This window comes from Rhinichthys klamathensis, unplaced genomic scaffold (assembly GCF_029890125.1).
Source record: "Rhinichthys klamathensis goyatoka isolate OS25496 unplaced genomic scaffold, OSU_Roscu_1.1 h1tg000232l_1, whole genome shotgun sequence".
In the NCBI taxonomy this organism is placed as follows: Eukaryota; Metazoa; Chordata; class Actinopteri; order Cypriniformes; family Leuciscidae; genus Rhinichthys; species Rhinichthys klamathensis.
In genome coordinates this window covers 3,850,912-3,995,090 of record NW_026606756.1, presented here as the reverse complement: position 1 = coordinate 3,995,090, position 144,179 = coordinate 3,850,912, and the positions used below count along the sequence as shown (strand labels likewise).

General features: G+C 38.9%; 1 protein-coding gene across 1 annotated transcript; it reads right to left on the bottom strand.

Annotated features, from left to right (window-relative positions):
- Positions 1–54,880: 54,880 nt before the first annotated feature.
- On the bottom strand, positions 54,881–128,653 carry tox3 (TOX high mobility group box family member 3). Its single transcript, XM_056265365.1, has 7 exons — positions 127,897–128,653; positions 87,833–87,895; positions 64,406–64,654; positions 57,829–58,092; positions 57,505–57,732; positions 57,130–57,210; positions 54,881–56,113 (listed from the first exon to the last, which is right to left on the bottom strand). The coding sequence occupies exons 1-7, from the start codon at positions 127,993–127,995 to the stop codon at positions 55,361–55,363; spliced, it is 1,737 nt and encodes a 578-aa protein (XP_056121340.1). The 5' UTR covers positions 127,996–128,653; the 3' UTR covers positions 54,881–55,360.
- Between the last annotated feature and the right edge of the window lie 15,526 nt (positions 128,654–144,179).

The following is a 144,179-nucleotide window of genomic DNA, read 5'->3' as shown; positions in this document are numbered from 1 at the left end:
TGCCTGGTGTTCCTGTTTCCTCGTCGTCGTGTGGATTTCGTGTCGTCTCACCATCACCTCCACTCTTCACATCATCACTGGATCTAGCCATCGAAGTCCCTGCGTCACCCATCTACATCGGCTGTACTGTCTTCCACCATATCATTTATTAAACAGAGTTACTCGTATTTGCTTCCTGTCTTGTATCCAGTCATTATGACATAAATAAACTATAAAAATCAGAAAACGGTTAAGATCAAATAAAATTTGTTAGTGCTAGTTATTAGTTTATTTTCCATGTTTGATTAGACGGATCTGTGTAATTAATGGCTAAAAAATCATGTGCCATTCCAATTATTTGTCACAAAGCTGCAGATAGCATATTATGATATTACAGTTTAAATTATGGAAGTATTAATTTATGTTTAATTCAAATTTAGATTACTTCTTATTTATTCTTACGGAGACTGATTGATTTAGTTTACCCCTAAACGTTAATTAATGCATTAACTATCAAACATGTACTAACATGTTTAAGGCTGCTGTTATTCATGCATTAATCAGTATGACTCCTGTTGTAGTTAAGGGTTGTTCCCTTTCAAAAGCTACAATCGATGCTGCGCTGCTTAGCGCATTGGGAACGTCTTTAATTGTGACCAGCTGTGAATATTGTGTGAAATACATCAATAGAATTGACCCGGAGGTAATATAGCCTCGGTCGATTACGTCATCAGCGCGCACCCGCGACGCGAGGCTATAAATAGATGAGCCACAGGTGCATCGTCAACATCTTTTTTCTTCAGATCACTCTGTGCATGTGTGCGTCAAAATCTCTCTCTCTCTCACTCTATATCTGACTACAGATCTTTGTTAGGAGCTAGTTTTCAACTGGCAGTATGCAGAAAATTCTCATTTCTCAATCTTTTTCTCTGAAAGTTTTTTTAAAGAGTTTAAAAAGTCAAAAAAGAAAAGAAATGAGTCAACAGCAGAGTAACCATTGTGTTCCTCCATGCTCCCGAGCTGGACACACACGATTACTGGTTTGTTTGTTTGGGGGAGGAGCACGCGGTTCTGGTGTTAGAGAAAGGCGAGTGCGAGCATTGTGAACTGTTCACGGTGAAAATGCTGCGTGCACGGCTGAACTATTTCCAGACCGCACCCACATTACCATCGTGGGGCTCCAGCATGGATCTGTGTGATGAGCAAGAGACGAGTCCTTCCCTTTTGCTTGCTGTATCACCAGATCCACACGTTCCCTCACGTGATCCCAAAGCGCACTCCGGTGCTTCTTCGGCTCGTGTGGGGGGCGATGATTTGTCTCTTGGGTATGAGGACTATGAGCGGCCGTCTTCTGAGCATTCCTCTCGTGAAAATAAATCTGTCGAGAAATTGCTCGCGCGGTGGCCAGGTTGCAGCTTGACTGGCCTCGCGATCAAGCGACCCCCAAACAATCTAAGCTAGGGGATAGGTTTCTGTCCGGTGGCAGGGGGGAGGGACCAAAACATCAGTCTCTCCCCTTATTCAAGGACCTCCATGACGAGCTGTCTAAGTCATGGAGTAAACCATATACTTCCCGTGTCTTTTTGCCCTCGACGTCGACTTGTTCCACTATGGTGGGTGCAAATTCACGGGGTATGCGGAGATGCCACAGGTAGAAGAGACGCTCGCGAGCTATCTCTCGCCTGCTTCAGCATCTTCCATTAAGAAACCTCCCCTCCCCACGAAGCCATGTAAAATAACATCAGCATTAGTGGGAAAAGCTTATCAAGTCTCTGTCTCTTCGTGCGACCAAGCAAACGGCCCGTGTCATCGGCCATTCAATTTCTGCTTTGGTCAGCACGCAGAGGCACCTGTGGCTTAATCTAACAGGAATAAAAGATAAAGACCGGGTGTTCCTGTTAGATTCCCCAGTCTCACCCTCTGGCCTGTTTGGCGACTCTGTCAACACAGTCGTCAGCAGGTTCAGAGAGGTTAAAAAACACAAGGAAGGTTTTGTACAGTTTCTTCCTCGCCGCACTCATGGGGAGGGGCCATCGGCCACCCAACCTCTCCCCGGTCCTTCAAGAGCCCGGGAGGTGAAGAAGCAGAGCCCATTACCTTACCATCCCATTACCCTCACAAAACCTCTCCATCCCCGCCACCTTCGGTGCTTCGGGGGGCAGCGGTTTCCAGCGAAATTTAACATCCCCTCAAGAGGAAATATTAAAATTAATACCACTCTCAGAGAGTCTGACAGAGTGGAAACTTCTGCCAGGCATTTCTGCGTGGGTATTAAGCACAGTACAAATAGGATACAGAATCAAATTGATTCGTCATCCTCCGCGTTTCAACGGCGTGGTCTCCACTTCCGTGAGACCGGAGCTGATGCATGTACCGTCGCAAGAGCTCTTCTGAGCAAAGAGGCCATAGAACGTGTTTCTCTTCCAGAGAGAAAGTCGGGCTATTACAGCAGATACTTCCTGATTCCGTCCAGTCTTAGATCTTCGAGGCTTAAAGCGTACAGTCAAAGCGCTCAAGTTCAAGATGTTAACCGTAAAGACGGTCGTGTCGCAAATCCAACATCAAGATTGGTTTGTCATGATCGATCTGAAGGACGCATATTTTCACATACAAATATTGCCACAACACAGGAAGTTCCTGAGGTTCGCTTTCGGGGGCGAAGCATACCAATTTCGGGTTCTTCCATTCGGCCTAGCCTTGTCACCCCGCACGTACACAAAATGCATGGATGCAGCACTGGCTCCATTACGACTCCAGGGCATTTTCTCATTTTGAATTACATCGACGATTGGTTAATACTAGCACAATCGCAAGAGAGGGCGCTTCAACACAGGGATATCGTGTTAGCTCATCTAGTTTCTCTAGGGTTGAGACTCAACGCCAAGAAAAGCGTTCTTTCTCCTGCCCAGAGAATGACTTATCTCAGGATCGTTTGGGATTCGATTACGATGCGAGACCATTCGACATACTATGAGCAAAGTCAGGCTAGGCCAACATCGCACTGTTCATCAGTACCAAAGAATGTTAGGTTTCATGGCTTCAGCGTCCATTGTGATTCCTCTGGGGCTGTTGCACATGAGACCATTTCAGTTGTGGCTAAAAGCCAGGGGATTTCATCCAAGGGCCAATCCTCAAAGGCAAATAAAAGTGACACGCCGCGGGCTTCGTACACTATCTCTGTGGCTCAGACCCCGGTTCCTCGCCCTGGGTCCCACTCTAGGGGCGCCGTGTCGTCGCAGATTGTTAACGACAGAAGCCTCCCTGACGGGCTGGGGAGCGGTCTTAAGTGGTCGTCCAGCTCAAGGGGAATTTGGGGGTCATCAGCTCGATTGGCACATCAACTGCCTCGAGCTGATGGCTGTATTTCTGGCCCTGAAATACATTCTCCCTCAGCTGAGAGGCTGTCATGTCCTAGTGCGGGTGGACAACACAGCAGCAGTCTCCTACATAAATCACCAGGGAGGTCTGCGCTCACGCAATTTGAACAGTATAGTGAGGCAGATTTTTCTCTGGGCCCAGGAAAAGTTCCTGTCACTCAGGGCAGTTTACATCCCTGGGCACCTGAATGTGGGAGCAGATTTACTGTCCAGACAGAAACTGCCGACGGGGGTATGGAAACTCCACCCAGAAGTAGTGAAACAGATCTGGACCAGATTTTACAAAGCGGAGGTGGACCTCTTCGCCTCCCATCAGACAGCGCAATGCCCCCTCTACTTCTTACTCTACTTCTTCTTACTTACAAAATGTTTGTGATGCGGCAGGCTGGTCCTCTCCGCACACATTCATAAGATTTTATAGTTTGGATGTTCATGCCACTCCGGGCTCTCATGTCCTTGAGTCGACTTCACAAGCTAGTGTCTAGGGCCCTCTTGCATTCTTGTGAGCACACCTGCACAACCGTAGGGGTCCAGACACCTTCAAGCACGGCGGCGTGGGTATTCTCGTTCCCAATGTGCTAAGCAGCGCAGCATCGATTGTAGCTTTTGAAAGGGAACGGTTCGGGTTACTTGACTGTAACTCTGTTCCCTGAAAAAGCTGAACAAGATGATGCGCTGCTGTGCCGTGCTCATGATGTCACAGGACTCAGGCCTCATGTCGCGGGTGCACGCTGATGACGTCATCGACCGAGGCTATATTACCTCCGGTCAATTCTATTGACGTGTTTCACACAATATTCACAGTTGGTCACGATTAAAGACGTTCCCAATCCGCTAAGCAGCGCAGCATCTCATTCCGCTTTTTCAGGGAACAGGGTTACAGTCAAGTAACCCGAACCGCTCTTAATCTTAATGTTGAAGTAACTATTAATTCAGGTATTAGTACATGATAATTCATGCCCTGTTATTGTAAAGTGTTACTAAAATATGTATGCAGGTTTTTTTAAAAGGTCACTTTACACAACATTTTGTGGCCAAACACATTTTTCTAGAAACACATCAGTCTATTCTTCTTTTGAGAGATAAAGACTTTTCCGTGCTGTCTTGATAAAAGAAAGCTAAATGGATCTAAACAGGGCAGAGAAAGATAGCCGATCCAGATGCACACCACCAAGATAACACGAAGGCCATCACCACAGCCTATAGTTTGAGAAACAGACTCTCACTGGAACTCAGCTGGAAGTTTCATTGAACAGTACATGCTAAAAACTAACACAACGGAATTCTTTCCAGGGGACCCCAATAAGTGACGAACCCGGCTGGGACATGCTTATTGCTCAGAAGTGAGCATCCCTATGCCCTACTCCTTTCGTAGGGCAGAGCCCTTGAAGTGGGGACTTTGGAGTGAGCAGGGCTTACAGGATTTTATTTTTGATTTTTCTTTCCTCTGGGGAGTGATAATTAAAAGTTTGAGGTGTTAAACCATTCTGGGAACTGTTTGATGATAAGGTTTGATCACTGAAAAGATAATCACAACTATGGGAAGTGCTGCAGAAAGCATTGGATAAAACTTAATATCTCATAATAACTGCCAGAATGCATAAGGTCAGAACAGATGTCATTACTTCAAGTGGAGAATTTGAGTTAACAAATAAAAAGTTTACAAACAATGATTATTTCACACTGAAATAGGCATTTGAAAGACATAAATGTTTTCATTGTAATGACGACCACAGTAATATATCCAATATATACACTATGTGAATTTTTTTTTGTTCAAAATTAACTACATTTAAATCATGAGTCAATACATCTGGAATTCTTCTTCCAAAATCTGTTTCTGTCTTACTCTTGGTGCTTCTCATTTCTTATTTGTGCATCCTTGTTTCCTTCCCTTGCTTCCTCTCCTTGCATCTCAGCTCCACCCCCTTATGATGCTATAGGGAAGGATACCCCTGTGTATCCTCACTCATGACTTCCTCGCCTCCTCGCGGTCCAATTAGAGAATGAAGATGTCCTTGAAGATGGCTGAGTATGATCAGTTTACGGGTCACGGGCTTGGGAGGAGCAAGGGAACGAGAAAGTATCAATTTGAGTATTGAGAAGCACCCCTTCATTCAGTATGGTAAGCCTATATAAGTGTTTATATTTTAGACCTGTTGGGAGGGTTTTCGTGGGTAATTGCATACGTCACTCGCCTGTGCGTGTCTCATTATATCTATAAATAGAGAAAAGTTGCTTTGGCTGCTTTGATGTGGTAGGGCATCAACACATGATGTGGAAGTGGCAAAGGTTAGTTGTCACGACGAGCGAGACAAGCTGACATGCAGCACGCTAAATCTTTCGAACCTCCGGGGAATCACCCGTTTAAAAAAAACATTGAATAGAAGAGAGTTGGCTGGCAAAATAAGAACGAGACAGAGTTCGTACTATAGGAGAATCAACATCTCTTTTTGGAGATGGTGATATATACACTCACCTAAAGGATTATTAGGAACACCATACTAATACTGTGTTTGATCCCCTTTCGCCTTCAGAACTGCCTTAACTCTACGTGGCATTAATTCAACAAGGTGCTGAAAGCATTCTTTAGAAATGTTGGCCCATATTGATAGGATAGCATCTTGCAGTTGATGGAGATTTGTGGGATGCACATCCAGGGCACGAAGCTCCCGTTCCACCACATCCCAAAGATGCTCTATTGGGTTGAGATCTGGTGACTGTGGGGGCCATTTTAGTACAGTGAACTCATTGTCATGTTCAAGAAACCAATTTGAAATGATTCGAGCTTTGTGACATGATGCATTATCCTGCTGGAAGTAGCCATCAGAGGATGGGTACATGGTGGCCATAAAGGGATGGACGTGGTCAGAAACAATGCTCAGGTAGGCCGTGGCATTTAAACGATGCCCAATTGGCACTAAGGGGCCTAAAGTGTGCCAAGAAAACATCCCCCACACCATTACACCACCACCACCAGCCTGCACAGTGGTAACAAGGCATGATGGATCCATGTTCTCATTCTGTTTACGCCAAATTCTGACTCTACCATCTGAATGTCTCAACAGAAATCGAGACTCATCAGACCAGGCAACATTTTTCCAGTCTTCAACTGTCCAATTTTGGTGAGCTCTTGCAAATTGTAGCCTCTTTTTCCTATTTGTAGTGGAGATGAGTGGTACCCGGTGGGGTCTTCTGCTGTTGTAGCCCATCCGCCTCAAGGTTGTGCGTGTTGTGGCTTCACAAATGCTTTGCCTCGGTTGTAACGAGTGGTTATTTCAGTCAAAGTTGCTCTTCTATCAGCTTGAATCAGTCGGCCCATTCTCCTCTGACCTCTAGCATCAACAAGGCATTTTCGCCCTCAGGACTGCCGCATACTGGATGTTTTTCCCTTTTCACACCATTCTTTGTAAACCCTAGAAATGGTTGTGCGTGAAAATCCCAGTAACTGAGCACATTGTGAAATACTCAGACCGGCCCGTCTGGCACCAACAACCATGCCACACTCAAAATTGCTTAAATCACCTTTCTTTCCCATTCTGACATTCAGTTTGGAGTTCAGGAGATTGTCTTGAACAGGACCACACCCCTAAATGCATTGAAGCAACTGCCATGTGATTGGTTGATTAGATATTTGCATTAATGATAAATTCAACAGGTGTTCCTAATAATCCTTTAGGTGAGTATATATATATATATATATATATATATATATATATATATATATATATACACTCACCGGCCACTTTATTAGGTACCCCATGCTAGTAACGGGTTGGACCCCCTTTTGCCTTCAGAACTGCCTCAATTCTTCGTGGCATAGATTCAACAAGGTGCTGGAAGCATTCCTCAGGGAGTTTGGTCCATATTGACATGATGGCATCACACAGTTGCCGCAGATTTGTCGGCTGCACATCCATGATGCGAATCTCCCGTTCCACCACATCCCAAAGATGCTCTATTGGGTTGAGATCTGGTGACTGTGGAGGCCATTTTAGTACAGTGAACTCATTGTCATGTTCAAGAAACCAATTTGAAATGATTAGAGCTTTGTGACATGGTGGAAGTAGCCATCAGAGGATGGGTACATGGTGGCCATAAAGGGATGGACATGGTCAGAAACAATGCTCAGGTAGGCCGTGGCATTTAAACGATGCCCAATTGGCACTAAGGGGCCTAAAGTGTGCCAGGAAAACATCCCCCACACCATTACACCACCACCACCAGCCTGCACAGTGGTAACAAGGCATGATGGTTCCATGTTCTCATTCTGTTTACGCCAAATTCTGACTCTAACATCTGAATGTCTCAACAGAAATCGAGACTCATCAGACCAGGCAACATTTTTCCAGTCTTCAACTGTTCAATTTTGGTGAGCTCTTGCAAATTGTAGCCTCTTTTTCCTATTTGTAGTGGAGATGAGTGGTACCCGGTGGAGTCTTCTGCTGTTGTAGCCCATCCGCCTCAAGGTTGTGCGTGTTGTGGCTTCACAAATGCTTTGCTGCATACCTCGGTTGTAACGAGTGGTTATTTCAGTCACTGTTGCCCTTCTATCAGCTCGAACCAGTCTGGCCATTCTCCTCTGACCTCTGGCATCAACAAGGTATTTCCGCCCACAGAACTGCCGCTCACTGGATGTTTTTTCTTTTTCGGACCATTCTCTGTAAACCCTAGAGATGGTTGTGCGTGAAAATCCCAGTAGATTAGCAGTTTCTGAAATACTCAGACCAGCCCTTCTGGCACCAACAATCATGCCACGTTCAAAGTCACTCAAATCAACTTTCTTCCCCATACTGATGCTCGGTTTGAACTGCAGGAGATTGTCTTGACCATGTCTACATGCCTAAATGCACTGAGTTGCCGCCATGTGATTGGCTGCTTAGAAATTAAGTGTTAACGAGCAGTTGGACAGGTGTACCTAATAAAGTGGCCGGTGAGTGTATATATATATATATTATAAATAAATATATATTCAGACAGATAGATAGATAGATAGATAGATAGATAGATAGATAGATAGATAGATAGATAGATAGATAGATAGATAGATTATTTAATGCTAAATTTTGCTTCGATAACTAGTGAAACAGCACTGTGTTTTTGAGAAACGGGACCTTATACTGAGTGTATCCTATTCTACTGACCACCATCACATGCTGAAAACCCTACTCATGTTCCTTATATCCTACTGTAACAGTCTACTTCAAGTCTTCAGAGTGAAAGTAGGTTTTCTTAGCCCAAGCTACATTACGATGCACATTTGGATCTGGTGCTGCTACATTAGCTCTATTAATCTCTCTCCCAGCTGCCTGGGAAAGCTCACTGAGCACAGTGCTCAAATTTAGGATCACATCTGCTGTTAGTACAGCCCAGAATATCAGCTCTGCTTATTTAAAACCCTTGTATGACTGCATAGGGCCAGGCGGCAGGCAGGGAAGGGGGAAAAGGCCTGGTCTTGTCATTCTCTCTGCTGATGCAGCATGCCTAGCTGAAATGAGATATGCTGAAGGAAAGCTAAACACTATTGGACATCAAGGATTCCAGGAGGAAGTGATAGTTCATGAGAGGGGCAGGGGTACAATAGAGTGTAAGTTATCTACTCAAGTCCAGAGTAATTTATTGAGCCTTTCCACATACATTGTCACACAATATCACTACAAGAACTTGATCAAGACATTCAAAGCTTTTCTCTCCAACTAATAATATATTAGTTGACAACAAACCTTTAAAATTTCATCACATTCTGTTTTTCCTCATTTTAAATATGATATATTTTGTTATTTTCAATTGTTTGCACACTTGAATAATCAGTAATTATCAGTAGTAGTTATCAGTGTATGACAAGTTTTGGAAATAAAATAAAACATTTTCTTACTTGGAGATCATTACACCCCAAATCCTAATACCAGCTTTTTGCGAATGAAGAGGGAAAGGCTGCAGCTGAGTTAAACTTAGGTTAACACAGACCTTTAACTTGCAACCAGCAACTACCGAGTCTGTTTGAAAGAAATATAGCAATTACACACATGCTCAGAGTTGAGCTCTCTTACTTACCACACTGTGTGTGTGTGTGTGTCTGTGTGTGTGTAGTTGAGTGTGTGTGTTTGAAGGAGACGTGTCAGAAGAAAGGGAAGGTCTGTTCTGCTCCAGGTCAATACATCCCTTCTTAACTAGACTGAAATTTGAAATACAATGTTAATCTAAGCAAACTTGTCTACTGCTGCCTGGTTCTGATGAAGTGACAACACAAAATAAACATTTCTTGTAGTAGATACTTAACTGTACAATCAACTTTGTGTGGATGTTACAGTGACCACAGACAGTCACTAGGGTTTCAATCCACATATTTTCATGGAAATTTTTGAATATTGCACAAAAATTCTAAATGGAAACAGCAGTACGCGGATATAATTTACATCAATTCATGTGACTTCGCCTCAACAAGTCACGTGACTAAATAATTAACACAGTCTCATCCCAAGACGTCATATGACTAATGCTTTTGACCATACGTCAACATCTGACGTTTTAGGGTACCCTTTAACGTCAGTTAGATGACGATCCTAGGGCGTCATGTAACTGACGCTTTACCTTTAGCGTCAGCTAAATGACGCGGGTAGGTTTAGGTCTCGGGTAGGGTTAGGATTAGATAGCGTCATTTAACTGACGTTAAAGGGTACCCTAAAACATCGGATGTTGACGTATGGTCAAAAGCGTCAGTCATATGACGTCTTGGGATGAGACTGGGCTGAAATAATTGATGATTGTCTGATGAATCGATTATGATGCCACTCCCAGAAATAAGACAGATATATTCATGTTCAAGTTCCCAAGACAGTTGTCATTGTACAGAGCCAAAATGTACATTTCCGACTGTAGCAGAAAGAATAATAATGCTGAAAATTTCAGGTGATTGCATAATGAATATAATAAACATTAAATAAATAAAATAATCATAAAATAAACCGCACAATTGTAGAATGCCAATTGTCTGATATTCATTTTAATACAGATCTCTGTGAATACATTTGTGGAACAAATGTTATTTCTATCTCTCTCCCCCCCATGTCTCTCTTTCCCCCTAGTCTCTTTTAGATGGTTTCTTGTTGTTCTCTCCCAAGGCCAATGGACTCTCTGTCATTGGCAGAGACATGAGAAAGCAGCTGGGTCTTTGTGTTTGGAGGCGCTTCAGGTAATCAACAATGCAACCACTTACCCACAGCTCTCTGTGAAGAGACTGCCGTCAGCATGGCCAGGTAATTGAATGCATTAGCTCTGAATGAAGGACTGTTGTTTAATCCTCCTACACAAACATCTCTATCTACACCATTATCTTCCTGTGTAGCTGCCTTCCAAAGGCAGCCATTTATGAAATACACATTTGCAAAAAATATGCATGTTCAGAGCAAAGCAATGTTAAACAGTGAAATTAGGTCTTTCTTTGTCTGTCTGTTCTCATGTTGTTTACTGCTTCACTGTGAGATAACTGTCCTGCTGTTAAAGGGAGTCATTTTAAAAGGGACTTTTATTGGACTACTGAGTGTAGCAGAGTGAACCATTTGAAGAGTAAACGGAAAAACACCACCTTTAACCTATCTGATAAGGAAAGGGTAATTCAAACCCCTTCACGAGCACAGCCAGATGCATCTGTTGAAAATGGTATTTATAATTACCTATTTATTATCCCATGGCAATTGGTTAAAACGTGTGCAATTTTCAAACAATTCACACAAACAAAACACACACCAAATTGCAAACGCTTTGTCTGTTTTGTATTTTATTTGCTATGATATATAATAATATAGCTTTCCTGAGAAACTAGTCACCTCACACAATTTCATTATGCTTGACCTAACAGGAACTGAACTGTGCTTATATAACTATAATAATAGTAATGTTCAGCATTATTTATACATAATTTAGTTTACAGTAATGGCCTTTGCTTGCCTTTTCACTCTGCACTCTATTTCCACACATAAAAATAACTGTAGGCTTTGTTCAGGTACACTATGTCTGTTCTCAGACGTGACAGAAAGCCTTTTTTCCTTTACATCAGCTATGTATATTAACCAGTTGATGAATAATTTGTCAGAAGGGCAAAGGCAGAATTGTTAGTTCAGACTTTAGCTAGTTAAGACAGAACATCACAGCAGTGTCTTATTCACTCTGGTCCGTGGGTGGTAATTTATTTCATAACACTCTGAAGCTAACAGCCAATGTTTATCCAGATGAGAGAAAACTGGGCTGGTGTGGTTGTTGTGCGCAAATGCAAATGCAAGTACAGTATATAAATAAAGTCTGACCATATCATATAAAATTACTTGTTATTCTTTATATTATTATATCTATTTAAACAAGGTCAACCGAGCAAGAGAGCTTATGATCTATAATTTAAGCCATTATTAATGCTGCTTTGAGAAACAAAATGTCTGTTTTATCAAAAACGCTATATAAATAAGATTAACTAGACAGAATTCACTTTATATACACTTGATATTCAGACCAACAGCAGTGAGTGTTATGTTGCTTTTAATTTATACAACAGAAGAAGTAAATATTGAGTGATTTAAATTTTAGACAACATATTCCAAACCAAGTCAAAGAAGAAAACAAATTGTGCATCTCCAAACAAACCGCATTGGGAGGATTCAGTGTTTTTGAACTAATCAGTTGCGTAAATGTTTCAGTAACTCAATGGCTGCAACCCACTTGAAGCGGCGCTGTTCAGACCGATCAGTAGATGACATTAAAGTACCGCGGGTGTGATTCGAAAGCATAGCTATAGCCAGGGCCATCGCCAGCAGGGTGAAAGGAAGTGAAGATTTCATCCAAGCGGAGTGCATCTCGCGGTGATCTGTTCTGCGCAGATTTTGAAAAAGTTAGTCAAAAACTTACATTTATACAGGATGGCACGATCATTGGATCGGGGCGCCTTGTTGCCTTCCTACCTCCATATGCTGCATTTTTCAGCTTTCGGACGCAACGAGTCATAAATTTGGTTGAATGAGTGATTCAATGAACAGTCATTTGTTTTGTTTGTGAACGAATCAGTGTTTTTAAACATATTGGTTGAATGAATGATTCCGTAACTCATTTGATTGTCACTCTTTGCCATCTACTGGCAAATCAATGTAACTTGCAGAAAGAGTTACCGAAAAACACGAGACAGGAAACTAGAAATACATTAACTAGTTAAGAAAATTGTTTTGTTTACTAATTGACAAACTACAGATAGATAATCCACCTATATCTACAGCTGCCCACAGGCATCTGTTTTCCCTTTTTATCTGGAAGGATAAACTAAAACTGCAGTAGCAACATAGTCAGAGCAACAGTCTGCCTTGAGTCGCCCATGTTGTGTTTTTTCTGGAGGCTAAAGTGCACCTTTATCAGCATCTCTTTCTCTCGCTCTGCCCTGTCAGGAACCCTCAGCATCACAACTCATAAACAAACTCAGACTGTTTACTCAGACTGCTTACATACACACAAACAAACCCAGTGGCTCTAGTCCAAAGATCTTAAAATATTAGTACTGTCTCAGGCTTTTGATTAAATTAATGATTAAAATGTGTGTATCAGCTTGATATAGTTCAGGGTCAAGGTTTTATAGAATTTATCCAGCTACTAAAAGACACTAAATCTCAGAAACAGCAAAAAGACTGTTATACAACCAAAATGTTGCTTTGATCATCGTAAGTCATTGTACATGTAGTCCAATGTAAGTGCAAACGTATCCAATGAGGTATAGATGGAACACAAATACATGGTAAATACACTTTAGAATACTGTTTCTTACTTACTGCATAACTAATAGGGAATTATTGAAGAACTAATAGGTAATTCTTCATTAACTACTTCTTCACTGTTAACTACCAAGTAAGATGTGTTAACTAATCAGTATGTAATAGAATTTTATGATTGTGTTAAGCAACAGTTAGTAAATCAGTAACTAATGAATTCTGTCATACCTCCTGAAGAACTACTACTAATTATCTACTAATTAAGGTTCAAGAAAAATAACTAAGAAGTAACTAATCAACAGTCACACAAAACTACATTGAGTTGTGACCTTTCTTATTCACTAATGTTATTAATAGAAGTAGCAATTTGAACAAAGCCAGTGTGGTTTCGTGAGTGTGTTCTGTAAGAAATCAATTTCAGAAAGGAACCCCACACAAGTGCTTTGCCATAAATTGAGCGTCAGCGTCAGTTCTGGCAGGCCAGGTAGTCAAGATGGCCGACTACACGGTCTCATCAGTGATCTGCTCAGCTGAGCTGCATCAGTGCATCTGCTGTTGCGCAGCGCATCTCCCCTCGCTGCTAATGACTACGCTCAAATCAGGGCGCCCTGTTTAAGCAGATTCAGTTCGCTCCTAAAGCCTGGAACACACCAAGCCGACGCCGACGAACTAGCGCCGATGAAAGCCGACTGTGTTGTCGCCTCTCGTTGCCTCTCGTCGGGGTAAAAAGCTGCACTTGAACACACCGAGAGAACTACAGTCGACTGTCAGCTAGAACGCGCGTTCTGCGCCTGCGTGTAAATGAGACAACTGTCTATTTCTGCAGATATATTCTCTATATTCGTCATTCAAAAAGGGGAAACCGACGCTGTCGGCTGCAGATACACAAACCATAAACAAAGCAGTGCGTGCTTACCGTTTTAAATATCAATCCTGCTAAACACTTAATTTATTCCACTCCGCTCGTGTTAATATTGAAATATTCGCCAAGGAGCACCCAGGTAAGATGACGTAACATAAGAACAGCCTTCTATCTGTAGAGTTTTGACTTCTTTGCTCGCTGTTTTGCTATTATTCTCATGCATGACTCTTTCACTAAGCTGAACAGCCAATCAGAGTTCCCTCTTTCACCGACGGCCCGACGCCGATTCAACATGTCGAATCGGCCGAAACAAAGCCGACGAGGACCAATTTCAGCCGACGGCACGGAACCGTGCGGAACACACCGAGGAAACTCAGTCGGCCGACGCACAAAAACTGCCCGACGGCCGACCGTCGGCTTGGTGTGTTCCAGGCTTAACTGCTCGCTGCTCGCTCTCTGCAATCGCTGCTTGCTCTCTGCAACCCACCTCCTCCCCAGCTCCTCCTTATCGTGTATAACGTGGCATTTGCGTGCCATTAACGTGGCATTTGTCATTGTTGCTGCTCTGTTCATATGGGGGAATAGTTCTGCTCTCCCAGTCCTAAACTGTGAGCGTTCCCTAATGCTGCTGCTGTCCTCTGACTCTCTGCTATTTCATGGTGCTCATGAAAGGTCAGAGGACTCCCTGAACAGAGCCACACCGGCAAATTTTAATTATCAACTTGAATTGCAATTTATTCAATACAATTTCCTAATCATTTATTGTCATGTGTGTTCTTGACTTAATGGACCTGACAGAACTAACCTCAGATTAGTTTTATATTTTATATACAGTACTGTGTGTGTCTGTTTTCCTCAGCATAGAATGCCATTGAGTAAATTCATGTATTTGAGGCAAGGACTGAGGGAAACTGAAAATATTGGGAATTAATTAATAAAAGTAATTAATAAATAATTATTAGATAATTGTTCAGGAATGACTTACAACCTGGAACACTAAAGTGAAAATATAGGGAACCCCTTAATAATTAATAAAGAATTATCAAATAATTATCCAGGAATTAGGCAACTGATAACCTGAAACAGTGTTCTAAAGTGAAAATATAAGGAAATTAATTGTTAATTAATAAATAAGTATAATTCTTCAGCAATTACTTAGAACCTGAAACAGTATTCTAAAGTGAAAATATAGGGAACCCATTAATAATTAATAAAGAATTACCACATACTTCTGACGCAAATCAAACTTATTTGCAGATCAATATATCCTATAGGTAAATGTCTGCACTTATCTTTCTTATTAGGGCTGAAGAATGACTAAAACTGGCTAGAAAAAAAATCTGTGCTTTTTACTTTTCAAGTACTTTAAAAATTAATTACCTTTGTACTTTTACTAAGGTAATTTTGAAAATGAATAGGCCTAATTATAATTTTACTGGAGTAATATTTTATTGTGGTATCTGTACTTTTACTCAAGTACTTGATTTGTGTACTTCAACTACTTACTGTGTATGACTGTTCATTAGTCGTTACTTCATAGTTATTTTTCTTGAACCATAGTTCTTCAGGAGGTATGACAGAATTAATTAGTTATTGATTAACACAATAATAAAATTCCATTACATACTGATTAGTTAACACATTTTCCTTAGTAGTTAACAGTAGTGACTTAAGTGTTAATTAAGAATTACCTATAGTTCTTCAGTAATTCCTTATTAGTTATGCAGTAAGAAACAGTATTCTAAAGTGTTACCCATCACATTAGCAACTAAGAACACATATCAGTCATTATTGCATTTTTAACTGAACCGTCTCAGTTTCGGTTGGCATAAAGACAATGAATTGAATGACTTTTGGTTGTGATTGACCTACTTGTGGGCATTTTATCATATAGCCATCCAGTTGTGTTAATATTTACCTCCTAAGTCACTTAGGATGCTGACCGGTTCTGAGAGAGGTCCACCAAGCTATGTCTTTTATGGCCAAATATATATTAAAAACCTATGAGGCTATAATTCACATAGAGACTATATTTTCATTCAACCTTCTGTTAGGGGTTCTGGTCAAATCCACAGCTTCATCGACATAAAGGCTTGGCCCTTGGCTTCTGAATAAATGATGTCTTTGTCTATCGTTTGATGATCAGTGTGTTGCATTTGAACAACATGTTATTATTGCAGCTTTGTTGTATTCCCCACGATATGAATTAATCTGATTTCCAAGATTTTGACCTGTGCATCAATTATGACAGGGAGAGCCATTTGGTTTCTGGGGGAGGGGAGAGAAGGCACCATTAGAATCCCATTTTTCTGTCGTGACATGGTGTTATTGAAAGTCTTTTGTGTTCCATAGTGAGATGTATGTGAATCACTCAGATTTAAGCCAATTGCAGCTTGGTGAAGTCCCAGCCTCCATCGTCCTTGTTTGAAAACAAGCCATCTTTGTGTAGAGCTGACCTTTAGTGCTTCTCTAAAGAACCAGCTATTTACATGACTGGCTTAGCTGCGTGTAATGGTGAGGGCTGTTCTGAGTAAATGCAAATAGCTCTGTGAAAGACTACCAAATCCATGCCATAAAATGAAAATGAGCTCTTAAAATCCTTAGGTGGAGAATAAGTTTTCACATTCTGACATTTTAGAGAGTTACACAATCGAAGGATTCAGGCCATTTGCCGTGGCATTTTCCAAGTTAAAGAATGCTTTTTATAGAATTCGGAAATACATTCTGTTATGATTAACAATTAAAAAAAAATTTCAGGCTACAACATCTTATCATCTAAGGGCAACATGATAGGTTAATTCACTTTAATTCCGTACTGTACGTCGGTTGTGATCTCTCATGAAAACACACAAAGATTAGTTTTGTCCTGAAGTTTTTTTGTTTTGTTTTTTTAGAACCAAAACCAACAACCCATTCCAGGCAAAGCAGTACAGACAAAGCTACTGTACTAACTTTCTCAGATAGCACTAAGAAATCTCTTCAGCTTGCCCTGGCCATAAAACAACAATAACCTCTTTATGATAAAATCCACCATGCTGCCAGCTCAGTCTCTGCTTTCCCTTTCAGGCTGAATAAAAGTAGGAAGAAGTGAGGGTCCTAAAGCAGAGAAAATGGAGTGTTGTATGTGTGTGTGAATCAGATAAGAGAATGAGCAGGATAATTAAACTCACGCTGAGGGGGAGTGTAGGAGAGGAGTGTGAGCAAGAGATGGGAGAGAGCGAGAGAACAACTGTGGCTTTCTCCTTGTGTAAACTCACACAAACTGTCAGACTGTCCACCTCTCAGGGTGATTGTCACTTTCTTGTTTTCCTCATGAATACTACACAAGAAAGAAAGAAAAGGGGAAGAAACATACACAACCGCAGGTTAAAAACTGTTCAGAAAATAAGAACTGCTATATCTGATCAGTTAAGAACTGTTCACAATTTTTTTAATGGACTGTCTGGAGGGTAGTTATTTTCACAAAGCTATGCTTGAAGTATCAAAACTCATAAATATTGTTAATTATGTATTTTTAGTGTACTAACCAAAATAGTTCGGGAAGCCAGATCATAATCAAAAACTCTGGGCAACACACAGTGGTTTTTAGTGTCTGAATAAATCAGTGTTTTGGAATGAATCTATTGAGTTAATGATTTTCTCTTATAATGACCGTAACTTGTTTAGTTTCTGCAATCAGACTGAATCAGATTCGCATAATATCTATTTATGGTGGAAGCCATGCATGCAAATTGGGACGTTTTATTTTTTCCTCATATAAAGGCAGTCACATATCTTGCCACCTACTGGTCTATTATGTAATGTTTGTTCAATTCCTCTTTTAAGAGTAAACACACTAATTTCCATTGTTTAATTATTTTTAAGAGTTCAACAAAGAGTTAATTTTCTTGATAATAAAAGGTGTCAAGACAATGGGAGAAAGTCTCCCATATGTTTCCGTCTTAGAGTTCCCTCAAACTTAAACACCCTTTCACAGGAAGTTATCTAAAACACCTGGTGCAGCCATCAGAGATAAAGACGGGATGGTTTAACTAATTGGTATGTGGCAGTGGGGGAAATAATTGGATGATCTGAGGCACTGTCTGATGGCAAGAGAGAGAGAGAGAGAGAGAGAGAGCAGTCTGAAAGGACAGCTTTCTGCAGCTCTGTGGGGAATTATCTATAAAGCGTTTATATTTATTCTCCCTTTCTTTCTCTGAGCACAGATAAACAGAGTTTTTCTGTGACTCATGTGTCAAGGCCGTGAAAGAGAGCCATGATTAATGTTCTCTGCTCCTTTTTCAGGCACTATTATAACTCCCCCTCCCATCACACACACACATCCTCAAGACTCTTTCTTTAGCCCATATAGAGTACATTGATTGTGTTTAATATGCTGTAATTCTCATTGCTTAATATAGACACAATGTCAGATAATTGTAGCTCGCCACAGTAAAGGTTAAATTGAGATAGTAGAATTACCAGCTAGCAATGATGTCTGGAATATTCATATTACTGTAAGCTTTATTATTGAAAACTGCGTGGTAATGTCATAACTTAAATGGCAGGCTGCTTTCAAAGCCATTTAAGATGATGGCTCATGTCTTTTTAATAAACTGAGATGATCAATCCCTTCAGCTGATGTGTGAGTATGAATTTTTTTCTCATTTATAAATTTGCTGATTTGAAACAGGAGACTGCTTCTAATGCCAAAATAGCAATAATACATTATCTCATACTAAACAGTTTTGTCATCCTTCTTTAAAGGCACACTGTGGAATTTTTGGCCACTAGGGGGCGCTCGACCTGTAATTTTCACGTCTAGTGCCCCTAGAGGCCACAAGCGCCGCAGCATTGTCGCAAAAGTCAACAAACAGTCAACCTCCCCTGTCTTTATATGTGTCCAGACGGCATTTGATTTGTATGTTGGAGAAAGTTAATCGATTCACTACTGACCAAAATAATAATATAAATATAAGATTAATAATATAAATCCTATAAAGAAAACAAATTGAATAAAAGTAGCATACGCAGAAAACAATGTCTGATCAGGTAAGTCGCATTGACAAGGGTTGCCCAATCCTGCTCCTGCCGATCGTCTGTCCTGCACAGTTCATCTCCAACCCTAATCAAACACACCTGAAGCAAACAATTAACGTCTTCAGGATCTCTTTGCAATGGGTTGGAGATGAAAATCGAGTAGTCGGGAAATCGTGTAACAAAACTGATATAACTCACTACATATTTCCGTTATTTGTAGTCTTCAGTTTGTTTTTCCTTTTACACAAATACAAACATATATGAGCTGAAAGGAAAAAAAACATTTACATTTGTATACGGCAGTATGTTGTGACTTATATCAGTTTTGTTACACTAATTCGCAGTAAATATTACATTATATATACACTTTTATGCCGATGTTTATTTTAAACTCTCCCTTTTTCTTTTTTTGGTCTCCTCTGACAAAATCTTTGCTTTCTTCCGAGTAGCTGTTGGTTCAGCCATGACGACAACATCCAGACGCCGGCAATCAAACGCGAGTTGAGCTCTCACGTTAGAATTTGAGGAAGTTGGGGTGGTGGGGTGGTGGGGGAAGTGACGTATGCCGTAAAGCGGTCGAATTTTGTAGTTCTTTTTGTGCTCGGGTTCCTACCCGAAACCCGAAGTTACATAGTGCTAGTAAAAGCGATACAGACACCTTCAGGCTTCGGCAGACGTGTCATTCAACCTATTGTAAGTCGATGTACCATCTCAATGGGTTTTGGTAATATATTATAAAGGTTGAAAAGTTCCACAGTGTGCCTTTAAATTGGATATAAGTTCTTATCTGTGAATAAAAGCTTCAGTAATTGAGTTTTATCTTTATCAAACATACAGCCTAAAAACATTAACCTCACATTCAAACTATGCCTATTTCATGCCACACTGCACCTTATCAGTTTAGTTTTAACATAAGAAAGATCTTATCAGCTGAATAACACCTGTTCTGAGCTGCTATCTAGGACATATCGACAGCAGGGCTGATTAAAGCATTGTTTGAATGCCCTCTTTCTGCAGCAGTTGCATGTGTAAAATACACGTGTACACAGTTACCAGGAAGTTGAAACATAGCCATCATTCTCTTTTTTTTTTTTGTCTCATGCAAAATATATCAGTGATGCCACATCAAATCTATACAGACATCAAGCATTAATATGAGATTAGAAAAAAAAAAAAACCTTTTTGAATGAAAAACAGACCGTGGTGTACTTCAGACAGAAAATCTATAATAAAAGTGTTTTATATTGTGTTCGCCTACAGCTGGCAACATTAAAGGTGTGGAGGTAGAGCAGTTTCATTCGCCGCTATGCACAGGATTTTATTGTTGTTCGAGATCTAAATCATGTTGTGCCAACATTTCACATTGTTGCATAGCAACAGCAGGATGAAATAACCCTAACGCTGTGGAAACGGGGCAATGTTTCACAGTGCATTTCTCTCCTCTGGATAAAGCGGCCCTGACGTCCCCTGAGAGGAAAAAGAAGGTAAAATCATGAGTAATGATCTAACGGCAAACAAAGACGGCTTTATAGCTTGAGCCAGATGGAAAATTCAATTTGGTGCAGATAAATAAATAACAAAATGCAATAATGTAAAACTGCACATAAAGCATGTGCACCTGGCACTGAGGGGAGCAGTCATTTAGGTAAAACCAATTGCAGTTGATGTGAAAATTTTCATTTTGTGCTTTGCACTACATCATGTTCAGCATGCTCAGTGTTGGTGTGCGTTAGATTAAAAGTCAGAGGAGAGACAATCATAATCCCTCACTGAACCTTCCTATTCAATTTCACAAAACCATAACATTCTTATTTTACATTTATTTGAAACTCATCACATGTATACTGTATGGCACATAACAGAGTTACGCAGTTTAGAAAAGACTACATAGTAGCATTTTATTTTAGCACAGATTCGTTAGCATTAGTTAGGATACTCCATATATATATATATATATATATATATATATATATATATATATATATATATATATATATATATATATATATATATATATATATATATATTCAGGATATTTGAAGTAGGAATGCATGTGGGCTATGCTTTCTGGGGACAAATATATGTAGCCTATTAGATATATTATAACATTACGGTGCCTTTATACAAAAATTTTGTCTCATTGACTTTGGAAATTTACAATAAATATATAGATTTGTAAATATATTTATGTATGTTTGAAGTGCTGAAATTCATGTTAGGAAATAGTTCCAGCAATTAAAGAGATATTTTTTTTTTCACCCATACCCATGTATGATACTGTACATATTTCACATTTGAGTATTGAGTTGTTAGCTTAGGCAGCTGTAGGCCTACTAATTTCATAATTATCGAAGACCATTCAGTATGTGAAGACATGTGAAGTTAACACCTAAGAAGAGCATTGCAAATAAAATCAGTTAATCAGTTTATTTCGTGAAGTTAGGTTAGTTGATTTTCTTTAATAGGAATTAAAAGTCTATTTTTATGAACACCAGTTGAAAATTGCAAGTATGAAAAAAAGCAACAGCATAAAAAAGCAATTGTGCATCTCCTTATAGTCCAGGTGATATGTGAAAATTATGTTAACTTTTTCATAAAAGCATGAAACTTGGTACACATGTACAGTTTGCAGCCCTGAACATTTTCAGAAATGGGCAAAAATGCCCCATGGCGGCCATGGCAGCCATTTTGCTTTCCGCCATAACTGAATTATATATCTCCTGAACCAAACATGATAACATGGGAAATTTGATGTCTACCACTATGTTTTGATGGTCAATGATTACAATGATACCATATACAACTTCATAAACTGTTCAGGTGAGTAGTTTATGGTGAATTCGGTGACGTTGTGAGAAGGATTATAATGAAATCGCAGTATCTGAGAATGTTATCTGAAACTGGGGCCACACTAAAAGATTTTTTAAATATTATAATATTTTCAAAATATGAGAGACCACAAACAAACATGACGATAAAAAATCACAGATTTATCCGTTTTGTTCTCCGAGTGTGTGGAGTACCGCAATGTGACCAGGAAAGCACACCACTTACAGATTCCATTCACAGACAACAGAGTCCTGCCTGTGAACACAGGAACACAGGAAAACTCGCAAATTCTCTCACATCAAATGTGACTTTAATATAAACAAACATGGCGGACAACCGGCAAGAACAAATGGTGCTTATAGTGTATGGATTGCTTTTTAAGCCAGGGACACACCAAGCCAGCGGTCGGCCGTCGGGCCGTCAGTTTTTGAGCGTTGGCCGACTTAGTTTTTTCGGTGTGTTCTGCACCGTTGGCTCTAGTCAACACAGTCGGCTTTCATCAGCGCTCGTTCTTTGGCGTCGGATGGGTGTTTCTCTACACTGTTAGAAAAAAAAAGTGAAAAAAAGGAAATATTCTGGCAGCTGGGGCGCCAGAAAAATACCGTGAAATACCAGTAAAAAAACAACTCGTAAAAAAACGGAAATATTCTGGCAGCTGGGGCTCCAGAAAATGTCTGTTAAAAAAACAGAAAAGTACTGTCAGGAAAAAAACTGTAAAAAAAAAAATGGTAATTTATTATCCTATAATTATGGTTTATTACATGTTATTCTACACAAAAATATCTTTCATTATTTGATATAATGTTAATTTACTGACCTATTGAAGTATTAATATCTGTTTTGTACCATTGTAATACACTGTCAACCAACAACCACAGTGGTGATGAGAGTCACATGATCATTCAAAGCTCATTCAGCGCTATCTCACGACCAATTCGTACAAGAGATTAAAAGGTGGCTAATTCGTAGAACCTCACTCGTACGAGCTCGTACGATTTGACTAAACCAACGTGATGGGTAAGTTTAGGGGCGGGGTCAGGGATAGATACGATTTCATACAAACTTGGTAACTTGTAAAATATGCACGAATTAGCAAAAACCAATTGCCTTGAGAGCAGGCTGACTCATCACAAGCAGCCCTTCCATATAAGAGTAGTGATATCAGTTCACAGAAACTGCACAATATCATTCGCACAAACATTAAACACCATCATGGTAACACATGAAATTTTAAAAATGCAATAAACATTAGTTTAACAACATTACATGTAACATAAAACCCTAATATACATAACTCATTCGGAAAAAACTAAGAAAACTATAAAGAAACATAGTTATTTCAACAAAAACACATCAAATGTGAAGTGTCACGCAGGGAATTGTGGGAATGTCAATTTACGTTTTTTCACTGTAAATTATACAATGAGTTGTTCTTTTTCACTTTCAAAAACTGTAAATTAAATGGTATTTTACAGTAAAATTCCATTAAATGCACCATTAGCTCTATCACAGTTATTATATAGTACGGAAATACTATTATTTAACCTTAAAACTCACTTTAACACCCACATCTTCAAGGAAAACATGTTAAATGACTGATTTCTGCAGTTATGCCTTCTTTTCTTTGTTTTCTAATTTAACAGAAAAAATCTGTAAAATATTACGGAATATTTTATGTAAAATTACACATAACCCTGTAAAAATACAGACAATTTCCTTTAAAAAAACGTAAAATTGATGTAAAACCAAAATACAAGCAATTACCTGTAAATTCAATAGTGGACCTTTAAATTACAGCAAATATCTGTAAAATAACAGGCATTCACTGTATAATGACAAAACGGCAAAATTCTGTAAAAAAAAAATACAGACCATTACCTGTAAATTTACTTTTTTTTTTTACAGTGTACCCTTACAGAAATTTTGCAAAGAAAAGTGTTCAGATGAAATCGTAGAGAGGGTGTGAATTTCCATTGTGGAGCTCTGCACAATTCTCCTCTACGATCGCACCAGAAGCAAACTCAACACCGATCAAGCTTGTCTTGAGTTCACAAAGAAAGGAAGGAGGAATGGAGCAAATCCCGCCAACTAAGGATGCACTGCAGTCAAGTCACCTTAATTTATATAACGCTTTTTACAATATACATTGATTCAAAGCAGCTTTACAGTGATAATAGGAAATTCATTCAACAAAGACTGTTTTGGCCATACAGCAGCTTAAAATCATAGTCCAGCTTAAAGGGGTCATATAATGATATACATGCACTTTTACAAGTTGATTGTACTGAAATGTGTGTTGGCAGTGCCTGTACACAACCATCATATAATGATAAAAATCCATCCAGTGTTTTTTTTTTAATCTCCTTTTATGTTTTCTCCTGTCTCAAATCAAGCCGTTCGACCGTGTGACGTCACACGGTCGGAAGCCCCTCCCACGATTGTTGATTGACAGCAGCGTTTCAACACAGACCCGCCCTGAGCGAGCTGTCATCATAGTCCGCGCGGACTGGCGTGGTCATTGTTGATATGCTGGAGCACTGTCTATGAGTAGAATGGCGTCTAAGCGATTGTGGTGTTCTGTTCTTGGGTGCAATAAGGAACACAGCAGTGATTTTACTGTTCCTAAATCCGAACCGCTAAAGACGCAGTGGCTGAGTTTTGTTTTCGAAGGGAATATTCCCCACGAGCAACGTCAATGCTTTCATGTTTGCGCGAATCATTTCTCACCTGCTTTATAAGGAGGGTCAGTATAAAGCTGGTTTTGCTAAGAAGCTGCTCCTGAATAAAGGATCGGTCCCAGCTAATCGTGTTCCTGCTGAACCTCCAGAAGAACTGAAGTGAGTGTAATGTTTTATTAAAGGTATTGTAGGTAGGAATTTTATAAAAAACTTTTTTCCAAATTTGTTTAAACTTTCTGTATATATCAATGCATAATTAAAATGTAAGTACTCTGATAAAAAAGAGTATAAAAATCGAGTATCCGTTTGATTTGAGGAATTCAAGAGGCACGGAACCTAGGAATAGCAAAACAATGGCAGAGAAAGACCAATCAAAATTCACATATGCAGTTCGCGAAGGCAAACCAGGCAAAAAAAGGAAGACAGTAACGTTACTAGAAAAGGTAATGAACAAAAAGTCTTTGGATAAACAACAAAATAAAACGCGTGTCAATATCGGCGTGGCTTTCCAGCGATGGCGAGAACTGAGAGACCTCAAGTGACTGAAAAGTGACGCCTTGTGACGACCTCCTCTGCTTCGCCCTCGACCCCGGATCTGTCCTCGAGCTGACGATGCGGTACTTGTCTCTGGAGTGTAGTCCTCATCAGAGTCAACAATGCTTTCATCATGGGAACTCTTACATGCAGAACACCATATATGTTATGAATGTTACACAAAATTCATCTTCATCACAGTGTAAATGATGGCAATGGAAAAACGTGTATCATGCAACCTGTTTTTAGCTTTGCCTAGATAACAAGCTCGTTAGCGGAATAATACATATATATTTTAAACTTTACCAATATCAATATGCTAGCTTGATAGTGAGTACTAAAATACATCTTATTTGTTTATCTTCATAATGATAAAGTTAGATTTTTTTATTACATGTGATTCTGACATGATGTCATTACATGCACTGCACTCCTTCCTCTCCGCTCGTGTCAGGTAAATAATGCGTCTTCAGCTCAGCGGTCGGAGTCGCGCGTTCAAGTGTTTTTGGGGCGTGGCTTTGGAAGGAGCCCAGAAGGGAGGGGGTGGAGCGAATGGCAATAATGAGCTGTCTTTAAAACAGTCGTGAGAGGTCTACAGACACTCGATTTTTATACTTTCTTTTTCAGAGTACTTACATTTTAATTATGCATTGATATACAGAAAGTTTAAACAAATTTGGAAAAAAGTTTTTTATAAAATTAACCCTAACCCTACCTACAATACCTTTAACCTTTATATTAATATTTATATTAATCTTTGCAAATCGCTTGCACGCTTCACGATGAATGCGTCTAAGGTTTACACTATTACGGCATGTTTTCTATGTACGACATTCTCAATATAATTCATAATCCCACGTTTATAATGAACAACTTGTTATGGTTATTGTGTTATTGTGTTACAAACGGTGTACGCACAGAACAGAGGGACGGGGTGAGCAAAGCTCATTATCATTTAAAGTCATATGCACTGAAACGGTGTGCTGAAAACAGAGCTGTTTTTGACCAGGTAAAATAAGTGTTTTCTTAAAATACTATGAGAATTTTTAATTAAAGTATATTACAAACTTTTAATTTAGACCCTAAAGAATCATATTAGCTTGAACAAAAATGGCATTATATGACCCCTTTAAGTAAGTTTTTTTTTATTGATTCATTACCGTTGTAAAGATCATTAGGTAACTTAGGGGCCGCTTACACAACACCGTTCTCAACTAAAAACTGAAAACGCTCAATGCACTCCAGCCATTCATCCACACGACAACAGCGCCCTGGTGGCCTGAGAACGCAATGAGAACGTTCTCATCTCTGCGTAAATCTCAAAAATGTGAATCTGTTAAAACGACGATGACATGCACATGGTATGTGCATTATGTGTTCAGTCCACAGGCATGCAGGTGTGAATGTGTATGTGCGCGGGTTCAGCACCTCAAAAGAGCAGTGTACCAAGGAGGACACTGTTGGGGACAAGCACTTGAGGAGGCAGCAAATATGCCATCTCCAACAGACTGGGGTTGGATAGACCCAAGTGATTGGAGACCATTGTGGTCAACTCTTCCACAGGCAAGCCAGTCCATCCTTGAACTCTTAAGTTGTGGCTGCAAGAAAGGCTGCCGAGGCATTGCAAATGCAAATGCAAAAAAAGCCTCCTTAAAGTGCACAGCTCTGTGTCAATGTGGAGGAGACTGTGAAGAAAACATTGAAGAATAGGTTCAACAACAACAACAACAACAACAAAACAATCAAACAAACGTGTTTCTGAAATAGATTTTTTGAAGTAAATCTTTGAGTTTGACACATTCTTTTTAAGCTATGTTGCTAAGATCATATTGAATATTCGGTAACGCTTTAGATTACAGCCCGGAAAGTACTGTGTAATTAAGAGGAATTTACAGAGTAACTTTCGGTAATTATAGTGTACCTATAAAGTACTTACATCTAAGTATAAGGGAACAATATGTAAAGTTTGGGGAATAAAGGGGTAACAGCCAGGAGAATTAAAAAAATATTTATACTGTAAGTATTATAGAACTAAGGGGTACTTATTCTACTATTATGATACAACAATCTTACATTTGGGAGCAATTTAGCGAGAACATACACTATGTACCTTTTTGTAATAATTGTGTACCAAGGCAATACATACTGTAGGCTTTTTAAAAATGACAGGGTACATAGCTATGCATTTATACTTTTATTTAAGTTTTTTGATAGCAAAAGTGCAGATGTTTAAGATGGGCTCAAGGCAAGAAAAGCTAAGACTATTGCAATTTTTTTAAATACTGGGAAATATATCTTGTTTCATGTGGTTACAGGGTAAGTGGTGCTTGTATAATAAATAAAGGTTTCCGAGTCAGTGATATAAGATTGTGTGTATTTTTATTGTACTTACCCTGTAACTACATGGAACAAGAGGGTAACAAGCACCACTTTAATTTACAGCCCGCAACGTCACACTTACCCTGTAACTACAGGGAACAAGGGGGTAACAAGCTACATGAAACAAGAGTATCTTTCCCCAATATTTAAGCAAAAGTTGCAATAGTTTTCGTTTTCAGTGCACTTTTGTTAAAAAGATTACATTTAAAAAATTACAGGGTACATATCTATTATATCTATTTATAAAGCTTATGTACTGGTTCACCATTATTTCAAAAAGGTACGCAGTGTATGTTCTTGCTTAATTGATCACAAATGTAAGATTGCTATATCATAATAGTAGAATAAGTACCCCATAGTTCTATAATACTCACAATATTAATATTTTTTTAATTCTCCTGGTTGTTACCCCTTTATTCCCCAAACTTAAAATATTGTTCCCTCATACTTATATTGTAAGTACGTTATAGGTACACTATAATTACCGAAGGTTACACTGTAAAATTGTTTTAATTACCCAGTACTTTCCGGGCTGTAATCTAAAGCGTTACCGAATATTCTACTCTTTACATTCACTGCATTGTCAAGGTTAATGAACAAAAAGATTAAGCTTTTTAAACTCTACATAACACACATGCAACAGACATGATATTATAAAGTCTAGCCTTGGTCATCAGATACTGTGATTTCCTTCTCACGTCCCTGAATTCACCATTAAATATTAACCTGAACAGTTTATGTCATTGTATATGGTATCATTGTAATCCTTGACCATCAAAACATAGGGGTAGACATATTTTCTGTGTTATCATGTTTGGTTCAGGAGATATGATACAAAATACATAATTTGGTTATGGCGGAAAGCAAAATGGCCGCCACGAGGCGTTTTTGCGATGGCTCCATTTCTGAAAATGTTCAGGGCCCCAAACTGTACAGGAGTACCACGTTTCATGCTTTTATGAAAAAGTGAACATACCACCTCTAATTTTGCACATATCACCTTGACTAATTAATAATCTATGCAATTTGGGCTAACTGTCATGGCCGTAGCATAAATGGTGTAGGACAAATTACACTGAGATTTAATACTTAATCTGAGCATGCTTAATGCCCTTATAGCATATGGATTCTGGCCATTTGGTCTTCAAGCAGTGTTGTTCTGTGAGCCAGTTGTGCTACATGAAGCAATTTACTTCAGTTCAAATGAATCGTTTTTGCTGTTACCCATTGAAACCCATTCTCCCTTGCTGGTCATCGCACTACACCTGTCACACTCTCGTATAGCAGCATCTCTCTTGGAATTTTTTAGGATGTATTTCCCAGAAGCAGATGGTGGGAGATTATGTAGACCAAAGCACTGTGAGGTGCAGGGTCAGCGCTGAGAGTTGATATAGGACATCACAGGTCTGTAATTGGGCTTTAGGTCAGTGGTACCTGACTGTATTACAGCCTGAGGTGATTTTTGCACATGGTGTTGAATTTGTCACATCTGTCTAACCAGAGCTTAATGAGGTTTCTGGGAAATGGTGATGTGAGTTATTATTTCAGCTACAGAAAGCTGTCACATAATGTTGATAAAACCTCATTAAATCAGAAAAAGTGGACAGCAGTCATACAAATGTGGTGTAAAAAGAAGTAATTTACAGCAAAAAAAAAAAAAAAAAAAAAAAAAAATTTAGTTAGGAGCTTCATGTTTAAAACAAGCAAAACAAGTCCTATGATCTTGCAAAATTTTCTTTGCTTCTCAAGTATCTTCTTTAAGGATGTCTAAATATTTTTACTGGAAAGCCATACAATAAATACTTATTAGGAAAATGGTTTCTTTGCAGGGAGCACTCAAAAACCCACATATGAAATGTGCTTTCATGCGCACTCCTACTGTCTGAGAAAGTCTTAGAATCATTTCATGCCTCGTTTGTTTAGTTGGTTTTCTCAAACTCTTGCACATTTCCTGACTATTTTTGCTTTAGTGAGTGTAAAAGCCCGAAACTCAGGTGCAGGCTAAATATTTGAATTCTGCCTTTAAAATAAAGAGCAGCCTGCAAGTAAATCTATATGGATGTAGTTTGTTTTATCTTCTTTATATCCAAACCCTAGAAGTAAATTGTATAATAATGACAATAATGGATGTCCTGTCTAACTTCAACCTCAGAGGGTGAGAGTAAACGGCAAACAGGCATCTTGATTTTACATAAATCATAATGCCTCCAAGCTGTTTATAAATAGATAATCTGTAGATCAGTGTAGATAATCTGTAGATCAGTTCAGGGTGTTGCACTTCACTGGGCACTCATGTTTTCATTAGGATAGGGTTTAATTAGGAAATATCACATCAGCACGACTGTTTTGCACTACAAAGATACAGCAGGTCAACAAACAAGAATTGCATAACTTACATTTTTAGACACATTATTTGTGTTCTTTGTGTATTTTGCTCTGCCAACAGTTCCAAACAAAGCCACTACAAAATCAAATCAAGTGTATCTCTGAGCAAAGGCTGTTTCGATCCTGAATGAATCAGAACTATTGACCAAATCGAGCGAATTATTTGTTTGTCGCAGTCACTTTTCCGCAGATTACACACTTATAGGGGGGTGTAACAGTGTAAACTCTGTTTTGAAGTCACGGTTTGGTATACATTTTTGGTACAGCTGGGAAAAAACCCAAAACATGGGTTTTTTTTATTAACAGTGGTTTACTGAAAAAACTGTCTGTCTTCAAATGAAGAAAAAAATCTGTCAATGTTGCTGCAATTGGCAGCAACATACTGCATTTTATGGTGCTTTTGTAATTGGGGAAGGAATGTGAAACGCTTACACTTCATTCAAAATATGTTAGCAAAATAATTTTTAATTGTTGTGCCGGTAACACTTTAGAATACGGTTCCTTCGTTAATGAATAACTACACAAGAACCAATGAGTAACACAATATTAACAATCTAGTTATTAACTAACAAGAAACTCTGATTAACGAACTAAGTAATATAGCGCACAGATGAAAGTGGTAGTTCACTATTAACTAATCAATAACTACTATTTTTTAATGCTTCCCAGAGAACTACTGAAAAAGTTTATTAACAATCTAGTAACTACTATTAACTAAAAAGAAACACTGATTAATGAATTAGTACGTAATAGCGCACAGATGAAAGTGGTAGTTCATACTTCTATGGGAATTACTAATTATTTGGATCCGTATTCTAAAGTGAAGATCATGGGAACTAACTAGTAATGACTCAAGTGTTACTACATGATCTAGTCATGATTTGTGCAACCAAACACAAAAGTCATTTCAAGCGTTTGAGATTTTTGGTGAACTTTAACTTTAGTATACTTTTAGAAAATTTCTTTAGATGTATGTCGTAACACTTTAGTCATTACTAGTTAGTTCCCATGATCTTCACTTCAGAATACGGATCCAAATAATTAGTAATTCCCATAGAAGTATGTAGTAACACTTGAGTCATTACTAGTTTGTTACCATGATTCTTACAGTAGTTACTAATGAAAAGCCAATAAAGTGTAGAATCTTCTCACTCACAAGATATGCACCGACACACACACACACACACGCACGCACACACACACACACACACACACACACACACACACACACACACACACACACACACACACACACACACACACACACACACACACACACACACACACACACACACATATATATATATATATATATATATATATATGTATATATATATATATGAGCTAGGAGACATTCATAAAAACATACTTTTTGGGGAGGTAGGTTAAATAATAAAATAACTGTATGGTATTTGGGTGGCTGATGACTATATGTTCCAGTACTCACCGTGACTCTAGTGATTCAATGCCAGTCCAGAGGAATGCCGGAAAATTGGCCACAGGACAAGTAAGGTCCCGACAACTGCATTTAAAAATCCATTTCTTTAAAATTATTCAGTTGATAAATAGACAGCATAGGCCAATTATTAACAGCTTTCCTAAATCATAAGTCTGCTATGCTGTTACAAATTGATAATGTAAACAACCTTGTGTATTGTTTACAGTAGCAGTAAAAATGTTAATGTAGTGCTAGTCATTTGTCCTGCATTGGTTATTGATTAGTTTTGCATGAATTATGAAAATTTTCAGTAGTTCTCAGCATTAAAAATAAAATAAAAAATTGATTAGTTAATAGTGAAGTACCACTTACATCTGTGCGCTATTACTTACTAATTCGTTAATCAGTGTTTCTTTTTAGTTAATAGTAGTTACTAGATTGTTAATAAACTTTTTCAGTAGTTCTCTGGGAAGCATTAAAAAATAGTATTGATTAGTTAATAGTGAACTACCACTTTCATCTGTGCGCTATTACTTACTAGTTCGTTAATCAGAGTTTTTTGTTAGTTAATAATAGTTACTAGATTGTTAATATTGTGTTACTCATTGGTTCTTGTGTAGTTATTCATTAACGAAGGAACCGTATTCTAAAGTGTTACCGTTGTGCCCCCATTTTAATCCGCACCATCTACAACACCGGCACTTGTTCATTAAAGTCTAATGCAACATAGACCTGCTTGCTGTCAGAATAATCGTTTATGTGAAATGAAAATACTTGCATGAATTTGTAACAATTATAGGGATGTATACAATCATTGAAGAAAATGATTCTCAAACGCATTAAACAGCAAGCATCTGACTATGTGGAAAGCCATTGAACAGGATTTCACAACATGTACAACATGTTCCTGGATCAACATCTTTGTTGATTCTGGAACAACATTTCAATAAACCAATCTGATTTGAGGGACAAGTTTACAGTTTATGTCAAGTTTTGGCTTACAACCAGGGTTGGGTGCTTCTACATCAGTGTTATTCACCTTGTTATTCACCATTTCCCTCTGATTTTAGAGAAAAGTTATGGGTAGGGTTAGGTTTAGTGGTAGGGATAGAGTTAGCTCAACATTTTCTGACAGGAATGTTGTTCCAGGATCAACAAAATATGTTGATTCAGGAACATGTCTTACTTGGCAAAATCTCGGTGACCGGGGAGGGACATGGATTTATTATTTTGTTTAAAGCACTTATAAAGCATGTCTCCTGTTTAAGACAACTTGGATTGTGCACTTATCAGGCAGCCGCTCACTCTGTGTCCTTTGTTATTTTTCAGATAAGTTTGCAACATCAAATGATATTGTTCCATCTAGTTGGAAATTCTGAGTTTAAAATTACGTTCCATACACAGAGAAGTTCTGCGCGTGAAGTGGTTAAAATTTTTATTAATTCGGTACACACACGTAGCGAACCAAAAGGCCCATATCTAAAATTTTCAGTAAGAATACATGTACCATTACACCTAGTTACGCCAGAAGGTATTTTTGAGCGAGTCACTTAAGAAGGGGACGATACTCTCAAAAATGAAAATGAGCAACCGAATCCCTTTAATGAAGTGCATGCAATGGTTACTTTAATTTTGTCTTATTTTTTATCACACAACTGCGATTCATTTTTAATAAACTGAGATACTTAATTGTTTGACAAGTTCCCTTTCAGTCGAGAACGTCAGACGTAGTCGACGTCGACTGAATGGAATGTGATCCCATTCAGTCGACGTCGACTACGTCCTCCATTCCCTCCTTCATGCATAGTTTCCTTTCGAGGAAACTCGCGATGCGTCATCGATGCTTTGGTCACGCCCCCAGCGTCAATGCGTCTGAGCATCAATGTCAACTAGTCCAATGGAAAGAATGAGCGTCACGGGCGGGTGACGTCATGACCAGGAAGGGATAAAAGCACATCCGGTGAAAGCCGGCATTAGCTTCTGTGTCTCAGCAAGCGATCTGTGTTACTCTGTCTCTTTCTATTTATTGTTGTCTGTTGCATTTATATTGGAAGAGTTATGGCGAAACAAATGTACAAGCAGTGTGCTTCTCCCTGCCCGCGTTATTTAACGGGTGGGGACACACACGAGCTTTGTGTTATTTATTTGGGAATGGAGCATGCGGTCTCAGCCTTCGAGGGGGCTGAGTGCCAGCATTGCGAGATGCTTCCGCTTCGCATGCTCCGTTCGGAGGGGTTGGAGACGGGTCCGAGGGCCTTTTCTCCTTCCTTACCCGGAGGATCCAGTGCTCTCCCCCCGGTGTCGGAAGCCCGCTCTGCGGCTTCTTCCGCCCGGGGAGAGAGCCCTCCATTACTTCATTGCTCTTCCTCTGAGGAGGTTGATGTGATGAGTATGGACAGTATAAGCACACACACTGGGGAAAGAGATTCGCCACCTGTTTCCCCAGCATATGAGGAGCTGGTGGATGTGATGTCTAGGGCTGTAGAAAAATTAAATATTGAATGGCCAGCTGAGAAAAGGGGTGCTCGTCCCAAAAGCAAATTAGACGAGCGTTTCCTTTCTTCAGCTACATCACCTCCACCACGGGGCCTTCCCTTTTTTCCTGATCTTCATAACGAGTTATCTAGATCATGGGATAAACCGTACTCGTTCATAATGATAAAGTTCATTGATAAAGTTCATTTATATTCAGGTATAAGAGGGCTGAAAGAGTACGGTTATGAGGCGATGCCCCAGGCTGAACAGACGCTCGCGAGCTATCTGTCACCTGGTCCAGCATCGTCTCTGAAGGCCTCAGCTTTGCCCACTAGACCGCTTAAAGCAACTTCGGTGTTAGTGGGCAAAGCTTATACGGCAGCAGGTCAAGCTGGAGCATGTCTGCACACTATGGCAGTGCTCCAGGCTTACCAAGCTGACCTGCTGGGGGATCTGGATAGGAGTGAGGGAGTGGGTCCTGACGAGGTTCGAAAACTTCGTCGGGCCACCGATCTGTCTCTCAGGGCTACTAAGGAGACCGCCAGAGCAATTGGGCGGTCTATTGTAGCCCTTGTAGCTACTGAGACGCATCTTTAGTTAAATTTGGCCGAAATAAAAGAAAAAGATCGGGCTTTTTTATTGGATGCTCCGCTTGAGCCTTCTGGTCTCTTCGGCGACGCAGTCAATGCGGTCGTCGAGAGATTTCAAGAGTCAAAGAAGCAAGCGGAGGCGTTTAAAAAGTTTCTCCCTCGCCGTGTCCAGCCCCCTGGGGCTGCTGGGCGTGAGCAGCCCCAGCCGTCGAGCTCCTCATATCGTGCGCAACAAAAACAGAGTGTTTCGTCTCGTGCACCTCCACATAAGCACTGGAAACAGGCGCAACACTCTCAGTCGAAGTCTTCTAAGTCGAAGCCGGATCTGAGGCCCGTTCTTCAGGCGAAGAAGACTTCGGCTCATAAAAAGAGGTCCTGACGTCAATGGCGTCAGACCTGTGAGGACGGCCCCGACCGAAGTGGAGCGGTGTACACCTCAGAATACGGTGCCCGTTCCACTTCGGGGTCCTCACGGGACCGTTCTGCTAACCCCGTCACCCTTGGTGCTTCGGGGCGCAGCGGTCTCCAGCGAGTTGCTGATGCTATGCTGCGGCACTGCATCAGTTTCGCGCCCTCTGAGGGGGGTTTTAGAGCAGCCAGTTCAGGTAGTTCCTGCCATTATGTTTCAGGCTCCAGAACTGGCTGTCTCGTTAACACCAGAGACCAGCCTCGAGAGGCTGGTTCCCTTAGTAGATTTTCTGGCAGCGTGGAAGCTACTGCCAAATATTTCTCGGTGGGTCCTGCAGATTGTAGAGAAAGGATACAGAATCCAGTTCGGTTCTCGTCCTCCTCGCTACAACGGGGTGTTGCTCACAGTAGTGCATCCCGAGCAGGCTCTGGTAATGGAGCAAGAGGTAAAGGCCCTGTTAGCAAAGGAAGCTATAGAACAGGTGTACTCACCCGACAGAGAGTCGGGTTTTTACAGCCGTTATTTCATTGTTCCGAAAAAGGATGGAGGGTTGCGTCCCATTTTAGATCTTCGTCTGTTGAGTACAGAAACTCAAGTTCAAGATGCTGACACTCAAACAGATCGTGACTCAAATCAGATCCGAGGACTAGTTTGTCACGATAGATCTGAAGGACGCTTACTTCCATGTCTCCATCCTCCCTCAGCACAGGAAGTTCCTAAGGTTTTCTTTCGGGGGCAAAGAATACCAGTATCGGGTACTTCCTTTCGGTCTAGCTCTATCACCCCGCACGTTCACGAAATGCGTAGATGCAGCTTTAGCCCCACTCAGGCTTCAGGGCATACGTATTCTGAACTACATCGACGACTGGCTGATTCTAGCGGAATCAGAGCAGTTGGCGGTTCGGCACCGAGGTGTCGTTCTCGCTCATATGCAGATGTTGGGGTTGAGGCTCAATGCCAAGAAGAGTGTTCTTTCTCCAGTACAGAGAACCACTTTCCTTGGTGTGGTATGGGATTCAGTGACGATGCGGGCCACTCTATCGCCCGTTCGTGTAGGTGTTATCCTGGCAGCCACAGAAGAGCTGAGGCTAGGCCAGTAACGCACTGTAAAACAGTTCGAGAGACTGTTGGGTCTCTTGGCAGCAGCGTCCAACGTGATACCTTTTGGCCTGCTGTACATGAGACCTTTGCAGTGGTGGCTCAGGACCAGAGGGTTCTCCCCGAGGGGAAACCCACTTCGTATGATCAAGATCACGCGGCGGTGCCTTCGTGCCTTGGTTATATGGAGGAAACACTGGTTCTTAACCCAGGGTCCGGTGTTGGGAGCTCTTTGCCATCGAGTTGCGATCTCGACAGATGCTTCCCTCACCGGCTGGGGAGCGGTAATGGAAGGCCGCTCGGTTCAGGGTCGGTGGAGGGGTCATCATCTTTCTTGGCACATAAATTGCCTGGAGATGATGGCTGTCTTCAATGCGTTAAAGCAATTCCTCCCAGACCTGAGGGGCCATCATGTGCTCGTCCGTACAGACAACACATCGGTGGTCTCTTATCTGAACCGTCAGGGGGGTCTGCGGTCGCGTCCGCTTTGCAAGCTGGCGCACCAGATCCTCCTGTGGTCTCTGGGGAAGGTACTCTCCCTGAGGGCAGTGTATATTCCTGGGGACCAGAATATTGGGGCAGACATCCTGTCGAGGCAGGAGCTGAGGCCAGGGGACTGGAGACTCCACCCCGAGGCGGTGGAGAAAAATTGGGAGTTTTACGGCCAAGCAGAGGTGGATCTGTTTGCGTCTCAGCATACGACGCACTGTCCACTTTGGTTCTCCCTTACTCACCCAGCCCCCCTGGGGCTGGATGCTATGGTGCAGACGTGGCCGAGGCTACGTCTGTACGCATTTCCCCCTGTTGCTCTGCTCCCAGGAGTTCTGGAGCGAGTCCGCCAGTACGGAATAAGCCTACTGCTAGTAGCACCACGCTGGCCGAGTCGGATCTGGTTTGCGGACCTGATCCATCTCTTAGACGGTCCTCCCTTGGAGATCCCGATCAGGAGAGACCTTCTGTCTCAGGCCGGGGGCACAATATTTCATCCCCGGCCAGAGATTTGGAACCTGTGGGTCTGGCCTCTGAGGGGGCCCAACTCATAGAGAGTGGTCTCTCAACTGAGGTTGTTAAGACCATTCTAAGCTCCAGAGCTCCAGCTACTAGGAAACTATATGCGCTGAAATGGAAAGTTTTTTCTGTATGGTGTCACCAACATCAGTGGGATCCGGTTAACTGTTCTGTGAACACAGTACTCGAGTTCTTGCAGGAGCGCTTTACATCAGGTTTATGTCCTTCCACACTTAAGGTTTACGTGGCGGCCATTGCGGATTACCACGCCCTGGTGGGGGGTACATTTTTGGGTCGAGACCCCCTGATTACACATTTCCTTCGTGGCACATTGAGGCTGAGGCCTGCAACTCGCACTAGGGTGCCAGCTTGGGATTTGGCAATAGTACTAGAAGGCCTGTCTAGGGCTCCATTCGAGCCCTTAGATTCGGTTTCAGAGAAATTTCTTACCCTTAAGACTATCTTTCTGCTAGCTATTTCGTCCCTTAAGAGAGTTGGAGACCTTCAGGCCCTTTCGGTTTCCCCCACTTGCCTTGAGTTTGCACCGGGGATGGTCAAGGCATTCTTATATCCGAAACAGGGATACGTCCCTAAGGTGCCGACCTTGATTCCGAGGCCTATCGTGCTGCAGGCTTTCTGTCCTCCTCCTTTTACATCTGCGGACCAGGAAAGGCTGAACCTCTTGTGTCCAGTGCGAGCACTGGATACTTATGTTCATCGGACATCGTCTATGAGGAAGTCCGACCAGTTATTTATTTGCTTTGGATCACCTAAGAAGGGTCTTCCTGCTTCTAAACAGACTAACAAGTGGATAGTTGAGGCTATTTCACTTGCATACGAGTACTCTGACCAGCCGTGTCCTTTGGTGGTCAGAGCTCACTCTACGAGGGGTATGGCTAGGGTTGGGAATCGTAAGAAATTTTTCGGTTCCGGTTCCGATTCCGGTTCCGCCAAACGATTCCGGTTCCGGTTCCGGTTCCCATTCAATAAAAATGATTAAAACAACTAATACAAATAGTAGTACGGGGAAAATACACAATCCTTTTTGTGTTTTATTTCTGATACTTGTCAAATGAGTTTAACAGACTGGCAATGTCAACAAATGCAACATATTATTTAGCAATAATTTTTTCTGAAGGAAAATAAAAAATGTTGCATTCTCAAGGATAATTTGGGACCTCTCATATATCTTATTGTATCTCCAGCAGTGGAATACCCTCTCAGAAGGGGTAGAATATGCTTGAACACACATGTAAGATCCAGACAGGTGAAACATAATATTTTTTAAATCGGTTTGAATGATTGATTCATAAAAACTTCACTTGTTTCCTCACTGGATTAAAGTGCTCTAGCAGTTAATAAACAGAAATGCATGCGTCTTGCGGAAGAACATTGTAGCCGGAGCTACTTCTCTATGTTTATGTCTATGACGCAGGTGAGTCACGCAGGCACTGGGCTACTCCGCAGCAGTGCCGAACCGACCAGTGTAAAGTAGTCCGAGTCTAAACGCTTATGACAGCCTTACCGTAGTGATTCAGGATAAGACAAAACACGTTTTGAAAAAAGGCATTCATAATGTAATCGCTCATTATATACATTTTGTAAATTCTGAAGCGAATTTTCGTTATTTGAAGCGACTTTCAAAAAGTGATTAACTGTTTTGGTTGCTACAGTAGACATCAGTATTTATTCTCGAACTATAAACTTTTATCTCAGTACTTCTGTGATCATTTGAATATTTTTAACACAGAAATATCGATACTGTGTTGTTGAAAAGACTGAAAAGTAAAGCTAGCTGTTTCATGTAGAACTGCTCTCTCTGGGTCAGCGACAGCGCAAACAGATTTGAATGTCCCGGTATGAAGTTTTTGTCATAGGAATAAGATCGCGTGGGTGTTTGAATCGAGATCGTTTAAAGATTAATGGTGCAGCTCTACTGTCTTTATTCTCTCTCTCTCTGCGTTGATATCTGACGCAAAAAAAATGTAACTTGTTATACGAATAGCGCAAGGGACAGTGCATTCATTACAATTTTAATATTCATGTGGTGAGACGTCGCTATTAAAGGATAAGCTCCCAGCACTTCGTCCACACATCGCATCAGAACCGTTTTCAGAACCGAAACTCAGGAATTTCGCACGGTTCCGGTATTTTTGAAAAAACACCACCGGTTCTGCATAAGAACCGGTTCTCGGTTCCCAACCCTAGGTATGGCGGCCTCTAAAGCCTTATTATTTGGAGTTTCTCTTCAAGACGTATGTGATGCGGCAGGCTGGTCCTCACCGCTCACATTCGTCAGGTTTTACAGTTTGGACCTGGATGCTGCCCCAGGTTCTCAGGTGCTTAGTGCTTAGTTCCAACAGACTGACACTCAGGTACTTGGAATTCTGGCGTTTTGGGTATTCTCGTTCCCAAAGCGTCGATGACGCATCGCGAGTTCCCTCGAAAGGGAACGTCTCAGGTTACGACTGTAACCATAGTTCCCTGAGAAGGGGAATGAGACGATGCGTCACCCTGCCATACTTCCTGCATCCCTATGATCGGCTTGCTTCGACATTTTTTAAGCTAATGCCGGCTTTCACCGGATGTGCTTTTATCCCTTCCTGGTCATGACGTCACCCGCCCGTGACGCTCATTCTTTCCATTGGACTAGTTGACATTGATGCTCAGACGCATTCACGCTGGGGGCGTTCCCAAAGTGTCGATGACGCATCGTCTCGTTCCCCTTCTCAGGGAACTATGGTTACAGTCGTAACCTGAGACGTTTCTTGCATGACATGTGGACTTAATAAATCCTTATCTTGAGCAAAATAAGCAAGCTGACATTCAGTACAACCTGTGTCTTTTATTTAGAATATATACAAATGTAATTTACGTCTTTGTGTTTGTCAAGAGATTTAATGCACCGCTTTTGAAGACTGCACATGTGCGAACGTGCTCTAGGCTAGGCTACTATGCAATAACGAGCCTAGATTGAATCTGGAAATAAAGCGAAATAACTGAGAAAAATGAGAAATATTCCTCAGATGCCATGTCTGTAATTTATATCAAAACATCTAGCATTAATTCAATCTCAAACAGTTTCATTAAATTAAGTTATTACTCCACCACATGCGTGACGTCATAAACGACCACTGAACGACCACTTTGCGACAATATATGGTTTCGGGAAACAGTCGTGACTAGCTAGTTGATTTCTTCAACGATGCATCGGGTTACGTCGTTGTACGGGAAACGCACCCCTAGGACGTTATCTGGAGACTGAGCTGGTAAAATACAAGTATGACATCCCTCACATATTTAGCCATTTTTTAATGTTTGTTTGTATCAAGTGCTAAATGACTAAACACTACACATTTTAAATTGAATTAACGGTGTAACATTTTATTTATTTTATTTTTCAATATAACTATGTATTTTCGGTTCATTTAGCTAACTGACCGCAAGGGCATGATGCAGCTCTGCCTGTTTATTCTCCACTGCTAATTAAAACCCTCAAGGGCAAGAAAACTTGTTACAAGTTTATATCAAACAAAAATGATCACAGCAGGTGCTTCTCTGAGGAACGCTACAGAGAAAACCGAACAAAACAATGCCAATAAACAAGTTGCTGTTTTTGTGTTTTGCATCAGCTGAGTGACAGATGTAAAGTGGTAGCAGGGGAGAGGTGCTGTGGGTTTCTCAGTGTAACCACGCCAGCTCTCTCTCATCAGATAAATGCTTTGAACTCAGCGGGCAATGGAACTGACACTAATGAATGTGATTCCCCAACACTGGCTGCCAACAGCAGGGATAAAACTAATAAAGCATGTTCAGTTCAAAGGTAGACAGCTCAATATGGACGGAATGATAGAGAGACTTGGCTCACTCAAGTCTGGAGTACACGAATGAGTAAAGTTTAAACTTCTGCGGACAGTACTTTCGGTCGAGTACATTTACCCTCAATGCACCATATAAGTCTATCCTAACTTCCCCTTTCCAATTAATGTTTCCTGTTAGGGAAAAAGCAGCCCTTTTGAAAATCTTCCAATTCTCTAGTGTATGAGATTCCTGAACAATTTCTCAAATAAAATCATCTGAGAGAACACAACAGTCCTGTATAATACACCAGGGCAGAAAGGGGCAAAGAGGGCCTCTCTTATTGACCACTTCTTGCATCAGCCATTGTGCATCTGTAAGCAATTGAGACATTGGTGTATGACTCAAGACCTATGCCACCGCAGCAAATACACACCTGGAGTGCATTATTCATTGAGATGTGAGGTCAGACAGATTGTAAATGGAATAAATGTTGTGTCAGAGAGATAATTGGGCCACCTCTTTTACCCCAAAACTACAACAAAGATAAATTATAGAAACGACATTAGTTTGCAACCTTCAACATAAGGAAGTAAAATCAAAAACACTGATTTATGCGCTCATGGAGTTAGTGCACTATGAATAACTATGAATGTTACACAAATGCAATTGCCGGGCACAAACATGTCAGGGGGGTTTGTTCTTCCTCTTCTTCCTCCTAGAAATGTTTGTAGACACACAAAACACATACTAGCATTCATAAGCAGAGAGATCCCACACTCAAATAAATGCTTGATTATTACGTGTAAAATGTTGCTGTTCAGTCAGCTGAAAAACTAATTTCATTTTCTCATTAGAAGCCTGAGCCTGAGGCACATTCTCATGTCAATGTTTATTACTCTGAAAACAGAAAATTAAAATCATCAGCTTGTTTAGCTGCGGAGCAGTGAATCACCACATTTATAAGAGCATGGGGGGGGGGGGGGGGGGGGGGGGAGAGAGAGAGAGAGAGAGAGAGAGAGAGAGAGAGAGAGAGAGAGAGAGAGAGAGAGAGAGAGAGAGAGAGAGAGAGAGAGAATAAAGCTACTGCAGAATGGAAATGATAATAGGAAACCACCTCGTTCTAACCGAAGCAATGAATTTATAGCCTCTATGACCTTTTCCTTCCCTGGAGATTTGTTGCCATGCCAACTTAGATCACATTTTTTGACATGGTATGAAGTATAGACTGTGTACTTTGTCAAGGCAATTTCATTTTTTTATAGTATGGAGAAGAATGAGCTGTATGTCTGGGAACACAGTCGACCCTTACAGGTTTCGTTTTTAAATCTGATGACTCGGTCAACGAAACACAAAATTCCTCTTAATATTTACTGTTCGCTGCCATTCGAGGTCTTGAAGTCCAAGGCTAGATATATTATTTATTACGCTGAACAACTCTTCAAAGCTGCTTGAAATGCCAGGGCACTTTATTAAATGTGACAGCAACACAAATGTTTACCTTACTTTGGAGCTGATTTATACTGTCAGGATAACATTATTTCTGCAACAATCTCCAAGCTTCTCTCTTGCTGTAAGGCAAAGCGTTTTACACATCTCACAGAGAAAAATGTATACAGCATTCCTCAAAACACTGTATTGTAAACTATGTCATACATGACTAAATTAAAACAACTCCAATGTGGCACAGGGTGACACATAAACAAAATAAATGGATGCGAATGACATTCCTGAAACTTTCTCTAAATGTCACAGCCTTGACTATAAATATTCATTGAAGGGTCCCATTTTAAGGATTGTTTTATTTATGCAGGCTGCAAAAGATGTGATTCAACCTCAGAATCATTTAATCTGATGAAAATAAACCATGACGTTCTGGCACACAGAAGATCCCTCTCCAGTGATGTGCAGAGAAACCTTATTTAGAAGAAATGAAAGGTTATTCTGCAGGTTTTTAGCTAAAAAGCTGCTGTTTATCAACACTAATCAGTACACCATCATCATCATCATCATCATCATCATCATGCATTCCCAACATTACATAATCAACATGCATGTAAGGTTGAATCAGTGCAGTCCCAGTTGTGTTTGTGCACTCTGCTGTGTCTAATGAATTACAAGATGTGACAACAGCACTGCCCAAACAAAAGCCGACCGTACATCACTTTCAATGAAGCCTAATGATTTGAGTTTGCCAATCCAGTGAGGGGGAAAAAGATGGCAGAGCAAGAGAACAATAGGGAAAAGTTCATCAGGCCTTGGTCACTTCATTTGGCAGGCTGAGAACAGGGCAGCTGTTGAAGAGTCTCTATTGTATTAGGACTCTGGTCCTCTACAAAAGACCCTCATCCCCCCAACACCAGGCCACTGACCCAGAAACACACAACACAACCCCAACAGGAAATGTGAAATGTGTGAGAGACCAGTCAGTCACAGAGAGATGAGAGCCGGGTCAGATTGTGTAACTGTGGATCGTGCTCTGGTCCAAGTGAATCACGATATCTTTTTAAAAAAGTCACGAGAAAGACTTTTTTTTCATCTTCAATGACAAATAGGACGTATGTGAGAGAGAGAGAGAGAGAGAGAGAGAGAGAGAGAGAGAGAGAGAGAGAGAGAGAGTGTGTGTGTGTGTGACCCGTGCTGGCAAAATGAGTGCCGACATTAGCACATTAGCACGGCACATTTTTAGCACAGGCTAATTTTGAATTACAGGTAAAACAAGTGAATTTTATTTTAGGTTTTCACAAAAAATTGTTCATTAAGCCCTCGTCTAGCGATCCCAATGCTCCAAATAGCAATTAAACATCTAAGAGTATCAACTCTGTGGAACAATAAATAAATGTTGATCAAACAATTGTGGTATCATGTAAAAAAAAGTTTAATAGCCTATATATATGTTTTCTATATATATTTGGTTTTGACCTGTTGTGGTATTACCGGGGATTTTAAGGTATGGTTGCTAAGTGTTTTTTTTTATAAATTAAAACTATTATTCACGCACAGACACATTTAATGGATCAAAAGCGTCAGTAAGGACTTATTGTGTTACAAAAGATTTCTATTTCAAATAAATGCAGTTTTTAGAACTTTCTCAAATAATACATAATACTAATAAATGTTTCTTGAGCAGCAAATCAGCATATTATATTAAGACTGGAGTAATGATGCTGAAAATTCCAATTTTAAATATATATTTTTTAAATTTGTAAATAGAAAACAGTTATTTTAAGTTGTAAAAATATTTCACAATATTACTGTTTTTACTGTATTTTTGCAGCCTGGGTGAGCATAACATACTTCTTTAGAATATAGAACTATATAATTTTATGCAATTTTCTTTGTGTAAATGTATCTCACTAAAATGCTTTATTAGTATAAAACTTGAAGGTATAATAATAATTTTTTTTTAAAACGGCTCTAGGTTAGTGCGTAGTTTTGTTACATGAATCTGTTCCTTTTACACTTTTCATTCAAAGCATAAGTCTAATCAAAATCTTCTCATGCTTCCTGGTCCACCTCATCATTAAGTACAAGCCTGTGGTAGAGCGTTCTCAAAAGACATCTCCACTACATGTGTTCTGACCTTTATCCACAGCCAGCCTCTCTGTTTTCATTTTCTACTTCTGGAGAGAACATCACAGAGAGCAGTGCCATTTCATTCCTGCCACCTGATTATTTTTCTCGCCTCTCATATCCTGAAGAACACACTCGCAAGCAACAGAATTGAATGACTAATGTTTAATACCATCATTATCAGCATCCATTATTAATTACAAACTGTTCTAATTGTGTTTTGATTGCTCAGATCTCATTATTGTGCATAGCACAGCTGGGAGGTAGGAAAGGAGATATAACCAGTACATTCACATATACAAGATCAGAATTATCTAAAACATTATCCGTACTTATTAAACAACTAGGCACTATTTACTAAGACCTGTTTGGATGTTTAATGCACATTAAAGCAGTTAAACAAATAAGTGAGGACACTAGATTTAGAAGTGAATAATTTAGCTGTGTATTTTCTATTTATATATGCAACAAATATACCGTTTATATACACATATATATATACCCACTCAGGTCCTACACTCACCCCCTTAAACCTCACTCCCACCTGGGTCACGGCACCAATGTAACCCCCTCAGGTCCTACTCGCCCCGCTCTGTGCACGCTTCGAACCCAGGTCTCCGGTGTGGGAGGTGGGTGCACTAACTAGGAGGCTAAAGACTGCAGTCTCTAGCGTCAGTTGCTAGAGCGCCTCTTGAGATCAGGGGAGTGAGGTTTACTCGCACAGCTCTTACTAGCTGGCCTCCGTTACATATATGTGTGTGTGTGTGTGTGTGTGTGTGTGTGCACGCGTGCGTGTGTCAGGTGAACTGTACGCTACGGGCACAACGAAGATGGCAATATCCGAAAACCTTTTTTGGTCTCCAAAACAGCTTATAAATCATAGTAAGTGATTTTTGAAAATCTAAAAATGCTGAAAGTTTTCAATGATGGGTAGGTTTAGGATTAGAAAATACAGTTTGCACAGTATAAAAATCATTATGTCTGTCCCCATAAAACATGGAAACTTAACGTGTGTGTGTGTGTATTTGGCTTTTCTTTGTATATTAATTAATAATGTAAAGAAATAATTTATTTAATAACTAAAGGCATTTAGTCTGTGTAGTCTGGTACATGTTTTTATGCCATTTATCAAACGTCCTATCCAGCTTGTTTTGATTCATAAGATGGAGGGATTGTGTGAAATTTAGGACACCGATGAAAAAACGAGGCCCATATGTTTACAGACGGCTCTTGGGGGAGGCGGGGTTTGGGACAAGGGGTGGGGGAGGGGTTCTGTCAACCTGATGTTGATGGATGAACCCTCTGAAGATCATGAACACAGAATTAGTGCATTAGGAGCTGTGTGATAAATAGCCCCAGCACCTCCGTAGCCTCATCAACACAGTCAAACACATGACAAATTGAATGGAACCATGAACATAATAAACCAGACTCAGAGCCAGGGCAACATACATAAACACGCATTCACACACTCACACACTCACACATCTCTGGGGTGGTCGAAGCATAGAAAAACAATGGAGAACTGATTTTGATTAAAACTCATTTAATATTCATAAATCTTATTTATGCTGGTTCAGCTTTGCAGAGCTGGCTCGACCTTTCAGAATAAATGCAGAGATTGTCTGTTTGAAGAGCAGAGATGTTATAAGTGTTCAGTTAACATCATTTTAACATAATTTCCACTCATATTTGAAACTAACTTTTACAATTCAACACTAAGTAATGTTGTAATAATGTAAAGTATGTAATAATGGTGTCATTCGGAAGTCATGTTTTATCCACATCATTACGTATACATTCTTGAAACCCATAAAATATCACATACTTTCTTTTTTGTTAAAAATATTTTACATCAGGTTCAATAGAATCTATTTTTTTACAAAAATACATATTCTTTTCATGAAATTCCATACTGTTTTGAAACAGGATTAGGATTAAGTTGATGTGTCTTTATGCAGTCTTGCTGTCCTTAATTTGGAATTCAGCTTACACTCTGACAAAAACCAAACAACTTCACTTAATCCATCCTTGCCTGGATTTGTTAAGTAGGATTCTGAATTTGCCTCATTTGTATAGAAGTAGAAGAGTACAGCCAACATTTGGCTGATAGACCATCATTACTTTACTTTCTCTTTCTCTCTTTCTCTCTCTCTCATTCATTCATTCATTCATTCACTTCTTCTCATCAACATTTATTTATTCACTCACTTCTTCCCAACAACATTTATTTATTTTATTCTTGAATGTAGTGTATAGATTTCAAAATGCATTATTGTTATTATTATTTTATTATCATTAGTATATGTGTGTGTGTCCCTTTGTTTCTGATAAACTGCAAAACAGTGATGAATAAGAAGACACACTTGTATAGTAGATGCTTTTGTGGAAAGTAGAGATTAAATAGTTATTTCAGCACTATGGTGACAGTGAGAAAAGAGCCACATTGGCTTCCCCGATTGCAGCAACTTCCATTTTTATTACAGATATTTTGTGCCAGTTTCCCAGGAAGTGACTTTTCTGTTCTCTTGAACACATGGGATGGAAACGCTGCTTTAATCCAAATGTTTTATGCGATATTCCAATTTTGCAACTTTGGATGGAAACAAAGCTACGGAATCATTTGGAGCATACTACAACGACACAACGTGTTGACTTTGAGTAACTTCAACTACTGCCATGCCATGTGAATAGGTGACGGTTCAAACTTTAAGGGATTTTGTGTCCACCCGCACTGTGTTTCTATGTAAACAAGCCCAAGATGGATGTCTTTGATCACTACACCATGTTTTGCACAAAAATGCGTTTGGTCTGAACTGTAGGCTATATGTCATCTACCTTTGTTCAGGGAATCCAGTCATTTCAATAGGAATCCACGCGATTGTGAATTTCTCATGAGGGCAAAACGTTTTTTTTTCCACATAGATTTTACAACAGGATCAAGTTGGTCATGCAAATTCTGACCAAATGCTAACCAACACTTCTGAGTGAGTTGTGTAAGTCACTTTCGTTGATCAACGCAACAAATTAGCATGACCAACTGAACCCGATGCAAAATCTGTGTGGGGAAATCTTTTGTCCTCATGCGAAATTCCAGATCAAGTGGATTCCTATTGTAATGACTGGAGAATATCACCAGAGAATATCCATGAACAGCAGTAAATGTGATACGTTAGCCAATATTTACAACATACTTATAAACAATCATAGATGATGAAATTTAAAAATGCTTCTGTCAAAATGTATTTGAACAATTGTTGTTTTTGCAAAAGTTTTCTCCTGGAGAACATATTTTTGGACCCTCCGAGTACATAAGGGTACAGTTGTTTACTTGGTCAGGTTTCTGTGCATTTTCAGATAAAATCTTGGAGGCACACTTGATTCTAGAGGCCTAGAACAGAATGGCAATAATAATAATAATAATAATAATAATAAAAAACACATTTCAAATATCAAGGGCAATTTTGATGGTACTTTTATTTCATTTAACCCTTATGCATACCTCGGGTCTTTAGTGACACGGGACATCATTCACTATACCCTCCTCCATAAGTTAGACATCAACCTTAGTATTCCTCAATCAATTCATTATACACAATATAACAAGAAAAAGATAAGGAATGCCTGTTTTCCCATACATTTAAAAAAAAAATTGTATAGGTTCACTGACGACCCGATGTGTGTAACAATATAACTTTATTTTTTCTGCACAACAATTATTGAATCTTTGATAACTGAATGAAGAACACATTTAACATTAGTCTCTCTAACCTTGTTGCAACAGGATGTGGTACTGAATGTCACCAGTCCTTCTGATGTTGGACTGAGTGTACAACTCATTGTCTATGTGCACTATAGGCCAGAATGCAGTTCTGGTTTTCTTATTAAGGTGACAAATTTAGAACCGGTTCTTATTGAGTTTACATTAAAAAAATAACAAAGTTGAATGATTTTCATGATGTTTGGTATTCGGTATTTTTGTTTAGTATATAATTAGGACCAAGTATTATTTTTTTCCTTAAATGTACAAAAATAATAGTCAATGGAATAGTTATGTGGAATTGAAATCACCATCCATCCATGCATTCTCCATAGCCTACCGCGTATCCTCTGTAGGTGGATGTATTATGTATTATTACTCTGTATTATTATGTTCAAATATACTAAAGGTAAAACGGTGATTTTACAAGCATGTATATGTCTTTAGGCATCCTATACTGGTTAATATTGAAACATGAATTCTCATTCTCACCGCTCTTGTTGTCATTAGTCTGACTCACCAGGGACAAAGACTAACCATGAATGCTGTTTCCTCTTTCTCCATTTGACAGCCGTAATGGAGTCCACTAAGTTCATAGAGACAAGAGGGAGATTTACCATCTCATATTTAACAGTTTCTACTGCACCAATTGAAAAGAGCATTCCTCCTCATAATCTGTTAAAGATTTGTTTCGGACTCCCCTTTCATTGGAGCAATGCATTTCCACCCTTCCCTCCCTCTCACCCTCTTTCTCTCTCTTTCAAACTTGTGTGTAACCTTTCTCTGCCCCCATTGTTTGGCTTTTGTTTGGCAACAGCTGTTGGGGTGGGTTTTTTTGGTCAGCTGTGAGAGCTCCAGGCACAACAGGAGCAGATGGCGTTTTGCCCTGCATGAATGGAGAAACGGAGGAGAGGAGCTGAATAGAGTCTCTCTGAATGGTGTCTGTACAGCACCTGCCCCTTGTAGCTCCGCACAGACATCATAGAAACATGGCCTGATCTGCTACGGCTTCCTTACTGTCGTACAGAATTAGACACGAGAGAGAGAGAGAGAGAGAGAGAGAGAGAGAGAGAGAGAGAGAGAGAGAGAGAGAGAGAGAGAGAGAGAGAGAGAGAGAGAGAGAGAGAGAGAGAGAGAGAGAGAGAGAGAGAGAGAGAGAGAGAGAGAGAGAGAGAGAGAGAGATGGAGCATGGCTTGTTGGGTTGTGTCCACATTTATTGATTTCTCTCAGACCATTGGAATAATGTGCCGTATAGTAAGTTTGAGTTATTGGATATGACATTTCATGCACATGTAATCTATCACTTTGGTCTCCCAGTACACTTTATCAGCTTTGTTGCTATAGTAACATGTGAGCTCAGTAATAGCTTACATTAACAGCCTAAGTAAGTCACAATAAAAAGCAATTTCAGAGAGTCAGGTTTCTCCAAAGAACACAAAGTCCATAGAATACTGAAGAGGAATTGGAAAGAGGCAACTCAGGGGAAACAAGATATGGTTTTATATTCTGCAAGCGAAGGAGACAGAGTGAAATCTCAACTCTCTCTCCCAGAGACATCTGTCAGCTACAAAGTTTAGTTCTCTGTCATAACAAAGCAAATGTTCCTCAGTCAATGACAGCTCACAATGCAATTTAAAAATGGTTCTCTACCTGAACATTAAATAAATGTAACGGTAACATTAGCGCAGAAAAAAATTCCAGCAATGTGCAAACTGTTTCTGAATACCAAAATCACACTGGTTGTGTTGGCCTCGGAAATACTGACTATGTTTGGAAATGTCCTGTGTTTAAAACTGCTGGCCTTTTACTGCCTGCAAGGTGAAACCGAGTCATATTTGTGGGGTTGTTCATCAGTGATTTTGAACCAGGATTGTTTGTTTGATGACCTTTAACTCTCAGAGTTGGACACCGAGAGTGGTCAAGGAATTAAGTAGTTTGGGAAGATCTCACATCATTTCTTGACTTTGGCCATGCTGTTTTGTTTGTAGGAATTGAAATGAAATAGGAAATACAGTCTTTTTATTATTTTTATTAATCTAACCAATAAAAAGTGACTCTTGAAAAAAGTAGAATATTTATGAGTTAAGAAAACGAAAACGAGAGGAAAAAAAACAACGTCTTTTGGAGTGCTGAACTGCTCTAACCAAACCTCAGTATATTCAAAGACAGCACTTTACAATTATTGGAGCCTTGGTGAACAATGAATAGAATTTGAAATGATCCTCACTCCCTTACATCCAGCAAGTTCATAAAATGTAAGACATTTTTGTGAAATGAACATGCTGAAGTTAAAATATTGAGGGTTTCATTGTATTCATCATTGCAGTGGAGGCGTGAAATATAGCTCAACAGAATAATCTCACTTGACATTAATAAGTGCATATAAGTATCCTGCGTTAGCGAAAACTATTTTCTGGGAATTTAAACTTCAATTTAGTGCAGTTCTGCTCTTTCTGCCAGAGCTGAGAGGGCTGCTGGGAACAGCTAGAAACCCATTTGATGTACTTGGGAGAAATAGGCTCTGCGTTGCTATTGCTTTGATAAAGTGCTGTGGAAAAGCAAAGGCTGCTGTTACTGTTACTGTACTAAGTAAACAATTGATGCTCATCTCACTATCAAGTCTAACAACCATTCAACCAATTGTGGGAACAATGGAAAATATTTTGTGGAAAGAAGCATCATATACAGAAAGACTCTGTAAAGCATGGTAACAAAAAAAAATGCTTTAAAAAAACTAAAATGACAAAAGCAAATAAGATTACTAAAACTTAAAATATAAAATTCTAAATATTAATAAATACTATAATAGTATATAGATAATACAAAAAACATCACTGGATCAAAGTACACACTTCCTTAAATATCTGGTATTAGTCACATTTTGAACACTATAGTAGATTTTAAAGAAAAAAAATGAGTGCTTGATAGTATATTAATTTTTATAGAATACTGTAGTTTTAAAGTTTATTTTAATTCATTCATTGAATACATGCACCACTGAAATTTTCTGAAAATTTGCCTTAAAGAAAAGCAAATGAAAAACAGTCTTGAAAGTCAAGTTCTTTACTTTGCCTCAGACATTCATTCAGTCTGGGGAATCTTTCATACACGAGTTCACTGCAGCACCAGCAGGTCAACAGCACCTAAAGAAACTTCTCCCTCTCTCTCTGACTGAGAGGTCAACATTGTGCAAACAAAAGCTGGGTCTTGCCCAAAGCTAGTCAGCGAAACACTTCACTCACTGCAAGGCCATGCAGGTGTCTGAAGTCAGGTCAAAGGTTGCATGTGTGCTTTGGGAGCTGGGTGGGAAGGGGTTTGTTCTGTTAATGGAGGAGCAAACTGCATGGCCTACTGGACAGTGTTACTGATGTTTTGTGACCCTATTCAAGTTCTACCCTATTTGGTTATTGTTGCTAAGCTACACAATTGATGCCCACAACCAGAAACTCACCATCTGTCATTTAGCTGCTCTATCAGTGACTACTTTATCAGAAACCAAGAAGCTGTATTAATGATTACCTTAAATTACAGATCACAAACGTTTCATTCAAATTTGGATAATGTAGTGAGGTAGCCAATACTTGATTGCTAACTAAAATAAGTCTCTTCACAACAGCAGCCGTTCAGCTTTGAATTTGGTAGAAAGTATAATCCATCTTAAATGCAATATAATGATATAAATGAAGGCCATTTCTCTTCCTGCTCTGATGGAAACTGGCACTGAGGTCACGGTCTCAGCCTCAGGCCACAGACCTTTTGTCACACAGCTCACATTGTATCTGCATAGACAGCAGGGTAATGAAAGATAGCTAATCAATCATTGATTGATATTACAAAAATGGGACATTCACAATGCATATGACCTTTTCTACCATGTCTTCTTTAACATAGGCTAAATTAAAATGCATATGCGCACACACACACACGTTGGGTTTTCATGTGTTATGGGGACTTTCCAAAGACATAATTATTTTTATACTGTACAAACTGTATTTTCTATCCTCTAACCATACCCATCACAAAAAACTTTCTGCATTTTTACATTCTCAAAAAGCATCACCTATGATTTATAAGCTGTTTTCCTCATGGGGACAAAAAATGTCTCCACAAGGATTTGAGAAAAACACACACGTGATGAATTACAGTGGAATATTAGGTTATATGCAATAACACTACTGTGCAATCATGTGACTATGGTTTGAACTAGATTCTATAGTTAGAAATCATAAGCTCTACTTTAGGGTAATTCCAGTCGAGGTGGAATTTATGTTTGCTTTGATGAATGTTTTAACATTTTACTTAAAGGGATAGTTCACCCAAAAATCGAATTTCTGTCATTTACTCACCCTTATGTTGTTTTAAAGCTGTACGTCTGTGTTCGTTTGTGGACACAACTGTTGAAAAATTCTTCATACATCTTTTTTGTGTTCCATAAAATAAAGAAAGTCATAGGTTTGGGATAACATGAGGGTGAGTAAATGATGACAGAATTATAATTTTTAGGTGAACTATTCCTTCAAGCATTTAAATGGAACTATATGGGGAAAATACATATTTTATGCTACATTTTAAAACATTGACAACATTTTCACAAGATTATGAAGCATTGATTGAATTTAAATGAGGTCTAGTAGATATGATCAGTTTTCATTCTGTCCCTGAAACGGCACACAATTGGATTCATAATCACTGGTGTGCCAACATCATCCGCTGTTATTAGGACATATAATACAAGTTTTGAAAATATCTGCAAACCTTTATTTATTCATTCATCACTGGGGTGTGTCAGAGTTCCAACCCTTGTTGCAAGATATTTATCCTCACTGAGACCATGCGGATAACAAGGTTTACCAAATAACAAGGTACTGCATGCATTATTGATGCTGCCCTCCATGAGACTGTTCGGAATAATAAGCGCTATTTCCCGGCCCCTCATTACCGGCTGTTTTTAAAGGATGTGTTTGGTCGCCATGGACACCACTCTTACATTCTATGCTTAGCAATCTTCACTCTCTCCCTCCTTCTCTCTCCCCACTTCTATTGAAATTCAGGGCATGTGGGGTACTCGCTGTTTTTAATTTTCATTTCATCATAGGCGCTTTAAGACTGTTGCCAGCACTTATTTGCAGTTTTCCTGCAGACCTCTCCACTACACCCTCTGACAGAACAGATGCTGCAATTAATCAAAGAGTGAGAGTGTGGGCTTCTCTGTGACACAAAACCCGACTCGAGAGCCAATCACGGCAGCCTCTCTCATGCAAATAGCACAAGCATTCTCAAAATTAACTAATTGGGTACAAAATACAGATTGAGAATTCTATTAATGTGGAACAAGATATGCGCAGGCACAGATTCCTTCCCTTCTGTCTGGCATAGCGTGTAAAATACCAGCACCGGTCAGCACTGTCCTCACGTGCTTATTGTGCATTTATGATAATTAGCCTTTTTTTTAAATCCTACCTTCCCCCTACAAATATTTCTGTCTGGGGGCTCAGGGGTCATTAAACTGTGAAACGCCGTGGAAAAGGAGGTTGCTGTGAATGCCCATCTTAATGACTCTGCTTTCACAGGCATATTAAGAAACATAAATGGACACACCAACACTGTTCAAACATTTGTAGAAAGAAATAGAATCAAATATCTGTTTGAGTTGAGTTGGTACAAGAAAAATATACACCTGTGTATCCGAAATAAACAGAATATTTGAAGTACTGATGTCTTTATTTTAAATCTTTCAGAACTAACAAGGACACATTGAGGAAATATTTTATACAAAAGTATGGCTAATATAATCTTTGAAATGAATCAGTTCCTTGAAATAAATATTTTTGATTATTTTAATTGCAAACAGAGAGACACAGAGAGACAATATAATACAAAATTATGGCTAGTATAATATTGATGATGATGATGATGATGATGATGATGATGGAATGCCTCTTTTAAATGTGTTTTTGGGTGGCTAAAATATAACTTAATAAATGACATTGATGACGTTTAAAAGCAGGTGGAGTTTCCAAATGACATCAACTGTATTTATTTTACTGTCAGGTTTTTAAAAACAATTAATTTTGAAATGTAAGCAAAAAATTCAAACAAATGATTTGCTGCTACTGTAACTCATAAAAAAGTAGAAAAGAGTACTATGAGATAAAGCAGGTGACAGGTCAGCTTGCCAACATCTGCATTTAAAGCCTCACATATTAAAACTTTACAACAAGAGGTATGAAAAATGTACAACTTCATTTTCTTTTATCTTACCACTGATTCTTTTACAGCTGGCACAAAATACTTCCATGACCTTTCTATGATAGTAAAAAAACATCTGATAAAATTCCTGTTTAACTGTCCTTGTCGTGAAATGTAGGGTATTATGAAATACAAATACCCCACTCAGTAAACCAACAGCCTAAATTCAGTCATTTAGCCATGTGTTTCCATTACACAAAAGAAAGAAAGAAAACATAACTTATTCAATAAATTTTCTGAGGTAAAGATAATTACAGAGAAGAATGATTTTTGGAGTGCTGTTACTACTGTTGAAGTAAATTAGAGTTTTGAGGGATTTGGCTAGAGGAGAAGAGCAACTCCAAGAACTCTCCACTTTCCTCAGAACAGCAGGTCAAAAAAAGTGTTTAGAGACGTGATGACAGAAATGATCTATGGAAGCGTGTCAAATAGTCCAGCAAAACTGTGTTTTACATATTTTCCCGTTTGATAACAGTATGAGATGTGTCAAACACCACGTGGTTGAGCTGATTGAGAGCTTCCCGACAGTGACTGTTAAACAGTTTCATCTGTAGGAATGCCAAGGAGGATGATGGAAAAGGGAAGAAGAGAAGGTAGACTTGACGATACACTGGCCGGACAGTGCAAGAGCCATTCGGCATGTCTCTGATGACCAGTTTAGTACCTGTGCATTGTTCAGATCATCTCTATCCCTTCTGTGATGCAGTGCCTTCTTTCTGAATTCCCCATTCATTCTTTCATTTTGTCTGGTGGTGAGAGCAAATCCAACCTCATAAATAAAGCTGTTAAATAAACCCATCAGGTGTTTTTGTGATCGTCTCTAAATGTTCTTCCCATGTCATCATGCTCCGACAGAGTTTAAACTCCACAACAGAGAGAGAAAAACCAAATGAACTAAATATACATACAAATTACTACTGGGCACGCAAGTCTATGAACAGACCTCCCGGTAGCTCAGCCTATCTTATAGACAAAAAATCCAGCTAAGAAGCTTTGTCCTTTTAAAACGTATCTTATATCCATCTAGAACAAAGGACAGTTCTTTGTATAACATTCATATTTTTTTACACACTTCTTAAGTGCAACTTAAAAAAAGCAACCTTGTAATGATGCTTTTCAATAACAACTTCCTTCTGCCTTTCTCGTGGAGTTGCAACTGCAGGTCCGAGGGCTTTTGGTTCAGTAGATGCTCACTTGCGACAGGACCTGCGCGTGAGCCTGTACCTGCGAGGGGTGAGGCTGGGGCGCGGGAGGGGGTGGCGGGCTTCCGAGAGAGGCCGAGTGCGGCGTGCCGGGCGAGTGCTGCACGGGCGAACACTGCGACTGCGGGAGATGCTGCTGCATTTGATGCTGATGCATATGCTGCATCTGCTGCATGTGCTGCATTTGCATTTGCTGCTGTTGCTGCTGCTGCATCTGTTGATGCTGATGTTGCATGTGGTGCTGCTGAAGTTGCTGCTGCAGGTGATGCTGGAAATGCTGCTGCTGCATTTGCTGCTGAATCTGCTGGTGGTGCATTTGCTGCTGCTGCAATTGATGGTGCTGCAAGTGCTGCTGCATCTGCTGCTGCTGCATCTGCTGCTGCATGGAAGTGTGCCGGGATTGCATCGGTGGACTCAATTGTGACGACACGCCCGACTGCGGACCACCCACTCCCATCTGCCCCAGCAGCTGTGACTGAACGCCGCCGGGCGTCATGTTCTGGTGAGCTACCGTGACCGAGGTGACAATCTGGCTGCCGCCGACGCGCATTTGCAGAGGTTTTGGGGCGATGGCTCGAGGCAGGGCCTGCTGGAGCGCCTGTGCTGCAGCAGACATTGAGGGGTGCTGGGATAGAGGTGAAGGCATCACGAGCCCTGGCGACAGGCTGGTGGAGGCGAGAGTCTGCTGCACTGAGCGAATCGTCTGGGCCTCCGCTGACTCTGCGGCAGCCTGAGACAGAAATAGAGATCGGTCAGATGAATTCTGGTACTCAACAGATTCTTTCTTTTGTAGTGCCCTCTCCTTTATTAGTGCTGATCTGGTGACTGACTCGACAGATTTAGCTGTTCAGAGAAAATTGCTGCTGTCTTACATTCAGTGATCTAAAGAACTTGCCATGAAAGGGATTTATATTATTTAGTAGCCTAGGAAAAGATCTGAAATAAGACTTGAAGTCTTGCACACTGAAAATAAGAAACATTACAGTTCGGAGTTTCTGAAAAAAAAAAGAGGCTTAATGGATTTAATCAGCTGCTGAATCGAGAGCAATGTGATGGTGGTGTCACAAATATCCAGTTCTTGAGTTGCTTAGACTTTAACATAAATGTACAACAGTAGTGCTAAACTGTGTGTAAAATTATTTTAATTTTTTACCAGAAGCAACAAATATGCAAATGTTCCCGGCCGCCAGCGAGTTAATGAGGCATGATGGATCATAAGAATATCTCATTCTAATTCATTTGCTGTATTTAATGCTATTTTTACACCTCTAGTGTGATGGAAAAAACACATTCACAGACACATTTAAGTATGCAAGAGAATTCTGTTTGTAGAAAAATCATATATTTAAATCCTTTCCAGTTGTTTTTTAGAAATTCAATTCGTGCAAATCAATAAATGTTAACTAATGCACAAAGGAATAAACACTGCTCCTAGACATAGAACAACTGCTCTTTTCAACCACCTTTCAGCTTTCAGCAGTTCTACATTTGGTGCTTTCTTTGAAAAGTTTACTGTGCAGAAGGTCTTATCTTTTAAAAGTGGTTTAAAAGATAAAAGATTGTTTCACTCAAGATGAAAGTCATTGAGCCTGAAAGTGAGCTGAACTATTATTAACATACTGGTAAACAGAAAAAATAATAGAAAACAGGATGAATGGAGAAATGAAGCAAATAGCGAGAGGTAGACTGAAAGAAGGAAAGAAAAACAGACAGACGGAGAGCTGTTTAAACAGAAAACATCTTCACCTTTGACACAAGGCTAGCGCGGTACGCTGCAAGAGCTTTCAGATACTCCTTCTTTGCTGCTTCTGTTTTGCTTTTGTAAACCTGTGAAGAACAGAATACATGAGGTGTTGTAAACAGATAATTAGCGGAACATTGACTGGCAAGCATGCGTTTCACAACAGGGAGAGCCTGCAGGCTTCATCTTAGCCGGTAATAAAAAACTAAAGAAGGGTGAAATATCAAGCAATCTGTTGAAACACCTGACATGAATCATTCTGTGCAAAAATGTGAGTAGAAATTAAGAACATTTGTTATTCTAGCTCAAGAAAAAAGACAGACAGACAGCTCGATTTACAGCACATCACGAGGTTATTACGCAGGACAACAGTTTGATACCTGTTTCTGCTCCTCTCCCAGTCCATCCCACATAGAAGCTACTATCTTGGACACCTCTCCAAATGTGGCATTAGGGTTCTGGCCTTTAATGGCTGCCTGGGTGTCTCTGAAGAACAGGGCGTATGCAGACACTGGCTTCTGGGGCTCATTAGGATCCTTCTTCTTCTTTTTCTTGGGCGTCTTCGGCTTCTTACCTGTGTCAGGGGCGGGACGCTTTTCACCAATCACCTGACAGAGAGAGGGCAACTTATTATAAAATCTCGCTATTTGGATGTTGATTTAAACGTTATGCATTAAACATTGCATGGATTTAATGGCACTCACCCTGTTTCCTTCCTCTGGATCGTCTTCGTTAATAGAGCTGGATGGAGAGGGTGTGGCCGATTTGCTGGCGGGTGGGGACGGGGACGTGTGAGCAATGTTTGATCCAGTCATATTAAGCCCCAGTTGAGTGTTGATCTGGGACTGGTTGATGGTGGTAAGCTGGTTTTGTGACATCATGCCATTGGGGTTGTGCATGCTAATGATGGAGCGCATCACCATGGTGGGGTTTGGAGGGTACTGACGGAGGTGGTTTTGACCAATAGCCTGCAGAGCAAACAGACAACAAAAACATTTTTAGATATTTGCTGTCAAGATTTTCTTTGACAGAACTTTAGATTTTATTCAGCAAGGATGCATTGATTTGATCAAAAGTTATTGTTACAAAAGATTTCTATTTTAAATAAATGCTGCTCTATTGAACTTTCTATTAATCAGAGAATGCTGAAAGAAAACGTTTCACAGTTTGCACAAAAATATTAAGCAGCACTATTTTCAACACTGATAAAAATAAGAAATGTTTCTTGAACACCAAAGCAGCATATTAGAATGATTTCTGAATGATCATGTGACACTGAATGTTACATTATACTTACAGACAAGTTATTTTAAATTGTAATAATATATCACAATATTGTGAAATATTGCAGATTGTGTGAATAATAAAAGCTTGTGTTTTAGTTAGTGTTTAAGTTATTTAGACAAATTGGCCATTTGTCAGTTACTGACCAAAACAGGGTAGGGTATGCAGGAGCCTGATGCGTTTGATCGAAAATAGGGTAAAATTATAGCATTTGACAGTCTCCAAAAGCAACCAGATTACAGAGCAAAATCAACTCAAACAGCTTGAGAAAACCATGAGTTCATTTGATCTCCTTTGTTCATTTTTTTCATTCTACATCAACTCCTTTCCTTTCTCTCCATCTGGTATTCAGAGACTCAAACTCAATATCTGTATGTGTCAACACATCATAAAGCAGTGCACCTGGCCTTATTGGCCAGACCTGCTGAACCCTCTCCCTTAGTACAATTTTCTAACACCTTCCCTCACACACAGATTACATTCTCTTTGTATTAATTCCCTGGGCACACACAGCTTTATATCAAATCTGTGCCTTATCAAAAACACAATCTACAAAACAATAGCTGTTTTCAACATCATATCCTGGAAAATATGCACTGTTGTATTGTTGTTTTTTAAAGAAACATACTGCAAAAGAAGTATCAAGTAAAAGAAATACTAAATAATCATTGAATAAATAACACAATTACACCCTCGCCAAAACAATATTTGTATTAGTTTCATCACTAATGCAATGACAGAGCCAGCAGCAGTCTTTGTGTCAGACCTGTCTACTGTGTTCATTAGTCATGACCATCTGTGTCTAACACTTTCATACTAACAGCCACCGATGCCCTGAAATCACTACAGCCTTCTCTATGCGTCAGTAATGTAAGGCAGCATTTGAGGGCTCATATTTATCAAAGTCTCTGTGTTCTGGCTTTCTCCCCCATGTGAATGAATACATCGACATGATCAATGATTTGAACATGCAACATTCGTCAGACAACCATATGCCCACTTACTCATTTGATTTTACTCTATGTTGGTGAATGAGGTCTCAGAAACTATCAGAACTGGTCTTTAGTTTCAGGAGCACTTTGATCCGGTAGCACAAAGCAGAACAGATGTAGAACCAATTCCCACTGTGAATTATGAAAAAAGGCTGTGATTCATCTTGAAGCATCTAATGATTTGACAACATTATCTGATGAAAATGAAAAACTCGAGATGATTTTGTGTAAAATAGATATTTATGCATATAATCGGTACATGGAAACGAAAGAACGATGGATGGACCATTCAAACTAAACCCGCACAAACAGCAGTCAGCTTTCGCTAATAGCAGCCTTTGTCGGCAATGAAAGAAATTTGATTTCTGCTGTCAGAGTGGTTTAGCTAGTAAAATGAGTGAGTCAGTATCCGATCTGTTTATTTATGTCCCTGCTGCACACTCTCCATTTGCATTTTGATTGGAACATTGTCTGCTGACACACAGCTCACATCTACACAGATGCTTTTGATAGTCTTCATAAATCTGTAAATAACTTCTTATCTGAAGAGCAAAGAGGCCAGATGTGCCCTATCCTCTCCTCTGTGTGTTTGCGTGTGCTTGTGCAAATGTTGCTATTATTCCAGCAATCAGCCCATCTCGGCTGACTGTATTCCAGCAAAAAATAACCTTTTTCCTCCTCGCATCTTTATTCCCCAACATACTTTACAGCAGGCACAAAAGATTCCGACATTAAAAGGTGCCAAAAAGAGATGCTGACCAAAGAGCTACACCATACAACGAGCCTCTTGTCCAACACACTGAGACGTTTGATGGATGACTGTTTGGTTCTGCCTCAAATCGTATCCTCACCCCTTTCATCAAAAGCAGAAACCGCAACTAAACAGTCAAGAAAATATAACGGGAGGGAAAAAACACCCCAGACCTCTTTTTTCAGCATGTGTTCATAACCATAAAATAACCAATACTGCTTTCAGACGATCGGGATAAGAATCTGAAGATGCCGTGTCAATGGCTGAGAGTATCAGGTCTGCTCTTTAAGATACTGGCCTTGGGATTCTGTGGGGGGTGGGAAAGGAATTGGAGAGTTTATTAAAAGCAGCTTGGTATGAGCTGTTCCATGCTGTAAAGAATGTTAACAAGTTCCATTTTCATTCAATCTTTCTGCAGAGCTCTTGGAAATGTTCCATAACAGAAAAAGGAGTAAAATCATCTATATGGTAATTATAAGGATGAATCTTACAAGTTTGGCCAGTGTGAAAAGGTCAGTTCTATTATGAATAGTTTATCAGCCCCCAGCACATATTCACAGCTGCACTGGAACCTTTACCAACATGCTGCTTTATTTTTCAACCATTTATGGGCACCTGCATAACTGGCACCTCGAGAAAAAAAATAAGAAAATGGAATTTTGAATGCTTGCAGAGACCATGGTAGCGTGAAGATAAATTGTTTTCTACTCATTTCTCCTCCACCTACTTACTCTCTTCACTCACTCCATCTACAAAACACTCACACATTCTCTCGTTTCATACAGCTCAACTACTGTTCATGCTCAATTCACCCTGTGCGAATTGCCCCCTCTAAAAAAATGGTCCCAACATTGTTCCAATGCCTTCCAAAAAAACTTCTTCTCTTCTCTTCTCTTCTCTTCTCTTCTCTTCTCTTCTCTTCTCTTCTCTTCTCTTCTCTTCTCTTCTCTTCTCTCCTCCCTCCATCTCTCCCATTGCACTATGGGTATTTAAAACTTGTTCAACATGATTTCATTTCATTTTAAGTACTGGCTGAGAAAACTAAATTACAGAATCAATCACACAGAAGGTCAGGCTAAGACTTCATTACAAGTATTGCATGCCTGCATGAATATCTTTCATTTCTTACTGGCCCAATATGTCACAATGGCTGTCTGACAGAAAAAAAAAGAAGAAAAAGAAAAACATGAAGGTGAAGGGGAAGAAAAAAATCCACTTTCAGAGATTGATGTACAACTGATGTCACAACTACTCAGCTTGGAGATAAGATAACAGAAAAGTGTAAAGAGAAAGAGTGGGGGAGAGAGGAAAGTGTGAGCGTGTGTGCCTGTGTGTATTTGGTGTTGGAGGAGAAGAAAAATATAGTTTCTGCAACGCTGGTCATATTTTCCATTTTATTCACAGACACAGCAGTCAGATCCTCGTCGGTTTGTGAGGGATCATGTTTTAAAGCTCTACCATTGTTGAGTGCTCTGAATCTTACACCTGCTTCATACAAATGCACAGCCAAGTCAATAGACCATAATTATATTTTTTGATTCACGGTTAACTATTTATTTATATTCATACATACATTTACAGTCTTTACAAAAGACTAAAGCACAGAACAATGCATTGTATTGCAATGTATCATGCATAACTAAAGAATGTCAGCAAATGGAATTAACTGTTTCTGCCAGTGTTTGAAAAAAGATGACTTCCAAGAACAAAATGTGAATGCTAAACCTGCTCTGCACAACCTACAAGAACATCTCTGAACTTAGTCTAAATAGGTGATCAAATAATTTGCTTCTTCATCAATTTCCGTCTACTCTGAGATCCAGTCAGAACCCAGATTCCAGCGAGACTCAAACGAGATGCAGGAGCTTGTTAGGAGAACAGATTAAATAAATGACTTCACATTCTGAATCCTGCCAGACTTCTTCACAGCTGAGAAATGGATTTTGCCGAGTTGGGTTCGGCCAGCAGCATCTGCGGCTAATTTCGCCTGACATACGTGGAGCATTAGAGGGAAAGACTTATGGGAATAGTTGGCTTCAATGTAGAAACACAAAGGGCATATAAGTTGCTCTTTAGTTGAGTTGGAATGGATTTTTGAGGTAATGTGTAAATTCTCCTGACATACATTCCTCTTCTATTCCCTTGCTGCCCATCTGTTTTAAATATTACATTAATTGGACCTCAAGTTGTACTTATTGGTAGTCTTCCTGCATTAGATGTAAAAATATAATTCTGAAACGCATCAAAATAACTAAAGGACAACGTTGGAGGCTACAGTGCTAACTTCCGCTAGCCCTTACCGAGTCCTTTATAAATGTGAGGCATGGAATCAAAGGCACGGCACTGTCTGTACCAGTCCCAGAGAGGAGGACAAACTGAGATCAATTCCATTAAGAGGAGAGAGACTGAGAGTCTTTGAGGAGGACAATGAGTGATGAGCGATAGAGAAGAATCGGAGGGACGATCACAATGCCACCAGGCACAGAGCAGAGTGCCCTCATTCTCCCCCAAACCCGCTAATATAGTCCCGACACAATCAGAACCACTGTCCACAGAAAGAGCTGCTAAAGAGAAATAATGTTGGAGAATCAAATCTAATCCCTTCATAGCGCAGTGAGAACAGGCCGTGTTGTAATTGTGTCAAGGCTCTGTTTTTTTTCCCCTTTTTTTCCCTTCCAGATGCATACGAGCTTAACTGACCATGAAATGAAAATTCTTTAGGCAAAAAGCCTTCCGGCAGTCACTTATGCAGCACAGATATTTTAAAAGCTGCAATTATTTTACTTGCCAACAGCATGGATGGCCAGGAAAGGAGCAATAAAATTTGATGGTGCCTATCTATATTGGAATGTAAATAAAGATATATTATCCCACATACACATATACCACTGTATGTTTAGGGAGAGCGAGGACCTATACAGAATTTAAAAAAATCAAAAGCCTGCCACACATTATTTGCTGGCAAATATCACTTTGTGTCCTTTTACGTATTCAAATTTCTCTGATAGTGATTTAATTTCTATTTTAGCGCTTTTAAAATATCTAGTCTAGCCATGACATTTTCAATGTTTCCCTTATTGGTGAATCCATGTCTATGGCATTTAGGATCCATTTCTCTACCTGAATCAACAGCTATAAAAGCTTGATCATAAAACATGATTATTATGAAGCAAATGCTTGCCCAAACCTTTATTTTACCTTACATGTTAGTCATCACAGCGACACAAGGTTAAAGAATAAATATATTCAGCCAAGCAGACCAATTTTATTGCATCTACTGTCTGTTAGAAAGTCTGCTGTCTTTTCAAAAATAAGCGTTCTGTCATAATTTTCTACTCCTCATGTCGTTCTAAGCACGCATGACATTATTTCTTTAATGGAGCACAAAAAAAAAAAAAAAAAAAAAAAAGAATATACTGGTCGCTCTTTTCCACAAAGTTATAATAAATGTGTATTGGAGCTTTCAATTTTTAAGGTAAAAAAATTGACCATTAAAGTAACACAAAACTCGTGCACTGTATTCAAAGTCTTCTGAAGCCATACAATAGCTTTGTGTGATGAACAAACCAAAACTGAAGTTAATTAATGATAATTTTATAATCCAGTGAGCTGTTAACCATTACTACCAGATCATAGAGTCAGTGAGATGAACCTGAGAACCGATGATAAACTCACCAAGGAGAACAAGAGGGGATGTCAAGATTGTCAGTGAATAATGACTTAAATTCAGTCTGTTCCTTCAAAGCTTAGGAAGAGCTTTGGAATTTAAAGCGCATGAGTCATAGAGAGAGCACTTTTATGATATTTTTATGGTGTATGTGTTTTTTCCTCCATTTTGGAGCTTGAGAGAACCAAACCTCATTCACTTTCATTAAAATGGAAAGAGTGGCCAGGATACCTTTTGCATTCCATAGAAAATGACATGAAATGATGACAGCATTTTTATTTATAGGTGAACTATCCCTTTAAGGCTTTGTCTACAAACTAGTTTTATAACACTGACACGTAACATCAGGCATCTTGATTTGTTGCACATAACACCTTTGGCAAACTTATTTGCATTTAGAGGAGGAAAACTAGCTGGATTTAAATCTGCACCTAAATACAGGTGAAGCTAAAATCTAAATGTAACTGCCAGTGAATGATGATGTGGAAATTTATTTTGTGGAATTTGTTGCCTTTGTATAAAGCTGCCTTCAACATCTGTAAACAATAAGATTTTTAAGATGCCCAAGCAAATAACCAGACACTTACCCCTGGATGTCCATTGTTGATTCGTCCTTCCTGCTCCATCATGTTTCTGGAGATGGTGATCGAGGGCAGCTCCAGGCTCTGGGGTGGGAACTGCGGGGTGAATGACCCCCGCTGAGAGTTGGGGTGGTCAGGTAGCCTGGGGAAAGGTGAGTCCACCTCCTGGAGGCCCATACCAGGCTCGGTCTCAGGAGGAGGGGTGATGGGGGGTATTTCAAACTCTTCGTCACCAAGACTCGGAGTATGAAATGTCTAAGGAAAAGACAAAGGGATTATTTTTGCACAAAATTTGGACACAGTTGGAATCCTGAAATCACACAAATTCTTAATACTGTTAAAAATAGAAGAACCACTGTAATTCAATTAAACAAAACCTACTGATTTCTTATAAGATGAAAACATTTAATCTCAGAGCTGTGAAATATGTTGACCAGAGAAGAAGAGATAAGAACACCTATTTGATACTTGTACAAGAAAATGTTCATTCAGACTCAAACTATTACATTTTCCATTAAACAGGGTGTGAAAAACAAGATGTCTGACTTTGAAATGCAATATTGTGCTATCATCACACTAGCAGGAGGACAAAATTAAAGCCGCTTAATCCGAGCTGGATGATGTTGGCTGGAGGAGAAAGGGAGTGCAGGGAGTGATGGGTTTAGAGAATATTCAAACAGATTATTTTAGCTGTCCAGAAGTGTCACATTTTGTTCTTCTCAGTTGCACCAACAAATCTGTTCATCAAACTAACAAATCCCTCTGCCTGTGAATTACATTATCGTCACACTTAATTTGCTTATGTTGACTACCTGCTCTGGCTCCTCCTCATCTAGGAATTCACTGACCTCCACTCCTCTCTCTCTTTGTTTCTTTTCTCTCTCTCTCTCTCTCTCTCTCTCTCTCTCTCTCTCTCTCTCTCTCTCTCTCTCTCTCTCTCTCTCTCTCTCTCTCTCTCTCTCTCTCTCTCTCTCTCTCGAACCTCTACCCAGCGAGCAAACAGTCGTCTATAATACGTCTAAAAGACGTAATTGTTAGACATCCAGAAGACGTCCTCACAGGAGCCAGAATGAAAGTTTTTTATACGTCTTTTCAGGACGTTGTTTAGACGTCAATTAAAGACGTGCTACAGACGTAATTTTTAAACATCCAGAAGACGTCCTCACAGGAGCCAGAATGAAAGTTTTTTATACGTCTTTTCTGGACGTTGTTTAGACGTAAATTAAAGACGTGCTACAGACGTAATTGTTAGACATCCAGAAGACGTCCTCACAGGAGCCAGAATGAAAGTTTTTTATACGTCTTTTCTGGACGTTGTTTAGACGTCAATTAAAGACGTGCTACAGACGTAATTTTTAAACATCCAGAAGACGTCCTCACAGGAGCCAGAATGAAAGTTTTTTATACGTCTTTTCTGGACATTGTATAGACGTAAATTAAAGACTTGCTACAGACGTAATTGTTAGACATCCAGAAGACGTCTTCACAGGAGCCAGAATGAAAGGTTTTTATACGTCTTTTCTGGACGTTGTTTAGACGTAAATTAAAGACGTGCTACAGACGTAATTGTTAGACATCCAGAAGACGTCTTTACAGGAGCCAGAATGAAAGTTTTTTATACGTCTTTTCTGGACATTGTATAGACGTAAATTAAAGACGTGCTACAGACGTAATTGTTAGACATCCAGAAGACGTCTTTACAGGAGCCAGAATGAAAGTTTTTTATACGTCTTTTCTGGACATTGTATAGACGTAAATTAAAGACGTGCTACAGACGTAATTGTTAGACATCCAGAAGACGTCTTCACAGGAGCCAGAATGAAAGGTTTTTATACGTCTTTTCTGGACGTTGTTTAGACGTAAATTAAAGACGTGCTACAGACGTAATTGTTAGACATCCAGAAGACGTCTTCACAGGAGCCAGAATGAACGTTTTTTATAAAAAAATTTTGGACATTGTTTAGACGTCAATTAAAGACATGCTACAGACGTAATTGTTAGACATCTAAAGGCAGCCAGAATAAAAGTTGTATTAGTCACGTTTTCTGTAGTATAAATGTCAAAGAAGACTGTTAAAGACCCATATTGAAACGGAAATCCCATTTGTGCATTTTGCAAGGATCCAACTTTAAAAAATCTTTACTTCAAAACAGTGGCAGTGAGTTAGTTCTCACTGAGAAAAACCCAGTTACTCATTGTTAATGGTTGTCGTGTCATGAAACTGCAGACACACAGACCATAGACCTAAATAAGATTTGAAAGAATTTTGATAATATTGAATACTCAATTGAATACGGGAACTGTGTAGTGTATATACAAGTCTTGCATTTGTATATCTTATCAATATAATTGTAATAAACTGCTTACCATTTGCCTGTAAACCAAACTGATCACTCCAAGAAATCAACTATTTAAATCTCAAAATATATATTTTATTACTATTTTGTTCTACTGGACCAAAACTTAAAAGCCAGAACAGTAAAGTTATAAATTAACACAATTTCCCTTTAAATAATCTATAAAATGTTGTTAAAACAGTATAACATATCAATTAACAAAATGTGGCTGCTATAAGCTTCACAAGCTTCATTTATAGCGGCAAGCCCCGACTCTCCCGGGGGCATGTTTCAGATGATCGGCTGCAGACTTTATTTGGGCCTCTGTTGCAGCTGGGTCCCATTTCATGACAGCAGCTACAATCAAAGCAAAAAAATACACATGTAAAATAAATAAATACAAACGCCACTGTTGTGGTTTAGCTTGCAGCAGAGATGCATAGAAAATTTTAGTACTCGAATCAATGAAATGAAACAGTTATTAAATCACAAATCAAGTAAAATTACATCAAGCCTGATATAAAGCATTCCACACACACATACATATATATATACACACACACACATATACATATATATTTTCGTATTCGTATTGAACCGTTCGGTACGAGGCTTTCGGTTCAGTGTGCATTACAAACCGAACGGTTTGTTGGACTATTTTTCCTGCTGACCAAAATTTCGTTATTTAAAATGTAGGGGCGTGGCAAGCGTGCTCATAATGTAAGAGATGCTGCCGCGACCACAACATTGCCCAACATCAAATAGCAAACGTAATGTAAGCGGAACGAAACTGCAGCTGCGCTACTCGTTATTGTGTGGTTGACGGATCGTTTATCAGTTTGGACCAATCCAGCGTCTTGATCAAGCGACACTGTTACTACACAGCACTAAGAGATCCAGTAAAGAAAGCAGTTGAATTTGCCACTGAAGTAATAATATCGCAGCGAGATCTAGTGAGAAACATTCACATTTCTCCGTTATTAACGGATCAAACAGCGCTGACGTGGAAAACAGGAATAAACATTGTGCCATGAATGAACTATCCAGTGCCCACAGATCAGCAACATTCACCATGGATTTACTGTAGTAACACTACTAACTGTAACCATGGAAGTTTGGCAGGAATAGTAGGCTATAATGCTTTCAAGTAACGTTACGTCGGTTTTATTTCGACATTATGAATAAAATTGCTGCCCTCAAATGTTAATCTGAAATAAAATAAACCTTTGTTTATAACTACTACAATATTACAATTAATTTTTTTCAAGGAGCAAGGAGCTGTTTTTGTTTTATATGCTCCTAAGAAGAGTCAAGTGTAGCTCCATCACTGCTCAAAGTAAAAAATTATCATACTTTGATGAAAAATTATTAAAAAAATTAAATCAAGGAAATTTCTCTGGCTTTTCTTTCTTTTTGCTGTATCAAAAACGTACCGAACCGTGAATTTTGTGAACCGTCACACCCCTAACATATATATTTATTTACATTTGAATAGTTATCAAAGACCTGTTTGTGAAAGGTTTTTTATTTTTATTATTGTTTATGTTAAAACTAGGGGTGTGACGGTTATTATATAACCGTGAGACCGATGGTTATAGTTGAACACCGTCATTAGAACTTGTGGTGGCAATTTTAATGATATTCATTGATCTTTAGTTAAATATAGATGATTCAAAGAATGTCACATGTGTGTCTCTCACTTGTAGTGAGAGAGGATTCTGTTTATGTACCTGGGGAGGCAGAAGAGGGAGACACTCCAGAGAACAGACGAACAAGGACCTCTGACCTAGATGTCAGAAGGCCACTTAGTGCAGGGGAGCTTAGTGGGCCAACTAGTGACGTCTATGGAAAACTACTGGGAGGAAGGCTCTGGGGGGAAGAAGGCCTTGAAACTAAGATAAAAGCTAGTTCAGTCTGTCTGGGGGTGTGTCACTCTTCTGCACAGGGTAACAACTGTGTATTAGACTGCTCCTATTCTTGCAAGAATAAATACTTCTATTTTATATAATTTGACTCTGAGTGTCTCTTACGCAGTGATGTTTGTTTGAGATGAATTTTTGCCACAATAAACTCTATAACCGCCAAAACCGTGTTATTAAAATATATTGCAGATAAGGTTATACTAATATCAGTGTTGGGGAGTAACGGAATACATATACCAGCGTTACGTATTCAGAATACAAATTATGAGTAGGCCTAACTGTAGTCTCCACAGAACAAAAAAAATTGTAAAAAAAAAAAAATTGGGTTTGCATTTATGAGGAAAAAACAATGTTACGGACATGAGCGCTCTGAACGCGGCACTAAAAGATGCTTTAAAAATTTCACAGACACACCAAACAGAAAGCACAAAACCTTTCTTTAAAGTGCATTTAGTTTTGTATTAATTGTATCTTAATTTTAATCAATGTTTCATCAACCAATTGCCTGGATTTAATAAATAAGAAGTAAATATAGCAGACGATAAACACGGAGGCGCCGGCGTGTGAACTGGAGCTCGTCTCATAAATGAACCGAAACTCAGCATATAAGGTAGCCTACTTGCCTCACAGACAGGTCTACTTTTAAACAGAACAATTCAAAACGTAAGAATACAGACTGCTCTCTGCTTATGTAATAAGCAGATAATCCGTATGAATTGTGTATTTCTCTCTGGCGCGTTGACTACTGCGAAGATCGTGAGTCAGCATCGTCAACTTCATCTTTGCAGCCGACACTGGCAAAGAAAACACTTGTTTATTAATAAACAATTAAAATATCTCATTGCTATATTTTACATATTCATAATCATTACTTTTGCCGGTTCTTTGTGACAGATTTTAGGTGCTTATTGGCAGCACCAGCCTTACATGTTACACCACCGCATCACCGCACCCACCAGAATAGGCCTGTTTGATTTTTTTTTGTTAAAGTCCCACTCCGATCATATTTTGAGCTATTTTTAAACATTCCCAGTGGTCTTTAAATTATGATTATGCCATTTTTAGCCAAAATCACAAAACCTGTGCCGTATTCTGGGACTTCGCTTCAGCAGAGCGGCAGTAGCTCATTAGCAAATCGCCTCTGCGTTGTGGGCGGTGCCGTTGGCACGGAGACGACCCTCCCCCTGCCCGTTGCTGAGAGCTCTGTCTCTCCCGCTAGCTTACACCCCCAATACCGGTGGGGCAACAGTATTATATACACGTTAATTATTATTATACGAAGTTAATCAAAGTTATCACCGATCACCAATCATTATTTCACTCCAAGACATCGCGTGTGGAGACGCCCAGTGGAGTTACTACGTCACAACTCCAGTCTATTTTAGCCGGCATTTTAGCGTCTGCTACTGATTCACAGCCATTTGAATGTAGAAATACTCAGAAATACAAGCTTATTTTTCTCAAGATATGTCCTCTAACATCAGAAAAATGCCACAAGAACATGTTAACACCTAGAAAAACATTATTTTCATCGGAGTGGGTCTTTAAGGATTTGTTTACTGTGTGTGATTCATTTAATGGAAAGCTCAAGTCACTGCTAGTTGTCTGGCTGTTAATTCTAAATAAACGTAGAGCAAGTAGCAGTGTCTGCTCGTTTATTCAAACTAAGTTGTCCTATAACAGACGAACGTCGCAACGCTATGTTTTTTTTTGTTTTGAAAACCAAATCTTTTGTATGTGAAAGAGCCATGCGTTAAAAGTCAGATGGCACAAAATATGAACAAAATAAATAAAATAATTGAATATTGAATTGCATAGCATCATATTTTTCTCCATTGCATCGTATTACATTGAATCGCATCGCGTTGAGTTGAAATCAAATCGCACCGCATCGTAATAATAGTGAATCGCATTGCATTGCATCGGTAGCTGCTTATATGTAGCCTATCTTTAATGTATCGTATCGTTGGCTATGCATCGACATGCGTATCGCATCGGCCTCAGTTATGGAGATGCACATCCCTAATACCTACATAGGAAAAGTAACTACATTTACATACTGTGAATCGTTTTTTTTTAAATCGAGAATCGTTTTTGCATCGAAAATCGCTATTGAATCGAATCTTGAGCCTAAAAATCGGAATCGTGACATTTTCTGAATCGTACACCCCTAATATAAACACACATAGCTGTTTGCTTGGAACACCTCTTTAATTGTAAATTTATTAAATCACATGTAAGGTTTATAAATAGTAGCTAAAGGAGAGTAAACTGATACCCCCTTTATTTTCTCTACCTTATGCCGTCCGAAAGGGTATGTGATTTTCTTTCTTCAGATGAACACATTTTAGAAAAAATAAACTAGACTTTTAGAAAAATTATCCATCTCTTGTGTTTGTGTTAAATACTGCAAGTGAATAGACACCAAAATGCGGAAGGTCGAAAAAGTCCAAGAGCATTGTAAAGCTCACATGATAAATGCAGAAAACATCTTGTGTGAACAACACAGCAGGCTGTACTGTATGAAGTTTCTGGTGCATGCACTTGCATTATATTGGCTTACAATAATGGATAATTTTTCAAAAAATCTTTGTGGAAAATATACATCTGGAATGGCACGGGAAAAAATAGATTTTTTTTTATTTTGGAGTGCACTGTGCCTTTAAAATTGACTACGGTTTTAGATACTGCAATGGATACTTACTAGTGATGGACTTGTTTCTCTGTTGGTGCCTGTTCTGCTCCGTAAACATTGTTCCAATGCTTGATCTAAAAAAAAAAAAAAGTTAAAAAGTGCGTTAATAAATTATTGATCTGGGTGACATAGGACCATTTTGAATGTGTTCCTTAAATAAATTATACAGGTTATGTGTTATATAAATCTGGAGAACCCTTACTAAAATTAACAATGTTTTGTGACACTAACCAAATGGTAATAAATTATTGTAATCAATCCACCATAAAAAAAACATGGTTTCTACACCTTTACTATAATAAAAACCATGGTTAATTTAGCAAATGTCCTTAAAAGAACAGCTCATCCAAAAAAAAAAGAAAAGTTCTCTCATTATTTAGCCTACTCACCCTCATGTTGAAACTGTATGAGTTTCTTATGTAGAACCATAATTAAGATATCTTGAGAAATGCCTTATTTGTTTTTGTTTTTCTCATACAGTTGTTTTATTCCCAACATTCTTGTGTTTCACAAAAGTAAGTTAGACATTTATTTTTGGGTCAGCTAGGCCTGTATAAACTCAAGAAGATAGAAGATAAAACATTGTCTGGAGGGTTTGAACCAGTGTGCCTTTGAGCAGAGTGTCCATGTTCTGCCTCTATTTCACGTGTATTTTATGACAATACTCACCATCTGAAGATCGTGTGGCTGGAAAATATTTAACGTTACTCCCAAAATGCCTGGATCATGAAGGAAACACACACAGCAATATTAGCTATTTGTTTTTACTTAGGCTACTAACAGAGACATTTACAAAAGCTTGCAAAATTGACTCACCAGCTCCAAGACAATAACGTTAGGCCTAACTTTAACGTTAAATCCCGCGATCAACAATTTAAAAGCCTAGTTTGCAGATTCTTCTAGACTCGAGTAAAGGAGTGTGGTTCGAGTTCTTCTGTCTAAAGAGACAATGTTCTCAGTTCACTCATTGTAAAGCTCCAATGCTGAGTTTTATTTTATTTTTTTATCATAAACTAAGTTAGCTGACAATACACATGCTAGCTCAGCACATAATTAGCCTAATACATTGGAATACCGTACTAATATCAATATTTCTCTAATCGCGTTTAGATTCTCAATTTAATACACTATATTTTGATGTATTAGAATTTGTATAAAATAAAAAGTTATTTACGTTACCTTCCTTAGATTGCAATATGTCCATTGTTCGTTGTCCATATTCCTTGTTTGTTCTTCATTTACATCCCGCAACTCGCTCAAAATAAACATTTAGCAGTCCGATGTAAAATAATCCATGTTTTAAACAATGTAAAAGCCACAAAACCGAAGTAGGTCCCGAGCAGGAGCACAGACACCCACTCACTTCAACTGACGTATTCAAACTTGACTGGTAAAGGCGCGCATAGTTGTCATTGGCCAGATTCCTGGATGACAGTCAGAATAACCAATCATGCTCAAAACAACTCGGAGAGACAGCCAATAGTGTGAAAACATTGCAATAACAGGACAATATGAAATGTTTTAAAAGAAAGAATAGGAAAAAAATATACACGTGCTATTTAGTTGTATTTGTAGGCTGGCTGTTATATTTAATCAATTGTTTAAATGTGTTTTCATTGCAGTGCATGATTAAAAATGAAAGATAAAAAATGAAAGATAAAAAATGAAAGATTAAACAGTAACTTGTATACCATATATAATAACATTTATTTATCACTGTTCTGATAAACAGCAATTTATCAGAACAGTGCATAATGAGTGTCCTTACATGCAAACCGAAGCATTGAGAACTTTGTAAGTGTATAGACAGTTTAATAAGAAGATACTTTACACAGACAGTACAGTTAGCGCATACAGACAGGAGCCATCTTGGAAAACAGTCTCGACCAATCGAACCACGAGAGTGAGCGAACAGTACGTGTAGATATTGAAGATAAGATAAATTATATTTATTTTTTTATTTTCTCTGTTGCGTTAAGTGCTTCTCTTATGCGAGACTGTTTTCCAAGATGGCTGCTGTCTGTATGCGCTAACTGTACTGTCTGTGTAAAGTATCTTCTTATTAAACTGTCTATACACTTACAAAGTTCTCAATGCTTCGGTTTGCATGTAAGGACACTCATTATGCTGCCGTGTTAGTGTGGGGCTAATTTGAGCCTTGTTAATGGTATTAACTAGCGATCTCTTTTTGCTTACTCGATGCCCAATATACTAGCGTTATAAGCTAAACTGTTTTTAGAGATAAAACTCTTTACATTCGATTATCATGAAAACAAATCTCAGGGAACGATTTAGTCTGTACCAATGTGTTATTACACCCGAGGTTCATTTTGCGCCGGAGTTCTCCTTTAAGCCTGTAGTCCAGACTAAAATGCACGTTTGAGCTGTATTACCTGAAAGCAACTTGTAGGCTATACTGACATATCTTATGTCAGTGCCATTGTTTTGTCTCAAGATGCACACCAGTAATGTTTTTTTCTTCTAAGGTACATTTTTAAAAGCTATAATTGAATGCCCAAATTTAACTAAGGCCTAATCCTGGCTTTATATCTAAACCCTGTCTGTGAAACCGGGGGTTAGAAATTAAGGGGTTAACCCTAACCTTAACCCTTGTCTACAGACTTTTATTTAACAGCATGGATACTCCAAGGTGTTGACTGCAGTGGTTAGGTCTTTAGCATTGATAAAGGACAAAGATCTTCTCACTGTGACAGTCTGTAATGTATTTTAGCAATGATTGTTTGTAAGGATTGTCCCTAAAATAGAGCTATTGATGCATTCAAGACATGTCATAAAGATCGTATTTACGAATTGAACACACATGAACGCCACCACAATGATGAAAATAGGAAGTTATTTACTGTAAAATTAGGATATTTTTTTTACAGTGCAGTATGAACATCTGTTCTGAACTAGTTCTGGCTGTCAGTGGACGTTTAGATAATGGCCAGATTGGACATCTTTTATTTACGTAATTTATTGACTGTTTCTGGATGTCAACGGACGTCCAGATTATAGTCAGTATGAACGTCTTTTCTCAACTAGTTCTGGCTGTCAGTGGACGTTTAGATAATGGCCAGATTGGACATCTTTATTCACGTCATTTATGGACCATTTCTGGATGTCAACGGACGTCCAGATTATAGTCAGTATGAATGTCTTTTCTCAACTAGTTCTGGCTGTCAGTGGACGTTTAGATAATGGCCAGATTGGACATCTTTATTCACGTCATTTATGGACTATTTCTGGATGTCAACGGACGTCCAGATTATAGTCAGTATGAACGTCTTTTCTCAACTAGTTCTGGCTGTCAGTGGACGTTTAGATTGTGGCCAGATTGGACATCTTTATTCACGTCATTTATGGACCATTTCTGGATGTCAACGGACGTCCAGATTATAGTCAGTATGAACGTCTTTTCTCACCTAGTTCTGGCTGTCAGTGGACGTTTAGATAATGGCCAGATTGGACATCTTTATTCACGTCATTTATGGACCATTTCTGGATGTCAACGGACGTCCAGATTATAGTCTGTATGAATGTCTTTTCTCAACTAGTTCTGGCTGTCAGTGGACGTTTAGATAATGGCCAGATTGGACATCTTTATTCACGTCATTTATGGACCATTTCTGGATGTCAACGGACGTCCAGATTATAGTCAGTATGAATGTCTTTTCTCAACTAGTTCTGGCTGTCAGTGGACGTTTAGATAATGGCCAGATTGGACATCTTTATTCACGTCATTTCTGGACTATTTCTGGATGTCAACGGACGTCCAGATTATAGTCAGTATGAACGTCTTTTCTCAACTAGTTCTGGCTGTCAGTGGACGTTTAGATAATGGCCAGATTGGACATCTTTATTCACGTCATTTATGGACCATTTCTGGATGTCAACGGACGTCCAGATTATAGTCAGTATGAATGTCTTTTCTCAACTAGTTCTGGCTGTCAGTGGACGTTTAGATAATGGCCAGATTGGACATCTTTATTCACGTCATTTATGGACCATTTCTGGATGTCAACGGACGTCCAGATTATAGTCAGTATGAACGTCTTTTCTCAACTAGTTCTGGCTGTCAGTGGACATTAAGATAATGGCCAGATTGGATATCTTTATTCACGTCATTTATGGACTATTTCTGGATGTCAACGGACGTCCAGATTATAGTCAGTATGAACGTCTTTTCTCAACTAGTTCTGGCTGTCAGTGGACGTTTAGATTATGGCCAGATTGGACATTTTTTTTAAGTCATTCATCGACTAATTCTGGATGTCACCGGACGTTCAGATTATAGCCAGTATGAACGTCTTTTCTCAACTAGTTCTGGCTGTCAGTGGACGTTTAGATTATAGCCAGATTGGACATAATTTCTCATTGTCATTAATCAACTAATTCTGGATGTCAATGGACGTTCAGATTATGGCCTGGACGGACGGACGTGATATCAACCTGTTTTGTATGTCCACAGACGTCGCTTGCTCAGTGGGTAGTTTCATGTTCAATCTTGTTCTCCATCTTCACTTTAATACTCTCAATGAGTTTCCTTCACTACCTCGAAAAAACATATCAACATCATGTCAACACATCATTCATCCTCTGAAGCTGTTTGTCTTTCTTCCTGCTGTCACTTTATATCTTGTCTTTCATGGTCTTACTTCCTCATTCTCAACCTTTTTCTTTCCAGTTTTTTACTTCTCTTTTGTAAACGAATTATATGCACAGGGAATATGCCAACAGTAATTGTTTTTTTTTATTATAGAAATGTTTTTCTCATTTTAGTGAAAGTCCCACACACTACAGCAATACTTTCCAAGAACTTCTATATTTTTTTTTACATTGAGCTAATTATATTTGTAATCCCCTACACCTAAACTAAACCCTTACAAAAACCTTTTTGTATTTTAGATTTTAATTTAGACATTTAGTACATTTACTAAGCCATTTTCCTTATAGGCCGTTGGCTGGTCACAATGTAGGTACTTTCAGGCGTCCGTACAAGGACATTTGGTCCTCACAGTGTAGGTAAAACCTGACCACCATCCCCCCAGCCCTGCACGCACGCACACACACATATATATATATATATATATATATATATATATATATATATATATATATATATAGAGAGAGAGAGAGAGAGAGAGAGAGAGAGAGAGAGAGAGAGAGAGAGAGAGAGAGAGAGAGAGAGAGAGAGAGAGAGAGAGAGAGAGAGAGAGAGAGAGAGAGACTCAAAGCTCATTCAATGCCTGTATGATGAGATCCAGTCGAGCGGGTAAGGCTAATAATCAGCTCTTTTTCCGTCACCTCTCCCTCTTATTTCATTTTTATGTGGCTCCATTCCAGCATTTAACTTGCAGCATTTTTTCCAAAGCTGTGACCAGCAGATCTTGTAAAGGCAGTGGTGTGTTTTGTCATAGAGAGAGCCAGGGGCTTGCAGTGCCTAACACATGTTCACATTACCTCCAACTAAAGCCATTAGTGGCCAGCACAGCTCTGTTTCCCAGTTCTCCATTAACACACAAGCTACAAACTCATTTTCCCTCCCCGTGGCATTGCAGCAGTTAACAGTGTGTTAATCAACAGAGGCATTGAGGCATAAATAATAAAAATTGTGTCATGAGAGAAGAACGCTTCGAATATCATGCACATGGCAGTGATCACAGGACATCATGGAAACTGAATTTAAGGGCCAACAGGGAAGTAAAATAGAGGAAGAGAGAGGAACTAAATAAAAAAATAAATACAAGATTGATAAAATGGGAGGGAATGAATGATAGCAAAGCAGAGAAAACAAGAAGAGAGCGGAAGAGAGTGGTGCTCTTTTCATTTACTTTACTTCATGACCTTTATCTATGAATAAGACCTGCAGTGCCAGCATGTTTTCACAGTACAATACCGCAGAGAAAAAGAAAGAAAGAGAGAGAGAGAGAGAGAGAGAGAGAGAGAGAGAGAGAGAGAGAGAGAGAGAGAGAGAGAGAGAGAGAGAGAGAGAGTGGCCCGACCTAAATGTCCCAACAACACACAGCTGTGCTGTAAGATCTGATACGACATTCAAAGATCAAATGTGAGGTACATATAGTCCCTTTTTCATCTTTTTCACATCAGAGCATAACTAAAATGACACTGACCTTTACAAATAACAAACCAAACCACTGAATACCTGACTGAACATAATGAGACAAGAGAGAGAGAAGGCAGAGATTAAATTAACATCTGCTCTCAGAGACAGTGAGGTGGTGTGTGTGTGACTGTGTGTGTGTGTGTGCAAATGAGAATTGAGATGTGGTTGTTTTATGTCTGACGTACAGAAGCTGTCAGCTGTCAGTGTAAGGCTGGTGTTGCAGGATGAGGTGGTAGGTCACGGGCGAGTGTATTTGTGTGTGTGTGTGTGTGTGTGTGTGTGTGTGTGTGTGTGTGTGTGTGTGTGTGTGTGTGTGTGTGTGTGTGTTGAAAGATCAGGTCAGTGGTCAATTTGTGTAAATCTTTAGAAAGTGCTGTTTTTAAGTGTTCACAGTTATTTGTTTTTACATAAGTGATCTTGGATCGGTTTGACTTGTATGAGACTTATATGAGAAAATGTCAATCAAACTAATTTCTCACTAAAGTGAACTAAACTCCAAACATCTCATTTGAAAAAACAAAACAAAAACACTTTAAACCCTAAAGTTGACTAAAAATATATCTGTCATTACTTTGAATTTCAGTGTAAATGCAAGTAGGTTCATTTTCATTCGATTTACTTGTTGGTCCACTTAAAAGGTGTAGTTTTTCAACACACCAAACTCAGTGTCCTTGTTCAATAATAAAAAAATGTATATATATCTTTAGGCTTGTTAATAAAACATGATCATATAGTTTATAGCTTAAAATAGAATATGATTCCAATAAAACCGAACACACACTACACTTCATATGAATATATGTTTGGAGGCAAATTTCGGGAAAATTGTGATAAATTAATCATGTTTATTACAAAAACATCATGAGATTATTCAGGATTGATTTTAATTTACAGACAGCCTCAGGTTATACATACATCATCCATACACAGAACACAATAGAGTAATATTTCTGCTATAATTTCCTCACTTTACTTGGCATTGCAATGAGGTCCAACCCTCAAGCCTTCATTTGTGCAGAAAGCTGAATGATGACCTTTGAGAGTCTGTGTGGAGTTTACAGGGGTGTTTATTATTAATCTCCACAGACATAAATTAAGCAGATTATCTTCTCTTTTGCTTGCCATTATTTCCTTTGAATATACTAACCTGTAAAGGTCCAAATATTTTTTAATATTATGTAGGAGTTTTGCTTTCATTTGAACCAATCACATATTGTCAAAAGCAAACCGTTGAAGAGACAGCTGAAACAAACTCTGTGTGAAAACACCCAGAGAGGGCTGAGTTTGGAATGTGTATAATAGGGCTGCTAATGATTAATCGACTATCGATTTATTGTCGATAATAATCAATACAACTTATTGATGGTCGATTAAGCAAGGACATCAGTGGAGTGCGTAGTTTCAAGGTGCGTGCGGCTCATGTGCAAAACGTGCAGCACACACGAGGGGAAAAAAAGAGAGCGCACCGTAGCTAGTTACGTACTCTATATGTATTAATGTCTTCAAAGCCGTGCGATGGATTAGGTTGGCTAGCAGTTTATGCTCCAATAAACCTTGCTCCAATAAACCCCCCAAACAAGTGATTTTAATGAACATAACATGTAAATAAAATAACATAACAGCATAAAAGTACATAGAATAAACAACTAGTAATACGATCCTGGTTTATGAGCACTGTTTCAGATGTGCGCTTCTATAGACTTTGTGCGTCAGAGAAACAAGTGTGCAGCCATCTATAGAATATTGCATATTTCTATGTCATCGCTGTTGAAGAGTAATTAGCTAGTGGATTTACTTATTGTAGAGTTAACTAAAGTTATCATAGGCATTCATTGTAAACCATCCATCAACCCAAATACGCTAAAGTCAGATAGCCAAGGTAAACCAATAGCACCGATTATGAAGCAATAACCCCTTTCACTTTGTAGATTTAGTAAACTGATTCAGCAGAGACATAAGCAGCAGTTGTTAAAAGGCTGTGAATCACAATTACTGAGCATGATGGTTAGAAGGATCGATAGAGCAAAGCTCCTAATATCAACTCAGCAGAGAGAAAAGCTCTCCTCAGATGACAGTGGCAAAGACTCTCAGAGTCCAATAGCAGCCATTCCAAATCCATTTCTACATATACAGTAGTGATTACATGTGTGTGTAATGAGATTGTGTGTGATAAGTGATATTACTAAGTGGAACTGAATATGGCCGTATCAGTTTCGGTTCAACAGCAGGAAGGAAGAGGTCACCTTATCAAGCACTGTGTTATGGTTTCCATACCATGTAGCATTACAATGCTCAAGATAATGTGGTTTACATATATTATCATGTATGAAATATTATTTATATTTCTTGTGATCAATGTTTATGAATTATTGATTAATTATTGATTAATTTTTACAGGAAAAGACTAAAAATGCAACAGTAAAAATTGTTAATTGGTTAACTGTAAGTTATCAAACTATATAATGTGAAAACTATATAATTTTACTGTAAATACCGCCAATTTATGTTTTTTTAACATTCCCAGAAGACCCTACGCGACACATCACGTTTGTTTTCTCATTTATGTAATCAGTAATGTACATTAGGATATTTTGTATTATTTTCTGTTATTTAGTCCAGGTTTATTGAATGTTTTAAGTTTAAGTGTTTATGTGTTACCCAGCACTGAAAAGAGTTTAGTGTAGGAACAATTTTCACTCAAGAAATGCTGGTAAATTTCACAAAAAAAATTGCAAAGAAACAGACTGAATTAATATTGAATTAAACATGCAATGCTGAAGTAGATAAAGTGTTTTATGGACTAGCCACTTACGAAGAACTATTGTAACACCTGTATTATCATATTAAGGTAAAAAGCAGATTTTGGAAGTTCAAGTAGATTGGTACATTAAAGGCACACTATGCAGGAATTCCGTTTTTGTCAGACAGCGAACCCTAGAGTTGCTGTGGAGTACTTGTATTTAACGTTACTGTCGTAAATACCGATCAAATAAGGCTTTGGCTGGACAAAAATTCACTTTGGCAGCCGAGAGAGACAGAGGGAGAGCAGGGAAAGGAAATGCAGCTGAACAAATATGCTGCGTGTTTTAAATAGTGTAAAAAAAAATTATAATAATAACGATACGCAATATGTGGCGGCCGGTGTTGATTCTGTGGCGCACCGCCACAAACTAGTCGGATGCAGCCTTCACATTGGGACACACTTGCAGGGGCGTAGCAACCGGGGGGGACGGGGGGGACACGTCCCCCCCACTTTTAGAAACAGGTGATTCTGTCCCCCGCATTTTTTTTTACTCCGCGCCAATATTTCCGCCCGTGTTCTCTGATTTGTTACTTAGACTTGAGTGAGCTAACATTCAGCCAATCACAGCGCGAAGCATCTATTGGGCGCGTCTGCCATGAGCTTCAAATCTTTTGTTGCTCTTGCGAATTTTCGTGTTTGTTTAGTCGCTTTGCTGTTTGGCCGTCTAATGCACCCCAGAAAAAAAAGCAGAGAACTACATCATTTTTTTTCAAACACACACTGTTACAGTATGTCGCGATTACATGAATCACACGTAAAGTTTCCTTATTATGATTTAACCTACTGTAACGCTGTAAGAAGTGTAAGACAACAGAACCTGTATGGACCTCGTCACGTCGCGCCGGATTGTGCCGAGTGTGTGTTAAATGCTCTCCTACTTGTTGCTTTGGATAAAAGCGTCTGTTAAATGAGACATAACAGATTATTCCCAGCAGGCACACAACGTCATAAGACGTTGATATTTGGTTAAATTTTGGTTGCGACGTCGGGTGACCAAAATTCAATGTAAATTCAACATCTAATGTCAATGTTAAATTGATGTCCAATACCGAATACATTGATTTAGGTTTTATTGATATATTTTTATAAAATGTCTGTTGTATAAAATTACTGTAGGCTAGATGTAATCTGTTATGTACTCATTGAACACTTTTTTTGGTCCAACTGTTAGTAAGATAAAAGTTATTGTTCAAGTGTAGTTTAACTGAAATATTGTAAATATCATAAAATATCTTTATTTCATAAAAATAAAGTATAGATGTCCACAGTTGTCTGAAAGTCCCAAGTCCTGCAAAAAATTTTTATTTCGAGTATGATTTCACAAAAATAGGTTGCTGTAAACTATCATGGCATGTTCCCAAAATTGGCACTAGAGTGCTGTAAAATGCCAATTGCTATTCCATCTAGAATTTATTATTATGAACATCACCTTTCAGTCCCTCCAGAAAAACGCGATTATGCAATCGCATGATTCAATAATCAGCCAAAGTCCGCATATTTATGCGGGGGCATTTTTTCAAATACGCCGCACTTTTGCCGTATAAATTGCCGATTTCCACGCAAAATATGCGGGGCTTGTATGATTTCATTATCCCCGCATTTTTGTTGCAAAAAAAAGTCACATATATCTTAGCAGAAAGTTGAAAAATGTTGCGTTTGCTTCACACGAGAGCAGCCGTTTCCCCCTGTTGCCATGGGAACGTTATGAAGTGACGTAATTACACGACATGAACATCATTGAAGAAAAAAAAAAAACTGTAAAACAGGAAACATTTTTTTCATATTTTATTTATTCATTTTTACAGAAGTTGTAGCATATTCCTTTTGTAAAGCTACAGAACTTGTTTGACTCATCAATGTTTTGTAAGTTTGAGCCATGTGTTTATTAAGGTCTGAAATAAAACAAGATTAAATATTCCAGCACTTTCTGTGATGTAGTATGCTTGCTTATCATAGGAAGTAATAAGAAATAGCTCTTTACATTAAGGTAGTAGCCTAGTGAGAACAGGGTGTTGGGGAATCACTTTTTCTCTCTTTTTCATCAAACTGCAGTTTTTGCAAGTTCCCGCAATTTCATCACATAAAATTGCAAATATCCTGCATATTCCATCGCCGCATAATCAAGGATTTTTGCCCGCAACAATCACAAAAAAACTCCGCATTTTTCTGGAAGGACTGACCTTTGGGTCACATCACCACACCAATTTGTCCCCCCCACTTTTATAATGGCTGCTACGCCCCTGCACACTTGTGCTGCGTCCCAATTCGCATACTATCCGGCCTAAATAGTATTCGAAAATAGAATTAATACGTCCCAAATCGTAGTATGTTGAAATGAGTATGGGGTGAGAATTGTTGGATTATTCCAAATAAATAGATTGAGATTCACAAACAAATGTAAAGAGATTCACAAAAATTTATCAAATTCACAAATAAATAGATTAAGATCCACAAATAAATGTTAAGAGTTTCACAAAAATGTATAAAACTCACAAATAAATAAAATGAGATTTGCACAAAAAAAAAAATATTTACAAATGTGTTTTATGTCACAAACACAACTCTGCCTGGCATTTATTTGTGAACCGCTTTCTGTGCATTTGTAAATCACTGCACGCATTTGTGGATTTTGAAACACTTCTAGCGTCGACATGCAGACAAATCCACAAATAAGTGGACTCCACCCACCGTTTCCTCAAGCCAATCAGATAACGGCCACATTGAGCTGACCAATCGTAGCACATTCTCACTACAACCAATCACGTTAGGATTTACACTCGGGGCGGGAACTGAATCTGATTCATTTTTAAGATATTTGCACCCTTGAAATGGGCTCTTCATTCAAATTGAGCTGTTTGTGTGGTTAAAACACCCTGTTTCCAAAAGATTGTTGGAGTTTAAGGCTTCTTTATATTTCCATCAGGATAAACTCAGGATTACACACAAATCATGATCATCAAGCGGACTCAAGCGGCGCGACACAGCGTGTCAAAAGCAAATAGCCCATTATCTTCCCTGCTGCCATAGCAGTTTCAATAATGTAAAACTAACATGTTTGCAATGTTAATACATTTTGCCGATGACGTCTGTTTTCTTACCTGCAGATATATGACGTGTAGGGCTGCAACTAACGATTATTTTGATAATCGATTAATCGGGCGATTATTTTTTCGATTAATCGGATAAAAAAATCAATTAGATTTTTTGTTTATTATGACTAAATAAAACCCGGTTACACTTTATTTTAAGGTGTCCTTGTTACAGTGTAATTATATATTTAAGTACAGAGTAATATTAAGTAACTACATGTACTTACTATAGGAATAGGGTAGGATTAGGTTAAGGGTTAGTTGCATGTAATTATACATAATTTACTGTTATTACTACAGTAAGTACATGTAACATATGTAACAAGGACACCGTAAAATAAAGTGTTACCTAAAACCCTAAATTAGGAGATTTATGTGTAAAAGTGTACTTTAAAAAGTGCAAAAGCCACACATTGAGTTTTACAAATATCAATATTTGCATTGTTTTTAATGATAATTGCTGATGGCAAGTTGACAACCATGATTATTGTAAAAAAAAAAAAAAACATTTATCCAACATATTGTTTTAACACAATTTTTGTTAAAACAAATTTACAGACATGTTGTTCAGATGTGAAGATATAAACTAAAAACATCTCAAATATATAATTCATTTAATTTTTATTTAAAATTAATTGAATTATAAGGATAATTTGTAAAAAAAAATATATATATATAGAAAGACTGAAAACAAGCCTGTAAAGTAAACATAGAGCCGCAGTAGATCGCGTTTGAAAAACAATTAAAACTTAATAGTAGACAAATGCTATATAAAGAGAACGTAATGGAGGTACGCAGCAAGCTAACAGGCTTGATTAAAAAGACAGGAAAAATGATGCATTAGTGCACAAACATTCGCTGAAAACCACTGAGTACAGTGACTAAAAAACAATAATTTACTGCTGCTGTTATTAACTGCCTTTATATTTAGTGCTTCGCTTTGTAAAGACCGTTTTAATTTAATATTTCTGCGGTAGCACTATTTTAATCCATCACTTATGTTGCGAGCGAACTGATTGCACAACCTGATGCTCGAGACGCAAAATACAGACATCCCAAGTCTCCCGGAAGTTCTGGAAGTCACCCGCATATTGATAGCGGCTCGCAAATTAGTTCAAACATTTGAGCGCGCAAGCAAGAGCGCGCATGCGAGACAGAAGAGACTGTGCTCCAAACCGTGTAGCGCGAGCGCGCGGCAGAGCAACGGAGGGAGAGAGACCTTGCGTGTGTGCCTCATGAAGCGCGTGTAAGACAGAGAGCATCCTGATTGGCCTGTTTCAACCAATCACCAGTAAACGCTCCCCGTGACGTAAGCAGACCAACTAATCGATAATGACATTCGTTGACAACGATTTTCATTATCGATTATTATCGATTTTATCGATTAGTTGTTGCAGCCCTAATGACGTGTCTATAATCTTCCTAATTGACTAGTGCTGGCTACATGCATAATTCGTGATAATGTATACACTGGACGCGGCGCAGCGCGACACGATGATTCATTGATAGTAAACAGATGCCCGTTCTTCTTCTGAAGAAGCGGCTACACGCAACTACACGGAGGACACACTATTGCACATTTGCTTTGTCCAGTGTAGACAGCCTTGCACGGGGTAGACAGACACGATAAGAAATGACAAGACGGATGATTTTGTCTTTTAAAGCACAATCGTGGTGACAAAAAGCTAGCTATTGAGAATGAGAATGTGACGTCACGCGTTTGCATTGTGGGAAGGCGTCGCCATCTTGGAAGGATACGCTATCCGTTGTCATGGTTACTTCGACCGTGAGACCGAGAGAAATAGCGACAGAGAGAGAGCATATTTGTTTGCATTTTTGCGATACGGCACAGTTTCTTGGGAATAAATGAAGAAGGGGGAAGCAAAAGGAAAGGGGCTCTATCGGGAGAGACTAAATAACAACACCAAGCAGCGTTATTTAGAGAAACTACTTGACATCAACAACATGGACCAGTACGACCTGCTACAGAATGGACGAAAGACCCAACGCACTACCACCTTTCACATACCCTGACATAGTCAATTACCTGGTTTATGGTATCAGTGCCTAACGTTACTGCCTAGCCTACACATTACAATGCAAGAGTTCAGAAGCTTTAAGTCATTAGAAGCTTATGAACAATTCTGCTGCGGCTGGGTGCAAGACTTAGAAACCCCCAAACCTGTAACGTTAAACTGCGAGAGTTCAGTCATACTTGAATGTTTCAGGCCTCATTCTTATGTGGAAATAAATCTGATATGCATCAGATACGTGCATTTGCACCTGCCGTGCAACGTTAAGCGGACAGATCGGACATTCCCCTGTCAATGCGAGTCGTACGTCATTAAAAAAGTGTCTTTTTAAAACATTTCGTGGTACAGATATATCTATAACAAATGAAACAACTCTAGTTGAATAACAGAGTATTAATTTCGTTCGTTTGTGTTAAATAAAAGGCGAACTGTGCTGAAATGTGTTGCTTTTGAAATCATGCTTTGCTCGCTGTTGCTGCTGTCAGTTTATTGACAAGCAGTTTCTCTAAATAAAGCTGGCTAGCATTGTTATTTAGTCTCTCCCGCTAGAACCCCTTTCATTTCTCTTCCTTCTCCATATCTTCCAAAGAAACTGCGGCGTATCGTTAAAATGTAAACGAATACTAAGCTGCGCTGTCTCTCTTTCGCTATCTCTGGAATGTTTAGTCGCACCTCTGTGAAGTTCTGAAGGCGTTGCCCCAGGCAACCGATAGCGTCTCCTACCATCATGGCCGACCGGCTCAGACCCCGCCCAAATCAAACCAAATCGGCACGTGACTCCTCACTCTCAATAGGACATAAATATTATGTAGAATACCAAATTCTTGGTTATTTCTGGCAACAACATAGCTGCCATTATTTACTCAAAGAATATTCTGTTAAATTTATAGTATTTATCCTATCATCAACGGTCTATTTAAAAATATAACAGGATGATGTGTATATAAAGACCTGATTTACATTAATACTAATGTTATATACAGTATATTCAGGTCTGTATACAAAGTTAGAGTGTCAGGCTCAGAGATTTTTAGCCCCTCTCTCCTGGTCTCTCTCTCTCTCGCCTAAAGATGACATATTAAGCAGATTAATGAAAGAGCTAAAGCTCATGGAAAACCCATCACACTGTGAAATTACAGCACTCACTAGGGTAAAGTCCCTTTAATTTCTCTTCAGCTTGAGTTACAAGAAACAATATCCCCCTTCCAACCCCCCCTACACATATTTCAGGTATGGGAAATAGGAATTTAAATGTTAATGCTTTTAATTTCATTGTGTCATAATACCAGCTGCAGTGCGAAGGAGGAAACATTATTTCTTAGGAAAAAATTCAAATAGGGGAAATTTTCCGTCAACACTCGACAGCCCTACTTCCACTGCAGGTGCCAACTTGGAGCTTGGCCTCAGCAAAGGAACACTTTTATCAGAAGAATTTATGGAGATTGCAACCGACTCCATTTTCATTTTAAGTTCAGGTGGTGGTCACAGGCAGTTGTACCCACATTTGATGAAGCGAGAGGCCCACGCAAACCCATCGTTACCAACAAATGTGTTCACAGACATTATCTTTGCTTAGCCAGCATGAGTCTATTGATGCCGTTGAGATTGTGAGAAGGAGATTTGCATTGGAAATGTGATGGAAATCAGGCAGTGGGAACAGTGAGTGTAACAGTGAGTGACAACACATACTGTAAAACACCTGTATACAATCACACACAGATAGTAGGGCCATCCTGAGATACACAACCTGTGATTTGCAGTATATTGTCAGACTCACTGACAGAGGATACAAATTGATGGAGAAAGAGTGGCTTTTGTGATAGGTGCCACTTTTCTTTCCTTTTCTAGCTTGATGGTATCTTTAAATGATCATGGGGACAGGTGTTTACATGCATGCTCCTTTAGCCGTCACCTGGAGCATACCAGCAGGATGTGAAAACCTGTGGTATATCCCCCTGCAAAAGTGACCCTAATCCCATCTCAACGCTCAGTGCCCCCTGTGCTCCTCAACCTCTGGTCAGTACTGAGCCGTTTGCACTGTTAACGCTGGTAAACATATCGGCTCCACTGGAGGAATCATTCAGTCAGATTATAACATATGTGTGTTAACACGTAGCTGCTGGTGTAACAAGCTCTAAGCTTTAAGGGTTTGGGGTGTGGAAAATCCCAAAGCAGTTAAGGAAGGTATGTAGGGAGCTAATCATGTTTTATGTAAATGCAGCAGCTGTACACCTGCCGCTGAAATTAATCACTTCATTTGAACGTAGAGAGAGGCAAGCGTGCTAAATGAATTGACTTTGTTTTGAAACAATAAATGGTTAGACATGGAAATGACTGTTTAGTGATTCCAGAATAATACTGCTCATGGCATGAACTAACAATGGTTTACCATCCATAGAAATGTAAAGGTTATCTGCAACAATGTACTCACATCTCCTGCTAGCAGGGCTCCATTGGCATCAGCCATGTTCATGTAGTTGTTGTTATTCCCAAACTGCAAAAGAAACGAGAATAGATTAGTCATTTCAGTTGCACCTCTTTCTAATTCACTGTAGTTGTATTCTATGTAGTGTAATGCATATGTAGTCACAATATAGCAATGCATTTTGTTTTATGCACAAAATAGTGGGGATGGGAGTTGAATCCAAAATGAACCAATTCTTTGATTCTGAGGAGTTGGGTTTGGGGAGTCGACTATTCGGGGTAGTCTGATACATCTTTTAATCATTCATTCAACAGAATCATTCAAAAACACTGACTACGTTTACATGCAGCCAATAACCCGTTCAAAACCGGGATATTAGCAATAACCCGGTCGCGAACGGCCATGTAAACACCGGCAAAAACCCGAATATGCTCATATCCCGGATTTTAAAAACCGGGATATTATACCTGGGGTACCCCTTTTCTAACCCGAATTTTTGGTCATGTAAACGCGCATCGGCATATCCCCATAATGATGTGTGTTCTGCGCATGTTCTATTCGCAAGGAATCTTGGTCTTTTGAGTAGAGAAACTTCTCGGCGCATACAAAAACCCGCGTGCAGTATACCGGAAGTAAACATGGCGAGACGCAGCACAGCATACTTTTGGAGCGAGGTCAGTAATGTTACCAGCACCAAAGCGCAAACAAAGGCGATCGCTATCTGCCCCGAACTATTCATTATCCGCGTGCTGCTGTTGTTGTTGTCTTTGGATACAGGAAGAAGAATCGGAAATGACGCATATTGCGTCTTAGTGGTTGTCCGTACGTCCAGACGCTAACCGCGTGTCGCGTTTACATCGGGATATTGCAATTCCATGTATACAGGAGTAACTCTCTCTGCTCACGCATGTAAACGGGTTATCCCTAATGTTTCAGAAACCCGAATAGTGACCTTAACCCGACCATAACCCGAAATTTGGCTGCATGTAAACGTAGTCACTGACTTCAGTTTTCTTTTAATGGATCAATTCATAACTTTATTTATATATATTTTTTTACAATTTGTGTCTTACAAGTGTTTTACAAGTATTTGTGTTGTATTTTCATGTAAAAAAAATATTTTATTAAACATGTATAAGTAGGTAAATACTGCTGTTGATTAATATTGCTGTATAAATGAAAATAATCAAATTTAATTATTTTTCAAGTTGTCAACATTTAGTGAGAAACAACGTGAAAACTTATTGCATTAGATACTTTAAATCGAATACGTTTGGTTGAAATAATAATACTTTTTTTTTTAATCCCATAAAAACAGCCACAGAACAGTCATTTAAAATCCAGATTTTAAAGGATGATAATAATTACTTGAATTCGAATTTCAGAATCGATTCCAAATATTCTGGATTCAAACAGCCATAGAAAATACTGACAGGCCTGTACATTAATGTTATCTGAAATATTTATTCTATCTTGCAAAGCAGTACCAAAACGGTTCATTGATTAGTTCACCCCTCATGTAACTGGGTAATAATAATGACAGACACAGGAAGTAACCCAGTTGCTAATGCACCTCGCATCGTACTGTAATACATGGGGCAGCTTTAGGTGTGGCAACATTGCATTTGAAAAGCGGGGGAGTCACACAGTCGTCTTAATAATTTGAAATGCCCACACAGGCTGATGAAAGATCACAGTTTATTACAGCAGGTGAACACAAAGCAGCTTGTATAGCACTGCAAAACAACCCCCACACACAAAGGTCTGATTATTTTTTTTAAAAAGACGTTAAAACTGACGCTACATACATATTCAGGTCATTTTCTTTATTTTACATGTGAAAATATGATGGGATGGTGGTGGTGTTTATTCTACAGTATATCCATGTAGTAAATGGAGCTCTTTTCTTTATTCTGATCCTTTATTCTATCTGTACCCCTCTAAATCAAACATGATGGCAAATTGTTGAAATGGCAGGCATCCTATCTTTTCTTCTGAGACACAAACACACTGACAGGTAGGAACAATGGAAGAGCAAAATGAGGAATTATGGGTTAGCAGCTGGAGGGCCAGCACAGAGGGCCCTCTATAACCAGACAAATCATGCACACGCACACACACGTGAGGACCCATGCGCACGCACACACAAACATCAGCCAGAACAGCCAGAAAAAGTCTTCACAACAGCCTCAAGGCCCTGATTCAATGGCGCATCCAACAGCAAGCCTTTGTCTGTTTAAAACAAAGTGATTCCTTCAGATGTTACACAACCAGAAGAGTCGAAAAATAAGAGGGGAAAAGGGCTTTCTTATCTTATTGTGGAGGGCAAACAATTGCAGGAACAAATTAAGATCAGAGCAAAATGAGAAGAGCATTAATTTATTTTTCCCTTGCTTTGTTCTCTCTCCCCCCCTCATCTTTTTGTCTGAGTGGTTAGTATGCGAATGTAATTACCGAAGGAACTGTAGCTAATCAACTGCGAATGGTATCCATTAATTAGTCTATGCCCTGGAGAGAGAGTGAGCAAGAGAAAGATCGGTGGGGGAAAGAAAAAGAATTAGCTGAAATGTTAAAAGTCTAACCAGCACATATACACGTGTAACCGTGCACAACGCAAACACACACACAGGCCTTGCGGCAGCTGCAGGACTTGAAGGGCAGGTGTTTTGGGCTGAGGAGGCCTTTTGGAGTGCTCACCTGGTGCATATACACTAAAGAGGAACAACACACTGCCTCACACAATACAGCACCATAACGTCAGCAGTATAATGCCTCTGAGTCTGGAAATAGAAACACTGAAAAAATGAAATTTTTTTCCATGTAGTGCGTCTTTTTATAAGCATTCTGATCATATTAGGAAAAGTCTGCTGTTGGTCAGCGGTGCAGTTTAGTCCAAACCATGTGGTGAACTGGTGTGAGCTGGTTGAGAGTAGTATGAGAAAAGAAACCAAAGTTTTTGGAGCAACCAATGGGGAGAGAGACAGAAAGAGAGGTCTTTGACTAAACTTCTCATTAAAGAAAATAATTACCCTCATCCCACCCTCCAAAAATGGAGAATTAATAAACAAATCAATATAACTGCAGCACTGTTTGGAGTCAACATGAAATAAAAGTTTTTGAAAAAGTAGAAATTTTCTAAATGAATGTGTATTATTGTGAATGATTCATTAGTGAATCATGTTATTCCAATGAAAAAAATTGTTCATCCATTATCATTAAATCAAAATGTAATAAAGTTTCCTCTTATGCTGACATCACTTAGGCCACTCAGGCTATTGGATAAATGTTAATCAGCACTCTTAAAAAGGCGGTTTTCACAGCGATGCCATAGAACATCCACTTTTTTTAGGGTGAAGAATATTTGAATAATCTAAAAAACTTTTTCCACAATAAAGAACTTTTTATGCAATGGAAAGGTTCCATGGATGATAGAGGTTCTTCATGGAACCAGATACCAATACTTTTATAATCAAATATCAATTTATGCATTGTTTTAACTCGCATTCGGACTATTTCTATTCTGATATATAATGTTTTATCATGATCCAATTGATTCCACCATACACTTCTTTACCATTAAATCTCCAGTTTCACTTCTAAATAGTTACACTATGGAAAAAAGATTGCAAACAGCAATTCATATTGACTTTACCAATGAATTTGCAAAATATAAGTTAAAAAAGAAGAAAGGTTGGGAGAGAGAGATCTATCAAATGAGAGACAGAGAGAGAACACAAAGTGGATTCTGAGAAGATGGAAAAAAGTTCATGCCTCATTTCATCACTAATGTGGGTCTACATAATACAAACAGCAAAGGGGAAGAAAAAAAATGTGTGTGTGTGTGTGTGTGTATGTATACACTAGCACTGCTCCAGGCTTTAAGTTATTCGTTCACACCATCAGCATTCACCCTGCTTTAAATCCCATTACCTGCCTCTCTGGCTCGCATCACTGACACATGCAGATCCACAACTCATGAATATTAATTGAACAAACATTATTCTCAAATGAATATCACAGAAGTACAAGAAGTGCTGCTTTAAATCACCTTCCACTTGTCAGCTGTACATTTAACAACTGATGCCGATAAACAGAAATAAAATGAAAGAGAGCTTTTAGGAAACAGAAGTTAGCGTGAATGGAAAAGGACACGGGGTGTTGTTGTCGCTCTTGGCTCTCTTCAGTGTGAGAGCAGACCCTCTCATGTTCATGGCAGGGTGGGACTGAGCCAGATGCCAAATGAGATTAGCCGTGATGGGAGGATGAGACAAACTGAAAGAATGAAAGAGAGAATGCTGTAAATGGGTCAGATCAGACAATGGAGCCTCTGTAATTAACAAGATGAGAGAAGCAATGCAAATGCTATACCTGTCTCGTTAGTGAACAGTAACGAGCTCAACACACCCATATTAGGCATGAGTCACAATGGATGACTAGTCAACTTAGTCATTTAACAACCAACCAGCAGATTAGTGATGTCAATTTCAGTATTTATTCTCATTTGTTAATTTTTTTTCCTAAGTGTTTATTTATTAGCATTAGTGCTTTAATGAACATATATATTTTTACTTTTTGGAAATATGTAGTTACGTCTAACCTCTATTCTGACTAAAAATGCTCAAATCAGACAATGTATAGTAAAGATGTTGTTTTTTTTATGCACAAATTATATGAAAAAAATGTCACACCTTACTTACAACTAACGAGTTTAAATTGTTTACCTTAGTTTTAATTTTTTTTAGCATCATCGCTTTAATTAACGTGTATTTTTTTATGCAGTTTTACACATTTCAAACATAAAAATGGTCCCATTAGACAATCTTTATGTTAGTGTTGTTATATACATAAAACTGTTCCTGACTGGATTTGGACACCAGAGTCCAGACTGAGCCGGGATTCATAACCTGAGTGTTTGTATATTCTCATGCAAGTGTTTCCAAAGGGAAATAAGATATTATTACAACAGAGTAAATTCAATCATCCCATGGGGGAAAAACAATATTATAGAACTAATACCCGGCACAACCCAAACACAATCCACTTGAGAACAATGTGACCATGACCAACAGCCTGTTTGAAGAATTACTGAGATCACATGGTCATTATCTACAAATGGGTGAGTTGAACAAACATGCTGCAGTACGACGCATATGCAAGATTACTTTATTATAAAAATATAATACTTTGAGAAAGGAATTATCTTTGGTGCTTTAAGGGAGAAAGTAAAACTAGCCTCTTGGCGTGAACATACTCACAATATAAGCGATACACACAAATATAAAATGACATAAGCACACACAGTTCAGGAAGGGAAATGTGTAAACTGACATCTTTGTCCAGCAGGCCCACACAAAGAGCCTAAAGCAGGGCCGTTCTGATCCACAGGAGAAATCGATCTCTAAAAGTCAGTTTAAAGCTAAAATCATTAGATGAAAGCACTGCACACAGAGAGAATACAATCACACTGACAGAGACTCTCTTTAGACAGTCACCTCTTCCTCTCATCCTTCTCTTTCATGCTCTCGCTCTCTCTCCCTTGCTTTCTTTCACTTCTCTCTTCTGTGCTTTTTCGTTCTGTTATTGCATTCGGTTATACTTCAGTTTCTTAAAAAAAAAAAAAAGGACATCTAAAGTGCCATTTATAAATGAAAACAATTGTATTACATGACATTTATTGCTGTAGATGCTAGCCTTTTACAAACATATCAGGAAGAGAGATAAAGAGAAGATCTGGACTAGTGCACCATTGCCAAAAGAGCTACAAGTGGCAACAAATCTGAGAGCTACTTGAGATTTTTCCCACCAGATGAGAGATATGAAATGGATCCATTTATAAGTCCTTGAGTTTCCATCCACTGAGCTTTCAGTACGACAGGCATTATATCACTGTAATGCATAAAGAGGGATGACTGAATGCAAATTAAAATTAATAGATTCGACAGAAAAATGTGGGTTGAGTATATTAATCTCAGCATGCGTTACAAAATGCTGAATTAAAGAAGTAATAATCATCATCATCATCAACAACAACAACATTACTATTGTACTGCTACTACTATTACTTTTAATAATAATAGTAACATTTTCAGTATCATCAGAGTAATAATAATAATCTTATACTAATTAGATTAAAATCAAAACGGCCCTGTTTTGTCTTGTCTAAATACCTCTGATTAATGACAACCCCTGTAACTTTCTGTGCTGGAGTCATAGGTCAGTTATTCCATTTCAATCCTTACAGAAAACCTTTAAAGAAAGCACTGACTAGCTGAAGCTTCATCTTTGATCTCGCTGGGTACAGCACTGGCTCTTTGCCACAGTAAAGCTAACACCCTGAATATGGCTTCAGAGATTCCCACAATAGAACAGAACATCCAGTTACACACACACACACCGCCCCCACACATAGAAGTGAACACAGTTTATAATATATGTATGCTGACTTGCACCTAATTTCATTTCAGGTTTTGGAATGTACCAACAAGCTCTGTATAAAAAAATAAAAATAAAAAAAAGAAACGAAAAAAAGATTTAAATAACGCAATAAAAAGTGTACCCTATAAAAATGTTAAATGCATTTTCTTATTACCAAGCAACTCTCTGTGAAACTTCCAAAGCAGAATTTTCTTTGTATTCACCGTTTCCACAACTAATTTCTCCAAGTGTTGCATACAGTACATTTCCTTTATTGCAGTTTGGGTACATCTGCAGTGTGTGCACTGCCTGCCAGTTGTTCAGTCTCTGCAAGTCTGTGAAACACAAACTGTTAAGAGCCGGCTCATACATCAGCCTATTATTCTAGAGAATACTCCACCATATTAAACAAATGGATCAGCCTACAGCTGCAGAGAGGAGCCTGCATGAGGGGCCAGAGGTTATTGTCTAATTTAAATCTTGGCTGTATTCCCGGGCCAGTGCCACATTCCAATTTGTGGCTGTGTAGCCTGGCGCCACTGACAGGAGTCCTTCTGAAAACACAGTTATGGCTGCCCTCCAGAAATGTGTCGAGAAACAAAGCAATCAACAGGTTGTGGAAGATTAACAGCGTGGTTGATATAAATTAGCCTGAATAATGAAAACAGTTTATAGGTTTTGTGCCACACAGACTGCTTACACCTATTGTGTGTTCACACACAGCTATATGGAAAGAGAGGTCTTGCTCATATATGAAAGATAAACCGTGAGGCAGGCTTCATAGCATGCTAAATAAAATAAAATGTATGAAAAAACAAACCACTAGAGCCATTCCAACAATTCAATGGGCATCCCATATGTATCGCACAATTACAATACCTAACCTTCTCTATTCACTTCTGGTTATTATGGTGACACTTTGAGAGCCCAGGAACAAAAGAGCACTAAGGATTTGCACATATATGCCCTGAAATGATTCCACTCTTGAAGACAAGGCGACAGCACAGAGATCAAAGAGAAACTGAAATAAAACTGGGAATTACTGAAACTGTGCCGTTGTTAAAAGGGTTTCATGTGATGTGGATGGAGAGACAACTTATCTTCAGCAACAAAGAAGTTTTTAAGAGAACAGAAGAGATGGCGGAAATCATATTTTGAGTGATTCAGACTCTACAACATCAACAAAGTAAACTGGAGAAATCAATGTACACGTTAATCACACAATATACTGCAAAAATATATGGCAAATGACTGATCCCAACAAAATATTTAAGCACAATATAATGTAATCAAAATGTAAATAATTTACACATATTGCTTTGTCTGGGTCCAGAAAAATGTACACAGACATCGTGCAATATTACCCCATTTTACGGTGAAAAGTCTGAAAAGAGGGTCAATAACAGATCAGATCCTATATTTGAGTCTTGACCTCTGTTACAGGCCAAATGGGAGAAATGCTGGACTAAAATAACAGATTGGCCAAAACACAAGAAAAATGTCCACAGGCCGACCATCATCCACAGCACTGTCCACCTCCATCTGTCTTCATTAGGTCAGTGTTTGACCCGTTTCTCTGCATCTGAAGAGGTCTTCAGGGACATCCTGTGTACTCCTAACACTGTTAGCGTGGATATTTTGAAAGCAATAACCTCACAACAGCACAGCCAGCCAATTTACAGCAACAGCAGGTCCGGTGAAGACAATGGCAAGTGGCTAATCCGAGCCTAAGAGTAAAGAGATAGATGAAAGTTATGGCATGGAACGTATCCGAGGATGGTGGGAAACGAGAGATAGACTGCTTTTCCATTTTTCCATTTTCCATTGTTTCTCTAGGGTGCTGAAGAGATAATAGGAGATGTAATTGATAAAGAAACACAATGAAAATAAATAATGTCATTCATTTGCAAAAAGGAGATCAAGGCTAAATTTCTGGCTGATATCCATAAACATTGATCTAAAACATTGGCACACAAAGGGATTATCACTGGCACATGACAATAGCTAAAGAGAATGCATTAATTTAAATAAGGTCTATCATGACAACTCTCGGAAGAGTTTAGCATGGTAATGGGTGTGGCAATGTTAATGTATTTGGTCTTAGCGGAATAGATCTGCTAAGCTGCTGCTGTTGATTATTGCTGCTGCTGTAGAGCAAGTTCAGAGACTTGCAACTACCAACACAGACACGCTGCCGTGAGCAAGTAAGACATACTGCTGCTGCACAAAAAGCATATATGAAATTACCTGTAGCAGATCTATACAGGTGGAGCTAGGAAATGTGGAGGGTTTCAGAGGAACTTTGAAAACGCACTGCAGACTGCTACAGCAAACGCTGACCAACTATTTATATGTTGAGCAGCAAGCTCATTGGCTGCAGATGCAACAGGAACCAATCAGCTTGTGCTGTGTAGTTAACTATGCAATTGTCAGCAGGTTGAGTTAAGGAACCATCAGCCTGAGCCATCTAGAGTTTAATGACAGCTGTACATTTCGAGGTAATCATTTATCCTAGTCACACAGTCTGTTTTATTCATTCAGGAGCTATAAATACTATTAAACTGTGAGATTATAAGCTGCGCATGACGATCCGACAAACCATTTGTGCGACCGGAGGTGCACGCTTCTGTAACGATCCCTCCACGTGCCATACGTTTGCCGACCCCAGATATAAAACAAACCATTTGAGAGGGACTTCGCAAAGATAATCAGGTAAAAAAATGGTTTCATTTCAAAGGATAATGCAGGACACTCTTCTTTGCAGAGTACATTTCAATTTCAATCAGCTTGAGCATCTTTTCTTCTTCTACTGCACAGCTACTCTTTAAACCTCCAAATTGACCACAGCAGTGATGAAGACAGTTTTATTTTCATTCACGTCTCCCACTCATCCTCAACCATTCCAATTAAAATCAGAGTGACTGATTGAGTATAATCGTAGCCAGAGGCATGACGTTTAAACACTGGCAGACTCGCTGTCAATGTGGACTTGTCATGTACAACAAAGCATGTTTAAAGCATAATTGAGGCCAGATGGCTGAATCTGGTGCCAAGACAGACAGGCAGTCCATATGCATGTCCACAGAGTATCAGTATGACTGTAATCAAGAATCACACAAGTGTCTGTCAGAGAAGTCTTTTCACTCAGCATACTATTTTTTTTAATCCGCAGACAACGTTTAGTGCGCCTTCGGCAATAGTGCAAAAGAAGCCTTCAATTGGAATTTTGTAGCAATAGACAGTCCTTCACATCAGCAACATGCTCTCTCTGCATGTGTGCATGAGAGAACTCCGCTTCTTTCAGTGGCTAATGATGAAAGTCGTCTTCCTGCGAGTGCTCTACATTGCTGGTGACCTGACTGGTTAGTTGAGGGGTTTTCAAACTGGAAGATTCTAGGGGGTCTGCAGAAAATATGAGAGAAAAATTATGTATTGTTTAGTCAAAGTTCACTGTAAACTGCTCCGGAATGACATTTATTGTGAAAAGCATTATAAAAAAATTAAATAAAAAAATATTTAATAGTAACTTGGTTTATGAATTGAAATTAATCTTTTGTTTCAGTACAATATAAAATGATTCAATTTTGATAACAACAGGTTGCCTACATATTCTCGTGCTTTTTTCACATATAAATATGTTTTTATGCAGGACAAGTTTTTTTTTATTATTGCATGAAGTTTTCTAAAATTAGTACATAAAAAAACAACTGGGAAAAAAAAAACTGATGAAACAAAAAACGTATAAAGTTACACAGTAATTTCCCATCAGGAATGAACACTATATTGGCTGACCACAAATATGTTGGATGACAAATATTTTGGACTGCCAAATAACTGAATTATGACTGACAGTGAAGCACAACATTAAGCATCCCTTCGTATTACTCTGTGACAAGAAAAATATTCTAAACGGCCTCGTAAAATCTGAATAGTCCACGTAATCCCATCTGGGTAATTCTGCAGTGAACACTCTGGCATCATTTCAGTAAACTTTCCTGCCAGTAACAGCAATACCTGCATTAATCTCTCTCATCAAATCGACAGGGCCGGCAGAACGTCTGGAGCAGCGCCTCTGCCATCACACTTTATGAATTATATAGAAATAGGATATAACATTGCACGCGTGGTCCAAAACATACAGACAATGCTCTGGGGCCTAATTTATCATTGTTATTCAAGTGCTTGCTCACCTCACACTTAAAACAAAATCCTTCTAGATTCTAATTAAGCTCTAAGGTACCTCCCAAGGGCTCTGCTTTGGCAAAGAAAAGCACTTTGATTTATGTAGCACTTTGTCGTTAGCGCTTCAGGCCTGCCTGTTGCGAACACACTAGTGATAAATATGAGCATGGAGCAATTACTCATATTTGTTAATTAACTCCAGCTAACAATGTTTTCCTCCACAATGTAATGAAAACACAGCAGATTGAACACAAATATGCCCCATTATTTCATGTCTCCACCTACATGCAATTAAGATGAAAATAATTTGCTGCCACAGAGCCCTCGCTGTGAGGGGAAACTTCCACAGCATACCAAATAAAAGCCGTTTACCCAGCACAAGCAGCAATCACATGGAACTGATAGGCTTTAAATGCTGTAATTAGCTCTCAACCTTGTGGCTGTCCGACTGCATCCCACTAATGTGCGAACACATGCACTTGTGAATTACTTCAAATATCACAGCTCTCCTCTGCAGCCCTTTAGCCTCAGTTAGACAGGGGCCAAACACTCTCTAGCTCTCTCTCTCACTCTCTCTCTCTCTCGTATGAAGAGAAAATAGCTTAGCAACCTTTTTGAGGAACGCCGCACAAGTAGATCGTATCCTACGGCACCACTGGATTGAGAACAAAGATGTTAAACATAGAGGTCTTACATGCCAAGGCAGTGAAAACCTATATGGCTAAATCAGATCCCTATATGAACACAACGCTGCCTGTCATTTAACTCAGACCGAGCAGCACAGAATGTTACTATACTGAAGAGACATTGTTTATATGCTCAACCCACAAAGATTACCCTGATAACAATTCACTCTCTCCCTACTAGCGCGGAACAAAATGGCCGTTCAAACCGGGGGATGTTAAACAGATCAGACTCCACCCCGATGCTCAATTAGTAGTGATCATGGCCTTCTTTTACACTGCGGTGCTCGGTGAGGCCAGTTGAGTTTAGGAGTGGATTGAGCCCCTGTGTAAACAGAGCTTTGGAGATTCCAGTCTCTGGGGCTCTGACATGTGGCTCAGAGGAGCATGGGGAGATGAATGCTCTCAAACAGACTTTATCAGGGTGAGTGAGAAGGGTAATGTTCCTAAAACAATCTACCAATGGGGGTTTTACAGAGTGTAAGACTCTAGAGCGTACTATCCAGCGGTTTAAGCGAACAGATGCTAACGCTGCAGCAACATCCAGTGACCCCTACAGCAGCGCACAAGTGGACCAACTGTGTGTTCATATAAAACATTGAAGCAGAAAGGAATATTGAAGGTGAAGTGTTTAATTTCTGCACAACTAGCAGCACCCAATGACACTTTATAAGAAGTTTCTCCAAAAACACAGCCAATATAAAATTCCTAAATTTCAGACATTGGCTGCTATGCTGAAACACTCAAAGAAATAGAGCAATATGGAAAGTGCTACAAAGCCAAAGTGTCACACATTATTTGTAAAGATTATCCATCTGCATTCAATGAGGAATGCATGTTCTGCTAGGTGTGAACTATGATCAGTTCCAATATATGCTTCAAAGATCAGTTTTTAGAAACCACACAGAACAGAATGAAACAGTAATAATGTTGAATCGTTTAAATGTGTTAACTGCTCCAAAAAAGTGCAATTCAATTCTGAGAATGTCATTTGTACATGTGGAAGTTTAGAGGGGATTTAAAAACTGAATTGAAATGCTTGTTTAAACTGTAAACCATCAAGTTAAAAAAAATAATTAAGAATATTACACAGAACCAAAACCATACTGAATCACATATGGATCCTTATTGATACAAGACAAGTCTTTTCACTCTGGAGGCCACAGAGTTTCTATCTAAACACTGAGCAAAGCACTACTCAAGTCATTGGACTATTTTCCGAACACTTTCATGAGCTGTTAACTTTAAATAATTCTGATGTAACAATTTGTCTTAACTTACTATAAATTTTTTTTTACAATGCTCCTCTATATCAAGTTCAACTAATGAAGAAAGATTACCTCAGCTATAGAAAAAAAAGTATATAAGCTAAGAATGTAAGAATGAAAAGTGTACAACAGTAGATTAAGTGCATTAAAATAGTCAGTGCTTAGTTGCATCAAAGTGATGAGTTACACACTAAATCATCCCATTTAACCCCTCTGTTCTCCTTCCTACTGATGCATGTAAAGGCTTCATATTCAAGTATTTGTATCTTAGAAAAACAACACCTGCATCTATATGCTGAACAACCGAAGTGAACATGTTCGAAATAAGACCACATTCTATTTCATTATTCAATCATACAATTGTACACATTAGTCCACAACCTAGGCTCATTGGGAAAACATGCCTCTACTACCTACAATTTTCAAAAATCCAAATATATTAGATATACAAACAATTCACTGAAGTTTCCAGGTGAAATAAAATCTAGTGGCAGTAAAACAACAATATTATTCCATTTTTAGATAAATTATGACTACAGAGAGAGATTATTGATTAATTAAGTCTTTTCAAGTGGTTCCTTGAATGATACTACCGGTATGTTGTGAACTCAAGACACTTTAACCATATTGCATGATTTGTAAACTAATACATTTTGACATTAGCATCAAATAACCAACACCATATGACTTTTCTGACAAAGCAACCTTGCTCAGTAGCTCACACATGGTATAGCATTACACTTGCAATGGGAAGCATTTGGGTATGATTCCCATGATGCAAGCTAAAATGCCATGGTTGCTTCAGCCAATGTGCTTTTATTCCGTGTTTGCTTCTGTTAACACTATTGGTTAAGTTGAGTGTAGGTGGTACGTTACTTATTTTCAAATGTGATAGAGCATTAACCCTTTTAGTGCCACTCATCAGACATTTAATTTTTGAACTGCCACAATACTTACAGCAACTAACATAATAAAGCACTGCCAGATTCACGCTCATCTGCTTTGGATACAATTTTTAACGCCACTCATGGGACATTTTACTATGAAGGTGTCACGAAAAGTCCAAGAAGAAACGTAAAATCATTTTGCAGAAACGTTGCACGCACGTTTTTCCAGTGAGCTTCCGTTGTTAGCACCCATTACAAACCTCCACTGTTTATTCCTTTTCATTGAAAAACATTTGTTTCAACCAAACACCATGACTGAGACATCAGAACCTTTTGAAGGTCCTCCTTGTGGCTATCCGGCTTCTGTGGCACAACTCAACCTTGCAAGCTTTTCACGTAACACCATATTAACCACAATATTCCACTATAAATTTAATTTAGCAAAATGGAGGTGCTTCATTTAACGCCTACCTAAATACATTTAAATAAAAGCCTCTCACCCCAAAACACACACACACACACACCAAATACACGCGCGCACACAAACACACACAGTAAAAGCCTCTCCACAAACTCCAGATGGAAGCCAGCTGCTGAAGTCTCCAATAGAACTTTATTAGAGGCTAAATGCAACATTCAATCACACTTTAGCGGAGAGTACAGACTGTTGTTTCTCTCAAGGATTCCTCTGAGGCTTATAAAAGACCCATCAGCAATGAAGCAATCACTGTACAATTTTTGGAAACCGTCTACAAAGCATTCACTCTCCAGTTTTAATATGCATATGAAATAAATATCAGCAGCTGGCTTAGCAGTGAGGCAAACCATATGGTTGGTGGCTATGAAAAACTAACAGCATCAAACTTTTTTTTACCTCCTTTTCTTTATTTATTTTTTAATCATTCTTCCCCTTGGCAGAACCATAATTTTATCTAGCATCAAACAGAGAACATATGTCTTAATGTGTTACAATATAAGTGACAGCAAATGAATGTCCATTGCCCTGTCTTAATGAGAAGAACAGATCCTCTGTACGGAGCAGATTTTTATTACAAGGGAAAATACGCTGTCATGGGCATGATAACAATTTCATGGTTGGCGAATCGGATAGGAAGAGCAAACGTGCGAGAGGTCCTTTTCTCTCTCCTCTGCCTGTGATACAGCATCATTCCACATGCTAGTCAAATGATTAATTGCCCTGGGTTGTTCTGTCAAGCACAATTTAAATGAGTCGGCATGTCAGCACAAGCTGCCAGCCTTTGGAAATCAGTGCCCTTGGAGCAATGCGCTGCTACTGAACAAAATCATGCTCCTGTACTGCCTCAGGCATGGGAGACAATGGCGGGTCCTCCTCCTCGGCTTTGACAAAGTAAGAAACTGGGAGCGAGCGGGTCCAAAAGAACGACTGTGAATCAACATGCTGACAATCAGATTTTTGTGAAGTGCTAAATGTAAACCTAAGAAAAGAAACAAATCCATTCTGAAAAGGGATGGCAGAGTGAGGAAAAAAGGAAAGAGTCAGAGAGAGGGAGAGAGTACACTGCAAAGCCAACGTTTACATAGCCTAACAATTTAATATACATTACAGAGAATTGCATTCCCATGCAAAACAAAGGGTCTTTTCTTTTTGATCAGTCTAATGCACCTTTATAAAAGATTTCAATTAAAATCCAGAGAGAGAGAGAGAGAGAGAGAGAGAGAGAGAGAGAGAGAGTTACCCAGCTACTTTGTGGGAAAGTAGGGGAGGAGTTATCCATAATGTCAGTAACTGATGACATTTTTAAGCTAATAGCAAACACACATTGGTCCCTAATTTCCATAACACTGTCTCCAGCTGCATACAATCACCTTACTGGTTTTACAATCCAACTGAATTTCAAGTTGAGAGAGAGAGAGAGAGAGAGAGAGAGAGAGAGAGAGAGAGAGAGAGAGAGAGAGAGAGAGAGAGAGAGAGAGAGAGAGAGAGAGAGAGAGAGAGAGAGAGAGAGAGAGAGAGAGAGAGAGAAAGAAAGAAAGATGACAAATGTAACAAAGCTCTAAAGGTAGTCTTCTATGTCTATGTATGTTGTTAATCGTACGAGTCATTTCAATATGTGTTCTGTTTGCTCATTCAAATGAGTCTTTTGTTTGCCCCCACTATCTGAACTCTTTGCTCAGTGAGCCTTACTAGTATTTGCACACCTGCTGTCTTTGTCAGTTCATACAGGACAACCTGGAGCCGCAGGGCATTCTGGGAATGTGTGGTGCAACCTGACAAAGGACAAACAGATCCACTGCAGTATGATTTTATATTATCATCTGACACGCGTTATCTGAAGCATCACTCTTCAGTTATAATAATGAGATCCTCCCTCCTCTCTTCCCCTTTTTCTGTCACTATTCACTTCTGTGACAGGGTATCAAAAAATGGAGTTAGATGAAAACCAATGTCTTCATCAAATGAATAATTGACACTGTACATCTGTCACAAATGATTGAATATGTGGAGACTTATGTTAATCTCAGAATGAAGTAACGATCAGAAGTGTCAATTAAGTCGTAAAAGAACATTTTGTAAATTGTTTTGAGTAAATTGAGTTGATTAAATGCTGAGACTACTGGATTGTTTTAGATCAGTGGTTCCCAAACTTTTTCTGCAGGGTGTTTGAATCGAGATCACGTTTTTCCAACGATTAATCGTGCAGCTCTAAACTTCAACAGGCTTCTCCTTGTGTTTGTGATGTGAAGTCTCTAAGTGGCATCTTAACTTGTTCGGCTTCATACTGTCAGCTAATATTTTGATGTAAGCAACACACTGTGGTCTCTCTTCATTAACCACAATTCTGCCCTACAAAGGCAAAAGACCTTAACTCACCAGAGTGTGAAACTGAGAAAAATGACTTTAAAGTTTTTTTGTTGTCCAGCCAATTGTATGATAGGTAGGACAATGAAAATTTGCCAAGTAGTTGTCATAATGAATATATTTATCTACATTAAAAACAAATTAGCTCAAACTTGACCTTTGACCCTTATTCGGAAGTTACTGTATTCTGCCTTTGCATTATCTGCAAAACAATAATGGGTCATACAAAGGCAAAATACCTTAACTTCTAATTTATTGACCATTTTGGCTTTTATCACTCTATACAAACATTTCTATGATAACAACAATAGCCTTAAAATAACATTTAGTAAGTTCTGTCTAGTAAGGGTTAATATTACATCAATAGTTACAAAATATTACAAAATTAAAAAATAATGAGAAAGACCTTAACTCAGAGTGTGGAACTGAGAAAAATGACTTTAAAGATTTTCAGTTGTCCCTCCAAATTAATTATAGGTAGGACACTGTAAATCTGGCAATTAGATGTTTTAGTAATGAAAATTATCTACATAAAAAAATCTTGAGCTCAAACTTGACTTTTGACCACTATTTTAAAGTTACTGGACACTCTGCCTTTGCATTGTCAGCAAAAAGTGAGAAGTCATGCCAAGTCAAAAGGCAGTAACTTCCACATTATCAATATTTGGTTGCTGATCACCATTAACAAAATCATTATAGTAACACCTGTATAAAATCTAGTGATCATGGCATTTATTTTGTATGATTTACACTTATAGACATCTACTTATTGCTACCCTGTGCTTTGGTTGCATTCTGGTGGCATTATTAATACATGAGACATGGCAAAATACCTCCATAGCGGTAAGATCTTCAATTGGTACCGAGTGGCATAAGACTTGATAAACGCGCGTTCAAAATGATCACGATAAAACAGGTCCTCGCGCACATTCGACCCGGGGACTCGTTTATAGTATATTCGTGTTCGAAGGTGTCATGCTCCTCGTACGTTCACGAAAAGTACGAAGTACGAACGCAGTGCTTTCCATCTTGAGACTCGGTGGGTAGCGCGCTCTGGACTACCTAGACGACTAATGCATTTATAGCACAACCTTCTGTGTTCTGCGTCTTTTCAGTAGCGGTGGTTTCAACTTTCAGCTGTCTGCGGATTTATTCCGGACAGTGTGATTGTAGGTACAACCCGCTTGTAACAGCTTGTCTGATGTTGTATGCACCAGCAATTCTTGCTTCATTATGTTGTATGCACCAATATACCGTTGCTTCATTATTATCACTCCCTGTGACATATTAGTCCCGCGTCGGCCCGACTGTGTTCAGGGCGGAGCCGAAGGCGCCGGCAAAGTTTTGGCACTCTGCCAGCTAGATGCATGATTGTTTCAACCAGGTCCGGTACCCGATCTGGGTGAGGCGGGGCTTTAGTTCTTTGTTGTATTCACCTGCTACGGCGTGTGTAACATTTTTTTCTGTCAACTCTGCATATATCATTCGCGATGGATAGCCTATCGCACGTTTGTCGATGGAGCGGGTTCAGACCATACTAAATGTTCTGACCGCATTTGTGCTGGACAAAGCTCTGAGGACATCAGAAGTTACAGGGACTGATGGCAGCTGTACAAAGCTATATCGTAATTTCAATTTTAATGGAGAGCAAAACAACGGCAGAACACCGTACAATCTGAAAGGTAGCATATTTGATAGAACGCCAGCACCGTAACTTCATATTGACGCGCGGCTAAACAAAGGCTGAGTACCGTAACTCAAAATGAGCGTTCCAAAACAAAGCCAAAGAGCGGTAACTGGTGTTACGGTGTTCTGCCTTGGTTTCTCACGGGCTTTTGGAAGTTACTGTTAAGACAACCCATTATTTTCTCGAAAAAACGACGGAATTGACTCAAGATACTTATGCACATGATAAAGGGGGTCTTGAATGTGCCAAAAATATAAAAAACTAATTTTCGACCAAACACGAAGTTACGGTCTTTTGCCTTTGCACGGCAGAATTGTCCTGGTGAATATGAGGGCTAGATATGTAATATTTTCACCATGCCTACACCGGACGACGGCCATGCCACAACAGCCTTTGTGTTTGTGTTAGAGTGCTAGAGTACATCAGAAACAGAGCAGCGTATCAGTTTACTGTCGGGGATTTGTTGAGTCATGTGTAGAAAGCATCACTGATTACAATGGGGTTTATACCACTGTTTAAGATCAGATAGTAGTCTTAGTATATTAAAGGCAGGGTAGGTAAAAATCCCCAAAAATACTTTTTTTCCAAATTTGTTTAAACTGTCTTTATATATCAATGCATAATTAAAATGTAAGTAATCTGGAAAAGAAATTATAAAAATCGAGTGTCTGTAGTCCTCTCAGGACTGCAATAAACACAGCTCATTATTCCATTCGGGACGAAAGAAAATATTGGCTGGGGCGACTGTCACTCTCCCTCGCTACCATGGATACCTCTGCTGATACAGGAGCAGCCCAAATGCGCGCACCCGTTTGAAGAGGCACGGAAGCTAGTAATAACAATTATGGCAGAGAAAGGACAGTCAAAATTCTCAGTACCTGCATATACAGGCAGTGAAGTCAAACAAGCTAAAAAAAAGGAAGACAGTATTTGAAAAGGCTATGAACAAAAAGTCTTTGGATAAATCAAGAAATCATATGAGAGTTAATATCGGCGTGGCTTTCCAGCGGTGGCGACAACTGAGGGATCTCAAGGGGCTGAAAAGTGACTCCATGATGGCATTATTTCTGCTGGACAGGTAATCTCGCTGTTTTCATTTTGATGGCATTTATTTTTTCATGAAGCATGTATCACTAGCACACGTAGCTACCTAATATAGCTACCTAACTTTACGTAGCATAACTAACGTTACACTGGCTTACGCCCGTTTCACACATACTCCGTGTGCAGTGCGTATGCGGTGCGTGTTGCGGTGCGTATGCGGTACAGGAGCAGCACGCGCTATAGTGCTTTCACATATGCTGCGTGCGTTTGCAGTGCGCAACTGATCCGCGGCAGTACCACAAACACATTTACTCACTATTTGTATTTCAAAAAATCATCAATCAAATCAAGTTATCAGCAGCAAAAGTTTTTGCCTCCAGTGCAATTCTCTTTGTAGGCCTATTCACGTTTAAAACACAATTTAAACAACGTATTATTCAATGCATTACTTTTATATAGGCCTAGATTATAGGCTATATTAAGTTGCTCAAGCAAGTGGTAACATATTTAACCATGTGCTTATATTAAAATCGCAAACATTTTAAATTAAAACTTAAAATTGACAAAAACAGCAGACTCATACCTTTTCTTTTGCATAATTCAAATCTGTATACAATAAATCTTGCATGTCACAAATAACTTGTTTTTCCACCTCAACGAATGAGACGAGTGTCGTTCATTATGTGGCCTTGTTGAAGTAAATTGTAGCTTTCTTTGCTTTACCCCGGTCTTAAAGTAAAAAGATGACTGTGAACAAAGTAGTATTTAATTAAATGCATTTATGGTTACATTTTATTTAATTAAATACATTTATGGTGAGATTACTACATTTTATTGAATTAAATGCATTTATGGTGAAATTACTACATATTCAGGTCAGTCTGTGTTCATTTTGACCACGAACCGTGCGCTGTCACTTTAATTCAGCGTTTGCAGCACAGCAGAAATAGACTCGGTGCGGAAACGATCTCTGCACTGCTGTATAAGCACCGCAACTGGAACGGATCGACGGACCGCATTCGCGTGCAGTGTGAAAGCTCTAACCTGTTAACATGGGTACGGAAAAAAATACGCACCGCATACGCACTGCAAACGGAGTATGTGTGAAACGGGCGTTAGCTATGACAGTGTAACTTTGGTGTCGACTGTTATAACGTTTCTGTTAGTGAGCCAGGGTTGAGAAGATAAATAATCAATAGGCCTATCTGCAGTTGAAAGCTGTTTTGTTTAATTTCGCCAAATCTAACTTTAGGTTAAAAAGTTTAGGGGATCTATTTTTATATCTAGCTTTACCCTCTGCCAAAACTTTGTTCCTGTTCACCGTGAACTCTACCTGCTCCGTTTTTTCACGTTTGGTTTGTTGTTATATGCTCTACATATGTTAACCTATGTCTTTATGTTGTATCTGTATGTGTTATACAATATATGTTGTGTGTGTGTGTTATATTATCTGGTGTCTGCAATGCAGTTGTGAGAAGGTGTTTGAGTGTATGTTACTCAGTTTATCTGTAAACAATACATCAGAGCCAACAGTGCTTTCATCGTGGAAGCTCTTACATGCAAAACACCTGTATATGTTATGAATCTTACAAATTCACCTTCATCGCAGTGTAACTGATAGTAACGGCAAACGTGTATCAATGAAGCTATTTATAGCTTTGCCTTATATTGAGTTTAATTCGGTTACGAGCTAGTAAAATATTTTAAACTTTGCCAGTATCGATATGCGAGCTTGATAGTGTGTACTAACAGCCATGTTAATTGTTTATATTAATACTGATAAAGTTAGTTATTTTATTACTTGTGATTCTGACATGATGTCACTACATGCACTGCGCTCCTCTCTGCTCGGCGCTGGTAAACGCGTCCGACTCTTCCAGCTGAGCGAACGGCCGGGATCGCGCGTTCATGTGTTTTGGGGGCGTGGCTTTGGAAGGAGCCGAGAAGGGAGGGGGTGGGAGTTAATGGAATAATGAGCTGTGTTTATTGCAGTCCTGAGAGGACTACAGACACTCGATTTTTACAATTTCTTTTCCAGATTACTTACATTTTAATTATGCATTGATATATAAAGACAGTTTAAACAAATTTGTAAAAAAGTATTTTTGGGGATTTTTACCTACCCTGCCTTTAAGGATGCATTGACATGAAAATGTCATGAAATGTTTTGCCGACACTAATAATTCTTTATTTGAAAGCCAACTACTGATATATTGGCCGACAAATAAAAATATACATTTTTTAATCTTTATATTTGTATATAACTTTTGAGAGTCTGATTACAAAAAAAACAAAAGTCTCACCATTAAAGGATAATTCCGGTATTTAACACTTTGAGTCTATTTTCTAGTTTGTTTTGGATGAACTAGAGTGGTGGACTTAGAAATGTTGACGATGGGTCCTGTCTCGACTTTTTGACTATTCTAGAATCGCCTCTGAGTGCTTCAGAGTGGCTGTCTACGGGCATGCTCAAACATGTCCTTAAAACAACCCTTAACGTTCGTTTTCAAAACTCTGCAACTCACCGAGTGGTTAGTGGTGTTCGTTGATGTTCCAAAACAAGTAGCGTAGCGAAATACAGTTTCTGACGTGTTTTATTTGCCATTTTTTAAAATAGCATTGATGTCTGCTGGAGGACTCAGTGCTCGTTGATATTACTGTGCTACCGGAAACGGAAAAGGGTCTGTTTACATTTGGTTGTAGCAGAGAATGTCTAATATGGGGAGAACCATAGATATCCATAATAAAGGCTAGATGTCTTATGGCGGAGTCTCTATCGTCATCACCGGCGGCCATCTTGTCACAGGCTAGCTTTCTGGCGGGCTCTGTGGTACTGATGTATGGTGAGAACACAAATACTCTTATCTTCCTGAAATCTTGACGGATTTTCAAACGGTTTGGTTTCTTACAAACGTTATTAACGTGGCTAGATAATTCTGGTTGATTATTTATACACTTATTTTTCATAAGTGTGCAGTGGCATAACTACATCTCTGACGTTTATCGTTTATTGACAAACCATTTATTGACGTTTATTGACAAACCAAACCGTTTGAAAATCGGTAGAAAATTGAGCAAGTTATGGTTATTTAAAAAGTACATGCACCATTAACACAATGTTACGAGTGAGCGAGCTGCCTGTGACAAGATGGCCGCCAGGTGCTGACGTCGACCTCCATTGGCCAGCAGCGCGGATGAGACATCTAGCCTTTATTATGGATATCTATGGGGAGAACTCCCACTCACATTAAGCTTCCGGGGTCTGAACTGGTTGCAGTTCAGACCCCTCTGCAAAGTTCCCTTTACCATAGATAAAGGATCCATCAGTTATCTTTGTTATTGCTAAAATCGGGTCAATCACAGAAAATGCTTTTTCCACAATAAGAACACAATCGCAGCAACGTTCCAAAGCGGCCAATAGGACGTCTATGTATTTATTATGTCTATGCTTTTGCGCTTTGCACTTTCTTTTCTCTCGAGGCATCAACTACACATCTGACACGGGTAAATATCTTTTTTTACAGTCTATGGTATACATTTGAGAGAGTTCAGTCCGCCTATGGCCTTAACATTGGTCCCGCTTCGGATGCCACGATGCCATCAAGCGGTGTCTCTGGTCGTAATCAGTCCTTCACTGACCAATCAGCGTCCATTAGCAAAATGCTAGCGTGTTATGGGCAACAACAACTCAACCTGTAAGAAATCGAAAGGACATAAGCACTCGTTCATTCAACTTTCGACCTATAACCCATGTTGAACTTGCAGAACCTACATTCAAATCTGAGATTTCTCAATGACAATCGGGTAAAAGAGACAAATTTAGCCGTCTAGCCCCATTGACTCCCATTCATTTTGCACTCGGACGATCGCCCCCAGTGGAACTCTGGTGGAACTACAACCAAAATTCGGTACAATAGGACTTAATAGGGAGTTGCCAGGCTTTCAGTAGACGGGCTTTGGTTGTAGTCTTTTCGCTCGGTTCTCCGTCTAACAGAAGGCTAGCGTGAGCTGAGCAACTGCGGCAAAGTGGTTGTCGCCATCAAGTGGTCGGGAGTGTGTTAACGCTTCAGACGCAAATATCGAGCGGAAGTTTATACGCGGTTGTGAGGTATCTGAAAAAATAGTTCCTATAGCAAATAACACGGATTGAAAGCATACATTGCGCCGATATATTTGTTTTTAATCATCAACAAACACCACTAACCACTCGGTGAGTTGCACAGTTTTGAAAACGAACGTTAAGGGTTGTTTTAAGGACATGTTTGAGCATGCCCATAGACAGCCACTCTGAAGCGCTCAGAGGCTATTCTAAAATAGTCAAAAAGTCGAGACAGGACCCATCGTCAACATTTCTAAGTCCACCACTCTAGTTCATCCAAAACAAACTAGAAAATAGACTCAAAGTGTTAAATACCGGAATTATCCTTTAAAAGCCATCTCCCAAACAGTGCAACATAAACCAAACATATACAGTAGGGAACTAAGAACGGGGATGGAAGTAACACTTTTTGTTCGAGCATCAGTAACTTAGTGGTTGTTTGTGCTAGACTTATCAAACTTAGATACACAGTAGTTACATTTGTCTACTAAAAAATAAACCTCACTTGGACATGTACATAATGAGAGATAATAGTTCAATAGTTCCATTGTTACAACCTACCTCTACTAGGGTGAGTTGTGACACAGGGTGGGGAATGGGGATAGATAACAATGAGAGGTAATTTGCTGAAATAAGGTCCACACACCATCTAATTTATCTAAGAACTTTATTGAAAAACAAAGAATAATCAATTCTGAAAAGTGAACAATTTAAAGTGACAAAAATTTGCACAAAAAAAACTACTCAATTGAAGTGATTTTTTTATTTTATTTTATCCAAGACAAACTACAATAGAAACACATTTACCACATAAACCCCTTGATGCGCAATAAAAACCCATGTGACTGCCACAAGGGAGGAGATTGATGACAGGACACATTGGAATGGAATGATATCTTCATAAGGGGTTGGTTATAACATTTTTTTTGTTACAAATATCTAGAGAACTAGAGAAATGGGTACTGATAGGTTATGTACGTTTAATAATTTTAAGGAATAATACAATCATTGCTTTCTTTCCTGATAATCGTTTTTTTGGGTCATACAATCTACAATGTTGCTCACAGTCACATGCCACTTCTCCTGTGAGCTCAAAAAGGTGATGGGAGTATATGGTCTTGATAACATCACCACAGCTCTTTTCTGACTTGTCAAACCAACAGTGTTACAACTCTCCCCGGTCTGCCCTACAGTAGCCTAGTTTGAACCAGTGTAAGTTTTAAAATTAATTTTACACTCATATGGCCAACTTTATATAAAAAAAAAAAATCTATTGTCTTACAAATAAATAAAATAATGCCTAAATAACTTTATTAAAAAAATCTATTGTCTTACAAATAAATAAAATAATGCCTAAATAACACAAAAAAGTCATTGGACAACATTACTTCTGAATAAAGAATTAAAATGCATGTGCCATGGATGAATAAAATTGAATAGCCTTCACACGGACAATAATGATTTTAATTAAACCATATTGTTGATGAAAATAATGAGAAAAATAAAGTGCTAGTTATTATAAATAATGCATCAATGTTTTTGAAAAAGAAACATCCAAAAGATTAATCAGATATTTATACAACATAAACATAATATTACAACTTATATCTGCACAAAATGACACAAACACACAAGTAAACTTGAACTAAGTAACATACAAATCAGAATGTGTAACTCCTGTTGTGGAGGAGCTTTTCCCGTAACAATGTGCAGAAACACGGCAACTAAACCCAAAGAAATCACAAAGTTTTATTACAATAGTGTCCTCATTATAAATGTTATGTGATATGACAGTTCCGAACCATAGTTATTAATGTCGTTCATTGCTGTTTGAGCTGCATGTGCTGAAGCTAAAGATGATAACTGGTAAACTGAAGTGTTTTACAACCGCATTAATTAACTTAACCAAACGCATCCTATATGAGATAAATCTATCTATCTATCTATCTATCTATCTATCTATATATATATATATACAAACAAATACAAACATAATATTAAAACTTACAATTGCACAAAACAAAAGGCTGTGAATGCACAAGCGAACTTGACTCTGCTAGTCATGAAGGTGTAACTGTTGTGAATGCGCTATTCCCGTAACCGCACGCTAAAACGCAAAGCACAAAGAATTCACAACATTCTTTTAGTGTTCTTATAAATTTATAAGCCTATATGACAGACTTGCTGCACTTCATTGTATTTTCCTCTTCAAAGTGATTCCAATCATATTTCAAGTAGGGATGCAGCGATTACCGGATTTCACAATTAACCGCGCTTTAAAACGTCACGGTTAATTAATCGTAAAGACTATGCTACACCGCGGACGGCACGGAACGGAACTTTTGCACCTAACACAAAACGAAAACAAAGTTACACCAGCGGTGCACCAGCTTAAAGTGTCGTGCTCGTCAACCACTGAGCAGCGACGCTGTATTTCCACCGAAAAAACGCCTTAAGGGCCTGTTCACAGATCGCGTCTTTTGCGCGCTCAAGTTCATTTCAAATGTAGGCGCACGGACGGTATCCGCGCTCATAATGGAAGCGACGCGCTCGTTTTTTCCAAGCGCGTCCGCGCTGCATCGAGATAAAAACAATCTCAACTTTTCATACTGCCGCAAGCGCACCGTGGGTCAAGTGACAAGAACTAACAGAGCAACGACAGACGCCTCCGGAGCGCAACCGCCCTAGCGCTTTGGAAAAAGGAGATCGCGGCGTGCAACTTTCAGCTTCCAGTGCAACGTAAAAAAAACAACAACAAAAAACAGCGGAATGTTTTGGTTACGCAAGTCTGTGGAAAACCGAATGTGACGTGCTCTCAAGAGTTTCAGTCAGTGAACATTTAACTTAATATCCTATTGCTTTCTCCTGTCTGTGTTGAGTAAATGTTAGGCTTTGTATTTTTAATATGCCCGGTGTAAAACACTAACATAAGATCAGGGCCGTGTAGACTTCTAGGACTACCATTAACTGCATTTCAGTTATTAATAACACTGCATGAGAGATGTTCTCAGTTTCTTTCTATAATTTGTACTCAAACTTCAAACAAACAAACCAAAATAATGAGATTATAATAGATGATTTCCTAAAGGCACATGTAAAATTTGGATTAATAATTAAAAAAGTATTAAAAATAAGTACAATAATATTGGTGGATAACATTTGGACTATATTTGTTTTCTTTTAAAAGAAATACATAGGCCTAATATTTAGCTTGCATTTAATTCAATAGAGCCAAATACTTTGTTTATTCTTATTTTCATTGGGATTTATTATCCCTTTATAGTATTATTTATGTTTTTATGTCAAATACCAATAAGATATTGTTTTCATGTTTTCAAGTTTTCTACCTCGGGTTGAAAATAAATTTAGAACAAACTAAACACTTAATAATTTTGTGATCTATTTCAATCAAAGAGCCCTGCAGCCTTTGACTTAATTTGTTATTTTTAAAAGAAAAATGCTGGATGTTTACAAAGCACTTCTCTTTAATTCCAAAGGAAGAGATTGATTATTGTTTGTCATTTTATAATTTTGTACTGTGTTGTGGCAGCAATAAATAACACATTAAAATCTAGTGTTGAGTGTTCATGTGATATTATACATTAGTAGTGTTGTGAAATTAAGTGATGCATAATAATCGTGATAATCGTTAAATCGTGATTATTTCTCAGACAATAATCGTACTTACAAAATCTGTAATCGTTGCATCCCTAATTTCAAGCAATTCAGTGCACATCTGAAGCATCTCAGCTGAAGGAAATAATTCATTATTTATCAGCTTTTAAAGGTACAATATGTAGGATTTTTGCAGTAAAATATCCAAAAACCACTAGGCCAATGTTATATATTTTGTTTAGTTGATTACTTACAATATCCCAAATGTTTCAAACTATTTGTAAATCGTGAGAAAATTGCGATTTTAACCAAGGAAACGGGGCGTGTGAGCAGGGGTGAGGAGTCGCCAGTCAATGGCGTCATATCCGCGTTACCCCCGGTTTCCGCCAGGTTTGACATCGTACTGCCATAGTAACCATGGCGACAGACGTTGACAACTGGGTTATGCCCGTTATGCCTAGCAGGACGCTCACGCTGTTGTTGTTTTGTTCATACATTATGGACCATGGCAAGCAGACTTTGAGACAAAAAAAGGACTAAAACGAAGATCAACATCTTTCGAGATGCCGAGAGCTCCACGTCCGCGACTAACTTCGACTCGACAGAGTGTTGCATGTACTTTATTAGACAGGTGAGCAAATGTACATAAAACTAATGTTATTTAGTTCAACATGATGAAATGTTAGAATATGATCTGTATGTTATTCTAATGTTGATCTAGCTTACTTAGTCTCATACAGCCAACACACAACCTAACTAACAACATTCAACACACTCAAATGCCGTTTAGTGTGATAGTGTAACTGTTAGAGCAAGTGAAACAGCGCTGTTACCTTAAGTTTCATTCGTCTGATAAACTGACCTGTGAGAGTATTAATTCAGCACTTGCGTGTAGTTCGGTAGAAAGAAATGTCCTTATTCTTTTATATCCGCGGGACTCGCGTTGCGTGTGGCGCTGGTATAAGTCTAGCAATCGCGCCCTGCTTCATACCACAGTCATGTTAAAAACATCAATGTATTCACGCATCCATAAAAGATCCATCAGCTTGACGACAAGATCCATAAGTCAGCTTAATGTGGAATATACGTCATCAATACACCTTTGTTATTGTAAGAGGTTAGCGACCCCTGGTGGCGAAAAATCCTGCATATTGTACCTTTAATATATTGGCCAAATTTTTTTTATTGGGCTGATAACGATAACGTTAAAAATTTACATATATTGGCCAATACTGATATGGTGGTCGATATATTGTGCATCCCTACTGTATATAGAGAAAATAAAAAAAGCTGTCATAAAGTAAGAAAACAGTCTATTGCGCTGTGCTTATGAAGCACCAAGTGGATCTTTAGAAACAGCTTGATTCAGAGCAAAAGCTGTTTTTAGGTCACTGAAAATATCCCTGCAATAAGCCTGAGAGGTCGATAACTTCAGAGAAGCAGGGCAAAGCTTGTGACAGCTTTGAGAGACCAAAATATACTTTGTAGGGCCATGAACATACACTTTCCAGACTGTTCTTTAAATAGTCTGTTTCCTCTACGTCCTTTTAGCTTTAATGATGTATAAAAGGTCAAAGGAAATGGGAGCAATCATTAGTGCAATTATAATCTCAGAAACTACACTTGAAGAGCTAAATAAAGCTCAATTTAAATTCAGACAGATGTTCTCTTGTACACGGTGTCCTAATGTGATAAATAGACAAGAGATGAAAGTTATCTCTATAGTGTAAATACAATTGTCTGTCTAACCAACCACAACCACGACAAGCAACAAGAAATTTTGTTGATTTCTACTGTGCAGGTTAGCTCCATATCATTGGTTCAAAATCCACATAACTGTACATTTAATGTCTTCTTACTGGCTGAGACTGTCACATCACACATTTTCATGTTCAAAAGAAAATGTGTTTGTTGCTGGAAACCTGTCAGATCAAGTCACCATGAAATGAAAATTCATTCATTTCTATTTTCTAAAAGCATGCTATTCATTTTATTATGAATTATTCAACCATGCATATTTTTGACCTCGTAATTTTTAATTAAAATGACCCAACTCGTTCTTTTAAACAACAGACTTCTCTCTGGTGATGACTTCTCCACTCATTTTGTCCACTTAAACCTTTGTTAACCACAAAGGTTTGCATGCAAGCTCGCATTCTAATCCATCTAATCAATATCTGATGAATAACCAAGTCCCCACTCTAGATTTAATTTTTTTCTGATTGTCCGTTTCACTCAGATTTACATTTACATTTACATTTAGTCATTTAGCAGACGCTTTTATCCAAAGCGACTTACAACTGAGGACTAAACCAAGCGAGTCATCGTGAAGAGGCAAAAGCAACGCAAGAAGTGCTCAAAATACAAAGTTCAGACATAGCTCGGAGTAGCATAAGCCAGGCAAGCGAGGATTGCTCATCATGAAAGAGATGTTTGGTGACCCCATCAAACTAAAACAATATATAGAAAAGTTTCCCTTCTCTCTTATCGGAAGTCATTGTCATAACTGGAATATCTTCTGAGTAATCAGCATTCCAGATTGGCACCCTTTGTTTTGCAACAATAAGATTTGAGAAGAGTTTTGGAACAGGATGAGAATCAGAATTTCGGCTGGGCTCCAAACAAAAAAAGGAGGACATGCTAAGTCCTCTCCACATAGCTAACTGGCATGGGCACAATGTGTTGTCAGATGTACTGTGCCCTAAGCATGCTGGGGCACATTCCTGTCTTGAAGAGGAGCCATCAAACCTTTGTTCAACACAATCTCAGGGGAAGATTTGGTGACAGTTTTCAGCAGCTCAGGATCAATGATGCCTTTCTTTTTCTTTGTCTCACCTTCCTTCTCTCTCCCAATAAAAAAAAAAAAAAAACACACACACACACATAGAAGAAATACAGGATTACATCACCTCAGGCTTAATTTACTTTACTCTTTAATCAAACAAATTCACAAACATCTCTCACTAGCGTTAGAAGCAAAAACAGAAGTTTACTCCATCAGTTAAAGCAGAACAACACCCAGATGAGGCACAAAGGTAATATTGGAGAAAATGAGATGAAGAGCATTTGCAGGAAACAGCATGTAAAGTGGATTTAGGGTTGTGCTGACAGATGATGATATTGTATATCGATGATAGCCAGATATCGTCAAATATGGCATTTCCAATGAATGTTTAATTATTATAATAAGGCTGCTATTATTATTAAATACATATTACAATTCATTTGCCCTGCAAATTTCATAGCGCATCACCGCATAACCGATGTGCTGGAAGGAAAATACAAGATTATATTAGCTTACTACTCATTGCAAATGTTTTAAAAACATTTAGGTCTATTATCCAATGAATTTTATAATTAAAATTATATAATAACGGTCTATCATAAGTCAGAACACTGCAATAATCCATCATCAAAGAAAAGCAGCTTTATTTCAAACATAAACTTTCAAAAACAACTTATTTAACACAAAATACTTCTCTTCTCATTTTTTCAGAAGCGTATGGGCCACAAGAGAAATATTAAGAAAATAAATGTATTTATAAGTTACAGTGCTTATAAGTGAATACACCCATGGCATGCTAAAGTTGACTAAAAAGAGGAATAAAAAAATCATCTTTTGGAAATTGATCTTATCGTAAATAAATAAATGTTCTTCCTTAAAATACAGGGGCCATAAATCAGGACACCCCAATGTTAAATTCCCATAGAGGCAGGCAGATTTTTATTTTTAAAGGCCAGTTATTTAATGGATCCAGGATACTATTTATTTATTTATTTAAGTGGACTATCCATCCTGATAAAGTTATCTTGGCCTTTGGAATTAAAATAGCCCCACATCATCACATACCCTTCACCATACCTAGAGATTGGCATGGTTTTATTTCAGTTAGCCTAAAAGCTGGTTTAATTTGCATTGAGAGATGATCTTATGGAAAGTACCCCAATCTCTAGGTATGTTGAAGGGTATGTGATGATGTGAAATTATCATCTAACATTATTTTAGTTTTATAGTAAATGTATAGTTAGCCTACTATATACAGTCGACAAAACTAAAAAGTCGATGCATGTCTCCAGTATGTTTACATTATGTTTTGATTAACACATTATAAACCTTTACATTGCACCCTTAAAACCTTGGCAAGAGTTTACGTCAAAGATTTATATCAACTTACTTAGAAATTAAATTAGCTGTTCCTGAAAATAATGTTTTAGTATATTAATAAATGTTTAGTTTTACAATCCATTTGTGTTTCCAATCTTTAAAATAATACAGTGAAAATACAGTAATTATGTGATAAACATGTTTCCAACATGTTTTATTTTGTTACACTTATTGATGTTCAACAAAATAGCCTACTTAAAGCTCCAGTCCGTAACTTTTTTGGGTTAAAAATTATCCCAAATAAATTTGAGCAAGTACATAACCAGCCAGTGTTCAAAACTATCTGCTTGCCTTCTCGATTCAAAACTGTAAGCTTGTAATATAATGTTTTTAACTCCAGTGGTACTGGTGGATTGCCGCGGGAAATTCGAGCATGTCTGCGTCATTACGTCACATCTGTACACATATAGAAGGAGTCTCGGCTAGTAGGCTATATTGCGTGTGAGGATGTTGGAGGTGGAGATTTATAGCCTTTTCTCACAGCACTTGATATAATTAAACTTATTAATTTGATGGCGGATCCAGAAAGGTTCAAACGACAATCACCAGTGACAACAGATTCACCCGCTGTAAAATGCAAAAGACTTTGGGCTGAGAGTTTGGAAAAAGAGACTGCAACCGGGCCCATGCGAAAACAAGGATAAATATCTGAAGGGCTTTAAATGTAGTCACGCAATGCTGATGTTGTTAACATTCACAATTTGAGAACAAAGTATAATTTGCACGGTTTGACGTGATATGATAAACGATCGTTAGATTTAATCAGTGCGATTTACTGCAATGCCTTTTTTCAGTTAGTTGGTCAGAAGAACAAAAGTGGATGTTACTTACTTGTTCAGATGACATTTTAGGGTGAAAATTCTTATGTTGGTCATCATAGGCGTAATTTGCGGGTGGGACGGGTGGGACATGTCCCCACCACTTTTGCCAGGGTCGATATTGTCCCCACCACTTTTGAAACATCTCGCGGCACGGATGTAACTAATACAAATAAATAAAACGTCTCTAGTTAACTAGCAGAGCATTCATTTCGTTCGTTTGTTAAATAAAAGGCGATCTAGCCACAACACAAATGTGTTGTTTTTGAAATCAAGTGACCAAAGTGTTCGTTGACTGCGATCAGTGGCGCGGATACAGTGTTCTCTTGTGGCTCGCGCACAGTCTTCACACGGACTCGCGCTTTAATCCGTTGCGGAGACTCTCTATTCGTTCCGGTGAAATCACAAAGTAAAAGGCACACAAACGTGTCCCTGCTTGATATACAACCACTGATAAACAATCGGTTTTAATGAGTAAAAAAAAAAAAAAAAAAACCTATACGAGTGCGGATTAGAACCCATAACCTCTGACATGCTTGGCAAAAGTTCTGCCACTGGACCAGTAATTTTTACACCCCTCTAATTTGGCTCCAAATCTCAGGTGAAAATTTGTCATTTTGACCCCCTCGACAAAATAGTGGATAACTCAGTAAATTCATCTGTGACATTTAATAGTTTGGCTTTCATCACTATAAGTTTATCTTTCTACAGAGAAAATAACAACAAAATCCAAAAATTTGAGCCGGGGAAATTAGAAAAAATTTGGTTGATTTGATACGGAATGACCCTTATATATTTCCAATGAAATATCCCCATAGGGGAGTGACAAATTATAACAAATATATAAACATAATATGTTAAAAAAAATATACACTACCGTTCAAAAGTTTGGGGTCAGTGAGAATTTTATTTTTATTTATCAAGGAATAATTAATTTGATCGAAAGTGACAGTAAAGACATTTATAATGTTACAAAAGTCTTTTGAACTTCCTATTCATCAAAGAATCCTAAAAAAAAAAAAAAAAAAAAAAAAACTGTACAACTGACAGACAAACAACTGTTTCAACATTGATAATAATAATAAATGTTTCTTGAGCATCAAATCCTCATATTATACTGATTTGTGAAGGATCATTTGACAATGAAAACACTGACACTAGTGATGCTGAAAATTCAGCTTTGATCACAGGAATAAATTACTCTTTACTATATATTCACACAGAAAACAGCTGATTTACACTGGAATAATATTTAATACTATAACTGATTTTTGTTGTATTTTTAATCAAATAAGCGCAGCCATGGTTAGCAGAAGAGAATTATTTTAAAAGTATTTAAAATCGTACCGACCCCAAACTTTTGAACGGTAGTGTATATATATTATAAATTGATCTTCTAATGAAAAAACAGACTTCTCTCTCAGGTGACGTATACAGAACTTCTCCAATCAATTAGTCCACGTAAACTTTTTTTAACCACTTTAGGAGCTTGCTGTCAATTGCAAAAAGTTATTCATATCTGCCTTCATCCAATCAATGGTAAATAGAACCAAGTCTCCACCCTACATTTCACTTAGATGTGTCACAATGTACAGAAAGGCATATAGTTAATCATAACATCGTAATATACATCATATACATAATTCACCCGCAATATTGCTAATTGTACAAAATTTTTCATATTAACAGAAAAATCTACCGGGGTGACCAGGCTTCTCTTGAGACTCCCCTGCTTCACAGTTAATGATATGCTAAAGCCCGCCGGCACGGCACGTACATGATTGGTTACAAGGTAGTTTATGACGTGAAACACTGGCGATTTCAAACCGTGTTTTTGAGACTGTCTTTAGTTCACTGCAGTTTTAAGGAGAAAATACTCAGCAATGGTGTTGACTTATGATTTTGCACATGGTTTGCCTTAAAGCATATCAAAAACACCACATAGACATATAAACAACATTAAAAACTTGATTCTTTAAATATGTGACTCAAGTCAGACTCGAGTCAAGTCATGTAACTCGAGTCCCCCACCTCTGGATTAAGACATGATTTATAAGAGCGTGATGTAGCCTGGCTAATGGTGTGTGTCAGCTACAAATTTACATATTTGCCCAGGCACACAACATCATATTAGCCAGCTACTAAATCAATCATAGCCACTATTAAAAAGTCTGCTGATAGGGGTTAGTGGAAATGAGCTCTTGAGCCTGGGGCTTGTACTGGCATGGTTACCTTTCTTCCATCAATCACTGATGCATCTGAGATGACCATTGGTCATGGTTAGCTGTGGAGGACTCGATTGAATTACATTGCTATTTACACTGAATGATGACACTTCCCACGCACAGAATAACCATGTAGGTTATACAACAGTGCGATATGCGACTAGTTTGACTACATCAAGTGACTTCTCGTCCTGGAGGCGAAATCACATTAAGTCTAAGTTCACTTCAAGGAATCGATCAATAAAAAGAGAACAAGAAAATTGAAACAGGGAGAAGAAGACCGCAAGAGAGAGAGAGAGAGAGAGAGAGAGAGAGAGAGAGAGAGAGAGAGAGAGAGAGAGAGAGAGAGAGAGAGAGAGAGAGAGAGAGAGAGAGAGAGAGAGAGAGAGAGAGAGAGAGAGAGAGAGAGAGAGAGAGAGAGAGAGAGAGAGAGAGAGAGAGAGAGAGAGAGAGAGAGAGAGAGAGAGAGAGGTCAGTACTTCTGCAGAGATGAAAATGAAGGGAACACAATGTGATCGGCACATAATTTTGTTGAGTGTCAGTACAAGATCTGAACACTCAGTAGCAGATTATATGTACCCTGCCACAAAACACCACAACTTCAAATGACAAGCAGCAACATTTGACAAAACATTTCCAGAAACCATAAAAAAAAAAAAAAAAAATCCCCAGAATCACAACAAACACACGTATCCACTTCCTCTAGAAAGAGGGATTATGTTACATTGATTAAAACTCATGAATCAGATCTATGCTGCTTCCTGTGCAATGACACCTACTGTGTACATTCATTGTATCACTGTACACAGATCTGAATGTAAGAATGTGTTTGGGGAGTAATTTAACCCTTGCTGTATGGATCAACACTATAGGCCTGAATTGAAAAGCTATATACCTGAGGGACGAGAGTCTATGTTTGGGTAAACTAGTGAGTTCATGCATTTGAATGCAGACAACGCTGTCATTTGCTAGCTTCAATTGCTGTCACTTAATTTCCTCTAGCCTTTGTCTTCAGCACAGAATCATGAAACAGCACCTACATCCTTCAAAGTCTGTACAGTTTGCTATATGATATTGTATCTATCTACTCATTTTACATGCACACTTATCCTGATAAATCAGATCAGTGCCAGCTCCTAAAAATAGCTTATGTAAAAGTTATTTCCTTCACTCATATGGGAAACGATTCTGTCTTTATTAAGAGTATAACTCAAAATGTAACATAAGATAAATACTAGTTTAAGAAAAGCAAATTAAAGCAATATTTCAGTGAATATACAATTTTTCCAAGTCACCCATCATCAGTATTTCCTTATAATAACAGCTTCAGCCCCTGCAAATATGCATTTAACTACACTTCCTTCCTGTTCTGTCTTTAGACTTTCTCTTTCAATGAATGTATCTTCACTGGTTTTCCTTTTTAAGAAATGTGTGCATTTCTGAGCAATTCTTGTGAAGAAATGATATACTGACATCTGACTGTTATGACAGATAATTATGAGTAAACACTGATAGTTGGCTATCAAAGGAAAGTAAATGTCATTTGAAATTGCAATAACTTAGCATGTCAAAACAATCGCTGATTTGTTCTAAACAGTGTGACTAAACCCACACAACTTGTCATTCCATGCAGGGAGTTTGTATAATAAAAAACCTCAGTGTTTAGTTGTATAATTTGCACAACATACGTTGAGTGCTTTACATTTAAACAATGAGTGAATTAGTGTGCAAAACTTTGCAGCAGTTCTAAAGCGATCTGTTTATGTCAAGTTCAAAATGCATACACACACAAACATTTCCAGGACAACAGGACAAATAAAATCATCCATCTCTTGCATAACTGAATGATGTCTTTCATGAGAGAGAGGGGATAGAGAGAAAGAGAGAGAGAGGGTGAATAGGGTTAGGAATGCTGACAACCACAAAAAGAAAGACGGACGTTCCCTGCCAAAATGTGAAGTCTCATTATCCATGTAATCATTAAATTATCTCCTTAACAACAACCTTGAATGTTTTCAGTCAAAAGTATCAGTTAAATTTAATGCATTTTCATAATAAAAAATGCTCCTATTACACTATTGGACATCTGTAAATGATCAGAGTAAATACAACTATTGACCTAGAATGCAAATTTCTCTTACCTGACATTATGTAAATACTACAACAAACTTACGAAATTATAAAGCGAGCACATGCACGGTTGAGTTCAGTGTGACAGATCTGTCTATGATATTTAGTGTTGATCATACAAACCAAAACTAGACCAAACACAGAACAGAAACAGCATTTAAATGTGTCATTTAAAGTTCCACAAATCTATAAACTACAAAAAGAAAAGCCAAAAATAAAAATCACATTGCATTCGGCAAAATGTAAGCACTGGTTTATTTAAGCCATCAGGAACACTTTTCTAGTAAATTTAACTGACTGCTAACACATGTGTTCGCTTAATAAACCCAATGCTCCAGCACAAACCACACTCATTACCCAGAATCCACTGCATACAGTGTGTGCAGACACAAATCAAGACCCCTTATAGCTTCCTCAAGGATACAGGCCTTTAACTGTTAGCCTAAAGTTCAGTTTGAGAACATCCGCAGACCCGGATCTGTTACTGCACTAAAATTATTAATTTATTAGAACTGTTAATGGGACACACCTCTTATTTTTTGACTGTTTGCAAAACAGTTGTGATCGTTGACCTTTCCAAACCTGTGGTTTCAGTTTCAACTGTTTTTTTTTTTTTTTTTTGATACACCTGAACCTGAACATTCAGAGTGGAGATGATTATGTCGTCCTGCCACTTTTTTCCATCTCATCCTTACATAGTTTTTGGCTTTATTTTAGTACTAAATTAAGTTTATGTCAGTCATTTTGATTTTACTGTAGATATAAAGAAAGATGTAGCGACTGAAAGCAATGTTAGTATGCTGTGGACTTAAAATTGGACTGAACCTACCAGGAAGTTTGGAATAAAAGTAAGAACAGGAGCTTAAGTGTAGGATGACTGTCCTAACGCATTTAAAAAAACAATCAAAATTAAAACAAAATGGTGTCACAACAACAACAAAACATAACATATTATAAGAGATATTCTTACTATCTTCATAGTGTTGCAAATAATGTTTATGCATTACAAATCTATGGAAAATTCTGTTCTCAAAACACAATCTGAGCACCTCTGACGGTCCCTAAAAATGACTGGACACTGCCACTGATGGTTCTAGTGCTGCTTAATAGAGTACATTCTGAGCCATGGTCTTTGCAGTGACATTAACAACTCTGTATTTCATATTAGTTAATGAAAATGAAAAGCATGAAGTTATGTTAAGGCCGGGGGCAGGGTTGGGGGGGATTGGGGTCAAAACTTCACTTATGCTATAGATTTATTAACCATCATATAATTGTTTTGGCAGGTGATAAACAATGTAGAAGAGCAGGAGACTCAGCTTAGACTGAAACCTTAAAGCGCCAACGATCACAACTTAAAAACAAAACCTTGTTTTCTTATCAAACTATGGTATATGGTAACAACGTATTGTTTATTTTTACAATAAAGCAGATTTGCAATCTATTATATCATTTTGACTTTACTGACAATTCTGACACTATCAGTATATGGTCAAAATAATGCAGTCTCTGATGGTAAAGCTGTGTAAACAAATTCAAGCTCCTCTAACACAGACAACACCTGCCAGTCTAAAAAACTGTGAAATGTGATTTTATAGTTTTGTGAATTACTAAACAACAACATTTGTTGGGAGGGCTAAAATCTTGGAATCACATAACTATTTCCCTAGGAGCAAATAAAAACATTCCTGTCATATCATGCAGAGTCTGTAAGACAGCACAATTCACTCATTGTCCTGTAACACTGACAGCCTTTTGTGTGAAAGTCTTTTTTAACTGCTGAAGGCATGTATCCCTCTGCTTTATTAGAGTCATTACTAAATCTATAGACCTATAAGACTCTGGAACTAACTTGCAGTCAAAAAGGACATGACACAAGAAAGAAGGGGTTGTCTCTTGTGCCAAATCTCTGCCAAAACACAGTTTGAGGAAAATACAGAGGACTGAGAACAGAAAGAGTGGGGAATATGGCAAGCCAAGTTAACATGTATTCCTTAAAACTATATTTGTTTTGTCTATTTTTAACTTACTAGTAGGGGTGTGACGAGATCTCGTGCCACGAGATCTCGCGAGACTAAATATGACGAGATTTCTCGTCGAGTGAAAAAGCTGTCTCGCGATATCCCCATTAATATTCCACCGCTACACTCACATTCGCCTAAACTATCGTTTTGTTGTTTTTATAAAAAAATAAAAACCATTATAAACTAATGCAAAAGTCTGCTCTGCTCATCCAGCGCGAGTTGCCGTTGCAATCAGTGCAGCACGAATCACAGTTCACTGATCGCGTGACGATGGCGGAGGATTCGTTGCGCAACAGACTAAACGTCTGGTAAATGTCTTATCATTTAGAATGCGCGCTCAGCACCGCTGCTCCCTATACGCGCGGTCACGAATTTGTAAGTGAAAGTAAAACACAAGCTCCCTGATGTGCATTGCGCACAAATTAGGCTGCATACATAAAATAATCCGTCTCCCAATACCCATCTCTGGACTGTTTATTTGCGGCTCTGGTCTCTGTTGGCACTGCGAATATTGAGAGAGCACTGTAACGTACAAAGGACAACAGACAAGGGAGGCTCCGTTTCTGAACTTATAATCGGAACGCAAGAACAACTGTAGAGACAAACAGCCTCGTTTCTCTCGGCCTTTTCCGAACTCACCGCATTAACCCTATAACTGCCGGTGCAAAATAAAACCGCAATTTCACAACAATTATAAAGAGTCTGTGTGCTAACTTTGATTATGGTTGCACTCGCACTTATTGTTTGCACTTAATAAGACTAAGAGAAAACAGTTATTTATTTTTGTTATTTATACGGTTTTTATTTCTCTGTTAAATGTGTGTTAAAAGGAGTTCAGTTAGGAGGTCACACACAGCCTCAATCAGAAGTTCTGAAAGCTCTTAAATGTACAGTAAGGTCTGAAGAGACTAATGTGAAATTATACAGGAGAAAAGCCAGTCAATGAAAACCTTTTACAGTGCTTGAATATTGTTTTCTTTCAATGCATTTGATAATTCATACTCATAAAGTAGACCTGAAATGACATGCATTAGAAGATTATTAGTTAAAACATTGAAAAATGCACCTGCATACTATTTTTCCAGCCATGAATTTTGTCATTGAGGATTTCTGAAAAATTGTGCAAAAATCTCGTCTCGTCTCGTTCTCGTGAACCCAATCTCGTGTCTAGTCTCGTCTCGTGAGATAAGCGTCTCGTCACACCCCTACTTACTAGCAAGTAATCTAATAATGACTAATATATCTGTCAGTTTCACTGGAGCTATTCATTAGATGCTACTTCACTATCCTCATTTTGCTATAAATCACCATTTTCATAGTAGAAACTGAATAGACACTAAAATGCATTCCAATTGTTACAATTTTATTTTATCTATAAAGTAGACCCTCTGATGAGTCAATGTATACGACATAAAAAAGCGATTTAATTTAATAAATAAGTACTATTACTGGTAAAAGTACCGTACCAGCAACAATAAGAACATACTTGTCAGACATAAATGTGCAATTTGTTACTAAGCAATTAAGTTCCTTTTCATCATCGAGTAGCAAAGGAAGGATCTAGTGAACAACAGTTACTAGCGAAACTGAGATAATATTAGTCATAAATCACTATTGGACTACTTTTTTCTTTTCTTTTTTTAAATATAAAAAACAGATAGGCCTACGGTTTAATCTTAAGGAATAGGCTACATGTTAAATTGGCTTGCCACAAGTGAGCGTGTTTAGCTGTAGCTCTTCCACCTGCTCTGAATGATGGTGCTTTACAAAGTAAAATCACTGAAAACACCACGAGCCTTTTATTAAACCGCTCCAAAGTTACCATATCTTACTTAAACTGGCTGAAAACAATATGTAGTCGCAAAAAAAAAAAAAAAAAAACACAACACCGCTCGCCATTTAAAATCTACTGAACCAAACAGAGAATCAACTTTGCGCTTCTAGTTTGGAAACACCAGCTCAGGGGTTTAACAACAGCATATCTCACCTTGTTGTAGTTGTAGTATCCCAGGCAGTGGGAAAAATCCAGGTTCTGTGGATCTCCAGGAATAGAATTCCCTCCGGCAGACGGATAAAATACATCCATGTTTCCTCTCTGCGAAGCGCTGCTCTATCAAAAGGGCGCAATTTTTTACTTGTCCTTCAACAATCCTGACGCGATGAATGAGAGGGACGCGGTGAGCAACGCGGGTTTAATGCAGCCCACGGGAGACAGAGAAAGGGTAAAAGGGATATTTTAGTAATCCTCTTCTATAAGCAGTGGTCGCTGGCCATAGTTTTGGGATGTTGAGGAAGGTTTGGCGATGTTCAAACTGCTCCTGCGCCGCGAGGTTCAAGCATGCTTGGAGAAGAGCAACACAAAGAAAGCCGGCAAACAGCAACTCCGTTACAATGTTCTCCGCTCAGATACACATTCACGGATACACTCAGATGCTGGATTTGAACACAATGTTGTTCCCGCTCTCAGTGTTTCAAATACACCTCCATCAATCCACACTTTGCGTTTCAAATTAAGCGCTGCCGGTCAGTCGGGAGATCTGAACACACTTTAACCTCTCAAAGCTTGGCTAATTAAACGAAATTAAGCCCTCCAGACACATGGATAATACTGTCCGATGGCACCGTTAGTCCAAAAAACTTGGGAAGCGGTGTTTACATATTCATTACAGCGCTTGAGGGACTCTGAACAGCCAATGGTTTTCTGTTTACTTCAGCCAACATCAAGCTGTGTTGGAGGAGTATGTATGGGAGAGAGTGGGGCTCATTGCGACCACTCCCCGAACACCCATCGCCACTCCCCTAGAAGCCCCAGAAAGAAAAGCCCAGGCGTACATTACATGGATGTTCATTACATGGATGGACAAGAAACACTATATTAAATTCATAATCAGAATAATCAATAATGTAAACTCATAATCAATCATAAAAAGTAACACCTGCCACTGCGTGTTCTTTGTAAACTTATATTTAAATGTTTTATAAGCATACAATTATACATATATATATATATATATATATATATATATAGGCTACATATACTGTCAAATCTATTAATCGTGATTAATCCCATCTAACATAAAAGTTTTTGTTTATATAGGCTATATTGCAGGCTACATTATGTGTAAACACTGTAACACACACACACATACATATACACAAACATATTATATAACCAAAAACCTAAGTTAGATGTGATTAATGATTAATCAATCTGACAGCACTAATATATACAGTATATATATATATATATATATATGAGAGACCATCTCATGCTCACTGTCTGTTGAGTTTTTAGTCCTAAAACATAGAAGAATTTTCATTTTGAGGCAATGGGATTGTGATTAGTAAAATAGAGTAACCTTTACCTGAAGAGACTTTCATGTTTGTCTAATTAACCACATACATTATTTTTTTCATTTCAGAAAAATGCTATTCTAAAAACCCATTCCCGAGAGAACTCATGGTGAATTGGCCTTCTGATTTGACAAATTGACATCATGGCTGTACAGTTCTATTAAATATTTTCTCTTTGTTTAAAGCAGCGTTCATGATGATCTTCATTTCCATTAGCTCATCCTCATTCTAAGCACCGACTCCAAAACTCAACATCACAAAATCTCTTGTAAATCCCAAAATAACAGGAAATTAAACACTAACAAGTCTTCTCCTTTTCTCATCTTGTTCTAAAACATTAAATATGCATGCTGGGAACACGAAATCCTCTGCCCAGTTCCAGGCTCAAACGGGAACACGAAACTGCACTTTGATCTGAAGCAAGTAGTTTAATTAAACCAAAACAGAATTAGAATGAATTAGAATGATGACATAACAAAACATAATTGTATTGGGTCACATTAAATAATAAACAGTTAAGTAAAGACAACCCATATGGACCTTCTTTCAGTGCAGTTCAGCATAATTTAAAAGGGGTAGAAGGGGTTTGAACAGAATATGCTATAGGCACATTATTTGCATGTGAATAAGCAGCGTTCTTGCTCAGCTATTCTCGTGATCTTTTTATGAGTAAGCAATGCTTTATGAACAAGTAGTGTACTACATTAGTAGTGTAGTTCTTACTAAATGCAAGGTGACTGTGGGGAAATTGGAAACAGAGAGGAAGTAAAAGACCTGTCATATATTCCTGTAGCCAAATCGAACATGCTTTGTTGAAGCAGCTGTCTAGCATTCTCAATAATGACCACCAGGGGCTACAGACTATATAGACTATATACTGCAGAAAATTAGAACAGTCATCTGAATGTTTTAAAAGTTATTTGTTACTCTTTCTCATTTCACACATAAGCTGTCATTAGACTTGCTATATGGATTTACAACATTCATAAACTTATATAATGCAATGACAAAAATAAGTTATTTTTTTATGATTTAGAAATAATTCTGAGATGTTTCCATATGCAGTGCCACAACTAAAACAAAAATCTTTTTATTTTTGATACCTGAAAGGTTACTTTAATCTTTTTATTGAAAACGACATGCATGTATAGTGCATTATGGGCTAGAATGAGTTCTGTAACCCCATGGGTTTGAATCAGAGAACTATAGATGAAAGTAACTCCACCAGCAAAACAGAGGCTCAGCTGGAAGGTAAGTGGCAATCATGATTGCATTTGCATTCACAGTGTTCCCTTTGAAAATGTTCACTCTTGTGCAATGCATAATCCTATATTACGCAACACAACCAAATATTTAATTAAGATGAGTTTTCACATTTCAAATTATCTACAAGGCCCAAGGATTTTACAAAAGGGATAGAAATGCATGCAGTATATGCATTATATGCATATCATTCCTTCTTCTTTCTCCCTCTCAGACAGACACTCATACAATAAACATGCATGAACAGACAGACAAACACACCGGCGAGCGTGTTATCTACAGACACACACCGACGATCAGATAAGGAGGGTGTTCCACATTCCACGTTGTTATTACGTTTGATACGTGTGGTGATGAATGCGCCCGATCCGATGTGTGCAGGGCCTCTTTGATTCTCTGTTATTATTTATTTGTGTGTGTAATGCTGTTTGCCCATGTAGCAGGAGGGAAACTGAATTAATTTCCTCTCTGTGGGTTTGGTGTCAGCGTGCACAGATGAATTATGCCGCACTCACACTTCATGTCATTTCCTCTATACAACCGGCAACATTGTCACCATTTGGTAACCTGAAAACAAATTATCCCACTCTGGCACAAGTTCAAATTCAATTATAGCAGCCCACAGTAATTATGTGGAGGTATAAAAGAATAATAAATGCAAAATAATTAATTAACCTAATAATCTTTATTTATGTGCCCCTCATATTAAGCCTGTGATCTCTCCATTGTGGCGGTGTGCTCTAAATTAGACTGAACAGCTGTGGATGTAGAAGAAGAGGCATCAGTGGCATCAATAATATTAAATTCTCCTGTGCTTATTATAAAACAAGGCCAAAGACTTCACATAATGCAAATCTTTTAGCTGTATTTTTATAGGCCAACCTAATATGATGAGATAATTACACCTTTCACAATATAGTTACAAAGTCAATCATGTACTGTATATTGCCTTATGATTTATCTTATAGCAGCCTACACAACCTTTTGCATTTGTTAAAAATGACTCTTGTCATCTGGGCCTCGGACCTGTGACCCACAGCATTACTTTTCCACCCAGAGCTCCAAATTATTCTCTGCTATGAATCTAAAGAAGAGCGTCTTCTGCTGTGACCTTGGCAAACTGACAAATCAGCTTTGCTCCACTGTGTATAGAACAGATACTCAAGATTCAGCCACAGTCTTCTTAGAGATCAAGCTTATTTCCAATTATACATGGATTCATATCAGTAATATTCTCAGGTTGTTGGGTCTGTGCAATTGGCTTGGCCTTCAATCTTCATTATCAGACACTGAGGTCTTTGATCTCTCTTCCCTTTGTAATGCAATAAAGTCGAATTGTCATTGAACAAAGTGTTGTTCGGCTGGTGTCACATGTCCAAAAGCCCTTCAGAAAAAGAGTCTGATACATTTCCTATCATCAATGCAGTCATATAACCAAAGGCAGGGTCTAAAATATTTACCATGTTTATTTTATAAGGGCACACCGCAGAGTTGAGTAAGAATCTAAAAAGGTAACTGAATATTAAATGATGTATCTCCCATGTCACTGAGATCACTGATGTGCTTGGGTGTAGCTGATTTGTGAGTGTTTCTATTTCTAAACTGATGCATTTGAATATTACAGTTTTTCTCAATCGCTTTGGCTAAATTCTCGAATGAACAATTAGATTCTTGTTTACATCAGATTTGAATTTCTTATTGATTTAAGCAGATTGCATGTGTTTTGGCACATGTGCGCATAAGAGTAAGTATATTGTCTACTACAATTTGCACAATAACTAAATGCACTTGTTTATCACAACTGATCAGTTGATTCTCAGTGAACTGTTCGTAACTTCTAAACATTCTTTCATCAAGCCATCATCACATGAAAATGATGCATTTAGTTATCAAAATCTGCCAGACATGCATGTATATTCCTTAAAAATCTGACACTGAATGTTTGTAATGTCTGTTAACCTCTTAAGTGTCACCCCCTCTTTTTTGAATAAACATGAAAATGCACAATCCGAACTTAAATGGTTGTAATTCAAGAATGCTATAGAATATAGATGTAAGATTGGTCTTGTTTTAAAGAAGACATTTGGTTGATTTTTGTAGAAGTTAAATAAATTAAGAAAGTGAAACAGAAAAAAGGTTATAGAAGTTTGAGTTTATGAAAATGTAAAATGTAAAAATTTAATTATTCATATTTTATATAAAATATATTTTTTCAAAACCTGGTGGACTCTAAAACTGCAAGAAAATCAAAGCCAAAACTCTGAACAAGTTGTGTTTCAAATTTTAGGTTGATATCTCAAAAAAATGAGCTTTCAGTAAGATTTTGTTTGGGCGCAGTACCAAACTTTTTCACTAGGTCACAACCAGACTCCATTACTGCCCATATAAGGTCGCCTCCATTTCCATATGTGTTTTGAGTGATCTGAACCATTATTTCCACAATTTTCATACACTTTATGAAGTAGGCATCCTATCCAGAAGTAGTAAGGGAAGTTTGTAAGTATTTTGATATGAATTCAACCTCTAATAATCACATAAAAAGAATACGCATGTGAGTTATAGCCCGCTGCCACATCACAAATGGTGAATCTTTAATTTTTTTCTTTATATTTAAAACATTTTCAGACCTTTAAAAAAAAAAAAAAAAAATTAATGGATGTTATCTTTTGAACTATTGGCATGAAAACAAACAGAGTCGCCAGAGTGTGTATGTGAAGTTTTAGCTCAAAATACCCCACAGATATTTTTATATAGCATGTTAAAATTGTCACTTTTTGAGGGTGAGTAAAAACGCACAGTTTTTGTGTCTGTCCCTTTAAATGCAAATGAGCTGCTGCTCCCGGCACAGAGGGTGGAGCTTCAACAGCTTGTGTCCTTTTACCTCACACCGACATGCACTGAAAATTTCTAAAACTTTTAGCCTTTTATGTTCAAACCGGAGTCAGACAATTATGGAGAGACTCAAGAAGAAGTGACAACATGTAGAATGCAACAGGACATTTCTGAATGGTTATTTGATGAATTTATGTAGCTTATGTGTAGTTATCTTCTAGTCATTGATTAGCATATTCTGTCATGATAATCTGTAAATAGCATTCCCAGGGGCGGGGTTTATGTAATTTTTAGGGTTCGTGATGTCACTAACCCAGGAGGAAGCTCGTGTAGTCCCCACCAGCCGTTTGTTGTAGTCCTTAAAAAGCTATTTATTTAAAATAAATTATCTCCCTTTGCTTTGAACTTTGAGCATTGTAACTTTGCAGACGTTGTTTATGCTCAAACAGCAACATTACACACTAACTAAAGTTAGAAAAGTGAAATCATAATCAACCACCCCATTTGGAAAATAACCGACATTGTATTGAAATAGTAATCACATAAATCTAAACGAATCAACCAATCAAGTTTGGAAGCATATATACTGTATATGGAGTTTGCCCAGCACAATTACTATTTTTGAACATGGAGGAACTGGAACCCTAAAAAGCAGCAGCTACAGCAGTACTGTTTAAATACATTTGTATTCATACAGTACATTTTTGTAGAAATGTGTTGCATGTAAACTGAAGCTTGCCATGGAAGAGAAATAGGATGATATAAAATAATGTTTGGTGGTGTTAGGGGAAGACATAATAGTGTGTAAAAATGAATAAGCAACTGTGAATTTTCAGTTTACATGTAAAATATTTTTGTATAAACCCAAATGTTAATTTTCTTTTTGTGTATTGACTTTTTCTCTAGTAAACCTTTACCCACTGTTGAAAGTTGTTTAAATATCTCAGTTTGATACACAAAAGCATGACAAAACTGACATTCTAGTATAGTATGGAAAGTCAACAAAAGTAGAAAAAAAAGTGAAATTTGTATATAGCAAATATTTCCATGGTGGAAAACCATCTAAACATTTTGACCAATATGGCTCACACAATGACAAAACCACTTTTTATTTTGGTAGCATTAGCCAATTTACTGACAATATATGTTTTGAAGCACGAATTAAATGTTCTTGTTGAGTTACTACATTTTGCAGACATGCTATAGAGTTCTGATTTTTCAGCAAACAGTTGTGACAATTGAACTTACAGTTTAGAGAATTTTAAGACTGCTTCGAAAAAGGTGCCAAAGCGATTGAGAAAAAACTGTTATAGTCTGTAAGAATAACAAGGCTACATTGGATCAGAGGAGGATAAAGTTACTCCCTCTACAAATGTTGTTTTCATGAGATTTGATTCTCTACCACCCTCACCCCCTCCCTTCAGTATCATGGCTGATACTGCAATATGCAGTGTGGATATGCTGTCTTTGCATTTTACATAGAGGCCTCAGGGGCCATCACCTCTATTACAGCATTCAGTAATGATGAGAGAGATAAAAGAGGAAAAGTGCTTTCTTTTTCTCACTACCCCCTTTCCTAATTTCTTTCTCGCTCACTCTCTTTCTCTGCTATCACAGTTGCATTGTTGTATTTGCACTGTTGAAATATACTGTAGGTAATAATTTGCTGCAATGTTGTCATCTGTGCTGTGATATGGCCATACATAAGAGAGATCTCATATGGATTGAAGAATTAGTTGTGTTTTCTGACTCAATTATAGCTCTACAAAATAAGGCAACATTCCTTAAAAATGTTCTTGCCATTACTTATAGCAAACAAGGTTTAAAAACAAATAAAACTGGTACAGTAGAAAATAGAGGAAATAGTTCAGCTATTTTCAAAGTACTGTAAATTTGACTTTTTTCAAAAGGTTACTTTTTCACAACCAATTGCTACATTGCTGGAAATAATCAAACATACTCACCTGAGTGTCCATCTTGCACTGCTTCTCATACACTCACCTAAAGGATTATTAGGAACACCATACTAATACTGTGTTTGACCCCCTTTCGCCTTCAGAACTGCCTTAATTCTACGTGGCATTGATTCAACAAGGTGCTGAAAGCATTCTTTAGAAATGTTGGCCAATATTGATAGGATAGCATCTTGCAGTTGATTGAGATTTGTGGGATGCACATCCAGGGCACGAAGCTCCCGTTCCACCACATCCCAAAGATGCTCTATTGGGTTGAGATCTGGTGACTGTGGGGGCCATTTTAGTACAGTGAACTCATTGTCATGTTCAAGAAACCAATTTGAAATGATTCGAGCTTTGTGACATGGTGCATTATCCTGCTGGAAGTAGCCATCAGAGGATGGGTACATGGTGGCCATAAAGGGATGGACATGGTCAGAAACAATGCTCAGGTAGGCCGTGGCATTTAAACGATGCCCAATTGGCACTAAGGGGCCTAAAGTGTGCCAAGAAAACATCCCCCACACCATTACACCACCACCACCAGCCTGCACAGTGGCAACAAGGCATGATGGATCCATGTTCTCATTCTGTTTACGCCAAATTCTGACTCTACCATCTGAATGTCTCAACAGAAATCGAGACTCATCAGACCAGGCAACATTTTTCCAGTCTTCAACTGTCCAATTTTGGTGAGCTCTTGCAAATTTTAGCCTCTTTTTCCTATTTGTAGTGGAGATGAGTGGTACCCGGTGGGGTCTTCTGCTGTTGTAGCCCATCCGCCTCAAGGTTGTGCGTGTTGTGGCTTCACAAATGCTTTGCTGCATACCTCGGTTGTAACGAGTGGTTATTTCAGTCAAAGTTGCTTTTCTATCAGCTTGAATCAGTCAGTAACTGAGCAGATTGTGAAAGACTCAGACCGGCCCATCTGGCACCAACAACCATGCCACGCTCAAAATTGCTTAAATCACCTTTCTTTCCGATTCTGACATTCAGTTTGGAGTTCAGGAGATTGTCTTGACCAGGACCACACCCCTAAATGCATTGAAGCAACTGCCATGTTATTGGTTGATTAGATAATTGCATTAATGAGAAATTGAACAGGTGTTCCTAATAATACTTTAGGTGAGTGTATGTAGTGCTAGTGCCAGAAGTCTGATTCATATAGTGAATTTGTTTATCTGAGCAAGCCCCCTAAATGGTCCACCCTCATATTCGAAAGATCGGAAAGTCTGATTCAAGTGAATTGGTTCGTTTGGGCAATTCATGTAAATGAACAGATTCACCATTTCATGTCCTTTGACTATGTAGTTGTTACATTCGGTCAGGAACAAAACGGAGAGTGAATCCAATCGCAAGCTTTTTTTAATAACATAAACAGGTAATCCAGGGAACTCAGAACAGGGGCCTGTTCTTCGTACGTCGCTAACTCAGTTAGCTGGATTTGATTGTTGGCAATTTGGCATGATCTTGGATTGTTTGGTTCTTCGACGCTCATCCTGGACTTGCTGTCATAGCAACAGGTGCGCTAGCTTGAACCTGCTCGGGAGCAGGCTGATTTCATGTAAACAGGATTAGATCGCGGCTTTTTAAGCGGAGCTGATACGGGAAGTCTTTTAGCGCAGCGCGATAGTGTACTTTTTGAGAGATATCATTTTTCTCATGACTTGTGAGGATGTCGTTTACATCATTAATTTGTTGGAAACGCATAAATGTTCGACTCGGAGTCGGGCTTTAATAACAGTGCAGGCAAGTTACTATTGCGATTCTTATCCAGATTAGTATTATATCAAATTTTAAAAAGGCAGTTGACTGACTAAAATCTCTTAGATGGTGTGTGACTATGTTCCAGATCACAAATATGGCCAGGATCTGTGCATGCAAATAATATATATTGTACTCTGTGTGAAATAATATATTAGCACTTACTCTGAAGTTCCTATGAAGCAACTATCTCTAGTGCCAGTTTTTTTCTTTAAGTTGTCAAGTATTTTCAAAATACTCTGTTTTCTAGGGGTAGGGGTAAACCTGTCAAACACATGGCTTATGCATCAAAAATTAAAAGGAAAAGTACAACACTGCCCACCTCTGCATCACTGCTTTGTGCAGACTCTTCTGTAGATGTTGACTCCTGCAACTCATATTAGAAATAATAGGTACTCAAGTGTAAATTAAGTAAAGTTATTTATTCACTTAAAGATACCTGAGAGGGTTTCTTCACTGTCCTGTGCATTGGGGGGGAAAAATGGGCATTACAAAGTGTTGTAGCTACTTTCTTCCCTTTTGATGTAACATTAGGAAAAAGTCCACTTACTGCACATGCTTCAGCCACTTGCTTGGGAACACATAAAAGTGTTGGTGTATTGTTTAATACTGCACAAAAGAGGAAAACACAATTTCATTACAATGAAGTACACTGGGGGGAAATGTGATCAATAACTCATGGCAACATTTTTTTTTACATTAACTATGTAGTTTCACAGTCACACATGTAGACTTTCACAAGTCAAAGCAATTCATTGCTACTCAAGGTTTAACAGCTGATATGACTGGACAACCATTTGGATTATAGGCCTACTTAATTTAATGCAGCAACAAATTATTTTACAGTGTACTAGGATCATTTAAAGTTAATTTACCAGCAGTGAAGGTGTTCTGCTCCTGGCCTCTGGCTGTGGGTCTGAGGAAGAGCTGAACCCAGGGATGCCCTCCACAAGGTTCACACTCAACCCAAGGGACTAATAAACATAGACGAGGAACACCTGTGGACACTGAGCAACAACAAACAAAAGACAAGACACATGGCAGGATCACATGACAAACAAGGAATCACGTGATATACAAGACACAACAAAAACCCACACGTAACAGTACTATGTTTATGACTCTGTAATGGAAATTTGGTTGTTACTTGCTCATGATTGATATTTCCATACTAATTGAGACAGTTTGGTCTTCAAAATCATTATTGTTACAGCAAAATACAGCTCTGAATAAATTACTATTTCAGAGGCTGTCCATTGTTATATTCATTAAAACATTGCATAAGTTATAGTTGTAGTTTTTGGATAGAGATGTGATATTCTGTTGATCATAAATAGATTTAAATCATTGCCCGTTTCTAAGATAAGCGCCCTGAGACTTCAGCTCACCTACTGAGACATGAGGAGTCATTACCACACCACTGGTAATTACTTAATTAGTAATTTACTTATCTCCTAATTTCAGTTAAACACTGTCTTATAAAATGTGTAAGTCACCCTACTCTAAAATGTCACTGTAATTATCTAACATCAATTAGAGCAAAGAAACTTTCTTGGTCCAACAACGTACAGGAAGTAAAACATGGTCTGTGGCAACATTAGTCTGATGAGCAATTAGTGTGTGGCTTTGATGAATTTGAGGGATAGAGCGTTATATTATTCTCAATTAAAACCTGTCCTCCACAGCATTACTCATTTTAACGCTCCTCGTTCATACTAATTAGCAGGAGCCTTCATTGCCTCTCAGCTGAGAGGACATTTCAATATCCCATTAAAGCATAAGCAGATAGTGGCGTGATTGACACACTGTGAAAGTTGGGAAGTAATTACATTATATGCCTCAGTGTGCTTTTCTATCAGTATATAATGACATGTTTCATTCTGCCATGACTTTATTTATCTATGTTGCCTTTAACTTGGATTTTCATTCTTTTCTTATTTTTATTTTATGTACGTGATATTGTCATAAGAAGTATATATATATATATATATATATATATATATATATATATATATATAGAGAGAGAACGATAGATAGATCGATAGATAGACACTTGAAATCCTGCTCTTTCCATCTTTCATTTCTCAACCCTTATTTTGACCATTTGAGAAAGCATTTACAAGATTTTCTTTTTTTTGGCCTTTTGCTTTCAAAGATTTGTGTGTGTGTGTGTGTGTGTGTGTGTGTGTGTGTGTGTGTGTGTGTGTGTGTGTGTGTGTGTGTGTGTGTGTGTGTGTGTGTGTGTGTGTGAGTGTGTGTGAGTGTGTTTGCACTAGTCTTGGCTCTAAGTGTTTTTGGAAATCCCATCAGATAAGACGGGAAATGGGAATGTGAGATGTGGCAGCATTTAGGTTAGCACAGTGAATAAACAGTAGAAGAAGAGGAAGTAGGAATGTGAAGTCTGTTGCCCCATAAACATGTCATAAATCCTTTCAAATGACCTTGTGTTTATTTTACACTGCAGCCACACTGTTCAGGGCTGTGAGAACTGGGCCAGTGCTCAGAAAGCATTGCAGTCAGTGATGCTCATGATCTACTCAATGGGAATATTTGGCTCTTACAGATCACATTCACTATCAATCAAAAGGCTAAAGTGATCTCTCATTAGTCTTCTTCTGAAATGACAGACTCTGGCTTCCATAGTTCAACCACAGGTGTTTAAAACAAGTTTTTTTAATAAACAAGGCAATTTTAATACACATTATCAGCAATGAAATATTGGCTTTATGAATGTAAGATGCATTAATATATACTAATCACAGAAAAATAACAGTGCCTTCCCACAGCTGCAAACTCATATTTTAAGTGCCATTCAATGCATCCCTTTCAGCAATTTGTACATTGCATAGCTTAATATGACATGATGTCATTACATTGAAATGTACTGTTGAAATAATGTAGAAATTGTGTATGCAAATCTTATTGTAAATATATAAATCTGAAGACAGGGACACACAATGCAGCATGTATTGTAAAATAGACTAAAATTAACCATGTCCCAGGGTAGGGCCAAAAATAACATATGGTAACAGGTGCCTTTGGTAACATATGGACATATGGTAACGGGCGGGCACAGCCCGAAAAAGCAACATGGCACCGCCCTCTCCATCCTTTGGACCCACCATCCATAGGAAGATCCACAGGGGTCGGGTGCCCTGCCACATGGGTGGCGGTGAAGGTCAGGGGCCTCGGCGGACCAGACCCGGACAGCGGAGACTGGCTCTGGGGACGTGGAACATCACCTCTCTGTGGGGAGAGGAGCCGGAACTTGTGCGGGAGATGGAGCGCTACCAGTTAGATCTGGTGGGGCTGACCTCCACGCACAGTCTCAGTTCTGGACCGTACTCCTGGAAAGGGGATGGACCCTTTTCTTCTCTGGAGTTGCCCAGGGTGTGAGCCGCCGGGCGGGTGTGGGGATACTCACAAGCCCCCGGCATAAGGATGCTCATAAGGAACATAAGGATGCTCATAAGTGTACGTGGTACCAGAGTACCATAGGCCGATGATCGATGATCGATTTTGTAATCGTTTCATCTGATTTGAGCCCGCATGTTTCAGACACTCGGGTGAAGAGAGGGGCGGAGCTGTCAACTGATCACCATCTGGTGGTGAGTTGGGTCAGGGGGTGGGGTAAGAATCTAGACAGACCCGGTAAGCCCAAACGGGTAGTGCGGGTGAACTGGGAACATCTGGAGGAGGCCCCTGTCCGTGAAATCTTTAACTCACACCTCTGGCGGAGCTTTTCTGGCATCCCTGTGGAGGTTGGGGACATTGAACCTGAGTGGGCAATGTTCAAAGCTTATATTGCTGAAGCCGCAGCGGGAGGCTGTGGTCTCAAGGTCTTAGGTGCCTGAAGGGGCGGTAACCCTCGAACACCGTGGTGGACACCGGTGGTCAGGGAAGCCGTCCGACTGAAGAAGGAGGCCTTCTGGGATTTGTTGTCTCGGAGGACTCCGGAGGCGGTTGCAAAGTACCGACAGGCCAGAAGGGCTGCAGCCTCTGCTGTGGCAGATCCAAAGCAGCGGGTGTGGGAGAAGTTCGGAGAAGACATGGAGAAGGACTTTCGGTCAGCACCAAAGTGTTTCTGGAGAACTGTCCGCCACCTCAGGAGGGGGAAACGGGGAACCATCCCAAGCTGTGTACAGTAAGGATGGGACTCTGTTGACCTCAACTGGCGAGGTAATTGGGCGGTGGAAGGAACACTTTGAGTACCTCCTAAATCCGACTGACACACCCTCTCTAGTAGAGGCAGAGTTGGAGGCTGATGGGGGATTCGCGTCAATTTCCCTGGTGGAAGTCACTGAGGTAGTCAAACAACTCCACAGTGGCAAAGCCCCAGGGATTGATGAGATCCACCCAGAAATACTAAAAGCTTTGGGTGTGGAGGGGCTGTCTTGGATGACACGTCTCTTTAACATTGCGTGGAAGTCGGGTACAGTGCCAAAGGAGTGGCAGACTGGGGTGGTGGTTCCCCTGTTCAAAAAGGGGGACCAGAGAGTGTGTGCCAATTACAGGGGTATCACACTTCTCAGCCTCCCTGGTAAAGTCTACTCCAAGGTGCTGGAAAGGAGGGTTCAGCCGATAGTCGAACCTCGGATTGAAGAGGAACAATGCGGTCTTTGTCCTGGCCATGGAACAACGGACTAGCTGTTTACTCTCACAAGGATCCTGGAGTGGGCTTGGGAGTATGCCCATCCAGTCTACATGTGTTTTGTAGATCTGGAGAAGGTGTATGACCGGGTCCCCCGTGAGATACTGTGGGAGGTGCTGCGGGAGTATGGGGTGAGGGGGTGCCTTCTCAGGGCTATCCAATCCCAGTACATCCAAAGCGAGAGCTGTGTCCGAGTACTCGGCAGTAAGTCGGACTCTTTCCAGGTGAGGGTTGGCCTTTGCCAGGGCTGCACTTTGTCACCAATCCTGTTTGTGATATTCATGGACAGGATATCAAGGCGTAGTCGTGGTGGGGAGGGGTTGTGGTTTGGTGGGCTTGGGATCTCGTCATTGCTTTTTGCGGATGATGTGGTCCTGATGGCATCATCGGTCCGTGACCTTCAACTCTCACTGGATCGGTTCGCAGCAGAGTGTGAATTGGTTGGGATGAGGATTAGCACCTCTAAATCTGAGGCAATGGCTCTCAGCAGGAAACCGGTGGAGTGCCAACTCCAGGTAGGGAATGAGTCCTTACTAAGGGTGTCACGATTTCGATCTTAAATCGAAATCGATCGAAATATTTTTTTTTTTCGAATCGATCGAATTAAAAAATGGAATCATCGATGCTGCCACGCCCCCATGTCACGTCCGGTCAGCGTGCCAAACGGGAAAAAAACACGCGTGTTGAAAAGCTGCGAGTCTATGGTCAACCTCCTCTAACTTAGCTATTCAAAAGATAGAATGGCAACTGCAGATGCAGGAGACCCATCGACAGAACTTGAACCCCCTCCTCTTTCATTGCCTCATGAAGCGCATGTAAGACAGAGAGCATCCTGATTGGCCGGTTTCGGCTTTAAAAAAATAAATGTAAAAATCATCGAGAATCGAATCGAACCGTGACCGTAGAATCGAAAATTTAATCGAATCGAGGATATGGAGAATCATGACACCCCTAGTCCTTACCCCAAGTGAAGGAGTTCAAGTACCTCAGGGTCTTGTTCACGAGTGAGGGGAGACTGGAGCAGGAGATTGGCCGGAGAATCGGAGCAGCAGGGGCGGTATTGCACTCGCTTTACGGCACTATTGTGACGAAAAGAGAGCTGAGCCGTAAGCCAAAGCTCTCGATCAATTTTCGTTCCCACCCTCACCTGTGGTCATGAAGGCTGGGTCATGACCAAAAGAACGAGATCGCGGGTACAAGCGGCCGAAATGGGTTTCCTCAGGCGGGTGGCTGGTGTCTCCCTTAGAGATAGGGTGAGAAGCTCAGCCATCCGTGAGGAGCTCAGAGTAGAGCCGCTGCTTCATTGCGTCAAAAGGACCCAGTTGAGGTGGTTTGGGCATCTGGTAAGGATGCCTCCTGGACGCCTCCCTAGGGAGGTGTTCCAGGCACGTCCAGCTGTGAGGAGACCTCGGGGAAGACCCAGGACTAGGTGGAGAGATTACATCTCCACACTGGCCTGGGAACGCCTCGGGATCCCCCAGTCAGAGCTGGTTAATGTGGCTCGGGAAAGAGAAGTTTGGGGTCCCCTGCTGGAGCTGCTGCCCCCACAACACGACCCCAGGTAAGCGGATGAAGATGGAGATGGAGATGGAGACTAATTGGTCATGAGATTTTAAAACAAATATTGTACAAAAAGGTAACAGGCCACCAGGATGATTTGATCAAAATATAAACACAGTTTACAAATGATCTATTTCATACTATGTGATTTACTTCTAGAGGACAATCTCAAACATTTAATTTTCTTGAGTCTTTATATGTCTTGAAGAGAGAGCGGGTTAGAAACAGAGATTACCTTCAGCTGGATGTTTGCCAAGATTCAGAAAGATAACCTCCCTCTCTCTTTTCTCTACTCTCTCTCATACCCAAACTCTTTCTTTTTCAAGCATTTTTCTTCATTTACTCAGTTCCTTAAACCAAACTTTCAAACCTTTACTATTTTTCTTCTGTGTTGTTGCTTAGTAGCAATTATTCAGTCTTTAGAAGTGGTGTTCAAAATCTCTGTAACAATTCTGTCAAACCCCCACCCAATAATAAGTAGCAGAAATGAACTAAGTCTAAAGCCTGCATGTTACTGGCCAAGTGCCAGAAAGTGCTGTCAGCCTGTGGATCTGCAGTAAAATCAGCACTGAGATTATTCCGTCCTTCGGATGAGACATTAAACCGAGGTCCTGACTCTCTGTGGTCATTAAAAATCCCTGGATGTCCTTTGAAAAAGAGTAGGGGTGTAGCCCCGGCATTCTGGCCAAATTTGCCCCTTGGCCTCTGTCCATCATGGCCTCCTAATCATCCCCATATACTGATTGGCTTCATCACTGTCTCCTCTTCACCAGTAAGCTGGTGTGTGGTGGGCGTTCTGGCACAATATGGCTGCCGTCGCATCATCCAGGTGAATGCTGCACATTGGTGGTGGTTGAGGAGATTGTAAAGCACTTTGAGTACCCAGAAAAG

Excerpts from the sequence above, each read along its gene's own strand:
- tox3 (XM_056265365.1), bottom strand. The coding sequence starts at position 127,995 with ATGGATGTATTTTATCCGTCTGCCGGAGGGAATTCTATTCCTGGAGAT. Across the intron at positions 64,655-87,832 it reads GAGCCCTGCTAGCAGGAGAT|ACATTTCATACTCCGAGTCT; the intron begins GTGAGTACATTG and ends TCTTTTCCTTAG. Across the intron at positions 58,093-64,405 it reads TCAACAATGGACATCCAGGG|GCTATTGGTCAAAACCACCT; the intron begins GTAAGTGTCTGG and ends TTTGCTCTGCAG.